The 144179-nt window shown below is 44.9% G+C and overlaps 1 protein-coding gene across 1 annotated transcript; it reads right to left on the minus strand.

Moving 5' to 3' along the window:
- Positions 1–14098: 14098 nt before the first annotated feature.
- On the minus strand, positions 14099–116562 carry LOC311235347 (pantothenate kinase 3-like). Its single transcript, XM_084322782.1, has 9 exons — positions 115959–116562; positions 83129–83275; positions 77708–77913; positions 57807–57996; positions 56821–56884; positions 45898–46074; positions 35122–35245; positions 32629–32754; positions 14099–14288 (listed from the first exon to the last, which is right to left on the minus strand). The coding sequence occupies exons 1-9, from the start codon at positions 116254–116256 to the stop codon at positions 14229–14231; spliced, it is 1392 nt and encodes a 463-aa protein (XP_084178908.1). The 5' UTR covers positions 116257–116562; the 3' UTR covers positions 14099–14228.
- Between the last annotated feature and the right edge of the window lie 27617 nt (positions 116563–144179).

Consider the following 144179-nt stretch of genomic DNA (forward strand, 5'->3'; position numbering starts at 1 on the left):
AGCGTGCCAGTGTCCTTTGGTTATTGAAGAGAAGAAATATTGACATTGCTCTCCTTAGTGAGACGCATTTATTGGTGGGTGATGTGTCAAGGCTAGCAAATCGACAATATCACGTTATCTCCTCATCCTCAGCCGATGATAAGACGAAAGTAGTCGTCATAGTTACAAGACGTAACCTTGATATCAAAGTCCTGGATGTGTGGTCGGACACGGAGGGAAGGATTACTATAGCAAAAGTTGAGTTCTCTCATAGGAAGATGGCAATAATAGCATTGTATGCCCCTAACACATTTGATTCAGCGTTCTATAATGCAATCACGAAGAATATGTTGGAACTTACTGGATACGCTCTCATTGTGGGTGGCGATTTTAATGCGTGCTGGGATGCGGAGATGGATAGGTCCGGGTCCTCTGAAACAAGCGACCAAAAACGGTCCTCTAAGGCCCTCAGGATGTGGGCCCAGGACACGGGGCTCGCAGACCTATGGCGCTTATCCAATCCCACCCATTATAGGAGAGGACAGCAGGAGACACACACACCACTGATGATTAACAAGGCTACCGTGGACAGGGTGAGCAGCTTTAAGTACCTGGGGGTCCACATCTCAGAGGATCTGACATGGTCAACACACATAGACACAGTAGTAAAGAAAGCGAAGCAGCGCCTCTACCACCTGAGACAGTTAAGGAAGTTCAGAGTATCGGGGAAGATACTCCAGTCCTTCTACTCAGGAGCTGTAGAGAGCATCTTGACCAGAAACATCACTGCCTGGTATGGAAACAGCACGGCACAGGACAAGAAGGCCCTACAGAGAGTGGTGCGCTCAGCCGAGCGTATCACGCACGGGTATTGCGCTACCTCCCCTGCAGGCTCTATACAACAAGAGGTGCAAATCCAGAGCCTGCAGGATAATGAAAGACCCCCACCACCCCAATAACAGCCTGTTCCAGCTGCTGAGGTCAGGCAGACGCCTGCGAACCCCAGCTACTAGGACGGAGAGGCTTAGGCTCAGCTTCTTCCCCCAGGGCATCAGAGCCTTGAACAATGAACATTGAGTGCCACAGAACACTGAACTATCCACACACAAGCACACATGAGCACACACACGACACGCACACTGTGCACGCTCACACACTAGCAGCCACTTTAACACTTTAACAAGAGCGGGCACACACTCATGCCGCACACACACACACACTTATGGCCAAGAGGAAAGGCCACTTTAAATTAGTATAACAACAGGAACAGTGTATTGCACTACTAAAGCTACCTAGCATGTCCTATATGCTCTGTAAATAACTATGTACAGATACCGAGATGTCACACCATGTTACCTGTTACCTGTTTATTGCACAATGTTTTTTTTTATTGGATTCTATTATATGTTGTACCACTGTATTGCACATCGTCGCGGGCAAGACCACCCGCATTTCATTGTATACTTGTATGCCGTGACAAATAAAACTCTTGACTTGACTTGACCCTCAAGGATTACTCTCACCTGTCAGCCAGACACAAAACCTTCTCTCGAATAGACTATGCATTCGCGTCCCCTAATATGTTTGATAGTTTCGACGTCTCATTGGTTCCCCTGGCTCTCTCGGACCACAAGGGGATTTTCCTTGTGGCAACCTTTGGCAGGCTCTCCACGAGAGCTCCCAGGTGGCGTTTTAACTCAACCTTATTAAAGAACGATGATTTCTGTTCTGAGTTCAGGAGTAAACTAGCTGAATTCTTGCAGATCAATGTTGGCACGGTCGATGACCCCAGGGTCCTATGGAACGCATTGAAAGGATTTATCAGGGGTCATGTCACACTTTTCGCCTCCAATTTGCGTAAATCCCGGTCAAAAAAACTAGAAGGACTGGAAACATTATATGCGGACCTATACGCATCTTTGCAAACTAACTATAGTGAACGACTAAACACACAACGTAAGATAGTCAAGAAAGAAATAAACTCCATACTTAAACAACAGTCTGAGTTCTTGATACATAGGACAAGGCAAAATTACTACTTTCACGGCTCCAGGCCTAGCCATCTATTGGCAATGAAAATACGCTCGAATGATAATTTCTCGGATATCCCCTCGATCAAGACGCGACAGGGTACAGTCACTACTGATTCGAAAAAGATCAACGACACTTTTAAAGAGTTTTACTCACAGTTATATAGCTCAGAGGTTAATCTCGACGACTCTAAATTTGAATCGTTCATTGGCGGGCTTGAGATACCCCACATTTCTGAGGAAGAGGCTAAGGAACTGGGGAAACCGATCACTCTTATGGAACTAAGGGAGACGATTGCTGAAATGCAGAGGGGTAAGGCACCAGGCTGGGATGGTATTCCACCCGAGGTGTATTTAGCTTTCTGGGACCAACTGGGTCCATTGATGCTCGATATGATCAATTACGCTATCGAACAAGGGGAGTTCTCAAGAGATGTCAACATGGCGTTGATTTCTTTACTTCTCAAGAAGGACAAAGATCCCAATGATTGTGGTAGCTATAGGCCCTTGAGTCTTCTCGGGGCCGATTTAAAAGTGTTTGCCAAGGTGCTGGCCTGCCGCCTGCAGAGATTTATGACGGTATTGGTACACTGCGATCAAACTGGTTTTATCCCGGGGCGCCTGGCTGCAGATAATCTTAGGAGGCTGTTGCATGTAGTCGATAACAGTAAAGACAATACAGCATGTAGTCGATAACAGTAAAGACAATACAGCTCCGTCCACAGTTCTGTCTTTGGATGCCATGAAGGCGTTTGACAGACTAGAATGGTCATACCTGTGGAAGGTACTTGAGGTCATGGGTCTTGGAAAGAATTTTATTCATATGATTAAAGTCCTGTATGTCTCGCCGTCGGCAATGATACTGACAGGCAAAAACTGTTCCACACTTTTCCCAGTCTCCAGATCTTCTAGACAGGGTTGTCCTCTGAGCCCAGGACTATTCGCGCTTTCCCTCGAACCATTGGCCCAATTTATTAGGCAATCGGAGGACATCGTCCCCATAATGATCAATAATACACCACACAAAATTGCTCTCTATGCGGATGACCTACTGATTTTTATGGATGACCCTTCCCGGTCGGCCACAAAATTATTGGGAATAATCGACGACTTTGGTAAATTGTCAGGCTTTAAGATTAACTGGAACAAATCAGCCTGCCTACCTCTTAATGAGCTGGCCAAGGCGGTGCGACTACCAGCTGATATCCCCATAGTGGAACATTTTAAATACTTAGGCATAGAGATATTCCCCACGCTGAGTCAAACTACTAAGTACAACTTCACGGGTACTTATGATAAAATACGCCAGGATCTAGACAGATGGTCGTCCCTTCCTAACTCCTTACAAGCCCGAGCTTCCATAATCAAAATGAACGTCCTGCCTAGGATACATTTTGTTAGCTCAATGCTCCCCCTGCCCCCTCCAATAGACCACTGGCGCAAGGTACAATCGATGGTATCTAAGTTTATCTGGAATAACAAACGCCCGAGAATCAAAAGAGCTACTACTCAACGTAGGAAACAAGATGGGGGCCTCGCAATCCCTGATTTTAAGCTTTATTTCTGGTCCTTTTCACTGAGACCTCTGATGTGCTGGCTAGACCCTGTAGATGCTGTATCTTGGCGGCCTCCGTGCGTTTCAGGACTTAAGAGAATTTTATGATCTTCCAGGCGAGTCCTTCTTTCTTTACCTTCAACTAAGGTCAGCGCTGAGGGCCGCATGGCGTGCCGTGGGCTCAAGCTTTGCAACCACACCCCTTCCTCAGGCTCATAGTGGACAGGACGACCTCCAGAGGGTTTGTCTCAGACTTTTATACGCTCTTAATTCAGTCCACGTATAAAAATGTATCGTTGGATAAAATCTGGCGTGTGGATATCCCGGAGTTGGACCCCGAGTTTGAATGGGATGATGTTTGGGCAAATGTGGCATTGTCTTCCCGCAACCCCAATCACCAGCAAATTAATTTTAATTATATTCATAGGACCTATCTTACACCTAGGAAGCTATTTGCTATGGGACTGATAACCGACTCTCGGTGCACTTTGTGCTCTCAAAAGGCCACTGGCACTTATATGCATATGTATTGGGATTGCCCACCAGTGGCCCGCTTCTGGAGGTCAATAGCGGACAAACTTTCAGATCTGTGTGGCTTAACTATCCCATTCACAGCTGTTACGCTACTCCTGAACGATATAACAACACTACCCGCGTCCGTACAACTGAAAAGGGTTGTCCTAGCGGGCGTCACAGCGGCGAAGAAGCTAATAGCAATGAGATGGAAGGAGCCTGAGAAGCTCACAGTGATTAACTGGTCCCTAACACTGTTGGATGTGATTTATCTTGAGATATCCACGGCGCGGGTGATTGGGGTGGGGCAGGCTGGGATTGACCTATGGTTCGCAGCAGCTGAGAAGGTCAGGACCGCCATGTGCGGCTGAGCGGGGTTGGGGTGCTTGTTCGGGGGAGTCCGGCGGTCTCGTGGGAGGGGGAGGAGGAAATGTCTTGTCTGTCTTGTCTTTTGTGATGTCTTGAATTTAACTAGGGATTTTATTGGGGGGCAGCTATTTAGCTAGTTCTTCGCTATTTGGTCATCTATTAGATAGTACCCCTGGAATTTTGAATTTAAAATTTAAAAAGGTTGAACTCTGTTTTCTTTTCTTTTTGTCTTTATAATTTATAAATTGTTATATTCTGTATTATTATTGTTTTTGTTATTTTCCTGTGAAGTTCTGTGTATTGTGATTGTGATTAATGTGTTGTCTTGTTTCATGTAAGTAATAATAAAAAAAATTTGATAAAAAAAAAAAAAAAAAATTGGGAGAGGAAATGGTATAAAGGGGAAATGCAGATTTGCACCTTAGAACACTTAGTCAAGAGTTAGTTTTTCGATTTCATTATGAGGGATAAGTATAGTTGTTAATTTACAGAAGGTTATTGAGTTTGGCGTGAGTTATAAAAATAAATACTATATGTAGGCCTATAGTAAAAAGAAAAAAAAAAGAAAAAAATCTCAAAACATACAGTATAAGTTAATGTGGGAAAAAAAGTGTTTTGTGTTAAGATTTTATACTGGGTCCAGCTGTACTACATTTAAATTTACATTTAGTCATTTACCTGACGCTTTTATCCAAAGCGACTTACAAGTTCTGTACGACAAGTCATCAGGAAGGGCACAACTCTATCAGCTGAGTACAGTGTAGGTTAGTATATTAGGACAAATGCTTGACAGTAAGGTTAGTTAGGGTTAGATTTTTAATTTATTTTTCATTTCAGATAATGGTTGAAGAAGTGTGTCTTTAGTCGACGGCGAAAGATTGGACGGGTTCCGGCTGTCCTAACTGTGGTGGGCAGTTCGTTCCACCATTGTGGGGCAAGGACTGAGAAAAGGCGGCTTCTCCTTGATGACCCTCCCGGAGCTCGGATAGGAGTGGGTCTGAGACGGCCAGAAGATGCAGAGTGTAGGGGTCTTGTGGGTGTGTAGTTAGAGACCATTGGCCGGAGGTAGGCGGGAGCGGTTCCCTTTGCTGCACGGTATGCCAGGTCGAGGGCCTTGAAGGGGATTCGTGCGGCAATGGGGAGCCAGTGCAGGTCCCTAAGAAGTGGGGTGACATGGGCTGACTTCGGTAGGTTTGAGATCAGGCGGGCCGCTGCGTTCTGAATGAGTTGAAGAGGCTTGGTGGCAGTGGGAGCCGGCCAGCAAGCAGTGCGTTGCAGTAGTTGAGGTGGGAGATGACTGTTGATTGGATGAGGAGTTGGGTGGCTTCTTTTGTCAGGAAGGGGCGGATCCTTCTGACGTTGCTCAGGAGGAATCTGCAGGTTCTGGTTGGCGCTGCGATGTGCGCGGATAAGTTCAACTGGTCGTCGAGGACAACACCAAGGTTCTTCAACACCGGTCGGGGACGCGGTCACAGCTGCATTCTTGACTGTGATGGAAAGGTCGGTCAGCGGGGAGGATTTGGCCGGTAGGTGGAGCAATTCTGTTTTGCTTAGGTTCAGTTTGAGGTGGTTGGTCGTCATCCAGGCGGAGATGTCGGACAGACAGGCAGAGATCCGCTCAGAGACGTGGATATCTGAGGGAGGGAAGGAGAGGAAGAGTTGAGTATCATCAGCATAGCAATGATAGGAGAAGGCATGAGACGTGATAATGTTACCCAGAGATTTAGTGTAGAGGGAGAAGAGAAGGGGTCCTAGGACCGAGCCCTGGGGGACACCCGTCTGCAGGGGGCGGGTGGCCGACAGGGTCCCTCTCCATGATACTTGGTAGGAGCGGTCATTGAGGTATGATGTTAGCCATGTCAGCGCAGAGCCAGCCACTCCCATTCCTGCGAGGGACGCGAGGAGGATCTGATGGTTGACTGTGTCGAAGGCTGCAGATAGATCTAGGAGAATCAGGACAGAGAGGCCTTTCACTTTTGCTAAGAAAGCCTGTAATCTGTAAGCCTGTAAACAGGTGACATTACCTTCCATGTGTAGAGGGTGTTCCCTGACCCTGTAACTAGGTCAAAGTTCAAAATGCACCACTGTGTAAACGAGCACATGGGCACCAGTAGAAAAATCACAGATGATATGGTTTTGGTACATCTTGGTCGACTGCCCCCTCTACCGTCCATTGGTTCTCAAAATGGGGTCCTTGAGGTGGTCCCAGGGGATCAAGCTAGTTTAATAAACTATTATCACAATAGTTTAATTTCACTAATAATTTCTTCACTAGAAGTTAGCACAATGAAAGAATGTATACAAATTACTTTTCCGATTGTTTTCATTCTCCACTGTTATCTCTCCACACCTATTGTGGAATTCTCAACTAAATCATATTGAACAACAAATATCTTGGGGATCCCTGGGACAAGATACCTGTTGATGTGGGGATCCTTGACTCCTTAAATTTGAAAACCACTGGGTCCATTAATTGGTTGGTTAGATGTCCACAATTATCCAAGTCAAGCATTTCTTTGAATGCTGTCTTGATGCTGAATTAGTTATATATTGAAAAAGTAAGTAAGTATATATCTCTAGTAAGAATTACATTTAAAGAGGTCCTTCTGCATGATTGTATGTGGCAAAAACAACTCTACAGATTTGTCAATTAAATCAAATAGAGGCCTTGCACAGAATGGTCAGTGAAGTCCACGACCACAACACCAGAGGGAGTTCCACAAATCATGTGCAACCCAGATTAGACTCAAACAAGGGACTAAACACGTTTCGCAACTACAGTATGCCACAATAATGTGGAACGCCCTACCCACCCCTTCAAAACCGCTCTCAAAGAGCACCTACGGGTGGCTGCAATTAGAAACTGGCCCCGGTAAATGCCAAAATCCCCCCCCCCCAATGTAGTTTCTTCCCCTTCAGATGTATATATTTTTTTTTTGTATTTTATTTTTTTATTATTTTTTAAACAAACATATAAACAAACATGACAACACACAATAAGATATACAAGCATTAATTGTCAGGGCACATCCAATGAGATCACATTTTAGTTAGTTGTCTTATATAAGATATAACCCTAATACCTGTTATCTAAAAAAAACCTACACACATATGCTCAGCTCGAACCCCCCCCTCCCGGACCCCACCTTGAGAAGTACCTCCACTAACCCTCGCACCTAACCAGACACTACCATTATAAGCTAGCTTTTATTCTCTCCACCACTTCTAACCACATTGACATTTTGGATTCATTGAGACCCAGAATTCTTGCTGTAGATATTTCATGGTAAATTACATCGAGATATGTAAGAAACCAAACTTTACGGCACATTTTTTCCGGTTGAAACCAGCGTGATGCGATCAGCTTTTTGGCTACTGTGATACCCGATAAAACCAATCTCTTTAGCTGTGGATTCACTGCAAACTCAAAAACATCATTCAATAATAATACCGAGGGGTGTACAGGTATATTCCAAGATACGAGTTTTGATATTTGTTGGGTCACATCTTTCCAGAATGCCTTAACTGGTGAGCAGTCCCAATACATGTGCATAAATGTCCCTTCGTCCCCATTTGCACATTGGGTGCATTTGGAATCTTGTTTAAGCCCCATTCGGCACAGTCTTATAGGAGTCAAGTATGTATATATTTTTTATGATCTCTTTTTCTTACACAGTACTGTATATTTGTATGTCTTGTATGTCATAAATGTCTTGATGAATTGAAAATGGAGGACCCTTATGTAAACTAGACGAAAGTATTTTTCTGGTCTGCATCCTCTTAGCAGTTTTTTGTATTGCGCCGTACTGTATTGTACCCATTCTGTAATCTGTTAATAAAGTTTTCAATCAATCAATCAATGTTGTTCTCTTCTTCCAGTATGGCTGCCTGTAACCACTTTCAAACAAAAATGCCCAATTTCTGTGCAGTGTACAGTAGGTAAAACACTGGAAAAGCATATTACTATTCTACTGTGACTTGTTTACAAAGATCCAGTAATAACACACCAACTTATTATGTTTTAGTTGACATATTTCTCATATATCAACATATAGCAACCGTTGTTTTGCACATAGCAACCGCTCTCTTCCATTGCCATCTACAAAAGAATGGTTGCTATGTTACAGGCAGCCATGCTGAAAGAAAGAGAACTACACAAAATTCTGTGCAAGGCCTTTACTGATTAGTTGACAAAATCCATGACCATTAATTGACTTTGTAATTCCTGCTTTGTAAAATCTGATGACATGGATGCATATAAAAATGACACTTTGGATGAAATACTTGACACATGACAAGCCTTTGCATAAAGTATTTTTTACTATACAGTCAATGTATTTTTACTATACAGTCAGTATTTTTACAGTATTTGGAAGGAAGAGGTCACAATATTGATACCGTTTGATGGACTGGACACCGATAAGATTCCCAGAGGACACTTTGATATTGACACAATTACACATTGGACAGGTTAACTTTAGTAAAGGCTGAATCGGAACGGTGACAGATGTAACCAGAAAAGTTACAGTTGTAACCATACTAGCTGTAATCATGGTGGTTGAAACCATGGTAGAAGTCCCACTTTCACATGCTTACTGCACTGTACTTACGCTACCCCCAAGAGGAATGTACACTGAAATGTACATACACACACACACACACAATCATCATTATCAAAGGCACCTTGCAAACGGCTGTAATTTCAATGTGGTGGCTCAGAGTGGTACAGGAATGCCACAGTATGGTGTGCAAGGCTCTCTCACTCTCACACACACACACACACACAAAGGGGAAGGCAGAAGACATGAACAGAAAGTAGTACATCTTAGAGACGTACACTCACAATGCAAAATGGTGATATAGAGGCAGGAAGGAGGGAAAGTCATGATTACACATAGGCTACAGCGTAAAGCCTGAGCATTAAGACAGCAAGCTGAAGTTGGTCTCTTTTGGCCGGGTTAACATGGGAGGCCAATAACGACTCCGAAGCAAAAGCGTACAGTCTGCTCTTTAGCCTCATATTCATCTGTTACACTGTAGATCAGTGGTTCTCATCTTTTCTAGTTCACAACCTCAACAGAGGGACTATTCACAACCCCCATAAACACCTTCAAGCATAGACAGAATGGTGAACTTTATCATTTGTATTTTCCCTTATTCAGGCTATTTAACTTGATTAATAATCAGCGGAGGGCTTTAAACTTAAAACTTTTTATATCACAACAGAAACACACCTACAGTGTACACTGTACAAAATATCGTAATTTCAATGACACATTTGATCTCCTGGTTGAGAACCACTGTTGTACACGATTCAAGAGCATAAAAATATCACTTTAGTTAACCAGGCCTGCTTTGACTGTAGACACACAAAGGCATCCAATGGAACCACAGTAGAGGAAAATCAAACAAAACAATTCTAACAAAAATGTCAATGAAGAATTAACTCGCAGGCTTAAACGGCCAGGTACTGAGCCGCTATTCCGCCTTATGGGACTCGTCAAACAGCAGTTTTAAGTGATGAGATTTCAAAGCACACAAGGTGAGGGGTTAAGAACAAAATCAAGGCGTGATCACAGATGCACAGAAAAGGCATAACATAAGACCCCACAGCCGCGGTTGTTAGACTATGGGAACCAAATAAAATTAAAATGAGAACTAGGTGAAAAACATGGAACGATTTCATTCGAGTAAGAATGACTTATTTCAAGGATTTTCAAGGACAACAGACACATTCGATTCCGAGGTGTGTGGCCAGCAATACAAACCTACCCCCAGCGGCTGGGTGGCGCAGTGGACATTGCGCTTGTCACCAACGCAAGAGACACCGGGTTCGAATCCGGCTGTCGGCGTTGCCTCCGGCTTGGGCCGGCCGTCATACTAACTCAATTGGCAGAGTTAGCGGGTGGGAAGTCAAAGGGTGGTAGTCTGGTCGTTGTGAACAGCGACTCCTACAGGTCGGTTGGGGCACCTGCACAGCAAAGTCAGGAAAATGGCGGGGGCAGTGTGAGCCTCCTACACGTTACTCCTCGCCAAAATGAGTCCACGCTGGCAGGTGAAAAGATGTGACAGGCTGCCTCCACATGTATCGGAGGGGACATGTGATGCAAGGCTTCTATCCTCCCTACAACCGGCCAGTGGGGGGCATATGCAAGCAACGATCAGGACAGGACAGGGAGAATTGGCACCAGAGGTAAATTGGGATGGGGAGAAAAATCACAGAAAAAGGCGGAGAAAAAAGTAGATAAAAAAATAAATACCTACCCCCCCCCCACAATATTACAGATTCTAGGTTTTTAAGTGCAGGTACAGGCTGGTGGGTATACAGTGAGAACGGGATGAAGGGGGGGGGGGGGGTAATTCTTCTTTTTGCTAAAATATAAGTGCTGATTTTATATACTGTATGTAGGTTTAAGTTTTAGCTCTCTGGTTTCTGGCTTTGGGAGAATTGTTCATTGAATTTCCTTGGTGCCTTTTGACCATTTCATCCCAGATTTAGTCATTATGCCAATTCCCTCCTGGTTGTAGCACTGCCCTACTAGGGAGGGTGTAGACTACCAGTACCACATGCTTCCTCTGTCGGTCTGGGGAAGGTGTAGACTACCACATGCCTCCTCTGTCGGTCTGGGGAGGGTGTAGACTACCACATGCTTCCTCTGTCGGTCTGGGGAGGGTGTAGACTACCACATGCTTCCTCTGTCGGTCTGGGGAGGGTGTAGACTACCACATGCTTCCTCTGTCGGTCTGGGGAGGGTGTAGACTACCACATGCTTCCTCTGTCGGTCTGGGGAGGGTGTAGACTACCACATGCTTCCTCTGTCGGTCTGGGGAGGGTGTAGACTACCACATGCTGCCCTACTGTCGGTCTGGGGAGGGTGTAGACTACCACATGCTTCCTCTGTCGGTCTGGGGAGGGTGTACACTACCACATGCTGCCCTACTGTCGGTCTGGGGAGGGTGTAGACTACCACATGCTTCCTCTGTCGGTCTGGGGAGGGTGTACACTACCACATGCTGCCCTACTGTCGGTCTGGGGAGGGTGTAGACAACCACATGTTGCCCTACTGTCGGTCTGGGGAGGGTGTAGACTACCACATACCTCCTCTGTCAGTCTGGGGAGGGTGTAGACTACCACATGCTGCCCTACTGTCGGTCTGGGGAGGGTGTAGACAACCACATGCTGCCCTACTGTCGGTCTGGGGAGGGTGTAGACAACCACATGCTGCCCTACTGTCGGTCTGGGGAGGGTATATACAACCACATGCTGCCCTACTGTTGGTCTGGGGAGGGTATAGACAACCACATGCTGCCCTACTGTCAGTCTGGGGAGGGTGTAGACAACCACATGCTGCCCTACTGTCAGTCTGGGGAGGGTATAGACAACCACATGCTGCCCTACTGTCAGTCTGGGGAGGGTATATACAACCACATGCTGCCCTACTGTTGGTCTGGGGAGGGTATAGACAACCACATGCTGCCCTACTGTCGGTCTGGGGAGGGTGTAGACAACCACATGCTGCCCTGTCATTCTGGGGAGGGTCCAGATGACCACATACCTCCTCTATCGGCCTGGGGAGGTTGTAGACTACCACATACCTCCTCTATCGGCCTGGGGAGGGGGTAGACTACCACATACCTCCTCTATCGGCCTGGGGAGGGTGTAGACTACCACATACCTCCTCTATCGGCCTGGGGAGGGTCACCACATACCTCCTCTATCGGCCTGGGGAGGGTGTAGACTACCACATACCTCCTCTATCAGCCTGGGGAGGGTCACCACATACCTCCTCTATCGGCCTGGGGAGGGTCACCACATACCTCCTCTATCGGCCTGGGGAGGGTGTAGACTACCACATACATACATGTGGTGTAGGAGGAGTCGCTGTTGCAACAACCAGGACTCATTCCCCACCGGCTTCCCACCCGCAAACACTGCTAATTGTGTTCGTAGGAACGTCTGACCGAGCCAGAGGTACCACTGACACCGGGAATTGAACACGGGTCTCTATGGTGGTAGGTGAGTGCTTTTACCTCTACACTACCCAGACGCCCCATGTTGGCAGATTTAGATTGGTCCCACTGCCAACAAGGGTTCTACACACCACAGGAGAAATACATCTCTATTAGCGTCGGAATGACTACATTTAAAATCTTTGGTCCCATACCGATAAGAGTTTAAGAACCCCGGCTGTGGTGTAATATTGAATTCTGGTAGAATAGTTTTAGAGCGTGTAAAACAAAAACATTTCACAAAAAAGAACAAGACACAACAATGAATCATCACACTTAAAAATCAAACAAAGAATGACAATGTATGAATGAATGTTTGATTGAGTTACAAAATGCAATGGATTTGTAGTGAGAGAAAATGCTGCATTATGACAGATTCAAGTTGAGTTACTACAGTACAGTATTACTGTAAATGACTCTACGATTAATTATTTTGTAAGGACCTCGTTTAAAAAACTACAGAGATACAAGAACAAACCCAATAAATTATATATAAAATAAAAAGATTTCTAAGATTTAAACAAATCAACAAAAAACTCACCCAGACACACATGCGCACACACACTCACACAGGGTATGGATCAGTAGCGTTTTGTCATCCAAGCACACATTCTATGTACAGTCTTGCGGGAGCAGTACCAGCAGGGAGGGTTTGCTACTCTTCAGAGGCGAATCAAGCGCCCCCCAGTGTCCAGGACACAAGACAAATCAAGTGTTTTCCAATTTCCAGAATACTCCCAAGACATCGAGGGGACCCCAACATATCAAGTAAATGCACCCCCCCCCCCCTCACTCCACTCCAGCTCCGGCTGTCCATGTGCATCAGGGCAGTCCTGGGATTAATTAGTAACCTTCACAGAGTTCAGTTCTCTAACCTCTCAGATCTATCCTCATGGCTTCATTAATATACTTGAAGTTGATTTATACTTAAGCATTCTGAACATTAAAATAGGTCTTCATTAGGTCCGCAGGTGGATATGCACGGGGGATTGTGGGTATTCGTAGGCCAAGGGGGATTGTGGGTATTCGTAGGCCAAGGGGGATTGTGGGTATTCGTAGGCCACAGAGGTTGGCTGCGTCGGTGATGTTCACCTCCATACAGAAGAACATTAGGCCCTCAATGCACAGACATTGAGTGGTGGCAACCGGGGGCTTTCCCAGCGAAAGCAGGCGCTGTGATTGGTTATATGTGCATGCTGATAACTTTATATATATATATAAAACAAAAAAAAGCCCAGCATGGTCTGACGTGCTGCACACAGTGACGACACACAGAATATAAATCAGGGCTAATATCTCTAGGAGATATGTTTGATTCCTATGTTAATGTCCCAAACTGGACTAGTGGCTCCACTGAGAGGCTAGTGGAGAGGTAAGCAGCATCTTTTAGACACACACACAGAGAGAGAGAGAGAGAGAGAGAGAGAGAGAGAGAGAGAGAGAGAGAGAGAGAGAGAGAGAGAGAATAAGATGAAAGACAGATGGAGAGTAAAGAAAGAAAGAAACATAGATAGATAGATATATAGATAAATAAAGACCATCTCAATGTAATTCCTGGTCCCATGCAGAGCCCTATATATATATATATATATATATATATATATATATATATATATATATATATATATATAAAGCAGCAGCAATGGCCCAACTGGCTCTATGGATGGCTCTGGGTTGTCTGGCTCTGTTGGATCTTGGGGATTCTATTTCCATCTGGATGGGTTCTGCAAATGTCTCGGATCACTGGAGGTCATTCCAGGGTCATTCCAAGGTCAAAGGTCATCTGACATCTTCAGCAGTTCCAGGAAGGCCCCCACTGCTCCGAAGTACCCCTGTAGAGATAAAGGGGGTTGTACAGATTTAACATATAGTTTAAATAGTGACACTTGATTGTCAGGGTTTAAACCTTATTTTAAACCGCCATGTTTAATAGCTATTTCCAACATTTACATTGTGGGTAAAGTACACTTTTTCAGTATACTGTGATATAGTGATTAGTTCAGCTAGCAGCACATCAGTGACTAGTTCAGCTAGCAGCACATCAGTGAGTAGTTCAGCTAGCAGCATGTTGGTGACTAGTTCAGCTAGCAGCATGTTGGTGACTAGTTCAGCTAGCAGCATGTTGGTGTCTAGTTCAGCTAGCAGCATGTTGGTGACTAGTTCAGCTAGCAGCATGTTGGTGACTAGTTCAGCTAGCAGCATGTTGGTGACTAGTTCAGCTAGCAGCATGTTGGTGACTAGTTCAGCTAGCAGCACATCAGTGACTAGTTCAGCTAGCAGCATGTTGGTGACTAGTTCAGCTAGCAGAATGTTGGTGACTAGTTCAGCTAGCAGTATGTTGGTGACTAGTTCAGCTAGCAGCATGTTGGTGACTAGTTCAGCTAGCAGCATGTTGGTGACTAGTTCAGCTAGCAGCATGTTGGTGACTAGTTCAGCTAGCAGCATGTTGGTGACTAGTTCAGCTAGCAGTATGTTGGTGACTAGTTCAGCTAGCAGCATGTTGGTGACTAGTTCACCTAGCAGTATGTTGGTGACTAGTTCAGCTAGCAGCATGTTGGTGACTAGTTCAGCTAGCAGCATGTTGGTGACTAGTTCAGCTAGCAGCATGTTGGTGACTAGTTCAGCTAGCAGCATGTTGGTGACTAGTTCAGCTAGCAGCATGTTGGTGACTAGTTCAGCTAGCAGCACATCAGTGACTAGTTCAGCTAGCAGCATGTTGGTGACTAGTTCAGCTAGCAGTATGTTGGTGACTAGTTCAGCTAGCAGCATGTTGGTGACTAGTTCAGCTAGCAGCATGTTGGTGACTAGTTCAGCTAGCAGCATGTTGGTGACTAGTTCAGCTAGCAGCATGTTGGTGACTAGTTCAGCTAGCAGTATGTTGGTGACTAGTTCAGCTAGCAGCATGTTGGTGACTAGTTCACCTAGCAGTATGTTGGTGACTAGTTCAGCTAGCAGCATGTTGGTGACTAGTTCAGCTAGCAGCATGTTGGTGACTAGTTCATCTAGCAGCATGTTGGTGACTAGTTCAGCTAGCAGTATGTTGGTGACTAGTTCAGCTAGCAGCATGTTGGTGACTAATTCAGCTAGCAGCATGTTGGTGACTAGTTCAGCTAGCAGCATGTTGGTGACTAGTTCAGCTAGCAGTATGTTGGTGACTAATTCAGCTAGCAGCATGTTGGTGACTAGTTCAGCTAGCAGCATGTTGGTGACTAGTTCAGCTAGCAGCACATCAGTGACTAGTTCAGCTAGCAGCACATCAGTGATTAGTTCAGCCAACAGCATGTTGGTGAATAGTTCAGCTAGCAGCATGTTGGTGAATAGTTCAGCTAGCAGCATGTTGGTGACTAGTTCAGCTAGCAGCATGTTGGTGACTAGTTCAGCTAGCAGCATGTTGGTGACTAGTTCAGCTAGCAGCATGTTGGTGACTAGTTCAGCTAGCAGCATGTTGGTGACTAGTTCAGCTAGCAGTATGTTGGTGACTAGTTCAGCTAGCAGCATGTTGGTGACTAGTTCAGCTAGCAGCATGTTGGTGACTAGTTCACCTAGCAGTATGTTGGTGACTAGTTCAGCTAGCAGCATGTTGGTGACAAGTTCAGCTAGCAGCATGTTGGTGACTAGTTCAGCTAGCAGCATGTTGGTGACTAGTTCAGCTAGCAGCATGTTGGTGACTAGTTCAGCTAGCAGCATGTTGGTGACTAGTTCAGCTAGCAGCATGTTGGTGACTAGTTCAGCTAGCAGCATGTTGGTGACTAGTTCAGCTAGCAGCATGTTGGTGACTAGTTCAGCTAGCAGCATGTTGGTGACTAGTTCAGCTAGCAGCATGTTGGTGACTAGTTCAGCTAGCAGCATGTTGGTGACTAGTTCAGCTAGCAGCATGTTGGTGACTAGTTCAGCTAGCAGTATGTTGGTGACTAGTTCAGCTAGCAGCATGTTGGTGACTAGTTCACCTAGCAGTATGTTGGTGACTAGTTCAGCTAGCAGCATGTTGGTGACTAGTTCAGCTAGCAGCATGTTGGTGACTAGTTCAGCTAGCAGCATGTTGGTGACTAGTTCAGCTAGCAGTATGTTGGTGACTAGTTCAGCTAGCAGCATGTTGGTGACTAATTCAGCTAGCAGCATGTTGGTGACTAGTTCAGCTAGCAGCATGTTGGTGACTAGTTCAGCTAGCAGTATGTTGGTGACTAGTTCAGCTAGCAGCATGTTGGTGACTAGTTCAGCTAGCAGCATGTTGGTGACTAGTTCAGTTAGCAGCACATCAGTGACTAGTTCAGCTAGCAGCACATCAGTGATTAGTTCAGCCAACAGCATGTTGGTGAATAGTTCAGCTAGCAGCATGTTGGTGAATAGTTCAGCTAGCAGCATGTTGGTGACTAGTTCAGCTAGCAGCATGTTGGTGACTAGATCAGCTAGCAGCATGTTGGTGACTAGTTCAGCTAGCAGCATGTTGGTGACTAGTTCAGCTAGCAGCATGTTGGTGACTAGTTCAGCTAGCAGCATGTTGGTGACTAGTTCAGCTAGCAGCATGTTGGCGACTAGTTCAGCTAGCAGCATGTTGGTGACTAGTTCAGCTAGCAGCACATAAGTGACTAGTTCAGCTAGCAGCACATCAGTGACAGGGTCATCCCTATGTTCCCCGGGTTCTATGTTCCCCGCTTTTTATTTAATTTTTTTTGAAAAGGGGTTCTATGTTCCCCCATCCGCAAAAGGGTTCTATGTTCCCCCGGGTCCTATGTTCCCCCTATGTTTCCCATCAGGGTTAGAAATTAAATAAATTTTTGTATTTCGGGGGCACAACATTTTTATAATGAAAATTAACATAAAGATTATAAAACATTGTTGACACTTTTTTTTACAGTCTTCGTCCCTATGTTTGATAACGTAATGTTAATGTCTCCATATATAGGGCTCTACGCTAACCTTTTTCCCAAGGAGCTCCTAAATAAAATGTTAATAAATTAAATCTAAATACAAATTTAGGAGCACACAAAGAAATTTAGGAGCACAGTGACAATTGTTCAAGTAACACACACACACACACACACACACGATGTGTGACATGGCTTGGTTTCATGTTTTGAGGTACCTTCAATTATCTGTAAATAATACATACATACTCTATCAAAATAGATTAAATATGATTGTCCCTGAGGGCAAGTTGTGTTGTTGTCTTGATATATCTACAAATAGCAGACGAATAGCTGGTTGCCTCTGGATCAATGAATGTCTAATATTGAATAATATTATTAGCTATTTTATTTTTAACATCCCTAATTCCAACAGTCAAGAGGCTTGTTTCAAATTGATACAGCACTGGAACGTTTGTGAGTATAGGCTCTGGCCAGATCTATCAATGAAATACCGATACGTTGCACGCTCAGCGCTGTGGAATGAAGGAAATGCGCATCGGGATCGGATTTGGATGTTATTCTTTGAAGTTGTGTTACAAATGGAACGGTCTTTCCCCGCCGAACACAAGTTACTTAGCGTTACACAGGTTGCGCTATGCAGATGCTTAGCTTGCTAACGTTAAGATAGCAGTGTAACTTTATGCATGCTTGATGAGAGCAGAGCTCTCTGTCTGTCAGCGTTCGCACCGCTCAAGTACCCTGTAACACGCAGCGGGCCCCGCCTCCCTCCCTCCTTGCAACAAACCTTGCATTCCACCCAAAAACTGAATTTCAGTCCAGTTTCTGAACTATTAACAGCGGAGCTGTTTTGTAATCTTCACTCGTCTCGCACACTGCAAGTAAATGATTTTTCCGGTTCGCACACACACATATTATTAGGGGCAAATACGAGGGAAATGCTCGCACTGTAGAGCATATATATAATTATATATATAATTAGTAAACTGTCGGGGGCTTTTCTTGCCCCCCTTAACTGATTTTCGAGGGCATTTGGTCAATTTTCGAGGGCATTATTCCCCAAGCCCCCGTTAATTTCTAACCCTGTTTCCCATGTTCCCCGGTAGCCGCAAAAGGGTTCTATGTTCCCCGGGTCCTATGTTCCTCCTATGTTTCCCCGGTAGCGATAAAGGCTCGCCCCAGGCTCGCCACAGCAGTGGATTTCAAAGATAGCCACTTTTATAGATAATTAATTTGTATCGCAACAGAGTCACGGATCTAGTCGGGCCACGTAGCATTATGTCGAGAAAAATCAAATACAATAAACAAGTGTAAAATAAATAATTTAAAACGAAGTTTAGCCTATTAAATCGTTTTATAAGCATTAGTTCTTATTTGCATTTGCGGTCTGTGTGAGAAGCATCCATCTGCAGAACGTCAGCCCAGCACCCTCTGTCCCCATGCTGTCAGGCCGTCACAGGCGCGTGATTACGAAACCAACCCGCATGATTACGAAACCAAGCCGCATTTCTCGGAGACGCTCTCTGATTGGCCGACGCCTGTTTCTACACTGGTTAAGCTTAGGCACTCTTCGAAGTTGGTTAAGGTTAGAGTTAGTCTTAGAGCGTGACGGCAAGTTCTTTCGACGGTTAACACTTTGACTGCCCAAGTGTAATTTCTTATTAGTCCCTTGAATGCCCACATCCACTCCAATGTTAACGTTAATATCGCCTAATCTATGTTTTAAATTATGGCTATGTGTCTAATCTGCCCGTCGCTTATCAAAGACTCATTTTCCAGTCAACATTGTCATGGCAGATTGTTTTTTTATCGCTTAATTTCCGTTTTCAAGCATTTTGAAAATCACTCGTTTTCACGGAAAAAACAACACATTCTATGATAATCGCCTTTTACTGGAATATTCTAGAACGTTGTAATTTTTCGGCCTATTTATGAATCGTTTTCAAATAAACGCTAGATGATCGATAGTATATGTGTACGCATGCACGCTCGTGCCGCCAGTTGAAAATCGATTCTCCTATTTCCTGACCGCGAGCAGAGTCAAACAGCCTATCACCATAATCACATAAAAGCTTATATATCCGTGAAAACGGGTCTGATTATCCTAATACTGATAACATAGATTCCTTACCTGAGATCAGATGGTATCCATTATGGATTATCGCCATTCGAAAAAATCGCTAATTTGATTGATCCATCGTGTATACAGTAAAACACATATTCCCGCGGCTCCGAGGCTCCAGAGTGAAGCTGGTAGACCCCGGTTACATGAGTGAGAAGTAAAATGTGGAATGCAGGGTTTTTTTCCCCATTCATTTTCATTGAGTCCAATCCAAAAGGGTGATTTACCATCTGGGAGACGATAGGGGGCGCTTTTTTCACATCTGAGCGCCTGGGGTGACTGGATCTCCAACGGTAGACTCGCTTGATGCAATATGATTTCAGATGGCTAATAAAAAAAAACGAATAAAACGAATATTCTCGTGAGTGGGCATTCAACCCGCGGGGGGTAAACAAGAAAACTTGTGGATGGCATTCAAAGTGTTAAGCTTAGGCACTCTTCGAAGTTGGTTAAGGTTAGAGTTTGTCTTAGAGCATGGCGATAGAACGCCAGGTAGTTTGCAGGCTGTTTGGCGTGGAAATGGGCAAAGACACAGCTCGTCACGGATTGGGCAAACGCGTCAGTGGCCAATCAGAGAGCGTCAGTCAGAGCCAATCAGAGAGCGTCTCCGAGAAATGCGGCTTGGTTTCGTAAGCAGGCCCGCTCGCCTATAGCTTATTCCCAGCGGAAGAGTGCTGCCGAGTGCTTCCGCGTTTTCCATGATTGGCTGCGACACGCCCCGCGGCAGCCGCAGAGCGGGCGGAGCGGCAGAGCTTGCGGCATTATGTAGCCGTAATCCCCGATGTTTTTCATTCGACGCTTAGCTCAACTGGCAGCGCTGCGGTCCGTTGGTGACAAGTTCGAATCCCTTCAATTTTTTTTCTTTTTTTTAACATGCATTCTTTCGCCGGTTAAGTTTAGGCATGTTAACTTTAAGCATTGTTTCGGAGTTGGTTATCATCATCATCATCATTTTATTTATCCGTACATGGAATCACCACAGTCCAACAGTACATATTCACATAATTCACAAAAAATACCATGGCCGAAAGGAACAGGAAGAAGAAAAAATCTTATATATACCTGCCCCTAAAGGTTAGGCATTGTTTCGGAGTTGGTTAAGGTTAGAAGGGTTAAGTTTAGGCGCTGTTAAGGAGCTGGTTAAGGTTAGAGTTTGTCTTAGAGAATGGCAATATTCTTTCGGAGTTGGTTATGGTTAAGGTTAGGCATGGTTAAGGTTAAGGTTAGGCATTGTTTCGGAGTTGGTTAAGGTTAGAAGGGTTAAGTTTAGGCGCTGTTAAGGAGCTGGTTAAGGTTAGAGTTTGTCTTAGAGAATGGCAATAGACAGCCTATTTCCGCACTGCAGCGCGAGGCAATAGACAGCCTATTTCCGCGCTGCAGCTCTCTCGCGCTGCCGTGGTCACATGGGCGTCATGGCCAATCAGAGAAAACGCGGAAGCACGCGACGCACTCTTCCGCTGGGAATAAGCTACACGCGGCCCGCTCGCGTCTATATTAAAAGGCAGCCCAAGAGTGCTTCCGCATTCGCCTGATTGGCCCCGGTAACGCACGCAATGCGCATTTTCTTTTTTGCCACTGCCTAATCGCTCGCGGAAATGGAATACATATGTATCCAAACGAGGACCAGATTCACGCATAACGCCATAACGTTATTTCGCGAGCCCAGCTGTCACGTTATTTCGTGCGACTGTACATTGTAACGTTAACACAGCCCAGCTGTCAACTGTACATTGTAACGTTATGTTATTTCGGGCATTTTATTCATAACAAACATTGACGCGATTCCGCCAACACATATGTAATATTAATAGGTTTTGCTATGCATAGAATAACAGAACAGATTGACAGGTGGTGACAAAGCACTGTGTTCAGAGATGTCACACATCACACAACTGCTTGTGTATTCTAGCAGTGTTTTAGAGGTTATTTTGGTCATCAACACTTGCTAGCAAATGTATTCCGCCCATAACCCGCTGACAACTCAAACGGATGCTTCAGGGTCACTCTTCACGCCTATCTGTACCAGAAAATTTATTCTCCAGATAAACATCCTCTACTTGACTGACTGAGTGCTGTCCATTAACCCTTTCAGTGCCAGGCTTATGTACATCCTTAATTGTCTATGGAGAAGTTCCCCTTCTTTGCAGGGCTATAACTTTTTAAATTGTATTGCTAAATTGACATTACTATGGCCCATTCAACATCAAGTATCTATTGTTCAGGGTGTAGCAACGTTCTACTTTTTCATTCACATATTCATACTAAAATACGGTCTAAAGTATAAATATGTTTTTATCGTTTTCTGCAGCATTCTGCAGAATGTGATTTATAGCCCTAAATGCATTATATTGATGATCAAATACAGTTTGATAGCGATCTGCGCCGGATAAAAAATTTCAAATGGACGTGCTTCTAGAAGTTACTACTGATCATCTGATGTTGACCGGATGGGGGGTCGTTTATAATTCCGTGGCCAACGTTAGATGATTCATCTAGTGTGGGTGATATTGTAGTGGGTGCTATGGACATAATTCACCATTAGATTGTTTTGATGTATTGATGGGGCACTGTCACTTTAATGGGGTTGGGCTTAGAGAAGACGCGCTGGTGGAATGTCATTCATAAAAGGTTTTGGTGACAAGGAGCTGTCAGAGTTTAGGACGGCATAGATCTGACAGCTGTCACTTGTGCTAAGAAGATAATAAATGACACACTACTTGGTGTTGTCGCAAGATAGAAATTGTGCGTCTCTCCTTTCCGACGATTTCTACATTGGTGACCCTGTTATACGTTTTGAAGACGCTTCCGCGGCAACATGTCTACGAACGCAGTTTCACTGAAATTACCTGAGTTCTGGGAGTCGTCAGCCTCGGCATGGTTTGCGCAAACGGAGGCACAGTTCGAGCTGCGTGAGATTACCTCGGATACCACAAGATATTATTATGTGGTGTCAGCCCTGGGAAGTTCGACAGCTAGCAGAGTGGTGAGCCTCCTCAAGAACCCTCCGGCTCGAGATAAATATCTCACGATCAAGTCTCATCTGTTAAAGACATTCGAACTTTCCGATACCGAGCGGGCCAGCCGGTTGTTTTCTTTGCAAGGGCTCGGTGAAACAAGCCATCGGAGCTCATGGATAGGATGCTGGATTTATTGGGAGAGCACAAGCCTGATTTCCTTTTCATGCAACTTTTCCTGCGTCAGCTGCCTTCTCCGGTTCGGGCCGCTCTGGCCAACACCACTATAGACGATTGCCGCGCTCTGGCCGAGGAGGCTGATACGTTTTTTTTGGCTGGTCAACAGCACTGTGCAGCGGCAGTTTTCCCAACCCAAGCCTTTGTTTCACCGCCGGGAGACTGGAACTTCACCGCCGCAGCGACAGCCCCTCGCCAGCAGCGTGACGCGGACGCGGGGCTGTGTTTTTATCATGCACAGTTTGGACCTAAAGCCAAGCAGTGCCGCCCGCCGTGCAGCTTCAGTGGGCCGGGAAATGCCCGGGCCGGCGCTCGTTAGTGGCCATGAGCGTCGGTCAGGCTGGCAGGCTACTGTTTGTCCAGGACACCATCTCCGGGCGGCGTTTCATGTGCGACACGGGCGCGCAGAGGAGCGTCTTGCCAGCTTCTAGAGTGGACATCCTATCCGGCGGACACGGACCCCCCATGGAGGCCGCCAACGGCACCCCCATCCGCACATACGGCACCAGGTATGTCGAAATGTGTTTTAGTGGCCAACGGTTTGGCTGGGACTTTATCACAGCTAATGTAGCCGTCCCTCTTCTAGGCGCTGATTTTTTGTGTGATTATGGACTGTTAGTGGATGTTAAAAATTGCTGCTTAATTGATGCCATTACGTTCTGCTCTTATGCTGGTGCGCTTGGGGGGGCAGACTCCATCAGACTCTCTAGCATGCTCTCCGCCGCAGATGAGTTTCAACACCTTCTCGCAGAGTTCCCTGGCCTCACGCGGCCCACGTTCTCATCATCTACAGCCAAGCATGGAGTGGAACATCATATCGCCACGACTGGCCCTCCGGTCTATGCCCGGGCTCGGCGCCTCGACCCGGTCAAGCTCAGCATTGCCAAGGCAGAGTTCGAGAACATGGAACGCCTCTGCATTGTCCGTCGCTCCGACAGCCCATGGGCCTCCCCCTCCACATTGTCCCCAAGCCGGGAGGCGGGTGGCGCCCGTGTGGGGATTACCGCCGGCTCAACGATGCTACGACGCCGGACCGGTACCCAGTCCCGCACATTCAGGACTTTTCTGCCCGCCTTTCAGGGAAATTAATGTTTTCCAAGGTGGACCTTGTGCGTGGGTATCATCAGGTGCCCGTCCAACCGCTGGATGTCCCCAAAACAGCAGTCATAACTCCATTTGGACTATTTGAGTTTCTGCGCATGCCATTCGGCCTCAAAAACGCTGCACAGACGTTCCAGCGCCTTATAGACTCTGTGCTACGAGACTTGGATTTTATTTTTGTATACTTGGATGATATCCTCATAGCCAGCGCCTCTAAGGCTGAGCACATGTCCCACCTCAGGATGCTTTTTGAGCGGCTAAATGAGCATGGACTGATAATCAACCCGGCCAAATGCCAGTTTGGGCGGTCGACCATTGACTTCCTGGGGCACAGAGTCACTAAAGAGGGAGCGGTCCCTCTTCCCATGAAGGTGGAAGCGGTGATGAATTTTCCCCGGCCGCCCACGGTTAGGTCACTGCAGGAGTTTCTCGGAATGATCAACTTTTATCACCACTTTATTCCCCAGGCGGCTCGGATTATGCGGCCGTTGTATGAGGCCCTTAGGGGTAAAGCGCCAAAACATGCTGTTGACTGGTCTACAGAGAGAGACAAAGCTTTTCTGGATGCCAAGGCTGCCCTAGCCAACGCCACCATGCTGGCACATCCTTCCTTTAAGGCCCCAATCTCCATCACCACCGACGCCTCAGATTTTGCCGTGGGCGCAGTGTTTGAACAGTGGGTAGGCGGGGCTTGCCAGCCGCTCGCTTTTTTCAGCCGCCAGTTAAGCCCCAGCGAGCGGAGGTATAGCACCTTCGATCGGGAGCTCCTCGGCCTCTACCTTGCCATCCGCCATTTTTGTTTCCTGCTGGAGGCCCGCCAGTTCACGGCCTTCGTGGATCACAAGCCGCTGACGTTCGCCATGGCCAAGGTGTCTGAGCCATGGTCCGCCCGTCAACAGCGACAGCTCTCATATGTCTCAGAGTTCACTACTGACATTCAACATGTGGCAGGTAAAGCAAACCTTGTCGCAGACTGCCTCTCCCGGGCTGTAGTGGGCGCCATCCACTTGGGGCTGGATTACACCGGTATGGCGGCGGACCAGGCTACCGACCCTGAAGTGCAAGATTTCAGGTCAGCCACCTCAAGCCTGCGGTTAGAGGATGTGATTTTTGACAGCGCTGGCACCACACTCCTGTGTGATGTCTCTATGGGGCAGGCCCGCCCCATCGTTCCCACAGGATGGAGGCGGCGTGTTTATGACGCTGTTCACGGCCTCTCCCACCCGGGAAAGAAACCTACGCAGAGGCTAGTGTCCGCCAAGTTTGTCTGGCCTGGGCTTAGAAAAGATGTAAGAGACTGGGCTGACTCCTGTTTGGAGTGCCAGCGCGCTAAAGTGTACCGTCACACCAAGGCCCCCCTGCAGCACTTCCCTGTACCTGAAAGGAGGTTCGACCACGTGAACGTTGACCTAGTGGGCCCCCTGCCCCCCTCACACGGCTTCAGTTACCTCTTTACTATGGTAGACAGGACTACCCGTTGGCCAGAGGCAGTTCCACTGTCAGGCACGACGTCCGCCGAGGTGGCCAGAGCCTTTATTGGAACCTGGGTTGCCCGGTTTGGCACTCCAGCCGACCTCTCTTCAGACCGGGGCCCACAGTTCACGTCCGAGCTCTGGAACACTGTCGCCAAGAGCCTGGGCGTGAAGCTACACCGGACTACGTCATACCACCCGCAGGCCAATGGGTTATGCGAGCGCTTTCACCGCTCAATGAAAGCAGCACTTCGGGCCAGCCTTACTGACAGCGGCTGGGTCGACCGGCTCCCGTGGGTCATGCTTGGTCTCAGGACGGCCCCGAAGGAAGACCTTCAGACCTCCTCGGCTGAGCTGGTTTACGGTCAGCCTCTGCGGGTGCCAGGGGATTTCATCCCTAACATTACTGCCCCCTGGTGTGCAGCCCAGCAGCGGACAGCACTTCTGGAGAAGGCTAAGGTATTCACGCCGGTCCCCACCTCACAGCACGGCCTTCCCCGGTCGCACGTCCCTACAAGTCTGCAGTCAGCGGAATATGTTTTCATCCGTCACGATGCCCACCGGGACCCCTTGAAACCTCCATACGACGGTCCGTTCCGTGTCCAGGAGGCTGGAGACAAGTACTTTGTTGTGGACATGGGCGGGAAGCTGGAACACATTTCCATAGACCGCCTTAAACCGGCTCATGTGGACTTGGGCAAACCTGTTGGACTGGCCCAGCCCCCACGGCGGGGACGACCCCCTACCTTGCCCCGTCTTCCGAGTAAGGCCTGCGAGACCCCCTCGCCACCTATCCTGTGCCTGAGTGGCCGTAGGGCCCTTAAGGTTTTCCCTACAGCGGCGCTGGCCGCTACAGGGGTCAGGCGGAGCCGTTATGGCAGGGTTCTCCGCCCTCCTGTTCATTGACTTCTTTTGTTATGATGAATTCTGGGGGGACGTATGTAGTGGGTGCTATGGACATAATTCACCATTAGATTGTTTTGATGTATTGATGGGGCACTGTCACTTTAATGGGGTTGGGCTTAGAGAAGACGCGCTGGTGGAATGTCATTCATAAAAGGTTTTGGTGACAAGGAGCTGTCAGAGTTTAGGACGGCATAGATCTGACAGCTGTCACTTGTGCTAAGAAGATAATAAATGACACACTACTTGGTGTTGTCGCAAGATAGAAATTGTGCGTCTCTCCTTTCCGACGATTTCTACAATATGATCATTAGAGCAGTTAGTATCGAACACGTTAAAAAATAACGCTGAATCTTACCGTAGCTTCCTCATAGCGTTGGGCGATGAGCAGAAATATTCCTATTATGGGATGTAGAAATACGCGATCCATTTCCAGGTTGTATAATAGTATATACGTCCAAATCATGTTGTTTATCGAGTTATTGGTAACGGATTGCTATCCGTTGTGTCTAGCTCGAGTCCTGGGACTATTAGCGAGTGATCGGACCGAATTGGAATGAGCACCAGCTTCCATTTCCTGTTTCCGCTCTGGGCAATCCGCCGATCGGCCACCAGATGGCGCTCTTGAACCGTTGGAGAGTTGAGAGGGGATCAACAGTAGATCTCAAGTCTCCGGGGGAGAAATATGATTTCGATCACAGATTTTTTAAATATTGATATCAAAGACGTGGTACGGCGTCTTTGGCAGAATGAGCATGGCGGGGAATGACGTGGTACAGCGTTTTTGGCGACCATAGTGTTAAGCATGGCGGGGAATGACGTGTTAAGGCGTCCTTGGCAATTAAAGGGTTAACACTTTGAGCGCCACTCACGGCTAATCTCGGGTTTACGATAGTGACGTTGAAAGCCACGTCACGGCTTTTCTCGGAATTATTATTATTATTCTTTTTTTTTTAGCGATCTGAAATCATATTGCATCACCCGAGCCTACCGTTGGAAATCCAGGGGCCGCCGGCGATCAGATGTGAAAAAAGTGCCCCCTATCGTCTCCCAGATGGTAAATCACCCTTTTGGAATGGACTCAATGAAAATGGATGGGGAAAAAAAATATTCTAGTCCACATTTTCCAGTCCACTGATGCAGCCGGAGTTACCAGAGTTCATTCTGGAGCCTCTGAGCCACGGTGAGCATGGGTTATACTGTACACACGTTGGATCAATATACTTATCGATTTTTTCGAATGGTGATCAGGAATTGGAATATACCATTTGGATACCATCTGATGTCAGGTAAGGAATCTATGTTATCAGTGTTAGGATAATCAGACTCGTTTTCACAGAGATATAAGCTTTTTTGTGATATGTGCTCTAGCTGTTTCACTGTAAAATCCATGAGGAAATGAAAGCAGCTATTATCAGCGTGCGGCTCGAACGTGCGTGCGTACACATATACTATTGATCATCTAGCGTTTATTTGAAAACGATTCATAAATAGGCAGACAAATATCAACGTTCTGGAATATTCCAGTAAAAGGCGATTATCATAGAATAGGTTGTTTTTCACCTGAAAACGGGTGCTTTTCAAAATGCTCTCAAACGGAAATGAAGCGATAAAAAACCAATCTGCCTTGACAACACTGACTGGAAAATGATTCTTTGATAAGCGACGGGCAGATTAGACACATTAGCCATAATTTAAAACATAGATTAGGCGATATTAACATTAACATTGACGCCGATGGTGTCATTCAAGGGACTAAATGTGAATTAACCCACGGCCCTCAAAGTGTTAAGCACTAGAATTGTGTTTATATAACAGTAATATACGCCACTCTCTGAACAACTTCAACCACAACAGTTTTGCTTAAAGGTAGAATCTGTAATGTCGTCAAACAGCGGCAGCCGGCATCTAGGAAAAAAGATGGTAACATGGTACTGTTTACAGCTTTGTTTACATGTTTTGTTTTTGTCTGATGATGTGTGGGTTGGATTTCAGTGGGTATAGTGGTTGCTACTGCTAGCCACACCTGAGGCTCTACCAAGAGAGGTCTGGAGAAATTCAAACGTAAAAAGAAAAGCACAATACCAAGCAGGGCTCTTTTGCCTAGAGGTCACTGTTTGACAGCATTATGAATTATACCTTTAAAATAAACAGTCTCAAACACTGTTAAGCCAAATTAAACCACCAGCTGTCCACAGCTGTGTGTGTGTGTGTGTCCATAGAACACCGGCTAATGGGTGTTGGGGGAATCGCGTCAATGTTTGTTATGAATAAAACGCCCGAAATAACATAACGTTACAAAGTACAGTTGACAGCTGGGCTGTGTTAACGTTACAATGTACAGTTGCGCGAAATAACGTGACAGCTGGGCTCGCGAAATAACGTTATGAATCTGGTCCTCGTTTGGATAAATATGTATTCCATTTCCGCGAGCGATTAAGCAGTGGAAAAAAAGAAAATGCGCATTGCATGCGTTGCCGGGGCCAATCAGGCGAATGCGGGAGGACTCTTGGGCTGCGTTTAATATAGACGCGGCCCGCTCAGCAGCGCCACCCACCCAATGGCTGAATTGCCAATGGCTGAATTGGAGTATTGCACTGTGCGGGATTGATTGATTGAAAACTTTATTAACAGATTGCAGAATGGGTACAGTACAGTACAGCTCAATACACACAATTGTTAAGGGGATGCAGACCAGAGAAAGACTTTCGTCTTGTTTACATCAGGGTCCCCCATTTTCAATTCATAATGACATTTATGACATACTCAATGCAGTATTGTTACATTTGTGACATACAGTAAATATATACAAGGGGGAGAGACCTTTTTTTTTTTTTATTATTATTATTGCAAAACAAAATAGTTAAAAGTCAGTACTCAACACACAATGCATAATGAAACTAACAATTAAGGTGGCTAAAATGACATGCAAGTACAGTAACAGAAAACAAAAAAAGTATATAATAATATTTTACCGTATACAGTGTATATCCAACGAAATTACCAATTGTACCAATGTCTTATACAGGATATACTCCTAATACCTATTATCTAAAACCCTACACACATATGCTCCAGCTCGAACCCCCCCCCTCCCGGACCCCTCCTTGGATAGTACCTCCATTATCCCTCACTCCTAACCAGACACCACCATTATAAGCTAGCTTTTATTCTCTCCACCACTTCTAACCACATTGACATTTTGGATTCGTTGAGTCCCAGAATTCTTGCTGTAGATATTTCTTGATAAATCACATCGAGATATGTAAGAAACCAAACCTTCCGGCACATTTTTTCCGGTTGAAACCAGCGTGATGCGATCAGTTTTTTTAGCTACTGTGATACCCGATAGAACCAATCTCTTTAGCTGTGGATTTACTGCAAACTCAAAAACATCATTCAATAGTAATACAGAGGGGTGTACTGGTATATTCCAAGATACGAGTTTTGATAATTGATGGGTCACATCTTTCCAGAATGCCTTAACTGGTGGGCAGTCCCAATACATGTGCATAAATGTTCCTTCGTCTCCATTTGTACATTGGGAGCATTTTGAGTCTTGTTTGAGACCCATTCTGTTCAGTCTTATAGGAGTCAAGTATGTCCTGTGAATATAGTTAAGATTGATTTGTTGATGGTCCGGGTTCCTTGATGTAAGACGGACATTTGCCCATGCTCCTTGCCAATCAAAGTCACTTTCCAGGTCTGGTATATCCCTCCTCCAGACAGAGTCTAGTTGGAGGGTTTCATACGAGGACGTTAGGGGGAGAGACCTGTACATTTATGATGAATTGAAAATGGGGGACCCTGATGTAAACAAGACGAAAGTCTTTCTCTGGTCTGCATCCCCTTAACAATTGTATGTATTGAGCTGTACTGTACTGTACCCATTCAATAAAGTTTTCAATCAATCAATCAATCCCGCACAGTGCAATACTCCAATTCAGCCATTGGCAATTCAGCCATTGGGTGGGTGGCGCTGCTGAGCGGGCCTGTGACGGCCTGACAGCGTGGGGACAGAGAGTGCTGGACTGACGTTCTGCAGATGGATGCTTCTCACACAGACCGCAAATGCAAATAAGAACTAACGCTTATAAAATGATTTAATAGGCTAGACTTCGTTTAAAATTATTTATTTTACACTTTTTTATTGTATTTGATTTTTTTCGACATAATGCTACGTGGCCCGACTAGATCCGTGACTCCGTTGCGATACAAATTAATTATCTATAAAAGTGGCTATCCAAAATGACAATGTGGTTAGAAGTGGTGGAGAGAATAAAAGCTAGCATATAATGGTAGTGTCTGGTTAGGAGCGAGGGATAATGGATGGATTATCCAATGGGGGGTCCGGGAGGGGGGGGTACGAGCTAGAGCATATGTGTGTAGGGTATTAGATAGCAGGTATTAGGGGTATATCCTGTATAAGACATTTAACTAAATTGTGATTTTTTTTTTGATCCACTTTTTCTCCCATTTTTCTATATTTTCTCCCATCCCAATTTCGTATCATCCAATTCAACCCTCCCCTGTCACGAACGCTGTTTCTTGCCTCCCACAAGCCGGCTGCAATGTGGACTAAGTCATACATAGCACAAGTCCCCTCCGGTACTTGAGGTAACAGCAGTCGCATCTTTTCACCTGCGCAGCTCGATCTCTCGGTGTCGAGGAGTAACGCGTGGGAGGCTCACGCTGCCCCCGACACTTCCTGATTCTACTGCGCAGGCGCACCAACCGACTTGTAGGAGTCGCTTGTTCACAACGTTCGATCCCCACCCTTCAGTTTTCCCTCCCCGTAATACGGCCAATGTGTATTACTGCGGACGACCAGCTAAACTGAAAACAATGTGGAGAGCTGGATTCGAACACGCGAATCCTAGCGTCTCCACACTGGTGGCGAGTGCCTTGCCCACTACACCACCTAGCCGCCCTACTAAATTGTGATTTTATTGGATGTGCACTGTTAATAATGCTTGTATATCGTATCGTGTGTTGTCATGTTTGTCTATACGTTTGTTTAAAAAAATAATAAAAAAATAAAATACAAAAAAGTGGCTATCTTTGAAATCCACTGATGTGGCGAGCCTGGGGCGAGCCTTTATCGCTACCGGGGAAACATAGGGGGAACATAGGACCCGGGGAACATAGAACCCTTTTGCGGCTACCGGGGAACATAGGACCCGGGGAACATAGAACCCTTTAGCGGAAGGGGGAACATAGAACCCTTTTTTTGTTCCCTCAGTGACTAGTTCAGCTAGCAGCATGTTGGTGACTAGTTCAGCTAGCAGTATGTTGGTGACTAGTTCAGCTAGCAGCATGTTGGTGACTAGTTCAGCTAGCAGCATGTTGGTGACTAGTTCAGCTAGCAGCATGTTGGTGACTAGTTCAGCTAGCAGCACATCAGTGACTAGTTCAGCTAGCAGCATGTTGGTGACTAGTTCAGCTAGCAGCATGTTGGTGACTAGTTCAGCTAGCAGCATGTTGGTGACTAGTTCAGCTAGCAGCATGTTGGTGACTACTAGTTCAGCTAGCAGCATGTTGGTGACTAGTTCAGCTAGCAGTATGTTGGTGACTAGTTCAGCTAGCAGCATGTTGGTGAACATAGGGCTGGGCGATATGACCAAAAACGTTATCGCGATAAAATTATAAAATTATTTTCATATAATTCGATATCGATAATTATCGTCGATATAATGTCCGTCAAGTTTAATTAACTTCTTATGCTGCTGCGAATGTCTCAAGTCGAGTTGATGTCGTCATCAGTCTGCGCACGTTAGCCGACAAGCGGAGTATCTCATGACAATAAATATGACACTAAAATACTCTCTTCCGCCACAATATATTGAAACGACGTCCACTGTATATCCCACACTACCATAAACATGGCCTCAGAATTCAAAACACACACATACTCGGCACGTAAATATATAAAACAGTGCCGTGCAAGCTAGTTGTCCTAGCCAGCCTGTTGGTTCTAAGCGTTGTATTCCATGACAATGTGCTAAATATGACACTAAAATACTCTCTTCCGCCACAATATATTGAAACGGCGTCCACTGTATATCCCACACTACCATAAACGTGGCCTCAGAATAAAAAAAAAACACATACTCGGCACGTAAATATATAAAACGCCGCCGTGCAAGCTAATTAGCCTAGCAAGCCTTGTTGTTGAGTGAGTCCTACCTCCTTCCGGGTCTCGGCCATCTCCTTCACTGATTGGTTGTTAGCTGTTGTGCGTAAGTACGTCATCACGTAACGCTGGTTGTTGTTAGTGAGTGTGCTGAGCCGAGGCTGAACGGAGCCAAGCTTGAAAAATCGATATATCGAAACTTTGCGACCACGTTTCATGTTTATTTCGAGGAAATAATTTATCGCGATAGTTATCGTTATCGTTTTATCGCCCAGCCCTAGGTGAACATGACAGTTTTTAGAGTTTACAGTTGCAATGCGTGTAGTCAATGGAATATGATACTAACAATATGTGCTGACCTTTCAGCCCACTTTAGATAACTAACCTCATGTTCCAGAAACAGGGCCTTGAGCTGTCCTTTAGACCAGAAGTCCATGGCATAGGCCAGCATCTTGGTGGAGACTGTGTTGATTCGCAGGAAGTTCCCCACAAACACCACTCGCTCTATTCTCTGAAACACAACATGTCATATGAGAAGAAGAAAAATAAGGAGGAAGAGAAGCATGTGGTGGTGGAGAAGGAGGAGAAGAACATTTTGGAAAAGGAGGAGGATGTGGTGATAGAGGAGGAAGAGGAGAAGAAGGAGAAGGGGGTGGTGGTGGAGGAGAAGAAGGAGAAGAAGAAGAAAAAAGAGGAGGAGAAGGATGTGGTGGTGGAGGAGGAGAAGAATAATAAGACAAAAGGAGGAGAAGTAGAAGAATGTAGTGGTGGAGGAGAAGAAGGAGGTGGAGAAAAAGAAGGAAGAGAAGAGGAAGAAGGAGGTGGAGGAGAAGAAGAAGGTGGAGGAAAAGAAGAGGAAGAAGGAGGTGGAGAAGATGGAGGAAGAGAAGAGGAAGAAGGAGGTGGAGGAGAAGAAGGTGGTGGAGGAAGAGAAGAGGAAGAAGGAGGAGGAGAAGTAGAACGAAAAAATAAAGGTGTCCCTTCTCCTCAATGGGACCATATTGTGGCATTGATTATGCTGCCATCGAGTGGGCTAACTGCAACATTACACCCCTCCAGACAGATTTACTAACCACACCTTAAATCATCGTTTTAATGTTAACGTTCTGTGGCAGCGCATGTATCCAATTTGGTGAGTATTTATTAAGACCAATATTTTCCACTTAGTGGCTGAGGGTGCACTATATAAACAGGTCCTCACTTTAAAAAGACAAATATCAGAGCAGTGTTTGTGTAAATACTGTAGTTTTACAAACTACTAGCCACTTCACAATGAATTTAAAACGAATTGTTATCTACTCTCAAAAAAACCTTTGTCAAACTAACACGACTATGAAAAAGTAGTACAGGGGAGCTCCAGTAGCTCACCGCGTACCTCAGCGCCATTTCGGCGTCGGGGACAACCGTGCTCGTCACGGATCTGGGGTACACGAGTTCGATTCCCGGACCCGCTGTATTTTCTCAGAGTGTCTTCCCCTACTCTATATCCCATTCAACCTGTTTCTGTCGGTCATGCTTGACCAGAAAAAGCGATAAACGCAAAAAAAAAAGTAAAAAAAAAAAAAAAAAAGTAGTACAATTGTACAACAAATCTAATCACAATTTGAATCTGGAATCTCATGTAGTTACATGGAGCAACAACTGAACTGACAAAGAGTTAAGTGTGGGTGTGTTTGATTTATGGACACCTCACACACACCTAAGGGTGTGTTTTAAGGAGAGGACAGGGAGCAGTTGCTAAGATGGAATGAACTACCGAAACTACATGACCCAAAGTAGTTTACTACTTAACAAACTACACCCAACTACTGCAAAATGCAGTTAAATTAGTAAATCAACTACATATCTACTCACCTATAACACCCAACACTCTCTGTAAAGTAACACATGACATATTTGTCCTTCCTTGTATTTACAACAATAGATTAACCTCTGAAGCGATAGCTGTGCCAATTGTTTTCATAGTTGGAAATAGAATGGAGACACTGATATCTGGAGACGCAGCATAGAAGAAAGAGGGAGAAGGCGGTATGTAGGCCACATAAACATCAACAGGTTAGACTGGAGTGGTCGGATTCTGGCAATGAGTTATACCAGAGATGAACTTTAAGCGGCACGTTCCATCCTCCAGCTCACATAGGCCTGCACACAGTGTCCAGGGCTGGCTGATACGGCCCAACATATGTGTCTTAGTATTTTTTAAAACCTTTTTTTAATACGGCTAAAAATCTTATTCATTAACTTCAAAATATACAATATATATATATATATATATATATATATATATATATATATATATATATATATATTTGTTTACTGTATGTGCATATCATGGATGATGGTATAGTAAACATTTATATCTTTGCATGGATCCATGACAGTATACCTTCATATTGGTATATGTCTCCCAGCCCTAACCCAGACTGAGTTTGTCTCCCAAGGACACCCATATAAAATAATGTGTTCTCTGTATGTACAGTGTTGTGTAAATGTTATGTACTGTATGTTCTATGCTCAATGATAACCCTGTACAACTGTGTACATGTATGTATGTATGTATGTATGTATGTATGTATGTATGTATGTATGTATGTATGTATGTATGTATGTATGTATGTATGTATGTATGTATGTATGTTTATGTACAATGCTGTTCTTGCTGTATATTCTATGCTCAGTGATAGCCCTGTACAATGCTGCTTGATCTCCAGTCTACAAGGCAACACTGTAAAGAAGCTCACTGCACACAGGCCAAAGACACACAGTGTGTGTGTGTGTGTGTGTGTGTGTGTGTGTGTGTGTGTGTGTGTGTGTGTGTGTGTGTGTGTGTGTGTGTGTGTGTCTGCGTGCATGCATGTGTGTGTGTGTGAGTGGCTACCTCGTTGACAGCACACATGCGTGCGATAGATCCTATGTTATTGGTGATGGTGACTAGTGTAGCTCTGGCCAGGTCTTCCTTACTGATGGTGTCTCTCTTCTCCTTACTCATCATGTGACCAAAGCTGAAGAACAGAACAAAAAAATAAATACATTTAAAAGTTTTGAAATAATAACTTAACCCTTTCAGTGTACTGCTTCACATAGAAGATTGGAATTGTTAGGACTGAACATTCTAATGATGACTGCTATTTTGTCTAGATATTCTTCTTTTTTTTTTAACCAGCGCTTAAAATTCTAAATCCACAGCCTTACCAGAGAGAGAAATGTATATCAGAAGGCTTTGTTCACGGGACCACAGCTGCATGGACCACAGACGAAGCTAGCAACAATCTATTAATAGTCCGTTCATTTTCCTAAAGCTGCGGCAAAGACTGGAGACTCGGGAGAAACCAGAAAAGAAGTCGTCACCTGTGACAGGTCTATTGTCAGATCACAATTAGAATGTTCAGTTCTCAGAATTCTATCTCACGTGTGAAATCGTACACATAAAAAAGGTACTGTATGGATACATTATACCCTTGACCGGTTTTCTTTGTGTGCTAGTGTGTATGCTCTTGTGTGTTTGCATGTATGCATATTGGCTTCCTGTACAGAAACAGAACCAGCTTTCCTTTGATTTGTAGGAAGAGAGTTGTCAAAACAGTTTTCTTATCCGTCTTGGACTATGGTTATGTAATTTATAGACATGCTGTGGCCTCAAATCTTAAATCCTTGGACTCTGTCTATCATTCTGCCCTCAGATTCATTGCTGGTGATAAGATACGACACTCATCACGGTGACCTTTATGAGAAGGTTGATTGTCCCTATCTGATGGAGAGGTGCAAAAAACACTGAAATTTGTACAAGGTAAACCACCTTCTTATATCACGTCATTATTGGAATGGAATGGTGGAAACTATGGAACCTGTGTTCTAGTGACTGGCTGGTCCTCGAGGTCCCCCGACTTTGCTCAGAAAAGGGTAAATCTGCATCTTATCATGATGCCCCTAGCTCATGGAATGAACTCCAACAATCCCTACAAATGTAGATTATCTCCTCTATTGCAGAATTTAAGACCTTGATCACTAATCATTGGCGATTAAGTTGCACATGTTTTAATTTATTTGTTATCCTTGCTTTTGTCTCCCCTCGTCTTGTCGTCTTATTGTTACATGTGATTTCTATGTTGTATTTATGATCGCTTATCTCTGTATGTAAACTCGACGTTAACTGTAAATGAAACCTTGGTTGCCTTTCGAGGATACACAAATGTTTGAAGTGAAAATAAGATGTAGGTGTGTAGTAGGTTCTAACCTGGACACCCACCTTCCCCTCCGTGTATCTCTCTGACCAATTTGTATTTGTTATGTGTTTAACTACTTGAGTCGGTGTGAGCATTTTAAAACCGGTCTTATCACCTCCATCAAGTATCCAGTTAACCCTTTCACTACCACTCCACCAAATGGTTAACCCTTTCACTGCGACAACAGAAGGTTAACCCTTGCACTGCCATGCGACAAAGGGTTAAACCTTTCACTACCACACTAGAGAAGGTTAACCCTTTACTATCACAATACAGAGGGTTAACCGTCTGTAGTGTGGTAGTGAAAGGGTTAAAGGGGCGTAACTATGCATCAATTCATTCATTCAGTAAGTCAGTCATTCACTCACTCACTCATGGTAGGCCATTCTGCCCCTAGTGGCAGCTCAAATGTATGACACGTTGCGTAAGACCAGTTCAATCCAATGTGACAATGCTTCACATCTATGACACTTGTGTCCCCTTACTTTTTTACATTAACACACCCTTCCTGGACTATATATATTTGCATATACACTGTTCATACTTGTTCATACTTCACTGTTCACACTTTTTGCACAATACTGCTTAATTGCACAGCCCTGTTAAATATTCCATCCCACTGTATTTTAATTTGTATTCTAATTAGTGTATATTACTCGACTACATTGTGCACAATAGTACAGGCCTGGCCTATTTTATTTTATAATTATATGATATTCTATTGTACTTTTATTTGAACTTAGTTTATATTCCATCTTATTTTATTCTACCCTTTATTTTATTCTACCTTAACACATTGACCGCCAGCAGCAGGGGGCGCTGATCCCTCTTCAGCGCCAGGTCTTTATTCAATGGATAGTTTTAGAATGCCAAACTTGCGAGTCCTAAAACTATATGTTATATTATAGCTATGGATCTAATAACGCCGTCGACTGTCAGTGAGTTGCTTCCAGTCAACGTGCAAAAAACAGATTGTTTTTTCATCCGTACATTTCCGTTTTATACCGTTTTGAATATGAGTATAGTTTCAGTGATTCTGAGTAATTCCAGGAAAAGACGAGAAAAAGGCATTTTAGTGTAATCCAGTTATCATGTTGTAATTTTTCGGCTGATTATCTAATCATCCTGAAATCAACGCTAGATTATCATTATTATCGTTCCTCGTGCATACATGAAATGGCCCTCGTAGCGGGGCGCTCGCCCCCCCCCCCCCCCCCACCGCAGCCAACGGTACACAGCACAACACGGTCCACACAGATAGCTTTGATCGCGGGAGAAAGAAATATCAGATCAACGCAAGATTTTATATATAGTGTTCTTACCTTGTCTCTGATGTAATGCAAAAAAAAATATCCAATTATCTGATCGCCATTCCAGTTATCCACAGCGATCCTGTCCCCGACATTACCGAGCGTTACACATGAACGGGTGGGCGGGGTTAGTGTTCCATGCCATCGTTGTAAAGGCCTGCCTCGTATTTAAACCCCGCCCCCACGGCTCAGATCGGCTCAGAAAACACACCAGACCTTTTCCAATGGAGTGCAGTAGAAGGCAGTGTTGACCGTCTGCCAGCTCAAACACATTCACCAGGGTCTGCAGAGGCTGCAGCCATGAATTATGAATAGATATAGCAAATAAAAGAAATAACGATCATAAAAACGAAGATTCTCGTTTCTGGGTTGTTATTTCTTTTATTCGCTATTGCCATTCATAATCCATCGAGGCAGCCTGTGCAGGCTGTCCTGAATGGGTCTGAGATCGCAAATGTCCAATACCGCCGCCTAACGCCTTGCGGCCGGTATTGCACATCATTGGAAACCCTGTCTCAGCCTGTACGTTGGTCTAAAAAAATCCGGTCCGGGTTTTCCTATTCGGGGAGGAGTAACGTTTATAACACATGGATTGGGGAAAACCAAGCACCGCGGATTCATGTGCTTTCGTGGATCATGTTGGATACACGATCAACATCAATACTTGGAATGGCGATCAGATAATTGGAATATTCTTTTTGCAGTACATCATAGTCAAGGTAAGTGCTATATGTTATCAATCTTGCGTTGATCCGAGCATGCCTTCATTGTGATCCGTGTGTCCTGTAACGTTACTCCACAGCGTATGCCGTTGGTGACGATCGAAGCATAGAACCCCCCCCCCCCCACCCTTTCATGCATGCATGATGAAACATAATACCGATAATATAGCGTTGATTCCAGATTGATTGTTGATCCAAGCGAGGAATGGCACGATTTATAGTGAAATGCAGTAAACGCTGCTTAGCGGCGTTTCCTGGGATTACACAGAATTACTCTAAAACTATACTCATATTCACCACGGTATAAAACGGGAATGTATGGATGAAAATTCTTTCAGTTTTTTGTATCTTGACCGGAAGAAACTCAATGACAATCGACTATATTATAAGATCCATAGCTATAATATTTAATATAGTTTTAGCACTGCAAACACCGGCATGTATCCCCATTCATTAAAGCGCTGGCACACACGGCCCACAGCGACCTCTGGTGAACGGCACTGGATGTGTTAATTGTCTGCCTGTGTTAACAGAATCCCGGCCTTTGACTAGTTTTTTCTTTTATTCGCTTTTAATATCCTATTCAATGTCACAGAGCTGTATTTTGCCTGGAAAAGGCATATTGGGACTCCTAACGTGCAGTACCGGCCAGAACCTGGTAGTGGCACTGTCTCGAGAATGCAGTAACCCCTGTTGCAGACCGGGTGCCACACTAAAAACGCTCCGGGCGGACTTTTCTATTAACGTGAACCTATGGCTTCACCGGATCGCATTGAATAGCCCTCGGGACCCCCGACTCACCACGCTGTGGTGGGTTATATCATGGGCCAAATGGACATATGATCTACCAGATGGCAATCAAATAATCGGAATATTCTTTTTGGAATCCGACCGGCCACAGGTAAGGACAATTTAACGTCAATTTCAGCTTGATCGTGGAGGATTTCATAGCCATCCCCCTGATCAGCGTATGTTGTGGTAATAACGAATGCCGCTATTGGCAATTAATTAATCAGAAACGACCCCCCCACCCCCCTTTCATACATTCATGATGGAACATAATCCCGATCATATGCATTTGGATTTTTAACTCTAGCATGTGTATCGACGAAACGCCAATGGATTTAACGTTATTAGCGTCGCGCCTTATACCGGTAAATAGCCTCACAGGAATTAGCCCCAATCATTCCGAAATAACACTCATATTCAACACGGTATAAAACAGGACCGTATGGATGGAAAAATAATTTCTTTTTTGCATCTTGAACGGAAGGTTCATACTGTCAAATGACCATTGTATCCATAGCTATAATATAAAATATAGATTTAGCTCTACAAACAACGTGATGCACAGTGAAAGTTTGTAATGGAAAGCTGGCGTTCCAGCCACATTCCAGCTAAGGCTGGGCGATATAGCCTCTAAATGGCCATATCACGATACACGATATATATCACGATATTTTGACATTTCCTCTCTAAAGCACTTTAAAATGCTTGATTTAACCCTTTGATGCATACAGTCACGCCAATATGATGATTATAATAAGGCCCTGCAACATATGTTTGCATTATTAATCCATGAAGATGCTTTAAAAAATAATTGTATGAAAATGTACTAAGAGTAGTCTACTGACACACTAAAAAAAAAAATGTATTTACATCTAAGACAATTTATATAAAAACTCTTGGGTGCCTAAGACTTTTGCACAGTACTGTGTTTTCTATCCACTTTAGCCAAACACACACACACACACACATATATATATATATTAGTGCTGTCAAACGATTAAAATATTTAACTCGATTAATCGCATGATTGTCCATAGTTAACTCGCGATTAATCGCAAATTAATCGCATTTTTATTTTAAATTTTTTTTTACCTTAAAGGGGAACTATCTTATAAATGGCCTTTTTGAGTGTTTAGCATTGTTTCCTAGCTATGTGAACTTATATTAATACGATCTATGTCTCAAAATTCTCATATTGGCGCATTCTTCCAATTCTCCTCTCACAATATTCACCCTCACTGAACTGAGTCATTTGAAAATGTGCCCTATATGTGATGTCATAAAGACACCGCTGCATGTTAATGTTCAGGCGAAGACGACGCTGCGCAGTGGTTTAGGAGCCCAGGCTCAAAACAGCTCGAGATCTTGAGGTAGAAAAATGCTGTTTTTGAGGACTTGATTAGAAATACAAAACAATGAATAAAAAAATATATATATTACAGAGGTGTTCCATAGACTCACAGGAATTGTGTAAAAGTGCCCAAATAGTGAAAGAAATAGTAAAATAGTTCCCCTTTAAACAGATCTTTTTCAAGTTCCAAGTTTTAATACTCTTATCAACATGCGAGTCAACAAATGCTTGCTTTGTGCAGCCATTTAACACAAAAGGATGACCCTCATGCATTGCAAATTTGCATCAAATTCAAAACAGAGTGATGCATAAAATAACTTAAAAGAAAATAATAATTTAAAACAATGAATAAAGTGTGCATGAAATAATAGGGGAAAGAAAACGTTAGGAACTTGTTACATTCACACACACAAGGGCTGATTAATCACACACACCCCTCTCTCCCTCACACACACACTCTCCCAGCTCTTTTTCTCTTTTGCCCCTTCCTCATCTCTCTCACCCCCCTCTCTCTCTATATCTCACACACACACACACACACACACACACACACACACACACACACACACACACACACACACACACACACACACACACACACACACACACACACACACACACACACACACACACACACACACACACACACACACACACACACACACACACACACACACACACACACACTTCAGAAACAAACATAGTATCAATGAGAGCATCAATAATACACCCGAGTGAAGTCTAGTAAAAAAAAAATCTTTTTTTAGTTAATTTTGAGTTAAAAAAATTTGTGGCATTAATAGAATCGGGAGTTAACGCGATATTAACGCAATATATTTGACAGCCTTAATATATATATATATATATATATATATATATATATATATATATATATATATATATATATATATATATATATATATATATATATATACACACTACTGTGAGAAAATAATAATCACACACAAAGGGATAATGGCTTATAGCAGACTTAATGATTTTAGAATATTTCAGATAATGAAATTAAATGTTTATATCATCAACTATCCAGTTAGTATTTATACTGTAACGTTTGGCTACTTTAAATCATTGAATGTAGAGAGAGAGAGAGTGAGAGAGAGAGAGAGAGAGAGAGAGAGAGAGCGAGAGAGGGCGAGAACGCGCGAGAGAGCCAGCCCCCCCCCCCCTCGGGTTTTGTTCTAGGTTTGCGTTTTGATCGTCTAAGCCAGTGGTTCCCAAAGTCGGGGTCGCGACCCAAAGGTGGGCCGCGAGCAGCCACGGGAGGGCCGCAAGATGATTAAAAAAAAATAAAATAAAAATAAATGTGTCAGGCCACTGAACTTAAAAGCAGGCCAGGACAGTGTTTCTAGTTGTATTCTAAAATTCTATTCTATTGTATTCTAAAATGTGACTATATGGTTTTATATTAATTTAATAAATAAACAAAAACGAAAAATCTACTTATTTCAACGAACATTTCAAACTAAATAACAGATTATGCACATAAAACGCTGAAAACAACCGAAGCAACAATAGTATTTTAATGAGGCTATTATTACTATCATTATTATTTTGCAACAAGTTAGCCCTCTCATAAATAGCACATATAAATGAATAACTAACTTGAACTAACTTAATAGGATGAAGTGATATTTGGCTTAAAAATCGGCCGCCTGGCAAAAAAAAAAAAAAAAAAAAAAGCCTGACTATGTGCATTGGGCCGCGGCTCTCTGACGCCTTATTTTCTGGGTCCCGGCCTGAAAAGTTTGGGAACCCCTGGTCTAAGCTGCCGTAGGTGATGATGTCACACTCGAATGTAAACAGGAAGAGTTTAACACGCGGAGATGGAAACTGGATGATATAAAGAAACGAATAACCAATAAATATGAAGTTATGTTTTAAACTTCTGTTGTCAAGCGTCGTCAATATAACCCACCCCCTTTCCTCACGAATGTGTTGTGGAGTCCGCTTTGAGCGTTTTCCAGGGTTAGCAGCTAACGCTAGTTAGTAGGGGTGGACGGTATGGTCTAAAATTTATATCACGGTATAATTTGAAGCATAGACGGTAACGGTATATATCACGGTATCAGTGTTTCCGTTAGAATTTTTTTTTTTGCCTGATAGGCAGGCTATATAAAGAATGACATCCTCAAGGCATGTAGATTTATAATATTTTGACTTAAAACTAGGCTACTTTTGCGTATAAAGTCATTATATTCCAAATAAAATAAGTCCCGAGTCGAGACTCCGTGCTGCTCCCATTGCAACAGCGGGGCTGGATACTGGATTTTGCTAGAAGCATATGTAGCTGCAGAGCCGCAGAGCCAGGGGCTCTTTCAGGTCAATTCAGGGCAATTCAGCCGTTGGGTGGGTGGGGGGGCGCTGTTGAGCGGCCTGTGACCAGACCTGAAAGAGCTCCTGGCTCTGCGGCTCTGCAGCTGCATGCTATTTCGCAAATCCACTGCTGCTCTAGCCGTCCTCCCGGCTCCGCTGCAGCCGTCGTTATCATAACACTACACACATATCATAATGTTTACAGCAAACTGTAGTTGATCACCAGGTATGTTTTATTAACGTAGAATAATTAATATAAGAAAAACGATAGGTAAGATCTCTTACCTTTCTCCACTGGTTAAAAATGCCAGGAACTGAAATTGAAACTTGCTGTGCGCCGCGGTGATATGTGTTTATTATGAAATGACAATTGCGTGTTGACTGCGCCCACTGCGCGAAGCCTCCTAAATAACTTTTTCCAGTTTGCACATATCTATTATCTATGACTAATTCTATCTATTTTTAGGGGCAAATGCGATTGAAATAGTCGCGCTGTGGTTAGATGACGACGACGTCATTGCTATTTTAGAGCTTCTCTACCGGTTACACGGTATAGTCAAAATCCATACCGTAGAGCAAATTCATACCGTTTATACCGTATACCGTTTATACCGTCCACCCCTACTAGTTAGCTTAGCATAGTCCTCATGGATAACTTGGTTAGCAGCTAACGTTAGCCCATTGCTCGTGTCAATTAAATTGCATGTCATTAACACATCCTGCGCCAAAAACGTCGTACGTGTTTCAAGGTCATGCTAATTCTGCCATTCCACGGCGTACGACGTTATTGAGATCATATTTCATTTTTTCGCCATGGTATTCAGAATGCCCTCACCCAGCCTCGGCTGATACAGTGGGAGCCTGCACAACTCTGCAACACTTCAATACTGCCGCCTGGTGGTGATCGGGCGAGGTGATCTCTGTGTACCGGGGAAATGCGTCCAGCACTCACATATTGTTGCAGGACTCTAGACACACGTCCGTACATATGGATCGCTGCCATAACTCAAGAATCGATATGAAATGGGGGCGTTTATTATTATTATACAAACCGGAAATGGATCTAGGCGATCCACGTCAAATAAGTGGGATCTTTTTCCTCCAGTCTCATCAGCGAACGGTAAGAGGACGCTGACGGCATTTTCAGCGTGATTGTTTATTATTATTAATGCAAACTGCTCTGATCAATATATCACCCATACTACATAAAGCATTTACTGACGATCACGGAATTATAAACGACCCCCCCCCCGTTCATCCGCACATGATCAGTCATAACGTTTAGGATCATGTACAGTTGAAATTTTTTATATAGCGTGTATTGGCAACAAACGGCAGTTGATAATCTATATATGCATTTATGCCTATAACTCATGTTCTAGGAATTACTGCAGAAAACGATAAAAACATATTAATATTCTAGACGGTATTTTCGTATGAATCTATGAATGAAAAAGTATAACGTTCCTACATCCTGAACGATAGATAATCGATGTTGAATGGGCCATAGTAATGTCAATTTAGCAATACAATTTAAAAAGTTATAGCCCTGCAAAGAAGGTAAACATCTCCATAGGCTTAGAGTGGTGGCAGAGAGTGGTATGAGACGGGCAAACTCTGTGGCAGTTAATGTGTTAAAGGTCCGCGCTGGTCTGTGTAATGAAATTACAATTGCATGTCATTTAAGGTCCGCGCTGGTCATGTGTCTATAATGAAATGAGAGAACAGCTCTGCGCAAAAGCAAGTCTCATCTCAGCCGCAACGTGACAACATATACTCGATGTTCACGATATAGTAATTTACTCATCTCATGTAGAACAAGCCGCGATACATCGAGTATACTCGATATATCGCCCAGCCCTAATTCCAGCCACATTCCAATGGCATTCCAATGACCGCCAAGAACCTTGGTGTTGTCCTCGACGACCAGTTGAACTTCTCTGCTCACATCGCAGCGACAACCAGAACCTGCAGATTCCTCCTGAGCAACGTCAGAAGGATACGCCCCTTCCTGACAAAAGAAGCCACCCAACTCCTCATCCAATCAACAGTCATCTCCCGCCTCGACTACTGCAACGCACTGCTAGCTGGCCTCCCGGCCACTGCCACCAAGCCTCTTCAACTCATTCAAAACGCAGCGGCCCGCCTGATATCAAACCTACCGAAGTCGGCCCATGTCACCCCACTTCTTAGGGACCTGCACTGGCTCCCCATTGCTGCACGTATCCGCTTCAAGGCCCTCGACCTAGCATACCGTGCAGCAAAGGGAACCGCTCCCGCCTACCTCCGGTCAATGGTCTCTAACTACACACCCTCAAGACCCCTACGCTCTGCATCTTCTGGCCGCCTCAGACCTACTCCTATCCAAGCTCCCGGAGGGTCATCAAAGAGAAGCCGCCTATTCTCAGTCCTTGCCCCACAATGGTGGAATGAACTACCCATCCCAGTTAGGACAGCCGAATCCCGTCCAATCTTTCGCCGTCGACTAAAGACTCACTTCTTCAACCATTATCTGAAATGATTAAAAAAAAAAAAAAAAAAAAAAAAAAAAAAAAAGAAAAAATCTAACCCTGACTAACCTTACTGTCATGCACTTGTCCTAATAAACTAACCTACACTGTAACACGCAACACTTGATGAACATTGTTACTCAGCTGATAGAGTTGTACCCTTCTTGCTGTCTTGTCGTACAGAACTTGTAAGTCGCTTTGGATAAAAGCGTCAGCTAAATGACTAAATGTAAATGTAAATGATGGCCGTGAATGTGTTAATGTTGCACCAAAAACGACCAAATAAAATTCCTTGTAAGTGCAAACTACTTGGCAATAAAGACCTTTTTGATTCTGACTGTGATTCTGGTAAGCAGCATACATGTATGTGTATGTGTGCTTCCGTCATGTTTGTCCACAGGCACAAAAAACCAACCTGGACGCCACCGCTGACCCCTGGAGGCCAAATCGTTCATAGTCCCCTCCGTAGATATCCTTGACCAGTTTGTCGACGTTAGCGGAATCCCCTTTGGCGGCCATCTCCAGGGCCTCCTCGAAGCTCTCACAGCCTGTCAGCAGACAGCACAGACCCAGGAACGTTCCACCGCCCAGACTAGAGACAGGGAGATGTAGAGAGAGGACAGGAGAGAGAGAGAGGGAAACAAGTGAGATAAATTGTGGGGGGTGATAGAGGGAGAGAGAGAGAGAGAGAGAGAGAGAGAGAGAGAGAGAGAGTTAGAGCGAGAGAAAGAGTTACACCTTTCTTATGCATCTATTTAAGCATTACATCATGCGCAGGAGTGTCTAACGACCACCCCTAGGCATGGTCTAATTGTCACAACCCACGACTGCGCATGGTGTAATGGCTTTTATACAACTGGCACATTCATCCAACCTTATTGCTATACAATAAACACACATTAATTGAAGATTTATTGAAAAAACCATCCGCCAGAAAAAGTAGTTCCCAAAAAACAAAAAAGAAAAAAAAAGAGAGAAGTTGCCTCCATGTGGAAGAAGCTTGGAAGTGCATCCAACTGTTCTCAGTAGGACATCCAACAAACTAACACATCCAACTGTCTCTCAACTAAGACATCCAACAAACTAAGACATCCAACTGTCTTTCAACTAGGCATCCAACAAACTAAGACATCCAACTGTCTTTCACCTAGACATCCAACAAACTAAGACATCCAACTGTCTTTCAACTAGACATCCAGCAAACTAACACATCCAACTTTTCTTTAGTTTTTAACCTACTTTCTATAGAACTTCATTCTCTTAGATGCTTCTATAGAAAGTAGGTAAAACAAATTAAAAAAAGTTTTCTTTGCCCTATAGGGGGAAAAAAGTTTTCTTTGCCCTATATGGGGGGGGGGGGGGGTTCTTTGCCCTATAAGTATATTTTTTTTCTTTTCTTTTTTAACCCTACTTTCTATAGAAGCAGCTGGGAGGTGCGCTGTTTTAAGTGAGCGTGGGTTATTGAATTGATTGATTGATTGATTACTAATTTTATTACTGTCCGCCTTGTTTCCAACTGGTTAAGTTTAGGCCCTCTTTCGAAGTTGGTTAAGGTTAGAGTTTGGAATCAGGGCTGGTGGTCTATCGCCCTGCTCTAAAGACAAACTCTAACCTTAAAGGGGAACTATTTTACAATTTCTTTCACTATTTGGGCACTTTTACACAATTCCTGTGAGGTTATGGAACACCTCTGTAATTTTTTATTTTTTTTAATTCATTGTTTTGTATTTCTAATCAAGTCCTCAAAAACAGCATTTTTCTACCTCAAGATCTTAAGCCGTTTTGAGCCTGGGCTCCAACCACTGTGTTCGGAACTGTGTGGAGTGTGTGGAGACTCATGCAGCTGAGTCTATCTGACATCACAAATCAGCACATTTTCAGATGACTCAGTTCAGTGAGGGTGAATATTGTGAGAGGAGAATTGGAAGAATGCGCCAATATGAGAATTAGAGACATGGATCATATTAATATAAGTCCACATAGCTAGGAAACAATGCTAAACACTGAAAAGGGCCATTTATAAGATAGTTCCCCTTTAACCAACTTCGAAAGAGGGCCTAAACTTAACCAGTTGGAAACAAGGCTGAGCAAAGTAGGTAATTTTTTTTTTAAATTAATCAATCAATCAATTCGCGCGATTTTAATTTTGTTCCACAATGACTCATGACCCATCAATTGCATCATCCAACATTGTTTAAGCAACTAAGACATTCGCCGTGACAGAATCGTTTTTCATTTAGTCTTTATGACCCTATCACCATATCCTTTCGTAACGTTTACTGTCCGCCATCTTGCTTGCATTTCTAAAAACTCGCACGGCGGAGTGATAGTAATTCGGTTGTGGGCGGGTCCTGGGACCAAGAGCGTGGGGTTATTACAAATACCCACGTGTAACTTGACTGTTTCAGCCAATCAGAATCGAGAAATTTGCATGCCGTTGTGTAATAGTATTATTACATGGTGTTTTCACATTCGCCGAAATGCTTGATTGTGATTGTGACACACACTGCATCAGTGCAATCAGACACACCTGCCGGCTGCCGGCGATAATAATAATCACTTTATTTGGGCTGACAGAGCCACAGAACAACTGCGTCTGCATTTGATCTCGTCTTGTCAATGGTGTAAAATGAATTACCGTAATTCCTCTAATAGTAACCCCGGCTTGTATTTGTTTCAACTGTAGCGGATACCAGGCTTGTATTAGGAGGAGGCATGTATAAGAGAGAGGCCTATATTTCTAATTTTCAAACAGATCATAATGAATAAATCAACATTTTGTGTCAGTTTGAACCCAGTAAAATGTACTGGGTTCATTTATTGAAACCAAGTACTGTATGAAATACGGTAGTAAACAGTGCAATTACAGGTGGTCAAAAAAAGTAAAATAAAGTAAAATAGTGCAATCACAATACTGGTATAATAATAATAACTTCGTTTTATACAATTCTGAGGTAGGCTTACTCTCTTGGTAAACATTAACACCATACCATTATATGGTATTTACTGCACAGCCAGGCCAGCATATAACAACAATAACTAAATATATTGCCTATGGTAAATCCGTTGACGGAAATACCGTAATTCCTCTAATATACATGAAACCCGGCTTGTATTAGGAGGCCGGCTTATAATTGCTTAGCTCAACAGCGCACCCGGTCATTAATAGAGACCCGGTTTTTAATTGAATACCGGTTACTATTAGAGGAATTACGGTAGGTATATTGTTAGTAAGTTAGCCATGTAATAAGCGGGATAATGTATAGCTATACTTGGTCATTGTCGCAAAATAATTTACCTTCACTGACGTTTAGAACACCTCGGCAAGGCGCCTCGGTATTCTAAACTCTGTGTCGGTCAATTATTTTGCGACAATGACCTCGTAGCTATACATTATCCCTTACTTAGCAATCAGCAGACAACAAGCCTGGAAACCTCCCTAGTCTAAAGCAGAGGCTCGATTAATGTAAATGAGGCTCTACTGTGCTTACATTCTATATTCTGCCTTCAACTCTTCTGTGTTGCTGTAAACAGTAGTGTAACTTTGAAGGTCACTAGAGGAAAGGGTTACTAGAGGAGATACCTGTGGGGCACAACAACCTGACCACTGACACACACTTTGTGTTTACACACACTATAACAAGAGTAACACTGCTGCCAAGGCAAGGGTCACTACCGGTACCACCCACACACACACACAAGGCAAGGGTCACTACCGACACACACACACACACACACACACACACACACACACACACACACACACACACACACACACACACACACACACACACACACACACACACACACACACACACACACACACACACACACACACACACACACACACACACACACACACACACACATTTAGAATATTTTATTTATGTCCACATAAAAACAAGGTTTAAAGGACACAAATATTAACAGTGCGCTTGTACATTGTGGGATTATTCGGATACAATCGTGCCACAGTGGCAATCAAAGTTGCAGACTCACACGGATGATGAACCTGACAATCAACACACAGCTCATGGGTACAGATAGCAGCGTCTTCTCCAAATTGCCCGGCTGCCAATAATTGCTGACACTGCGCAATATTTAGCTAATTGTTTGGCTCTTCTCTTCGGAAGACCGGCCAACTGAAGGCCTCTAACACCCAACTTATGGACATGACCCAGGCTTCCAAATATGAAGACTAAAAGTTTACAGTTGTAGCCGAGTTGTGAAATGGTATGGTCTAACAGTTGATATTTTAACATTTTGGTTGTAAATGCTTCCTCTAGACCAGGGGTCTCAAACTCAATTTACCTGGGGGCCGCTGGAGGTAGAGTCTGGGTGAGGCTGGGCCGCATCAAATATTCCACAAAAAAAGGATTTCAAGTATTCCAAAAAAAAGTACAACTGATCCAATCTTCTCAATCTTTAGCAATAACAATTCAGAACATGAACAGTTCTTCAGAACATGAACGGTTCTTCAGAACATAGGCTTCTCAGTGGTGTCAGTGGACTCATCCACAGCTATGGAAATGCACTGTGCATTTTTTTTTTATTCTATCACAAGGCTGTATAATCAAATCACCAGCCAGTATTTCAGTTATTCTGGTTGCTGTGCGATCTGAGGGGGATTTGCTTTTGTTTGCCTTCAAACATGGTCTCCATCACTTCAGCCATACATTATTTTATTATGTATGCATCAGAGAGAGAGAATGGCTTCTTGCCACTGAGTGAGGACTTGGTATCTGTATGTCATATATGTCCTGATGAATTGAAAATGGGGGACCCTGATGTAAACAAGACGAAAGTCTTTCTCTGGTCTGCATCCCCTTAACAATTGTGTGTATTGAGCTGTACTGTATTGTACCCATTCTGCAATCTGTTAATATAGTTTTCAATCAATCAATACACGTCAATTCTAGCCTCCGATCCCATGACGTCATTTATCTCCTGCGGAGTGAGGATTATAAAATGAACGTGTTTTAAAGTGTGATGCTGTTTGTCATTTTAACAGCAGATACACTTTCTTAAATTCCATTGTCCCCGACAGAGCGTGTGACTGGGAGCTCGGACGGGATGTGTTTTGCTTGGTGTTATTATAGCATTAGCTGAAAAGCTAGCGTTAGCTACGTTACATCAAATCAGATGATGGCCTGTCTTTTCTCCAGGACCCGTCTATCAACAATAATGCACCCACGGTGAATCGTATTTAAGTCAAGTAGCTACTGACTAGCGTTAGCTGACTAACGTTATCAAATGGCAATGTGAAAACCTTGCGGGGAAGACGAGCTAGGTCAGCTAGCTTAGCTTGACAACGGTCCCGTGGCTAAAGTAGGTGCTATTCATAATCCAGCAATAATGGCTGCATACCTGCAAGCAAAGTACAGCAAGTTCCAAGTGCCAAAGGATAAGAGTCTGAGGCGGAGTCTCAAAAGAGAATGTTGAATATTTATTTTGCATCGAAAATCACAACATTCGAACGTTACTACTAGCCAGAGTCTCCGCCTCTGCGACTGCTACAGAGTGCAATGTCCGTGCGGATCATTGGAGTAGGGTATATCTGCAGTGCCGCAGCCCCATAAAACGTCCAACTCTCGCGCAACGACTCGGCAAACAGTAGCGTGCGGGCCGCATTAACACTACACTTTGACGTCAAGTAGGGGGCCGCAAAATATCATCCCGCGGGCCGCAAATGGCCCGCGGGCCGCGAGTTTGAGACCCCTGCTCTAGACTGTAGTCAAACGTGCAGCCAACTTCCAGGATGAGAACCTCTCTGTTATTCTCATTAACAATAACAACATCGGGGGTGTTTGCTGAAATGTCAGAGAACAGTGAATTGTCCCTACACAGATTGAGCATATAATGGCTTCACACTGGTGTGCTTATACAGCTTATATGTTGCAGGTGACCCGAGTGTGGAGCTGACACCGTCTGCAATCAGATCCACGATCCTATCATGCCTACAAATGTAGAGCCCTTTGTATGCATGACAGCCATTGAGGATGTGAGACATGGTTTCTGTTGTCTGTTCGTGACCGTGGTGTATGCAGTGTTGGCTATGACTGCCAGGGAACCAGATGGAAAGGTTGAGCATTGATGGTAAAACCTGTAGCCTAGCTTTTAAAGTAAAAATGATGATGCTCTCATCAATAGCTACATTTTTAAAAACTGCGTGCGAGACAGAGTGGTCAGCGGCAGGGAGACAAGCAAGCTTCCCTTGCAGTTTAAGCTCAGTCCAGTGTTGACGTTGGCGTTGTTGTTGTGCCGACATGAGATGGCCACGGGCATTGGTAAGTGGCAGTTCATGCCACGTTCCACAGATGTCAATGGTGGCCTTCACAGAGATGGTAGGGTCAGAGATGATCTCCTCAGAAACGTTAACAGCGTCTGAGTCCGGCCCCACCCACTCCAGGGCCACGTTGGACCAGCCGCATAGGTCATTCAGGTCTGGCCAGTCAGACCACACCCCGAATCTGGGGGCGCGGCTGTCCAGCTTTCCACTAGCTTTCTTCTTGTAACCCAGGAAGTTTGGATCAGACCCACATGCCAGGCCCTTGCCAGGGGGACCTTGCGTCTCTGCAGGTCTAAGAACAGAGAGGCTCTGGCCTGCTCTCTGACGTGCTGGTCGTCACTGTTCAGCATGTTGAGAAGATGACTGAGTCTCGTGGCAATGTACGTCCATTCAAAGTTGGGAACACACACACACACACACACACACACACACACACACACACACACACACACACACACACACACACACACACACACACACACACACACACACACACACACACACACACACACACACACACACACACACACACACACACACACACACACACACACACACACACACACACACACACACACACACACACACACACACACACACGATGTACACACTTTTAGCTATTATGTTTGTTTTTTCTACTTTTTTTATTAAAGCATCACTGGCGGGTACGTCATACGACCGCCAGACACTTATGGACCTAAACCCCGGGCTCAAAGAGGAGTTTGGAGACACTTTATGCCTAGAATGGCCAACAGAGATCAGGCGGGAGAACGGCAACAAAGAAAAAGACAAAGGAAACGGCAAGAAGAGGCACAGAGGGAGACAAGGAGGTATCAGGCTGAGATTAAAAAGAGCTGCTTACCGCCCAGCAATTCCATCCATCTTTCTGGCAAATGCACGTTCGTTGGAGGGAAGGATGGATGACTCGAGGGCGAGGGTCCGCTTCCAACGGGAGATGAGAGACATCAACATCATGTGTTTCACGGAAACATGGCTCAAACCAGCGACTCCGGATAAAAGTATCTCTCCCTCCGACTCCTTCACCATCCTACGAGCGGACCGCACGGCAGCCTCTGGCAAGAGCGTCGGCGGTGGGGTCTGTCTTATCACGAACAATGTCTGGGTGAACCCCAAAGAAGTGCATGTTCTCTCGAGCTCATGCTCCCCAGACATGGAACATCTTTCAATTCTGTGCCGCCCATTCCACCTCCCCTGTGAGTTCACCGCGGTCATCATGACCGCCGTATATATCCCTCCACAGGCGAATACTGGCAAGGCGCTGGTGGAACTACACGACCATCTCAATAAACACCAGATCAAACACCCAGACGCGGAGACAATCGTGGCTGGTGATTTCAACCAGGCGAATCTGAAGAAAGTGATGCCGTCCTTTTTTCAGCACATCGCCTGCTCCACAAGAGGGAGAAACACACTCGACCACTGTTACACCCCGTTCAGAGCCGGCTACAAGGCGGTAGCGGCTCCGCCATTGACGGGGTCTACAAGCTCGAGCGATCACGACTCCATCTTGTTGTTCCCTGCCTAGAAACAAAGATCACGTGACGCCGTCGTGTCACGTGAGACAAAAAAATGGACTGACGAATCAGAGGCCACGCTCCAGGTCGCGCTCGCAGACACGGATTGGAATATGTTCCAGGGAAGCGCCAGTGACGTCAGCGAGCTCGCGGACACCGTGGTGAGCTACATTACAACAATAGCTGATAGTATTGTCCCCACGAAAAAGATGCGAGTTTTCCCAAACCAGAAACCGTGGGTGGACAGTACTATCAGAGCAGCTCTGAACTCTCGCACCACTGCTTACAACCGGGGCAGAGAGTCAGAAAACATGGAGGAGTATAAGGCTTCAGTCTATACTCTGCGCAAGTCTGTAAAACTTGCAAAACGGACATATGCTGATAAACTGGAGACACAAATGGCACAAAACGACACAAGAGGCTTATGGAGGGGACTGAAGACAATAACTGACTACAAAGTCAGCGCCCCCTCAATGGGGAGCGACGACGCCTCTCTCGCGGACAAACTCAACTCCTTCTACGCACGGTTTGGTGCAAACAGTGGCGACGCTAGCTCACCGGCTAGTGACGTCACTGGCGCGCCGGCTGTTGTGGAGGGGGGGGGGGCAACCGCGGGGGGGCGGGACGCTAGAGCTGCCGCGATTACCGCGGTATTGCTGTTACATCACGGCCACCGCAGAGTAGGCTGAATACCGCGTCACCGCTGTTTTTTATAATAATAATAATAAATTACCCTCCTCTCGTTGGGCTTGCGGCTCTGCAGATATACCCTACTTCTCTATCGAGGTTCCAAGCGACCCTATTGGGTACCAGAAAAGTCACGTGAAACATTGCAGACCACTGATTGGTCAGAAGAGAGACGCGTCACATGTTTTTTACGTCCTGAATGTCAGCTCATCACAACACGGCTAATAACGTTAGCTTTAACTCTCCGCCGGAGTGGACTACCATCGCTCTTCAGGAGTACTAAACGAGACATAATGATTTTACTGTCTGCAACGAATGTTATAATAAAAGCCCTTCGTTCTATACACTTGTCTGATTGAAAACTTTATTAACAGACCGCAGAATGGGACAACTCAGCACGCTCTGAGCAAAGAAAGGAACTGAGATATGAATAGAGTATTGCTTGCCTTGCTATGGTAGTATGGTCCGGTAAATACGCTGATGTTATTGAACGTATAACTATATAATGTTAATGCCACAAAACGAATGCCTTTATTATAAAGTAGTAACTTTATAGTAATAATAATAAGAAAGGGTCGGGGGGGTTAGGGGTAACCACCCCTGCCCGCGACACCGAGTGAACTGCGCACGACCAGAGGGGAAACTTCAAATCCGTGTTTCACTTTCAATAACTAATGCGTGCTTGCCGAATCCCAAACAATATTCATGCTGCAAAGTCATCCTCTAAAGATAGACATTTAGACTAGAGGCAGGCTATATGCTATAAAGAGTAGACTACTACTTAAAAAAAAATGCATTCAAACTTTATTTTTTTAATTTTGTGTGTGCGTGCGGTAATAACCGCGGCGGTAGGAAATATTTTGCAAATCTGTGCGGTAAGGAAAACATCAATACCGCGGCAGCTCTACGGGACGCTCTCTCGTTGTCGGAACACAGTGTGAGAAGAGCATTTATGCAGGTGAACACCAGGAAGGCTGCTGGCCCAGATGGTATAACAGGACGCATACTTAAGTCCTGTGCCAACCAGCTAGCCCCGGTGTTCACCGCCATATTTAATCAATCCCTGGCGGAGTCAGTGGTCCCTGCCTGCTTCAAGATGTCTACCATCATCCCTGTACCGAAGAAACCCTCCCCAACATGTCTCAATGACTACAGACCGGTGGCACTCACCTCTGTGGTCATGAAATGTTTCGAGAGGCTGGTCAAGGACCACATTTGTGCCTCCCTCCCCAGTGATATGGACCCTATGCAATTTGCATACAGGACAAACAGGTCCACTGACGACGCGGTCTCCCAGGTACTGCACAGCACCCTCTCTCACCTTGACCGTCAGAAGGGGGGCTATGTGAGACTGTTGTTCATTGACTACAGCTCAGCGTTCAACACCATAGTCCCCACCAGACTGGTGGACAAGCTGATCGAGCTGGGTCTGAGCTCCGCCCTGAGCGCCTGGGTACTGGACTTTCTGAGTGAAAGTCCCCAGGCGGTCAGGGTGGGGGATCAGACCTCCAACACCATCACCCTGAGCATCGGGTCCCCCCAGGGCTGTGTTCTGAGCCCCCTGCTGTACTCACTCTACACACACGATTGTGTGGCCAAGTTCAGCTCCAACTCCATAGTGAAGTTTGCAGACGACACGGTGGTGGTGGGGCTGATCTCGGACAACGACGAGAAGGCCTACCGGGAGGAGGTTGAGGTACTGGAACGCTGGTGCCAGGACAACAGCCTGCTCCTGAACATTGGTAAAACCAAGGAGCTGATCGTGGATTATAGGAGAGGACAGCAGGAGACACACACACCACTGATGATAAACGGGGCTACCGTGGACAGGGTGAGCAGCTTTAAGTACCTGGGGGTCCACATCTCAGAGGATCTGACATGGTCAACACACATAGACACAGTCGTAAAAAAGGCGAAGCAGCGCCTCTACCACCTGAGACAGTTAAGGAAGTTCAGAGTATCGGGGAAGATACTCCAGTCCTTCTACTCCGGAGCTGTAGAGAGCATCTTGACTGGAAACATCACTGCCTGGTATGGAAACAGCACGGCACAGGACAAGAAGGCCTACAGAGAGTGGTGCGCTCAGCCGAGCGTACCACGGGTATTGCACTACCTCCCCTGCAGGTTCTATACAACAAGAGGTGCAAATCCAGAGCCTGCAGAATAATGAAAGACCCCCACCACCCCAATAACAGCCTGTTCCAGCTGCTGAGGTCAGGCAGACGCCCGCGAACCCCAGCTACTAGGACAGAGAGGCTTCGGCTCAGCTTCTTCCCCCAGGCCATCAGAGCCTTGAACAATGAACACTGAGTGCCACAGAACACTGAACTTCTCACACACAAGCACACATGAGCACACACACACGACACGCACGCTGTGCACGCTCACACACTAGCAGCCACTTTAACATGAGCAGGCACACACTCATGCCGCACACGCCCACACTTATAGCCAAAAAGGAAAGGTCACTTTAGAAATAGTATAACAACAGTAACAGTGTATTGCACTACCAAAGGACCCAGCATGTCCTATATGCTCTGTAAATAACTATGTACAGATACCGAGATGTCCCACCATGTTACCTGTTACCTGTTTATTGCACAATGTTTTTTTTTATTGGATTCTATTATATGTTGTACCACTGTATTGCACATCGTTGCGGGCAAGACCACCCGCATTTCATTGTATACTTGTATGCCGTGACAAATAAAACTCTTGACTTGACTCTTGACTTGACTTGACACACACACACACACTACAACAACAGTGCTGCCAACCATGGCAGGCAGACACACGCTCACATGCACACATACACGTCTCTCCTTACCTAGTTCCAGTAACTCTTTTGTAGTCATCTTTGGAATACACCGCCAATATAGAAACCCCAGAACCTGTGATAAATAAACATTAACTAATAAATTAACCGAATGATTCCTTTATTTATTTGAAATGAACAATTAAATAATTTCAATTACAGATGTTGCTTCTTCAATTTTAAAACGTTCTGCAACTTACGAGTAGAACTAGAACTGCTATGGAGAAGAGCATTGTATATTCAAATGACTATCCTTAGCATCACACACAAACACATGATAAGACAGGCCAACCTGTATCAATTAGTTACATATACAGAAAAACCAAGAAGGAGACAGAATAAGGGAGACATAACAGGGGTATGTGTGGTTTTACGATGAATCGTGCAACCCTACTCTACACCATCTCTAGACACAGCAGGGGTATGTGTGGTTCCAGAGGCTGGTGCCTCTTAACCTCTACACCATCTCTAGACACAGCAGGGGTATATGTGGTTACAGAGGTGGGGGTCTCTTAACCTCTACACACCATCTCTAGTCAAGAGGACAGTCCACTCCCCGTCTGAGATGTCAGAGTAGAAGAGACACAGGAGAGAAGGTTCTGGTGGGATCTGATCCCAGGCCAGCTGAGATGTCAGAGTAGAGGAGACACAGGAGAGAAGGTTCTGGTGGGATCTGATCCCAGGCCAGCAGGGGTACATGTGTTTCCTATTATCCTAGGGGTCTCAACCACTACTACACCATATCTGGTCACCAATACAACTAGTTGAATGGGCTCGACAGACGGTAGACGACATCCCAAGTGTGCCGTTAATCTTTCAATGAAAAGAGGACGGCAAGTGAACATTCTAGAGTTATATGGCCGTGAAGCGCCAAGTGATGCTCAATCTGGTGGAATTATACACTGGTGCACGTTTATATGCAAGCTATTTAACACCTATCTGTAACCGTTTAACTATATTAACTATTTACCACCCGTGTTGACTGTTTTAACACCTACCTATATTGACCAGCAGCATGGGGAAGGGGTTGTCCAGTGTGCAGAGCTGTTTGGTGGCGTTATCTGGGTCGGACGGGTTCTGGAAGTAGTAGCACTCAGGATGACCGTTAAAACCCACAGAATCCACATACAGCAGGCCCCGAATCAGACAGTCCAACTCATCCAGCTTACATAACTCCAAGTCTGCTATCTGAAAAGAGAGAGAGAGAGAGACCAGTCCACTATCTGAAAGACAAGATGATGAAGAATATACAAACCTATATCAACATCTTTAGAAGGCTGGGGGCGAGACTCAAAGAACCATGTTTTTGAAGTCAAAATAGGCCCCGTGTTTCAGCCCAAATTGTTTGCAATGACATTGTCATTATCAAGTTATTGGGCATGATATGCTGTCAAAACCTCCCTTAGTCCATAAAAAGGCAGGTTGAATAATACTTAAAAAGGATACTTTGACATTTAGACTTTTTGTTTGTTACTGTACATCACAGTAATACACATGCTTTCATAATTTCAAGTTCAAAAAACGAATTACAGGTTGCACAGAACAACGTCATTAGATACATGCTAAATGCTCCTCCCAGGACTCATATCGGTCCCACAGAAAGGAAAATAGTAGGGTTGTTATTACCAAGGATAGAGTTAAACAACTAAAACTAAACCATATGTTTGATATAGTAAATAGTAGAGCCCCAGAGAACATCTACTCAATGGGCCTCATGCATGAAGCGATATAAGAACAGATTCCGTTCTTAACTAGCATTTCCTTTTATTTTGTTCTTACCTGGGATTCAGCAAATTTTTCTTATTGTTGCTTTTCTCTCAGGCAAGACCAAATTCCAAGAGTGGTCGAGAGCACTCTTACCCAGATAAGAAACTCTTACCCAGATGAGAAACATTTAAAAAAGCCTACCATTCATAATAATAATACATCAGATTTATATAGCGCTTTTCCTAATGCTCAAAGACACTTTACAAAACAAACAATATAATACAATACAGTTTTAGTAGATAAAATTAAAATATATATATAAAAAGGTGAGAGAGGAAGGAGTTCCTGGGTTGAAAGCAAACCATTGGTCAATTGCCCCCAAATACAACTTTATAAACCCAGAACTTTTCAATAATTATTATTATTATTTTTTTTTGGATCCACTTTTTCTCCTCTTTTTCTATTTTTCTCCCATCCCAATTTCGCTGTGCCAATTCTCCCCTCCCCTGTCTTGAACGTTGCTCGCATATGCCCCCCACTGGCCGGTTGTAGGGAGGATAGAAGCCTTGCATCACGTGTCCCCTCCGATACACGAGGAGGCAGCCTGTCACATCTTTTCACCTGCCAGCGCGGACTCTCATTGGCGAGGTGTTACGTGTGGGAGGCTCACACTACCCCCGTCATTTCCTGTCTCTGCTGTGCAGGCATCCCCCAACCGACCTGTAGGAGTCCTTGTCCACAACGTCCAGATTACCACCCATCGACTTCCACCCGCTAACTCTGCCAATTGAGTTAGTATGACGGCCGGCCCAAGCCGGAGGCAACGCCGACAGCCGGATTCGAACCCGGTGTCTCTTGCGTTGGTGACAATTATTATTATAACTTATTGTGTGCGTTCTGCTTCTGAAATGGATTATATATTGCTGTTAGAACAGTTAGATGCTGGCTGCCCAGGCCGTACGCATATTTACAACCTCTCCTCCTCTCTCTTCTCTTCTCTGCTCCACACCTACAAGTTCTGAGCGCACTCTGGGTTTTAGCCACAGGGACCTTTCAGAGAGAGATGACAGGTGACAGATCCGGTATTTCCGAACCTATAGGTTCGTAAATACCGGATCTGTCACCTGTCATCTCTCTCTGAAAGGAGAGAGCATAGGATCAGCGGCATATACATATCAGTATACTGCGCGATTGGTTCTTGACAAGCGTGCAGTCGTTCAGTATTGACAAAGCCTACTTTGCTGGAACGATTTATTTCACACTATACAGTACGTATACGTATATAAGTAGAAGTAGAAGTCTTTATTTGTCATCAGATTAACACACACACACATGCGATGAGCGACCCACAGGAACACACACACACATGCACTGAGTCGCAAGTCGTGAGACGCAGGGTTAGAAATAATTTTTTTTTTTCAAGGGCTTTTTTTGCCCCTTTTAATTGATTTTCGGGGGCTTTTTTTTGTATTTCGGGGGCACTGAATTTTTATGATAAACGGTAGGGGTGGGACGGTTCACAAAATGGACGGTTTGGTTCGTATCACGATTTTGGGGTCACGGTTTTCAGTTCGATATACGTACATTTTTATTACACTCAAATCTTTTTTTTTGATCAATTTTTTTTTATTGTTATTCACACGAAACAAGACAACACATTAACCACAATCACAATACATAGAACTTCACAAGAAAATAACAAAAACAATAATAATAATAATACAGACTAACAATTATACAGACAAGAGAAAAGAAAACAGAGTTCAACCTTCTAAATTAATTCCAAGGGGTACTATCTAATAAATGGTCTTTCCCAGTGTTCAGCCCCGATTCCCGGCCGTGTGACCCTATATTAATAAAACGTACATCTCCAATCCACCACAAGGACAATTTTTTGGGAACACGACCTGAAAACAGAGCAATGAACCTTCATGAAAAAACAAAAACCTGTAGAGGTGTTCCATAGACTCACAGAGACCGTGTAAAAGTGGCCAAACAGTGAAGAAATAGTCAAATAGCTGCCCCCCCATAATATCCCCAGCTAAACTCAAGATGACAAGACAAAGGACAAGACAGACAAAAACATTTCCTCCTCCCCCTCCCAAGAGACCGCCGGACTCACCCGAACACGCACCCCAACCCCGCTCAGCCGCACACTGCGGTCTTTACCTTCTCAGCTGCTGCGAACCACAGGTCAATTCCAGCCTGCCCCACCCTAATCACCCGGGCTGTGGATATCTCAAGATAAATCACATCCAATAGAGTTAGGGACCAGTTAATCATTGTAAGCTTCTCAGGCTCCTTCCATCTCATTGCTATTAGCTTCTTCGCTGCTGTGACGCCCGCTAGGACAACCCTTTTCAGTTGTACGGACGCGGGTAGTGTCGTTATATCGTTCAGGAGTAGCGTAACAGCTGTGAATGGGATAGTTAAGCCACACAGATCTGAAAGTTTGTCCGTTATTGACCTCCAGAAGCGGGCCACTGGTGGGCAATCCCAATACATATGCATATAAGTGCCGGTGGCCTTTTGAGAGCACAAAGTGCACCGAGAGTCGGTTATCAGTCCCATAGCATATAGCTTCCTAGGTGTAAGATAGGTCCTATGAATATAATTAAAATTAATTTGCTGGTGATTGGGGTTGCGGGAAGATAATGCCACATTTGCCCAAACATCATCCCAGTCAAACTCGGGGTCCAACTCCGGGATATCCACACGCCAGATTGTATCCAATGATACATTTTTATACGTGGATTGAATTAAGAGCGTATAAAAGTCGGAGACAAACCCTCTGGATGTCGTCCTGTCCACTATGAGCCTGAGGAAGGGGTGTGGGTGCAAGGCTTGAGCCCACGGTACGCCATGCGCCCTCAGTGCTGACCTTAGTTGAAGGTAAAGAAAGAAGGACTCGCCGGGAAGATCATAAAATTCTCTTAAGTCCCCCACACGACCTCTGTACATTACGCCACGTTTGGATCACGTGAGTTATGATCGGTCCATACCTCAGCCGGCATTTCGAAATAGAGACAGTGGAGTACACTACATCCTGCAATCTTAGCGGAGATACCGCCGCCGCTTCTAAGGAGCGCCACGATACAGCCTCTACAGGGTCCAGCCAGCACATCAGAGGTCTCAGTGAAAAGGACCAGAAATAAAGTTTAAAATCAGGGATTGCGAGGCCCCCATCTTGTTTTCTACGTTGAGTAGTAGCCCTTTTGATTCTCGGGCGTTTGTTATTCCAGACAAACTTAGATACCATCGATTGTACCTTGCGCCAGTGGTCTATTGGAGGGGGCAGGGGGAGCATTGAGCTAATAAAATTTATCCTAGGCAGGATGTTCATTTTGATTATGGAAGCCCGGGCTTGTAAGGAGTTAGGAAGGGACGACCACCTGTCTAGATCCTGGCGTATTTTATCATAAGTACCCGTGAAGTTGTACTTAGTAGTTTGGTTCAGCGTGGGGAATATCTCTATGCCCAAGTATTTAAAATGTTCTACTATGGGGATATCAGCTGGTAGTCGTACCGCCTTGGCCAGTTCATTAAGAGGCAGGCAGGCTGATTTGTTCCAGTTAATCTTAAAACCTGACAATTTACCAAAGTCGTCGATTATCCTCAATAATTTTGTGGCCGACCGGGAGGGGTCGTCCATGAAAATCAGCAGGTCATCCGCATAGAGAGCAATTTTGTGTGGAGTATTGTTGACCATTATGGGGACGATGTCCTCCGATTGCCTAATAAATTGGGCCAAAGGTTCGAGGGAAAGCGCGAACAGTCCCGGGCTCAGAGGGCAACCCTGTCTAGAAGATCTGGAGACTGGAAAGAGTGTGGAACAGTTTTTGCCTGTCAGTATCATCGCAGACGGCGAGGCATACAGGACTTTAATCATATGAATAAAACTCTTTCCAAGACCCATGACCTCAAGTACCTTCCACAGGTATGACCACTCAAGTCTGTCAAACGCCTTCATGGCATCCAAAGACAGAACTGTGGATGGAGTTGTATTGTCTTTACTGTTATCGATTACATGCAACAGCCTCCTAAGATTATCTGCAGCCAGACGCCCCGGGATAAAACCAGTTTGATCGCAGTGTACCAATACAGACATAAATCTCTGCAGGCGACGGGCCAGCACCTTGGCAAACACCTTTAAATCGGCCCCGAGAAGACTCAAGGGTCTATAGCTACCACAATCATTGGGATCTTTGTCCTTCTTGAGAAGTAAAGAAATCAACGCCATATTGACATCTCTTGAGAACTCCCCTTGTTCGATAGCGTAATTGATCATATCGAGCATCAATGGACCCAGTTGGTCCCAGAAAGCTAAATACACTTCGGGTGGAATACCATCCCAGCCTGGTGCCTTACCCCTCTGCATTTCAACAATAGTCTCCCTCAATTCTACGAGAGTAATCGGTCTCCCCAGTTCCTTGGCCTCTTCCTCAGAAATGTGGGGTATCTCAAGCCCGCCAATGAACGATTCAAATTTAGAGTCATCCAGATTACCCTCTGAGCTATATAACTGTGAGTAAAACTCTTTAAAAGTGTCATTGATCTTTTTCGAATCAGTAGTGACTGCACCCTGGCTCGTCCTAATCGAGGGGATATCCGAGAAATGATCATTTGAGCGTATTTTCATTGCCAATAGATGGCTAGGTCTGGAGCCGTGAAAATAGTAATTTTGTCTTGTCCTATGTATCAAGAACTCAGACTGTTGTTTAAGTATGGAGTTTATTTCTTTTTTGACTATCTTACGTTGTGTGTTTAGTCGTTCATTATAGTCAGTTTGCAAGGATGCGTATAGGTCCGCATATAATGATTCCAGTCCTTCTAGCTTTTTTGACCGGGATTTTCGCAAATTGGAGGCAAATAGTGTGACATGACCCCTGATGAATCCTTTCAATGCGTTCCACAGGACCCTAGGGTCTTCTACTGTGCCAACGTTGATCTGCAAAAATTCAGCTAGTTTACTCCTGAACTCAGAACAGAAGTCATCGTTCTTTAGCAGGGTCGAGTTAAAACGCCATCTGGGAGCTCTTGCGGAGAGCCTGCCAAAGGTTGCCGTAAGGAAAATCCCCTTGTGGTCTGAGAGAGCCAAGGGAACCAATGAGACATCGAAACTATCAAACATATTAGGGGACGCGAATGCATAGTCAATTCGAGAGAAGCTTTTGTGTCTGGCTGACAGGTGAGAGTAATCTTTGAGGGTGGGGTTGCATAAACGCCAAAGGTCTGTGAGCCCTGTGTCTTTAGCCCACATCCTAAGGGCCTTAGAGGCCCGTTTTTGGTCGCTCGTTTCAGAGGGCCCGGACCTATCCATCTCAGCATCCCAGCACGCATTAAAATCGCCACCCACCATGAGAGCGTATCCATTAAGTTCCAACATATTCTTCGTGATTGTATTATAGAACGCTGAATCAAATGTGTTAGGAGCATACAATGCTATTATAGCCATCTTCCTATGCAAGAATTCAACTTTTGCTATAGTAATCCTTCCCTCCGTGTCCGACCATACATCCAAGATTTTGATATCAAGGTTACGTCTTGTAACTATGACTACTCCTTTCGTCTTATCATCGGCTGAGGATGAGGAGATAATGTGATATTGCCGATTTGCCAGTCTTGACACGTCACCTACCAATAAATGCGTTTCACTAAGGAGAGCAAGGTCAATATTTCTCCTCTTCAATAGCCAAAGGACACTGGCACGCTTGTGTGGGGCGTTAAGCCCTCCTGCGTTCCAAATTAAAATATTCAATTTAGCCATGGTCGAGCTTGTATAAATGCGTAGAGAACATACCAGTGCAGCCAGGCTGAGTACAGAGGTGCCGATCCCGGCGGGCCCGGACGGTCAATCCCAGGAGTTCAGAGGAGGAACAATTACACACACATAAAACAGTACATAAAACACATAAAAATACCACCCCAGCTACAACCCCTCCCCCTTCTACTCTAAACCCTAACCCACCCGTCCTAATATAAGGTCCCATATACCCACTCTCCAATCCCCACCCTATGCCCCATCCCCTGAGGATGGTCATCCTCCTATCACTTCCCACTAGAGACATGGATTAATAAGACGCTCCCCACTCCAACCCCCCTCTAGATAAACCCCTGAGTGAACCCCCACTAGTCCAATAAACACAAATAATAATAAAATAAAATTCAATAAAGATATCGGTCGAAACCCACCTGAGCCCTGGCCCCAACATGAGACAACCATAATGGTAAAAATAGCCATTATTAAATAATAACTCCACATCAACCTGCAGCCCTCTATTTCCGAATCTGCGCTTCAACATCAAAAGGGTATAGGAAAATTCAAAACAAAATTAAATTAAAGCATCCCAGCCGATAGTCTAAGGCAGGTTCGGGTCACAGGTTAATTGTGCAAAATTGTGTGAACAGTGTCAATTAAACCATGGCAAAAAAAAAAAGAAGGGAAAAAAGGGTTACGGTCAAAATGCACCCCTCTAGCTGTCCCTCTGATCAGGCACAACGGCTGAAATGACATAACCTATGTAAGAATAGAATTAAACACATTCATTAATTAATCCGGGGATGGTAATAGGCAACACCTGACACCACCTGTTATCATACATTGTTTCAATAAAGATATCGGTCGGAGCAGTTAGTCCAAGGTAGGATCGAATCACAGTTAAATTGCTCATTCAAATGCCATTAAAACAGCGACAATAATTATTATATAATTACTCAGCATCAGCCCTGTAACCATCTACCTTGGAGTCTGCATATTAATGTCGCAACGTTATAGCATAAGTGGCTCACGGAAAATTCAAAACAAAATTAAGGCGAATCAGCAGTTAGTCCAAGGTAGAATCGGATCACATTTAAATCGCGCATACAGATGACATAAAAACAGCGACAATAGGAAAGAAAAAAGAAAGGAAAAGAGGGGCATGGCTAAAGTGCAGGCCATATAACCATATAGCCTTGAAGTGCAAGCCATACCCGACCCAACCTGTTATCATATATTGTATATGCATATTCAACCGACCTTGGCATCTACTTGGATCCCAACGCTCAAAAAAAACCTGGATATAAAAATAAAAGCATACCAGAAGTTAGTTAGGGACTCGGTCACTCTTGAACTGTGCAAACCAATGTCCCTTTGAACAGCAACAGCAACCAAAATACGTAACCATTAACGGGTCTCGAATGTCTCAGCGCAGACTATAGGCGAAGCCCGCTGGCCAGCCCGAGGCTAGCGCGTAAGCTAGTGATGAATCCGGATAGCACGTTAGCTTATTATGTACATTGTTCAGCTAGCTCGTTAGCTTCCAAAGAGGCGATACACAAGTACGACCATGAGGTCAGCTTTAGCAAGTAACAGAAGTCATTGGGAAGCCCCGCTAGTTGGATGGGCAGAGGACAGTTAGCATGTCTGGGCATGACAGCAAGTGTTTGTGAATAGTCTACCTAATCAATGTATATAGGCCCAAACCGCCAAGTCACTCACCCTCCATTGATATCAAGCAACAGACTCGGGTGTCTCCGCGAGATATTCCTTCGCTTTAGCCAACGACCAAAACAAACGCTGACCACCGACCTTCTCAAACACAGATAATTTCGCGGGAGCGAATAACGTGGGCCTCAGGCCTAGTTTCCATAGCTTAGTCAGGACCACCTTGTACTCGGCTCTCTGTGCTTGAACCTCCGGTGTAAAGTCCTCGAAAATGGCCACTTTGTGATCGCCAAGCCTCAGATTACCCCTCCTGGTACGAGCCGACCGCATGATGATTTCTCTCTGCTGGAGTCTGTTCAGCTTGACTATGATGGGCCTCGGCTCTTTGTTCACGCCGGGAGAAAACCTGCCCGCTCTGTAGGCCGATTCACAGATAGGAGGCATAGGGAGGACATCCGTCCCTAGTATCTTCTGCAGCAGTTCGGGCACAGTCTCAGAGAGACGGCCTTCACCGCTGGTCTCCGGTACTCCAACAATCCTGACGTTGTGGCGTCTATCCCGGGACTGCATCTCCTCCATTGCCGACTGTAGTTTGTTGACTTCAGCCTGCCTAGCCAGCAGGGCGGATTCAAGACCCGCCATCTTCTCACACTGTGATGATACCTCCGTTGTTAGCATGGCTAGTTCGTTAGCATTAGCCGAAGAGGCAGCGTGTATCGCCTCCATCTTGTCTGTCAGCGGTACTACCGCCAGCCGAATTTCTTCTGATATCTCACGACGGAGGCTGATACAGAAATCCGCCAACACTTTCTTCTGTGCTTCAGCGATGCGTGTCTCAGAGTCTGCGTGTAGCTTGGTCATGACCAAGAGCACAGCTTCGCTTAACTCCCCGACAGCGGGAGACGGTGCGGCCATGCTCGGCGGTGCCGGTGTCGTGCCTAATTCTTTCATGGCTCTGGTTTCCACCCCCGCCATCGTAGAAAGTCGAAAAAAGTTGATGAATGTATACTAAACACGACGACCTAGCAAACAGATAAAAAACAAATAAAAATAAAATAAAGACTAATGGGGAGAAACGTATATTCAGCACGGTAGAAGGGAGCTCATGTGAAACACGTCTACTCCATGATCGCTCAGCTCCGCCCCTCCTTATTACACTCAAATCTAAACATGCTTCTCATTTATTAAAAATAAAATAAAAGGTTCACAGTGTTTACAGCCTTAAATAATGTTTGGCACACAAAGACCGAACTGACTGAAAAATATAGGCTACATTTGTCAAAGTATTAATTAACTTAGTGCAAACAAACAATATGCTCAGCCAGCACTAGACTTTCCTTTCTTTAATTAATATAAACACACAAAAACAATGTCAACCATGTTTAAATTCCCTGATTGTCAGTTCTTAATGGAAAGATTCGTTTTCTGCTTGAAATTATTATGTTTCTGTCTACATTTATTTAGACTAACATTATTTAAATATTGAGTGCAACTGTGGTGGATCCAATGTACAGTTTCTACGCCAAATGTATATACACTCTTTTTCTGGACACTTTTGTATCACAAACAGTACTGTATTTGCAAATCTGATATGTCATAAATGTATAGATGTTGTTGTGAAGGGCCAGATTAAACCGAATATATATATTTATTATATATATATATTTAATTGTATTTGTATATTCTCTAATATTCCCTGATATCCCTTGTATATTCCTTGTACAATATGCATTGAATATCCATTCTAGCCTACTGAACATCCCATAATAGTCTCCATTCTACTATTGGTCGAGACCTTGGTGCCAGGCTGCCATACCCCCCAGACCCAGTTCAAACGTACCGCTCAACATGTACGAACAAGTCCTAGTTCCACGTAGGAATCTGGCTACCGCACCACTAATGGGACTATTTGTTCATAGTGCGTATATATACTGCGCTACTAAAGTAGGACTTCCCTTTTTTCAGTCCAGTTTCTTACCCTCCAATAGAGTGACAGACGTAAAGCCTCCCCGCGACGCCACGTGTGGGAGTAAGGCCAAGTTCGGCCTACCATCGGTATTGAGACATCGTGTATATTAATATTTGAATAGTCATATTTGGCACTATATCGTCGAGTTGGACGTAGTCTATTAAGCTAATAATAGTCTGTTAATATATAGTGCTTCGTGCGGTGAGAATACTACCGTAGTCAGCACCCCATCGTTTCGGGCAGGAAACTGGCTGCTTATCCAGGATGATCGACCCCATGTGAGATTGCACCCGAGGAGCCCCAGAGCCGACGAGCGAGTGGACCTGTATACCGGATTATTCTACCGACGACAGCCCGCCTTCCCAGGCACGGATTATGCTTTGTATACGTTGATTATTCCATGGATAAAGACCCCCGACACTGCCGTGTGTTGGAACCCCCCCCCCCTGGAGAGGACGCAAGGTGAGGAGACGCTCTGCAAGACGAGGTCGCTTCACGTCTCTCCTCCGTGGACCGGAGGACGCCGGCCCACAAAGAGTCCATCTGCTTTCATCTGCGGTCCAAGGATCGCCGGCGCATTGAACGGCACTACAGTGGGTTCACCTGGGATACCCTTGGCCGGATGAGGCAGCCGGACTCTACCCCCCCCCCCCCCTTCCTACTCCTGTCGGCTTACAAGCGACCGGATTAACCCCCCCCTAGTGTATCCAGTCTATAATCATTAAAGTATCATTGCTGTTATTCCTTAACTATTCCAGGTCGTATATGTACCACCTGCGCCTTCAGAGATTGGACATTCTCTATTGATATACCGACGAATACTCTTGCCATAAAAGTGCATACTAATTCCTATTCATAAATGTGATTGATTTGATTAAGTGCTTGCTCTACACACCATCGCTGTGTAGAAATAAAGACCTATTTCTAATTCGTACATTTGTGTTGGATCCGTTTCATCTACGTGACAGTGTTCATCATAATATATTTATGCCGAGTACTGGGTGGCCGAATATTAAGTACAAAGGTAGTGGTAGTAAGTATCATATCTAGTAATACAGTCAGGGAATTGTACCCCTCAGTTACAATTGGTCCTTCGAGCCGGATGGTAATTAGTGTAATATTAATATAGTGTTATTAATATTGAAATGGCCTATGATGAACACTCCACGAAACGATCCTCCTAACCAACGCCCGCAGCGCGAACGACGGCTCCCTCAGTACTTAGAGGCTTACGCTGTCAGTCAACAACCTAGTCTTCTACTAACAGTAAACGCGGTAAAACTAGAAAGTAAAAGTATGTCTAACCCCAACGCCCAGACTACCCCGACCATAGAGGCCCCTACGGGTTCTAATGTAACTGACCAAGTTCACGGTGGGGACCAGTGGGAACCAGACATGACTTCACACCCCGCCAGTACTGAAGAAGTAGTCCCCGATGAGTCCCGGGAGGAATACAACGCTACCGAGAGAGAACTCGGCACGGAAGAAGACGGGGAGAGCACCGTGGAGATAGAGCTCCAAGGCTCCGCAAGGAGTACCCCGAGGGAAGGCTCCCCTATACAACCGCCTTCTCCCAGCGAGGCAGAGAGGACCCTACAGCAGGCCTTCCTCATCAGCCTGAACGCCGCTGCTGAACGCGACCGACTGCAGATCCAGCAGCGGAGCGAAGAAGAGCATATACGTCTAGAAATAAGACGCATTCAGAGGGAAGAGAATGTGGCCCAAGACCGAGCAGACAGCCAGCGAGCAGCTGCTGGTGCTCTACGGGACGCAGAGCGCGACAGACAGCAAGCGCAACTAATAGAACAGCTGATCAGACGGACAACACCCTCTCCCTCCGCCAGAGGCTCCAGGAACTCGTCTAGACACACCTCCAGGGCGGCATCCCCTAGCCGAGTAAACAACCCTGAACTTGACCAACAGACGAGGTCTATACCCCCCACAGACCACCTCCCCCCACCGGTCCAAGCGAGACCTAGCAACCCGGAAGGAGCAGCATATCCTGTGGAGAGGCTAAACCAGAGACTACAAGCACTGGATGACCTAACTGAAGACGAAGAGGAGGAGAATCACGCCGGTACAGCCCAGGCTATACTCCCGCGGAGCTGCGCTACAGACCCCCGACTCTATACACGGGTGAGCACGACGCACGACCCGCACCGAGGAACAGCACCTGGACAAGCGGGCCATGGTACACTGCCGGTACCAGCCCATACCAAGGAGCGGGAGGAGACTCGCCTAGGAGGCCTCTCCCCCAACGCTCGCCGATGTATCCACAGTCAGCGTCATACATTGGCACGCCTATGGTACCCGACTTCACCCAAGAGAACCGGGCCCAGTATACAGAACTCCGCATGTGTGTGGAGACCATGTTGGTGGATGTATTGGATGAACGCCATAAATACGCCATCCTACTGAAGCACTTAAAGGTACCCCGCGCACATAATATAGCGCTCGCCTACGCAACTTCCACCACCCCATACACAGCAGCGCTGGTAGCATTGGACCAGAGGTATGGGCGCATATGGGATTACGTGATCCAGGAGATCCGACACATCGACCGCTTACCCCCAGCAATAGACAATCGAGCACTGGACGACCTGTCCATCAGAGTGCAGTCCCTGGTAGGGATGTTGGGAGCGCAGAGAGAGAAGGGGAGGCATGAACTTTACGCCAACTCAAATGTGGAAAGGATCTTGGAGAAGCTGCCGCCCGCTCGACAGGAGCGTTTTAGGCGGCAGAGAGACCACCGAGACCCGAATGGCCCCGAACCGAACCTCCTCGATCTAGCAGACTTCCTGGCGAGAGAAGTCAGCAGCCTACGGCTAGATACATTCGGACGGAGCACCCCTGGCTCCAGAGAAGGAACCAGACGACTAAATGATGGAAGAAGATCGGTGACTGTGATGCACCAATCGGAGTCAGTACCGAGCAGCAGGAGCCACAGTACCCCCTCCAGAACGGAGAAGTGGAAGATAGTGTGCCCCTACTGTGAGAAAGAACACTGGCTAGCACAATGTGACTCCTTCCCCAAGCTGAACGCGGAGGAAGCAAGTCAATGGATAAAGTCCAACAAGCGCTGTTTTCGCTGTGCGCGCTCACACATGGCAGCCGAATGCCGCTTAAAGAAAAGGTGCACCAAGTGCGATGGAGCCCATCTGGACATACTTCACGACAGTAACAGACGGCGCCCTTCACCCGCACCATCCAGCAGCAAAGCGAGCGTCATGTACATCGATCCCGCCAGCAGCAGTGGAGCCCGAGTACTCCTAAAAGTAGTGCGTGTGACACTAAGCTACCAGAATAAAGTCCTGGACACTTACGCCGTCCTCGATGACGGGTCAGAGAAGACCCTTCTGCTCGCCTCCGCTGCGGCCCAGCTAGGGCTGCGGGGAAGCGAAACCCAAATGACAATTCGGACAATAAGACGAGATTTGAAGACGATAAAGGGCGAGAATGTCTCATTCTCTATCGCAGCAAGCGGCCAGCCTGAGCGACGGTACCAGATTACAGACGCTTTCACCAGCCAAGAAATAGGACTGTCGCGGTACACATACCCCGTCGCCAAGCTGATGGAGAAATATGCACATCTGCGCAAGTTACCGATCCCGCTCATAGACAATGCTATGCCGACCCTGTTGATAGGCTCCGACCATGCAGACCTCATTGTCCCGATAGACCGGGTTCATACCGGACCCCGAGGCTGTCCTGCAGCAGTCGAGACCCGTTTGGGATGGACTCTCCAAGGCCCGCTCGCCAAATCTCTCAACCGAAGTACAGCCACTAGATGTCTCCACTCCCGAGTCACAGAGGGAGAAACCGCACTCCTGCAACACGTAGAGCGGTTATGGACCTTGGAACAAATGCCCTTTAAGAACGGAAAGAAAGACATTCGCTCTAAAGATGACATTTACGCCATTCACCTCCTCGAGACAGGGACCAAGAGAGTCCCGGTCAACGGCGTGTTGAGATACGCCACGCCACTCCTGCGGCGAGAAGGAATGCCTACTTTCCACGCCAAGACAGACGCCACAGAACGGTACCTGCTGAACACGGAGCGGCGCTTAGCCAAGAACCCCGCCCAAGAGAGTGTATACCGCGCTGAGATTGAGAAGCTCATCACAGCGGGACACGTCACAAAGATGGACATTAAAGAGGCTGACCAGACCACTGAATCGTGGTACGTGCCTCACCACAAGGTCCATCACAACGGTAAAGACCGCATAGTATTTAACTGCAGCTACTCCATCGGATCCCAAAATCTGAATAAAGAGTTACTGCCCGGTCCCACACTCGGCCCCTCCCTACTCGGCGTTCTACTCCGCTTCCGCCAGGAAAAGGTGGCCATCAGCGGGGACATTAAAGGAATGTTCCTGCAGGTGAGATTAGTAGAGGAGGACAAGCCCCTGTTACGGTTCCTATGGAGAGAGAAGCCAGGAGATGAGCACCCAGCCATCTACCAATGGGAAGTCCTCCCCTTCGGAACGACGTGCAGCCCCTGCTGTGCTACATTTGCACTACAGAAACATGTAGCAGAGGACCCAGCAGCGGACGAAGAGGTCCGACACAGCGTAAAGAACAGCTTCTACGTAGACAACTGTCTACAAAGCCTTTCAACCCAGGAAGAAGCCGAGGCTCTCCTGATTAAACTCCGCGCCTCATTGATCAAAGGCGGCTTTGATCTCAGGCAGTGGGCCAGCAGCGATCCGCAAGTACTGCGCAGCCTCTCCTCCGAGGACAAGGCAGCCAGCAGCGAGACCTGGATAACTACAATCCCGGGAGAAGCCCAGGAGATGACCCTGGGATTGGTGTGGCGATTCAAAACAGATTCGCTTCACTACAGACACAAGCCCCTGACTACGGAGCAGGGAAGGCCGGCGGCGGCGCCGACCACCAGACGGAGTGTGTACACAACACTCGCCCGACAATATGACCCGCTAGGATGTATTCTACCGTACACCACCAGGGCAAAAATGATTGTACGAGCATTGTGGGACAAGGACCAGGGCTGGGACGACCCCATTCCCGCACACCTTGCATCCACCTGGAGAGAGTGGGAGATGGAGCTCCACTCACTCCCAGGCGTTAATATGCGCCGAAGCTACTTCCCACCCACGGTGAGGCCAGAGACATGTAAAATGGACTTACACGTCTTCAGTGACGCCTCAGAGGTCGCATACGGATCAGTAGCCTACTTGCGGGCCCAAGAAAAGGGGGGAGAGATCTACACAGCATTTGTCCTCGCCCGCTCGAGAATAGCCCCACGCAAGCAACAATCTATCCCACGTCTAGAGCTCTGCGCAGTCCTAGCCGGAGCGCACCTAGCCACGCTCATCCAACGTGAGCTCACCATACCGGTGTCTAGAACAATCCTGTGGTCAGATTCCACGACAGTACTCGCCTGGATCAAATCGGACTCATGCAAGTACAAAGTCTTCGTGGGAGTCAGAGTCACCGAGATTCAAGACTTAACCGAAGAGTTAACCGGAGAAACAGAGTGGCGCTACGTTGATACAAAACAGAACCCAGCTGACGTCATCACCCGGGGAATGCCCCTAGATGACCTCACCCGTCGCAATGTCTACAGTGACGGCCCAGCATTCCTAAAGCTCCCGGAAGGAGAGTGGCCCACGCCTATCCCGAGGGAAGCCAGTCAGGAGGAGGCTGAGAATAAGAAGCCTGTGTTCTGTGGATTGAGCACTGTTATCTCCGCAGACCCCAACACACTCCTGATGGGGCGGCTAGATCCTGCATTACCCCAGACAATGTACCGGCCTGAAGAAGCGAACGGCCGACGAATGTGGAGGTACAGCCAAGTATTAGCCGACAAGTTTTGGAGCAGTTTCCTACTGCACTACCTACCGTCTCTACAGACCCGCCAGAAGTGGGTAAAGGAGAGAGACAATTTGACAGAAGGAACAGTCGTCATGATTATTGATCAATCACTGCCCAGAGCTATGTGGCCGGCCGGCCGCGTAAGCAAAGTGATCACCGGTGCCGACGGCAAGGTCCGAGCAGCTGAAGTGCTTGTCCAGGGTCGCACTTACACCCGTCCCGTGGCGAGGCTCATAGAACTGCCCCGACTCCCAGACACAATCGATGATGACCATGACCCTATAACCCTATGACTTTGTGAAGTTGACTGACCCCTACAGCAAACCCTTATGTGTAAATAGACAACGCGATTAATCTGTCTCTGCTTAACTGATTAGGTCTGGGACCAATCAGGGGGTGGCTGTTGTGAAGGGCCAGATTAAACCGAATATATATATTTATTATATATATATATTTAATTGTATTTGTATATTCTCTAATATTCCCTGATATCCCTTGTATATTCCTTGTACAATATGCATTGAATATCCATTCTAGCCTACTGAACATCCCATAATAGTCTCCATTCTACTATTGGTCGAGACCTTGGTGCCAGGCTGCCATACCCCCCAGACCCAGTTCAAACGTACCGCTCAACATGTACGAACAAGTCCTAGTTCCGCGTAGGAATCTGGCTACCGCACCACTAATGGGACTATTTGTTCATAGTGCGTATATATACTGCGCTACTAAAGTAGGACTTCCCTTTTTTCAGTCCAGTTTCTTACCCTCCAATAGAGTGACAGACGTAAAGCCTCCCCGCGACGCCACGTGTGGGAGTAAGGCCAAGTTCGGCCTACCATCGGTATTGAGACATCGTGTATATTAATATTTGAATAGTCATATTTGGCACTATATCGTCGAGTTGGACGTAGTCTATTAAGCTAATAATAGTCTGTTAATATATAGTGCTTCGTGCGGTGAGAATACTACCGTAGTCAGCACCCCATCGTTTCGGGCAGGAAACTGGCTGCTTATCCAGGATGATCGACCCCATGTGAGATTGCACCCGAGGAGCCCCAGAGCCGACGAGCGAGTGGACCTGTATACCGGATTATTCTACCGACGACAGCCCGCCTTCCCAGGCACGGATTATGCTTTGTATACGTTGATTATTCCATGGATAAAGACCCCCGACACTGCCGTGTGTTGGAACCCCCCCCCCGGAGAGGACGCAAGGTGAGGAGACGCTCTGCAAGACGAGGTCGCTTCACGTCTCTCCTCCGTGGACCGGAGGACGCCGGCCCACAAAGAGTCCATCTGCTTTCATCTGCGGTCCAAGGATCGCCGGCGCATTGAACGGCACTACAGTGGGTTCACCTGGGATACCCTTGGCCGGATGAGGCAGCCGGACTCTACCCCCCCCCCCCTTCCTACTCCTGTCGGCTTACAAGCGACCGGATTAACCCCCCCCTAGTGTATCCAGTCTATAATCATTAAAGTATCATTGCTGTTATTCCTTAACTATTCCAGGTCGTATATGTACCACCTGCGCCTTCAGAGATTGGACATTCTCTATTGATATACCGACGAATACTCTTGCCATAAAAGTGCATACTAATTCCTATTCATAAATGTGATTGATTTGATTAAGTGCTTGCTCTACACACCATCGCTGTGTAGAAATAAAGACCTATTTCTAATTCGTACATTTGTGTTGGATCCGTTTCATCTACGTGACAGTGTTCATCATAATATATTTATGCCGAGTACTGGGTGGCCGAATATTAAGTACAAAGGTAGTGGTAGTAAGTATCATATCTAGTAATACAGTCAGGGAATTGTACCCCTCAGTTACAGATGTAGCAGTACTGTCTATCTGTATGTCATATATGTTATGATGAATTGAAAATGGGGGACCCTGATGTAAACAAGACGAAAGTCTTTCTCTGGTCTGCATCCCCTTAACAATTGTATGTATTGAGCTGTACTGTACCCATTCTGCAATCTGTTAATAAACTTTTCAATCAATCAATCAATCAATCAATCAATCAATCAATCAATCGATTACGTAATTCGGTGAGTTGGAACTATCTATGAGTTGGCGCCGGGTCCCCACGGACATTTTAGCGTGTGGCACCTTCAGCCCCGGTCACGTTAGGACATCAACAAGCAGGAGTTAGTAAAACACAGTTGTATGTTAGCCTTCTTGGATGTTGAATAAACGCCTATCATTGTCTTTAAACACCCCGCCTCTCCGACTCCCATTTCCTCCTATGCTAGCTAGTAGCTACGGTAACATTTCATTGACTGTACAGTAGTAGCTTGCGGGCTGCGTCGGGCTACCATAGTTAAAACGTGCGTTGTGTTTACAAACTGCTAACGATATGGCAAGATGTGTGTAGGCCTATGTAATGTTAATGGCTATGTTTTTAAAGTCGTAATGAAGATTGATTTATATTGTGCGTGCCATTTTTACACAAACTGACTAGCAACGGGCTGCAGTGCTGCTGCTGCTGCTGCCTGCAGCCAGTGCAGAACACCGGCTCCCCGGGCTCCGCCAAATGAATTTTTTTTATTTGCGCGTCATCTGAACCGTACGCTACACAGACGATCCATTACCGGATAAATATATATATATATATAATTAGTAAACTGTCGGGGGCATTAAGTGCCCCCTTAACTGATTTTCGAGGGCATTTTGTCCATTTTCAAGGGCATTATGCCCCAAGCCCCCGTTAATTTCGAACCCTGGTGAGACGTGTGTGTGTGTGTCATTTTGAGATCAGTTGCAAATTGCTTCCTGTTGAAGGGATCAAATGCCAAACCATGGCTGTTTTACACACGCCTCGTTCGCCTTATAAGGAGATGGCGGGCGTGTCTGTATGCAAATGAATTGAGCGTGAACGTGCATTTCAGTTTAAGAATGATAGGGATTCATCATGCAAGACACCTGGGTAATCACAGATTTGGAGGTTAAGAACGGCTTAATGAATGTGGCGGTGGCTTTTCTTATTGTTCTCTTAACAGACAGGTAGCAAGAATACAAAAAAAATAATAAGAGAGTATTGTTGAATGAGGCCCAATATCTACCCAAATGTAGATGTGGTAAGAAATAAACACCACCGTAACACAAGAGCCAGCATTATGTCCTGCTGTGTTCCTGATGTTAAGAGTAAGACGGCCAGAAACTATTTTTTCTACACTGGTATCTCCTAATGGAACAAGCAAAGCCATACTAAAGTGTTTTTTCTTTTAAACAAAAGTAAAGGCGCTTCTTTGGAAGTGTAGGATTGGAGATTATTAAAATGTTCCAGTTTCTCTTAGTGTAGTGCAGGGTATGAAATGTATTTTATGTTTTGTTGTATTGTGTTTTTATGTTTTCCATCGAGGACCACTTTGGAAATACAGTAAGTGTTTTAAGTAATGCTTTTAGGTGCAATCCTCTGGAATACAGGGTCATGATGTTTGATTGCTATGTATACTTGTAATTTTCCTAATAAAATCAAATAAAATCTAAATAGTTGGTTACTGTAAATCAATAGACACTAGTCATATTGTTGGTTACTGTATATCAATAGACACTAGTCATATTGTTGGTTACTGTATATCAATAGATACTAGTCATATTGTTGGTTACTGTATATCAATAGATACTAGTCATATTGTTGGTTACTGTACATCAATAGACACTAGTCATATTGTTGGTTACTGTATATCAATAGATACTAGTCATATTGTTGGTTACTGTATATCAATAGATACTAGTCATATTGTTGGTTACTGTACATCAATATACACTAGTCATATTGTTGGTTACTGTACATCAATAGACACTAGCCATATTGTTGGTTACTGTACACCAATAGACACTAGTCATATTGTTGGTTACTGTACATCAATAGACACTAGTCATGTCATATTGTGGAGAAACGCATACACCCCCCCCCCCCCCCCCCCCCCCCCAACACCCAAACACTTACCGTCCTGAAGTCGTTCTCGAACTTGTAGGCGCCCCCTCCTGTGGCACAGAGGGTGGTGTGGAGGCTGGAGAAGTTCTTGTCTCGTCCCATCTGGATGAAACCCAGCATGTCCTGGGTGGGGAAACGGATGAAGTGGAGGTTTCCTGTCCGACCGCACATAGTGAGGTTTCTCAGCTCCAAATGGACATCCCGGATGCCTGTGTTACCTGGAGGAGAGCAGAGGAGAGGAGAGGGAGAGGAGAGGAGAGGAGAGGAGAGGGAGAGGAGAGGAGAGGAGAGGGAGAGGAGGAGAGGAGAGGAGAGGAGAGGAGAGGAGAGGAGAGGAGAGGAAAAGGGAGGAGAGGAGAGGGAGAGGGAGAGGAGAGGGGAGGGGAGGGGAGGGAGAGGAGAGGAGAGGAGAGGAGAGGAGAGGAGAGGAGAGGAGAGGAGAGGAGAGGAGAGGAGAGGAGAGGAGAGGAGAGAACATGATAAGGACATACAATGAAGACAATTTCACTAGATTTGAATGACAACCTATTTTAATGACAACCTATTTTAATGAGGTAGTGGTGTTTAAACTAGGGCTGTCAAAATTAATGCTTTAACTCTGGAGATTAATTTAAATTATTTAAAGCGTTAAAAAAATGTATCTAGATTCATCTATGGAGTGAAAAATGTTCAACGTTCTGAACTTTCAGCAGTAGTTTCGAGTTTCAAGTTTCTTTATTAATTGTCATACAGAAGTACAGAATACTTTTATACAAAATGCTTCTTTCTGTTATGCTCCAGAGACTGTGCTAGGCAAAAGATAAGTATAAAATAAGTCAGGGCTGTACGTTAACTTTTTTTGCACATAGCACTGGTGCTACAGAGGTTGATAGTTTTGTAGCACAGGCCAAAATCTTGTAGCACAAGTATAAAACGTGTTATATTTGTAACAGTCACAAATGTGCCTATCAGGGTTCGAAATTAACGGGGGCTTGGGGCATAATGCCCTTGAAAATGGACAAAATGCCCTCGAAAATCAGTTAAGGGGGGCACAAAATGCCCCCGACAGTTTACTAATTATATATATATTTTTATCCGGTAATGGCGCGTCTGTGTATCGTACGGTTCAGATGACGCGCAAATAAAAAAAAATCATTTGGCGGAGGTGAGCACTGGCTGCTGCAGCAGCAGCACTGCAGCTGAGCCAGGTGCTAGTCAGTTTGTGTACAAATGGCAAGCACAATCTAAATCAATCTTCATTACGACTTTAAAAACATAGCCATTAACATTACATAGGCATACACACATCTTGCCATAACGTTAGCAGTTTGTACAACACAACGCACGTTTTAACTATAGAATCAGCCCGCGAGGTAATACAGTCAACGAAATGTTACCGTAGCTACTAGCTAGCAGAGGAGGAAATGGGAGTCTGAGAGGCGGGGTGTTTAAAGCCAATGATAGGCGTTTATTCAACATCCAAGAAGGCTAACATACAACTGTGTTTTACTAACTCCAACCGGGACTATTGCCGCTTTCCCACTGCATGCCATCACCTCCTAACGTTACCGGAGCTACCAGAGCCTGAGCTGAAGGTGCGTGACACCAAAATGTCCGTGGGGACCCGGCGCCAACCCATAGATAGTTCCAACTCACCGAATTACGTAATCCACCACAGTTGCACTCAATATTTAAATAATGTTAGTCTACTCTAAATAAATGTAGACAGATGCATAATAATTTCAAGCAGAACACGAATCTTTCCATTAAGAACTGACAATCAGGGAATTTAAACATGGTTGACATTGTTTTTTTGTGTTTATATTAAAGAAAGGAAAGTCTAGTGCTGGCTGAGCATATTGTTTGTTTGCACTAAGTTAATACTACAAATGTAGCCTATATTTTTCAGTCAGTTTGGTCTTTGTGTGCCAAACATTATTTAAGGCTGTAAACACTGTAACACTGTAAACTTTTTTATTTTTTTTTAATAAATGAGAAGCATGTTTAGATTTGAGTGTTACATTTTTTTTTATAAAAATGTACGTATATCGAACCGAACTGAAAACCGTGACCCCAAAACCGTGATACGAACCGAACCGTCCATTTTGTGAACCGTCCCACCCCTACCGTTTATCATAAAAATTCAGTGCCCCCGAAATACAAAAAAAAGCCCCCGAAAATCAATTAAGGGGGGCAAAAAAAAGCCCTTGAATTTTTTATTTTTTTTCTAACCCTGGTGCCTATTGTATTTGTGTTATTTAGTTGCAGTGCCATGTTTGGCTGTCATTTAGTATATCGCCATGTGTTATTATTACTATGATACTCTCATATGCTATTTTCAATTAATATCATAAACAACATAAGGAATATTAGCATCATTTTGAGTGGACTGAAGGAATGAGTCAGCGTTAATAGTTTTAAATGCAAATAATTTATTGAAACATAGAAGTGGGGTCGGTTGGGACACACACACACACAATGGGGGACCCTGATGTAAACAAGACAAACGTCTTTCTCTGGTCTGCATCCCCTTAACAATTGTGTGTATTGAGCCGTACTGTACTGTACCCATTCTGCAATCTGTTAAATAAAGTTTTCATTCATTCATTCACACACACTGTTTCAACTCACCACCCCCGCATCATATTGTAGTCTAGTCTGTCTTCAAACTTCCACTCCTCTCGAAACTTGTTTATATTTGAATATCAACATTATCTGTCCATCCTCAGTTTACTATAATATACTCCTGTCCTGAGTCCTGACTAGTGACTTCATCGTCTTTCCAAACGCACGCACGCACACACACACACAGGGAAGGGGAGAGAGTGCCCCCCCATTTCCCTTTCCCCAGTCCACACTGTGTCTGCTGGCTCTGAGCCTCTGCCTCTGATCAGGATTAGCTTGTTAGCTTGCTAACGTTGTAGTGATTGTAATGGTACATAAACGTTAATTTCGGGCGATGTGCGCATAAAGGAATGGCGACGGTGCAAAGCATGTAGATGCATTTGACCCGTTGCGAGAAGAAAAGAAAAAACACCACAGACTTATTTCGGGACGTGTAGGCGCACTGCTGTGTTAACGCAGCAGTGCGCACCAACCGACCAACGCGCTGCTCTGCTTGCAGAAGCACGGATAGGGCGGATATGACTCGTCGAGTTGTCACAAGAGTTTTTTCAAAATAAGAGTATCATATGCACCTGAACGTTGCTAGCTTTCGGAGCCTAGCTGGAGCTGCGCGTGGGCAGAAATGAGACACGCTACAGGATTTTCAAAATAAGAGTATCTATATGAACCGAATCCCTATCGCACCAGTGCTATTGAAGTAAATCCATCCATCGCACAGACCGCTGTTGCTGTAGCACGTGCGATATATATGTCGCACTGTACAGCCCTGAAATAAGTATAGCAAGTATAAAATAGAAGTCAAGTACGTAGACAAAAATGTTCAGTATATACATATATACAATGCTCAATGTAGAGTAGAAGTAACTGAGTTACCATACAATATACTATACAGTGCAAAGGATGAGGTACAATTTAGGTACAATTTACAGTAAGGTGTAATGAGGTATGGGTTGTAGTGCAAATTCTTTACCAATAAATATAAAGTGTGCTTAGGTGTTCTAAAGTGGTTAAAGTGGGTGCTGCAGTGAGTTGTATGTTTAAAGTGAGTGTGTGGATGTGTGTGCTGTGAGCTGTGAGTGCATTTGATGGTTGTTACATATTGTTATTGTTCGTTGAGCATCCTGATGGCCTGGGGATAGAAGCTTATATTTAGAAGCTTATATTTTATATTAGCTTGTTCTTTTTTTGCATTGACTCATGCACCTTTTTGAAAATCATCTGACATGAAGATGGAACACATTTTTGTTGTTAATATGATTTATATTACTGCTAGTTCATACAAGACATTATCGTCCTCTAAGCCAAACTGCATTTTAACATAGGCCTGGGTTGTTTTTATTTCTGTTAGCGGATATAAGAAAGCGGTCTAGCTGAGTCAATGTTGATGGTTTTGTTGAACATTTGTATTTCACAGGAGAGAAACTGTATTAAAAGAAAGCTATTAAAATAGTCTTTGAATCTAAATATACTTTCTTTGTGTTGATTTTACATTAATTCCATGATTTTACTCAAGTAAATATCTGTTACAAGCTTCGGTCTTAAAGGAAAACTCCAACATTTTGGGAAATTAGCTTATTTAACATCTTCCCTGGAGTTAGACAAGAAGATACATACCTTTTTTGTCTATCTGCATGCATTAGGCTTAGGGAACGCCCGCACCGTTAGCGTAGCTTAGCTTCATCACTGGAAGTGGGTCAGACTTTTACCCTGAAGTTCCCTACAGTCACGAAATACACTCCAAATACAACTCCAAAACGTTCCTGTAAACATGTTGTGACCTGTGTATTTACCACGTGGAGAAATAAAAAATTATTGAATTCGACATTTACGTTTTCTAAGCAAATATACTCGGAACTATTTTTTGCCTAACCACTCTGGGCGCAGTGATTTCACGCAACGCAGTGCTACTTTCTAACGTGACACCAGTGTTTGTTTACATTTTCATTTCATTCAAAGGATCCGAACCGATTGAAGTTTATGGATACCATGACTGTGGTAAGTTTTAATTTATGTTTTTAGATGGAAGGCTGTATTCCATCTGTCTAACGTTAGCGAATATTGTGAGATTGATGAATAGGACATAACGATGCTGGACTATCGACCTAGTTAGCCCCTTTCCTGACTGCGATGCACGGCTACAGGGTTTGGGCGAGTGAATCCACACTCGTGGTATTATTATAACAAATTTATTGTGTAACGCTAGCCCCTTAAAACTTACCACAGTGTTTACAACATGTTTACAGGAACGTTTTGGAGTTGTATTTGGAGTGTATTTCGTGACTGTAGGGGACTGTAGGGAACTTCAGGGTAAAAGTCTGACCCACTTCCAGTGATGAAGCTAAACTAGGCTAACGGTGCGGGCGTTCCCTAAGCCTAATGCATGCAGAGAGACAAAAAAGGTATGTATCTTCTTGTCTAACTCCAGGGAAGATGTTAAATAAGCTAATTTCCCAAAATGTTGGAGTTTTCCTTTAAGTAGAAAAATGCTATTTTTAATCTAGATTAATCTACGGTAGATTAATTACAAAAAATTGTGAGATTAATTAGTTACATTTTTTTGTATCTATTGACAGCACTAGTTTAAACACTAAGCTAATAAATTCTAAGCTAATGTGATAAATCTCTACAACGTCAAGACCTCCCCCATACATGTTTGTCTGCATGCTGCCTCCAGAAGCTCTTGCGGAACACATTTCCAGAACCTACAGTAGACTATGTTGGAGGTCTGAGGAACCTACCGTAGACTATGTTGGAGGTCAGAGGAACCTACCGTAGACTATGTTGGAGGTCAGAGGAACCTACCGTAGACTGGAGGTCAGAGGAACCTACCGTAGGCTACGTTAGAGGTCAGATATCGTCTGATGGACTTCAGGTTCTCCACCTCTTCCTGCTCCTCCTCAGCTGTGATGTCTACTGGCTCAAAATACACCAGCTTCACCAGAGTACCGCCTATATCCATACCAAACCATGGGAAGGCTGAGAGAGAGAGGGAGAGAAAGAGAGAGAAATGTTAATATAGGCTTAAAATACCACTACTTTACCAATGTACCACCTATTTCCACACAAATCTATAGGAACGCGAGAGGACAGAGATACATGGAATGTCTATATGTGTGTGACAGAGAGAGGAGGGTTGAGAGAGACAAGAGAACTGCTAAAACAATTTCAGCATTTATTTTATTATCAAATTATTGTACAATAAGACTGTAGAATAGCCTCACAATGAACAAGTGAATGTACAAGAGCAGGACAATACACTGCTAAGAATAGAGGAATTCTAGAAGATATTTCCCTGTGTATTATATTACCTTAAACTTAAAGGACTACAAGCAGGGGTCAGTGTAGGAAAGGAAAGCAAGAGAGAGAGAGACAGAGAAAGAAGGACAGACAGAGAGAGAGACAGAGTAGAGAAAGACAGCGATGGATAGAGATAAAGAGACAGAGACAGTGAAAGAGAAAGAAAGACAGATAAAGAGAGGCAGAGAGATAGACAGAGAAAGAGAGATAAAGAGACAGAGACAGTGAGAGAGAAAGAAAGACAGATAAAGAGAGGCAGAGATAGACAGAGAAAGAGAGATAGACAGAGAAAGGGAGATAGTTATAGACTGACAGAAGGAGAGGTAGAGAGGATGGATATGCATGAAATTGGGGAGCAGATAGATGAGGAGGATAGAGGGAGGAGGAGGGGGGAAGAGGAGGAAGAGAGAGATGGGGGGGGGGGAGAAAGAGAGAAAAGAGTAGGGTAGATTTGTCTCTTCAACTCCCGGCAACCATTTTAGCAACAAAAGCGGAGGGCTTAGTTGCCATGGTGACAGTAGCGTGGAAAGAAGACAGTGTGTGTGTGTGTGTGTGTGTCAGTCCATCTATCCAGCCAACCAACCAGCAAGCTGGCTGTTAACTCTTTACTGTCCAATGCTAGCTTGACCCTATGTGGACGATCCAGTCACAGGTTAACAAGTGCAGACATGATCCAGTCACAGGTTAACAAGTGCAGAGATAACGAGGTGTAAAGTGATCCCGCTCTTTCTACCTAAAATAGGAATCCAGGTTTTAGTAACTCAGGTTAATTTTCTTCATAGAAACCTGATTTGAAGTTACGACCACTATAGCAGCGGAGCGGGGTTGGGGTGTTGGTCAAATGTCTAATGTCTTTTGTGGTGTTTTTATTTTTAGGATCTGTATTTATTATTGTTGTTGTTCTACTGTCATTCTATTGTCGTTATTATTATTATTGTCTGGTGTTGTTCTGTTTATTATTATTATTCTTGTATTATGTGTCATGTTTTGTTTTATCCATGTAATAAAAAAAAAAAAAAAATAGTGATAAAAGAAAAAAGAAACCTGATCTGTTCTATATCTGAACAGAGAGGTCAGTAGCACCGGAACTGAACTGGACTGTACTGGGGATGGAGGTCTGGGTTTGGTGCAACATGTATACACAGTACACACACACACACTGTGAATTCTCAACATAGAAACACATAGACAACCAACACTTCTTCAAGCATGTGGAATATATATAAACGGTGAATAAATAGGACCCCTAGGTATGTAGGGAAACTGGAGTGTTTCCATTCTCTTCTGTTTCTACTGCGCCCCCAGGCAGGGGGGGGGAGGGGGCAAGGGGTTAATGAACTGAAGTTACGGGAGAAGCTAAACAAACACACACACACACACACACACACACACACACACACACACACACACACACACACACACACACACACACACACACACACACACACACACACACACACACACACACACACACACACACACACACACACACACACACACACACACACACACACACACACACACACACACACACACACACACACACACACACACACACACACACACACACGCCATTATTAGAAATTCAAAACCCCGAACTTCAGAGCTGAACTGGAGTAACCAGTCACGCCATGGAGAGCAAAGTATCACACACAGGGAGCGAAATTAACTTTTTGACTCACCGGCCAGTGGCGGGTAGATGGGAAGAGTCTACCCGCCAAGCATATTTCTTACCTGCCAACATTTTTTTGATTACAAAAAAATATATATATATATTTTATATAAAAAAAAAATTAAATAAAATATATATTATATAATCATACTTGTAGTTGTATTATCTGCGAGACATCGCCACCACGCAATAAGTCAAAATGCTTGCTATCTGCAAACAGCTCCACTGTCTGTGTGTATACTTGAGTAGCCTCCAGCTCCAGCAAGGATTCTCCGGCCCTGCAGCTAGACCCTATATTCAGCTAGACCCTACATTCAGCATGCAAGGATTCTCCGGCGATGCAGCTGGACCCTATTTAGAACGTTACGGTTCTTTTGTCAAATCACATTCAACATGCCCTCAGCTAGAATACGCATTCAATCAATGTTATAAGACATTGATATCAGGAGCTATCTGTAGCTACTGCTAGCCCGGTAGATAACGTTAAGACAATTTAGTTTACTGGGACAGATGGATCATCTAACGTGAGCTAGCTAAGCTAGCTAACGAGGGAACGGAGGTATTATGCACTCGAGTAGACTATTGCTGGAGCATTTGTTGATATCAGCAGCTATCAGTAGCTAGCCAGCTAGATACCGTTAGACAATGCCTCGTCATGTATTAAACTAAAAGTGAATAGTTGACTGGGTCATTGTTTAAACAGTAACGTTAGTTCATGGAGGTCCGATATAGACTAGAGCAGACAGAAGTAAACAAGCCAAATGGGAGCTTCCGATTGGTCATTTGCTTTTTTTTCTCATGAAACCAGTCACGTCACTCTACTGTGATTGGACCGTTGACTTGAGTGCAATGTGGGTTTTTTAACGATCTCGCGGCGGAGAAAAAAAAGACGAGCGGCTATAATCTGTACTCGCACACGAGTATCGTTATGAACTACACGTCTACACGCCACACGGCGGGCAGCCCTCTAAGTGTCATGCGCCAAAGGTAAAAACAGACCGCCCCTGGCGGGCGGCGGGCTTTAGTTTCGGTCCCTGATCACACAACTAAACACACACACACACAAGATGAGACCATGATACTGTAGGTCTCTCTGGCACTTCAGAACTGACACTGGATTGGAGTGACTCTTAACACATTCCCAGCCACGCAATTTGAGCATCTTATACCACTCTCTGCCAGCACTGTAAGCCTATGGAGATGTTCACCTTCTTTGCAGGGCTATAACTTTTTTAATTATATTGCTAAATTGACATTACTATGGCCCATTCAACATCGATTATCAATCGTTCAGGATGTAGGAACGTTTAACTTTTTCATTCATATATTCATACGAAAATACCGTCTAGAATATAAATATGTTTTTATCGTTTTCTGCAGTAATTCCTAGAACGTGAGATATAGGCATAAACGCATATATAGATTATCAAATGCCGTTTGTTGATGATCCTAAACGTTATGACTGATCATGCGCGGGTGAACGGGGGGGGGGGGGGTCGTTTATAATTGCGTGATCGTCAGTAAATGCTTTATGTAGTATGGGTGATATATTGATCAGAGCGGTTTGCATGGATAATAATAAACAAACACGCTGAAAGTAACGTCAGCGTCCTCTTACCGTTCGACGATGAGACTGGAGGAAAAAGATCCCACTTATTTGACGGCGATCGTCTAAATCCATTTCCGGTAGGCTTGGGCGGTATGACGGTATTACGGTATACCGGGGTATTTAGAGATACCGACGGTATTGAAAATCAATACCGTCACAATTAGGGATGCCCCCCGGACCCCGGTTTTAAACGGGAACCGGTACTATATTAGAAAATACCGGAGTATTTATAAGCTCTGACGTCCTCGGTACTGCTATCGATACTCTAGAGAAATTATTATTATTATTATTATTATTTAAAAGTTGCGAACGATCCTCTCTGTCTCTGCACGAGAAGCGAGCCGCAGCCAGCGAGTCAATTATTACACACACTCCTCGCGAGTCGCTCGCTAGTGCTACACATAGACATCCGGGTACTACATACGGGTACTCCTTAATGAAAGTCCCCGACGCCCCGTGCTATAGCGCTCTGCACACAGACAGCAGCTCTGCATGCACTGAGTCGTGATCATGGCGGATAGAGCGAAGCGTTCTAAAGTATGGATATACTTTACAAGGGTCAATGCCGACAATGCACGTTGCCACAAGTGCAACAAAACATTTGCCAGTAAGGGTGGCAATACGAGCAAATCAATTTATCAAAACATCTGTTGGCAAAACATGATACTAGTGTGCAGAAATGCGCGTATTCGACTGCCTTGCGCGCAGTGTTCCATCTGCATCCACTGCAGCCGTAACCGTAAGCCAAGATACGGAGTTGCCTAGGCTAATAACGAATTATTACAAATAGGCTAATAAACAAAACAATTGTTTAGCTACAAATACTACAATCTAAACTTTTTATAGATCGTCAAGCTGAGGCGTCAGCCACTATGTCCCAGGCCAGTGAGCCCAGGGCCACCACATCCTCCCTCTACCTCCCTCCACCACCCAAAGTCCTTTATCCCTAGCAGCTAGAGGAAGGATGACAGAGGATAGGGTGAACCAGTGTCACAGTTCTGTTAGCCTTTTGCATTTGTTGTTTATTATAAAAAGTCTATAATTCAGAGTCAGACACATTTAAAACATTGTTGCTGCTGTTGCTGAAGAAATTATATTAATTTATTATATTTATTTATAAAGTTATATAAAAGAACATTGCTGCTGCTGTTGCTGAAGAAATTATATTTATTTATAATACTTATTTATAAAGTTGTATTTATAAATAATAAAGCAATGTTGATTCTGTTCTTAATTAATTGTCTTTTTTTCTTGCAAAAAAAGAACCAAAAAGAACCGATAAGAGTATCGATAAAGTACCGAACCGTTAAGCAGTATCGATAAGAGTAGTAGTATCGATAAAATCCTAACGATACCCATCCCTAGTCACAATCACAGTTGGGGTTCAGTTTCTATTTACACTGAAACGGAGTTTCGACAGGGACTGCATTGGTTGTAGTGCACACACACACAGCACGGCCAGCAGAGGGCAGGGGAGGCGGTCCGTATTTCCCGCACAGAGCTGAGCTGAGCAAGATGGCGGCAGCATTGGCTATTGTGAGTCACGTGAGGAGAACACAGAGGTGCATCACACTAACCTGTATGCATTTCCTCTATCTCTGAGCAGACTGCTAAAGCAATAATAATAATACGTTACCATTGAACGATGAAGCGTCGAAGTTAACCACCGTCACTCCAGCCCACGATGAGCTCCCTGACCACAGATGGCTAACGTTTTGTCAAACAAGAGCTAAACTTGCACACACTTGTCGCATTTGGACAATTAAAGGACTGGAGTCTGTTCGGATTTAAGCAAAACCCTCGCCGCCAGTGACTTCATCCAGCACAACGAGACTACGAGAGACGGAGGCACTTCTTTGGGAATGTAATATAAAACGGGGTGAGTGAATGTTGAAATTTTTTAATCCTAATGCAACTGGCTCACGTTGATACGATGGTGCCGGGCTGCCGGCTAACTATACCTATTCTGCTATAGAAATACACATATTTACACTGAACACAGCTACAGATTACCTGGCAAGGTGGCAAGTAGAACTGACAGACTTAGTTACCACCCACAGGCTAAATGTATAGTACTTTTCTGGTAGCTGGTGGTAATTTACAGCACATTTGGCTGGTGGCTGGTGCTAAATTCAAGCTCAAGTGTCTGTCAAACTATGTTCACTATGTTGTCTGATATAATAGGTGTGTGGTTGCTTTTGTGGTAGCCTGTGTGTGTGTGTGTGTGTGTGTGTGTGTGTGTGTTTTTTTTTATTTCAGATAATTGTTGAAGAGGTGCGTCTTTAGTCGACGGCGAAAGATTGGACGGGTTTTGGCTGTCCTAACTGGGGTGCGGTAGTTCATTCCACCATTGTTCAAGTTCAAGTTCAAGTTCTTTAATAGTTGTCATACAGAAGTACAGAATACTTTCATACAAAATGCTTCTTACTGTTACGCTCCAGAGACTGTGCTAGACAAGATAGTATCAAATAACATAATAACATAATATAGCATGAATTTAGAAGAAGAAAATGAGGTCACAGTGTTCGGTATAGACATATGTACAATGTTCTGAGTTACCATATAATATACAATACACAATACTATGCAGTGTACTAATGTACAGTACTATCTAGTGCAAAGCAGAAATGGGATGAGGTACAATTTTAGGTACAATTTACAGTAAGGTGTACGAGTTGTAGTGCAATCCTTCATCCATAAATATAAAGTGTGGGGAGTGGGTGCTACAGTGTGTTTGTTTAAAGTGGGTGTGTGCTATAAGTGTGTGGAGTGGGTGCTACAGTGTGTTTGTTTAAAGTGAGTGTGTGCGTGTGGATGTGTGTGCTATGTGCGTTGTTGTAGTGTTCATTCATTGTTCGTTTAGCAGCCTGATGGCCTGGGGATAGAAGCTTCTTCTGAGTCTTTCTGTGCTCGCCTTGAGACTCCTGTATCGCTTGCCTGACCGCAGCAGTTCAAAGAGGCAGTTGTTCGGGTGACTGGAGTCTTTAATGATTCTCTTAGCCTTGCCCTTGCAACGCTTGTAGTAAATGTTCTGGAGGGTGGGGAGCCCCCCTCCAATTGTGCGTTCGGCTGAACGTGTCACTCTTTGTAGTCTGCTTTGGTCTTGTGCAGTGCTATTCCCAAACCAGGAGGTGATGTTGCCGGTCAAGATGCTCTCTATTGTACATGAGTAGAAGTTCTTAAGGATCTTCTGGCTGACTTGGAACTTCCTTAGGCGCCTGAGGAAGTAGAGGCGTTGTCGTTGTGGGGCAAGGACTGAGAATAGGCGATTTCTCTTTGATGACCCTCACGGAGCTTGGATAGGAGTAGGTCTGAGGCGGCCAGAAGATACATGTTAGAGACCATTGACCGGAGGTAGGCGGGAGCGTTTCCCTTTGCCGCACGGTATGCTAGGTCGAGGGCCTTGAAGCGGATGCGTGCAGCAATGGGGAGCCAGTGCAGGTCCCTAAGAAGTGGGGTAACATGGGCCGACTTCGGTAGGTTTGAGATCAGGCGGGCCGCTGCGTTCTGAATGAGTTGAAGAGGCTTGGTGGCAGTGGCCGGGAGGCCAGCGAGCAGTGCGTTGCACGTTGCAGTAGTCGAGGCGGGAGATGACTGTTGATTGGACGAGGAGTTGGGTGGCTTCTTTTGTCAGGAAGGGGCGGATCCTTCTGACGTTGCTCAGGAGGAATCTGCAGGTTCTGGTTGTCGCTGCGATGTGAGCAGAGAAGTTCAACTGGTCGTCGAGGACAACACCAAGGTTCTTGGCGGTCGCGGACGCGGTCACAGCTGCATTCTCGACTGAGATGGAAAGGTCGGTCAGGGGGGAGGATTCGGTATCCGAGTAACCATTCCTGTTCCATTAGGTACATAATAATAGTTGTCTGTTTGGGTGCAGCAGGTCTTGAATGGCTGTCTCCCGACAGAAGAATGCAGACAGACTGACAGGCAAAGCTAGACTTAGGGAACAGAGTATTGCACTTGAACCAAGCAGGAAAATAGGGCATTTAGATATACCAAGCAAATAACCAAAGGTCTACACGACATGAATGAATGTTACCGACTTGGCCAAAGGTTGGACCAAGCTATAGACCTTTTCAGTGAAATGCCGTCGCTAGGGAAACAGCTTAGGCCCAAGTGTATTCCCTGTCAGCTATTGTATATTAGTGAACACTGCAACAGGAAATAAACTTGGAACCATTTAGAATATTAAGTTGTCAAGTTTGAAAAAGTCTATATCAAGACATTGGTCCTCATTCTCGAACATGTTCACAAGTACCTTTGTAAATATCTTGGTAAAAATATCATACTAACACATTTACAAAAATCCTCCTCCGGGTTCCTGAACATGTGAAACGGTCTTCGTAAGTGGCGACTGATCTCAAAATGAGATTAGATTAAAATGTATTGTCATTATACAGTACAAGCAGGGAGCTAAATTAACTTTTTTACTCACCGGCCAGTGGCGGGTAGATGGGAAGAATCTACCCGCCAAGCCTACCCGCCAAGCATATTTCTTACCTGCCAACTTTTTTTTGATAAAAAAAATTATTATTATTTTATATAATTTTTTTTAAATAAAATATATATATTATATAATCATACTTGTGATTGTGTTATCTGCGAGACATCGCCACCTCGCTGTCTGCAAACAGCTCCACTGTCTGTGTGTATACTCGAGTGGCCTCCAGCTCCAGCAAGGATTCTCCGGCGCTGCAGCTGGACACTAAACGCTACATTCAGCATGCAAAAGGATTCTCCTGAGCTACAGCTGGGCCCTATTCAGCAGCGATGTAAGCCAGGGACTCGAATACGCATGTTGTTGTTAGGGCTGACCTTCAAAGCTTTTTTTGGCAATCGAAGCTTCGGGCCGAGCTTCAATTTTAATTCGAAGCTTCGATTTTTTTTTTTAAATAATTTTTATTTTTTTTTATCTTATGTTGTGGGACTTGTACAGCACTTTCATAAACTTTGTTGTTTTTAAATGTGCTCTATAAATAAAGTGGGTTGGATTAATTAATTAAGTAGCCCCTTTCGTGACTGAGCCAACAAGGTTTCACTCAGCTGTGTGATTTAATTCAAGGTGGATCGCTGTTGTCGTTTGAACAACTTCAGATTTCATGGGAACTACCAATCCCCCAAATCAAGAATGTTTAAGATGAATGAAGTAAGATTTTGATTATTTGAAATATGGCCTGTGTAGACTAAACTATGCACAGAATTATGTCAGTCTACAAGGTCCGGATTCTACATGGTCCGGCAATGTAGACCTTGTAGACTCCACTACAGACCAATTATCAGTGAATGTTCATGCATTTTTAAGAAGGGCAACTTCCACAAAAAAACAAAGAACTCACCAAAACATCTCAGTAGCACCTTATCTAAATTTTATTTCCTATTTTGTTTATTCATCCCAGTATCTTTCTTTCTTATGTGTGGAATTCTACAAGGCATGTAGGTGTATATGTATTTGAGGATGATATCCTTCAAACAGGCAATAGTGATGATATAATTTGGGCAGTGCTGAGCTGGGTTACTTTCCTCCAGTGTATTTGTCCCCCGGCCCCACCCAATGGCCCCATGCGCGCGCACACACACACACACACACACACACACACACACACACTTACATTTAGTCATTTAGCTGACGCTTTTATCCAAAGCGACTTACAAGTTCTGTACGACAAGACAGCAAGAAGGGTACAACTCTATCAGCTGAGTAACAATGTTTATCAAAGTGTTGCGTGTTACAGTGTAGGTTAGTTTATTAGGAAAAGTGCATGACAGTAAGGTTAGTCACGGTTAGATTTTTTTTTTTTTTTTTTATCATTTCAGATAATGGTTGAAGAAGTGAGTCTTTAGTCGACGGCGAAAGATTGGACGGGATTCGGCTGTCCTAACTGGGATGGGTAGTTCTCACACACACACACACGCACACACGCACACACACAAATCGAAGTAAAAAAAAAATTGAAAAAAAAACGTTTTGAAAAAAGAATTTATATATATATATATTTTTTTTAAACTTCGATTTTTTTTTAATGTTCGAAGCTTGTGCCATCGAACGAAGCTTCGAAGCTTCGAAGTATTTAAGACAGCCCTAGTTGTTGTAGGACATTGATGTCAGGAGCTTTCTGTAGCTACTGCTGGATGGCGTTGGGACAACGCCTCAGTAAACTATTTAGTTTACTGCGACATTTCGTAGTGACTAGTGAGCTACCTAGCCAACGGAGGTATTATGCACTGGACTATTTCTGGAGCATTTGTTGATGTCGGGAGCTATCCGTAGCTAGCCGGCTGGATACCGTTACACAATGCCTCATGTATTAAACTAAGTGAATAGTTGACTGGGTCATTTTGTAACGGTAGCTAACGTTATCACCACCACGCAACAAGTCAAAATGCTCGCTATCTGCAAACAGCTCCACTGTCTGTGTGTATACTCGAGTAGCCTCCAGCTGGACCCTACTGAAGCTAACGTGTACTAGGTAGCTACCTATCCAACGGAGGTATTATGCACTACTAGACTTGCTGGAGCATTTGTTTATATCGGGAGCTATCAGTAGCTAGCCGGCTAGATAACGGACAATGCCTCAGTATTAAACTAAAAGTGAATAGTTGACTGGGTCATTTTGTAACGGTAGCTAACGTTAGAGCAGTCAGCAGACTGCCCGGCCCGACTCTAGCCTCTCTGTTTACATGGGGTTGGGAGGGGCTGGAGGAGGGAGGAGCAGCGCGTTGCATGTCTGTGTGCTTGAGACAGCGAGTGAGAACTCCGCTAAGAATTGGATCATGTTATTCGATCGGTTTTCACATGACTATTTCGTTGGCCGCCACATGGCGGACAGACCTCTCAGTCCCACCCGCCAAACGTAAAATCTGCCCGCAAATGGCGCTTGGCGGGCTTTAATTTCGCTCCCTGAGTACAAGTATAATACACCATCCAACCAGAGTGCAAATGTAACAGTAAAGTGCACTAGTAACATACAATGCACAGTATGGCTGACCTTCGAAAAAGAAAATTGGAATTCGAAGCTTCGGGGCCGAGATTCGATTTTAATTCGAAGCTTTGAGATAAAAAAATATATATTATAAATGTTATATTATTATAAAAAAGAAATACAGCACTTTGTTCAACTTTGTCAGTGCTGTAAAGTTTAAACCTTTTTAAATCTTAAGACAAACGAAACACTTTGCTTTCATGAAATATTGCAGTCATTTGAGGCTTTATAAAAGCAGCACAATGAACACAAATATGTCAGTGCCGAGTCTGACCTCATCTTAAATAACAAACAGCATTGCTTGTTGTAGTTAACAAAGAGAGGCAGAGTTGATTTTGCACAAAAAATTTAAAAATATTTGGATTTTCTTTATTATTATTATTTTTAATATATTCGAATTTTATTTTTATATTCGAATCCCATGCTCATCGAACGAAGCTTCGAAGTATTTAAGACAGCCCTAATGCACAGGTGATGAAACCCAGACATCTCATTTAGTAATGTCAATACTGAACGACTGTGCGCTGCAGCGCTTGTCATGCTAATATGTCATGTTCTACAGTAGGACTTACTACTATAATACCTAATAAAACAAGTCATTAGAATAATAGAAGCCTACTTTGCTGGGACGATTCATTTTGCACATACTGTGTGTGTGTGCTCATGCACTGAGGCTGCCTCACTAAGCTGTTTCTCCACGCATTTATTTAGTTCTAGCAATAGGAATACATCAAACCAACAATAAATAATATCATAGAGAAGAAGACAGTATATATGGCATATTAACCCTTTGGGTGCCGTTAACATAGAACTACGTTTCTGTCGCCCGACGGTCGAGTGCCGGAAACGTAGAACTACGTTTTTCTCGCGGTATTTCTTTTATTCGCTATAACGTCGGAGACAGGATCGCTGTGGATAACTGGAATGGCGATCAGATAATTGGATTCTTTATTTTGCATTACATCAGAGACCAGGTAAGGACTCTATATCCAATCTTGCGTTGATCTGATATTATTTTCTACCGCGATTGAAGCTGTCTGTGTGTGCTGTGTGTGGCTGTTTACCGTTGGGTGCAGGAGGGGGGGGGGGAGCGCCGCGCTCCAGGGCCCATTTCATGTATGCACGAGAAGACATAATAATGATCATCTAGCGTTGATTTCAGGAAGATTCGATAATCAGGCGAAAAATGACAACGTGTTTATTGAATTACACAAAAATGCTGTTTTTCGCGTCTTTCTCCTGGAATTACTCAGAAGCACCCAAACTATATTCATATTCAAAACAGTATAAAACGGAAATGTACGGATAAAAAAAATCTAGGGATGCCCCGATCACGTTTTTTGCCACCGATACCGATCACCGATCGTCATGAGCCATATCGGCCGATACCGATCCGATACCGATCGTTTTTGATTAAAATAAATTATATAATTTTATATAATTAGACTTGTACTTGTATTATCTGCGAGACATCGCCACCACGCAACAAGCTCCACTGTCTGTGTGTACTCTAGTAGCCTCCAGCTACGGCCAGGATTCTCCGGAGCTGCAGCTGGACCTATACTCGAGTAGCCTCGAGCAGAGCTACGGCCAGGATTCTCCGGAGCTGCACCTGGACCCTATTGGTATAACGTTACTTAACTGTGCTCAACAAGCCCTCAGCTCGAATACGCATCGAATCAGTGTTATAAGACATTGATATCAGGACTGGGAGCTATCTGTAGCTACTGCTAGCCGGATATATAACGTTAATACAACGCCTCAGTGAATTATTTCGTTCAATGGGACATTTCGTTTTGAACAGTGAACTAACATGAGCTAACAGCTAACAGCTAACAGGTATCATACACATCTCTACTATACTTGCTGGAGCGTTTGTTGATATCAGGAGCTATCGGTAGCTGGCCGGCTAGATACCGTTCGGTTAGACAATGCCTCATCATGTATTACACTAAAAGTGAATAGTTGACTGGGTCATTTTGTAACGGTAGCTAAGCTAACGTTAGCTCAGGGAGACGCCGACGCCGTCCTCCCGTGTCCCGTCTCACTAGACTAGACCCGTGTTTACATGCGTGCGGGAGGGAGGAGCAGACCCCGCACCACCCGGTGTCTGAGACAGAACTCAGCGAATGAGATCGGCTTTGACGATCGGCGAAAAATAAAGCATTATCACCGATCGCATATTTATACTGATTATCGGCCGATAACGATCGGTGGCCGATCGATCGGGGCATCCCTAAAAAAATCATCTGTTTTTTGCACGTTGACTGGAAGCAACTCACTGACAATCGACGGCGTTATTAGACCCATAGCTATAATATCAAATATAGGTTTAGCTCTACAAACAAGGTGAGCGTTTACATGGAGTTAATGTAGAGCCATATGAAATCCGCGTTCACGGAATTGCGGAATTGACCAATAAAAATGGAATCAACTGTAAAACGTGGAATATTGCAGAATTTGCCCTAATCTGGACTGAAATTCCGTGTTCGGGAGAATATGGAACGTTTGGTGCAACGCGAACATGATCGGGGACACTACAGTGTGTTACACACAACACAGAGAAATATCCAAGCGTCTAGCTGCTTCGGTGCGTCTTTAACGTTAACGTCGGAAGAAATTCCGCACTAAGCCCTAAATTCAGAGCAGAGCAGTATCCTAATGACTTTTATGCTTCAGTCGATAAGGTGTTTTGCAAATTCTGTCAACATACCGTGGACTGGACCCGCAAAAACACATGCGAAGATCACTTCAAAAGCCATGTCAGGAACAAGGACTGTGCTTCCCAAAACACACCAACTCTCTAACGATGATCTCTGGTGATCACAATAGATACAGCTAGAGGGCGAGGCTAATCACTGACACTATTGTGATTTAAATAGCTATGTAACGTTATAGTACATAGGACTATAGATGGAAATTATAGCTTCTTGCTAAATCTGGTGCACCCATCTATTTGCAAATGATTGTCAGTAGGCCTACACACTGTCCTTTATAAATGAAATAAACTAAAGGTGCATAAATTATGAATTACTATATTCCATCACAATATAATAGATATAGCTAGGCTACTGACATTGTGATAAAAGTAGCTAGCTGTATCTTGTTTACACTTGAAATGTGTATTTTTATTTTGTCACAATATTATTTGAAAAATTGAACTGTATTTTTTAGTTGCAGCACTTAAAAACATTAAATGGACTGTTATATCTTATTAAATTGTGGACATTTATTCATTCCCACTTATTAGACACTATTTATGATGGTAAAATGGGCGTAAAAGGCAAAATACAGAATTCTGAAATATTAAAATGAAAAAACTGAATTTGGGGGGAAATCAAATGGAATTTGGAAAAAAATTAAATGGATTTCATATGGCTCTAGGTTAATGGACGGTAAGGCCAGATGCACTTCCCGGAAGGGGCGTGGCACTCAATGTGTTAATACAGTATATTCCACTAGGGATGTCCCGATCGCATTTTTTTGCTCCCGATCCAATCCCGATCATGTGATTTTGAGTATCTGCCGATACCGATCTTTCCCGATCCGATCTTTCACATTAGTAACCAATTTGACACATTTTTGTCAGAAACTGGCGAACCGAGACAAGCTCCTCTGTTCCCTCAATAGCCCATCGAGCGCGGCAGCTCGCATTACATTCACCCTGATCCCCTGAGAATATTCAAAGTTTCAATCTGTTTGCACATTAGTATATACATTCACAGTGTTCGACTTACGTAATGATTTGGTCCATTTTGGTCTGAAACGCCGACAAATAATCCTCACAAAGCGAATGTTGACGTTATCCAGGTGAACGTTTTTCATTCAAGCGAGGCATTCAATACAGCTGTTTGGCAGAGCACCAGTCCCCCATTCCTTTGCTCGCTCTAGTCACATAACGTTAACGTGACGTAGGGCTGGGCGATATGACCAAAAACGTTATCGCGATAAAATTATAAAATTATTTTCATATAATTCGATATCGATAATTATCGTCGATATAATGTCCGTCAAGTTTAATTAACTTCTTATGCTGCTGCGAATGTCTCAAGTCGAGTTGATGTCGTCATCAGTCTGCGCACGTTAGCCGACAAGCGGAGTATCTCATGACAATAAATATGACACTAAAATACTCTCTTCCGCCACAATATATTGAAACGACGTCCACTGTATATCCCACACTACCATAAACGTGGCCTCAGAATTCAAAACACACACATACTCGGCACGTAAATATATAAAACAGTGCCGTGCAAGCTAGTTGTCCTAGCCAGCCTGTTGGTTCTAAGCGTTGTATTCCATGACAATGTGCTAAATATGACACTAAAATACTCTCTTCCGCCACAATATATTGAAACGGCGTCCACTGTATATCCCACACTACCATAAACGTGGCCTCAGAATAAAAAAAAAACACATACTCGGCACGTAAATATATAAAACGCCGCCGTGCAAGCTAATTAGCCTAGCAAGCCTTGTTGTTGAGTGAGTCCTACCTCCTTCCGGGTCTCGGCCATCACCTTCACTGATTGGTTGTTAGCTGTTGTGCGTAAGTACGTCATCACGTAACGCTGGTTGTTGTTAGTGAGTGTGCTGAGCCGAGGCTGAACGGAGCCAAGCTTGGAAAATCGATATATCGAAACTTTGCGACCACGTTTCATGTTTATTTCGAGGAAATAATTTATCGCGATAGTTATCGTTATCGTTTTATCGCCCAGCCCTAACGTGACGTATTAGATTGTTCGTGTTGAACACACGCGGAACGTCCGCCTTGCAAACATTGCAACTGGCTATTGGACTGGCTTCAGTTTACATTTTAAAATGCTTCCAAACTTCTGACATTTTGTCTAGCTGCTCCAGTCATCAGGTGGACCTGCCGGTGTTTCGGGAGCGACGCCTTGTGAGGTCTGCTATTTTCGGCAAACGTCACTGTCGTGCGACGGTGTAAATCAAAGGAAATGTGTTTGTTTTGGCAAATTCTTCTGCTCTGTGTGACAATAAATAAATGAATGATGATATGTAATTTAAAACCAAAACTAAGGCCTCAGTATGAGTTTAAGACGTGAACATGGTCATGTTTGTTGAATAAAATAAAACTTTAAATTTGTTTCATTCTTTTTTTCTCAATCCCGATCCTCTGAAAATCACATGAACGGCCCCGATCACGTGATCGCATCGGGACATCCCTATATTCCACTATACAGTAGCTATATCTGCGGCGATCGGTTTAGTTCTTATTTATTTCATTTGCAGTGTGTGTGTAATGCTCACAATGCCTCATTGAGTCAGGACTATAAATGCAAAAGGTAATTGTTAATGATACAAATATTTTCGTATTTTATCATTATAATTATTTAATTCCACGGATGTCTGTAGTATCGGCAATCCCCAATGACTTGTCCCAGAGAAAGCTGTTGAAAACACGGGCGCACAAGTTCGTAAATCCTACAATGAATTTACAATATGAAGCGGTTCGAGAATGCCGTAAATCGAGTTACGAAGGAATTCCTTGGTAACTTTTACGTATGTCCATTCGAGAATGAGGACCATTGTCTATAGGGTATGAATGTAACTTTCTCATCTGCAAACTAGACTCAGTCTCGACCAGAAAATGTTATTTGTTAGCAGCCAAAGGTTTGTTGAATATTAATAACTTGGGGACGAACAGTGGCTCAGAAGGTAGAGCGGTCATCTGGTAATCTGAAGGTTCCTCGTTCGATTCCGGCTCCTCCCAGCAGCCTGTCGAAGTGTCCTTAACACCTAAACTGCTAAAACGGTTGGCACCTTGCATGGTTGCTTCTGCCGTCGGTGTGTGAATGTGTGAGTGAATAGTTGAATGTGAGGCATAAATTGTAAAGCGATTTTGGATAAAAGTGCTATGTAAATGCAGTCCATTTACCACTAGGGGGCGAACACAGTAATCTGCGGTGTCCGTCTAAATAAGTTATTTTTTCTATTATTATTATAATTGATCAATGAGTGTCCATTTGATACAGGACTGATGATGCACCTGTCCCTCGACTAGATTTCTACACATTTTGACTGACAGAAAGCTTAGACCGGATAGGTTTTTTCAACTGACAGATACATCAATGACTCCATGTAACGTAAGGTTATCCTATAACCCTAGTTATATGAGTATAGCAAGCGCTCTGCTCTTTATGGAACTATCCCTTTATCCACTCTAATAATGAATATTTTCTCCACATGCACACACCCATCCGCCTGGCCACACCCACATCCGTCCTCCATATAAGCAGGGTTGTGGCCACACCATCAGCTCCTTCCCAAGTCTTTCACCGCGAAGGCGAAGACCACGGGGTCCTCAGTGAGTCAGAGCAGAACGCTCGCTATATTCATAACTAGGGTTATAGGATAACCTTACGTTATAGATCGTATAGCTTTATGCTCTGCTCTTTATGGAACACTGGAGCTGAGCAGAGCGAAAAGCTCGACAGATGTACCCGCTGAGGCCCCCCACAACCATCAGAACCGGGGAGGACCCGAGCCCCCAGGACCCCCCTAGTGGAGGACGGGAGGGGATCGGATCCGACTGTGCGAAGAGGGTTTAGCACCTCAAACACACAGGGTGAGCAGACCGTGGGACTTACCTTCATTCAGAAGGACCCGCGACCACTCAGGCGCGCATCCCACATGCCACCAGGGAACGGACGGGAAGCAAAACACCTCCATCACAGCCCCCAACATCACGGGGTCGAAGGTCAAGAACCCAACCCTGTGGCAAGGCCGTAGCAGCGGAGCGCGGAGGAGGTCCCAGCCCTAGGACAACCCCTCGGCACGTCACTCTGAAGCACTCTACAAGAGGCTACTCCCCCACAACACTGTGGGGCCAGTCGGCGTGCCGGGGAGACAACCCCCAAGGAGGTTGATCCCTCAATCCAGGCAACAGGCCCCAAGAGCAGAACTCAACCTGTGCCTGGAGCACTGCGGACTAGACAGGCGCCTAAGGGATCTACTGTGAGGGCAGACGGGGTCAAGCGCGGCCTCAACCCGAGAGTCGACTCTGCTACCAATACACCGGAGAACCAACCACCCCCCTATGTTTAGTGTAACAGGAGGCGGTTGTTCCCTTAACCCACAAAGAAAACTCAGAAACATACCTGCGTGTATACACAGGCTATACAAGCAGCACAAGTGTTTCAGTTTTCAAAGGGTTAACCCAGGCCAACAGGTCGACGAGAACGAGTTCGGACCTGGGCCCGGCGGACCGGGACCTACACAGGGATGCCTAGAGGAGTTGACAACAACCTCCCCGACAGCCCCCTCCCAGCCCCGTCCTAGCAGGGAGGGAGGGGTGAAACAAATGGAGAGGGCCCAAGCCCCCTAACACAGCGCAAGGTACAACACAGTATGGACCAAGCACGTCGCTGTTTTAGGGCAACCCGTGGTGGCATACATATGACACACACATCCACGACATCAATCCCCGCGACGCCCGGCCCGACCCGGCATTTTCCCCCCGGAAAAGCACAAAGTCCTTCGGGGTACCAGAACAGCAGATCTGCGCCCCGGTGGACAACGGGTTAACTGACCTGGTCCGGCACGACCAGAACCAGTCCCGCGTCCTAGTCACGCCGCCATCCCCAGTCCTAAGAGGGGGGTAGGTACGCGTGTCGATCTAAAACATCAGAGGGCGCCACCAAGACGGTCAGTACGCGAATGCACTGCTCCTGGTGGCCCACCTCATGGGCGTGAGACCCCTCCGCCAATGTTTTGATCTACTCAGTCATCTCCCCCCGGAGATGCACGTGAGCCGTCAAGTCTAACCTAGTGCACTGGCGCTCGGTAGAGATAAAATCTCCTTCCCAGCCGCCCGCATAGAAAACGCCGTTTCTACGGCCTCCGCCAATTGGGCAACCAAGGCGCGCCAGCCATAAAGTGGTTCCACATGGAAAGCACCCAGGGCCAGTGCTATATGCACGTCGAGAACCCGAAACATATCGATGGCGAATTCTAATAAGAAACACCAGACAACGTTTCCTCCATGCTGTCTGGGACGAGCAGCAGGAAGCCGGCCTATAAGACAGACACGGGTCTCATATGACGCGTCTGTCAATTCTGCTCTTTACATAAGAGGGGAAGACAGAAGTTCCCCCAGAGAGACCTCTACGTGAGTAACAATTGAAAAAGATACATGTAATAACAATTGGGCCAAGTGACCAACCAACGGCCCAATACACACTTTAATAGAGAGCAGAGCAGAAAACAAACAGTTTTTCCCCCTCCCTGTGACGCGCTGACCCCTCAGCCGACAGGGAGACTGACTGACAGGAGGTCCCACCTCCCGGCCAATCAGTAAAGGGGGGAGGGGTTATTAGTCCACCCCTTATGACCCCTCACCCCTGATACGATGCAACAACAAAGCAGAGCCATGACACCAGTCGTAGCGCGCTACACAGGGAGCGAAATTAACTTTTTGACTCACCGGCCAGTGGCGGGTAGATGGGAAGAATCTACCCGCCAAGCATATTTCTTACCTGCCAACTTTTTTTTGATACATTTTTTTATTATTATTATTTTATATAATTTTTTTTTAATAAAATATATATATTATATAATCATACTTGTGATTGTGTTATCTGCGAGACATCGCCACCTCGCTGTCTGCAAACAGCTCCACTGTCTGTGTGTATACTCGAGTGGCCTCCAGCTCCAGCAAGGATTCTCCGGCGCTGCAGCTGGACCCTAAACGCTACATTCAGCATGCAAAAGGATTCTCCTGAGCTACAGCTGGACCCTATTCAGCAGCCCTCACTCATGCGATGTAAGCCAGGGACTCGAATACACATGTTGTTGTTGTAGGACATTGATGCCAGGAGCTATCTGTAGCTACTGCTGGATGGCGTTGGGACAACACCTCAGTGAACTATTTAGTTTACTGCGACATTTCGTAGTGACTAGTGAGCTACCTAGCCAACGGAGGTATTATGCACTGGACTATTGCTGGAGGATTTGTTGATGTCTGGAGCTATCAGTAGCTAGCCGGCTGGATAACGTTACACAATGCCTCATGTATTAAACTAAGTGAATAGTTGACTGGGTCATTTTGTAACGGTAGCTAACGTTATCTCACGAAGGTCCCACACTGACTAGACTAACGTCACGGTGACTCGGAGGCAATAGCCTCTGTTTACATGCAGGCATACAGAAACAGGTGGAGAGGGGGTAGGAGCAGCAGCAGCAGCAGCAGTGCGCGGTGCGCTGCATGTCTGTGCTGAGACAGCGAGTGAGAACTCCGCTAAAGAATTGGATCATGATTTTCGGTTTTCACATGACTATTTGATTGCCCGCCACACGGCGGTCAGACCTCTCAGTGGGAGGCGCCAAATGTAAAAACTGAGCGCAAATGGCGGGTGGCGCTCTCTAGTTTCGGTCCCTGGCGCTACATGAAAGCGCATTACACCTGTTAGGGTAACAGCTTCACATTCTGCACGCCAGCCACAGACGATAACCTTGTTTGTGCAAAAAACTGGCTTTATACACGGCTTCAGGCTCATGTGCGAACCAGCGTTTCCGTTAGCCGGTAATTACCGGTATTTGACCGGCAAAATCTGTTGAAGTCAGACATATTTAATCTCTCCGGTCATAATGTCCGGTGAAAATAATTCCCTCTAAGCACAATTAGATTATTTGAATTGTATTAAAATAGACTAAAATTAAATAGCCTATGCGATGAACGAAACAATCATTACATTTGTTTCATCGTTGCTTCACCAAGCAGCCGGTCTAATAATGACATCGCTGTTGTCAGCGCGAGCTGGCTGCTGCTAGACTTGTGAGGGGGGGGGGGGCAAACCGGGGAATAATTTCACCCACCCCCCTCACCACCTCACCCCTGATACGACACCAAAAGAAAAAACAGAGCCGTGACACCAGGTGCATGGCGCGGCAGATGAAGCACATACTCACCTGTAGAGTAAAAGCTTTACATCATGCACGCCAGCCTCGTTATTAATCAAAACATTCGGGAAGGGGAGGAAGGAAGAGTGGGGTAATGTTCAATGGACATCTTACCTGCACCTTGTACGCAGGACGAAAAAGGCCGCAAACACAGGTTGGTCTACCACGTTGACGAGGCCTCTCGCTGGCAGGGCCAGAAGCGGCGAAGGCTGGAGCCTTGCTCCGGCGCGACACCCCCCTCCTGCGGCAGGTCATGGTGCAGGCCCGATGACATCTTCTGCCAGAGATGACGCCGTAGTCAGAGTGCCAGGGCCCGCTACCTCATCACGGCTAGCGCCAATGGTTGTAGCATAAGCTAACAACTAACTCCAGGCTAACTGATAGCATCAAGCTAACGTTTCCAGCCGAGCGTAGCCGCCAGCTAACGACTTAGCCTAGCAGCTAACTGGCTAACAGTTAGCTTCTACCGGCTATCGATAGCCGCTAGCTAACGCAGTAGCAAGCTAAGCAGCTACTCTGAAGCCGTATAACGTGAGAAATAGCGATACAGGCCAACACTTCTGACAGCCGCTGTCTTTTCCTCTTCTTATCCGAAGAAAAAAGGGAAAAAGAACGGTGTTTACCAGACACAGCGGCATCGGCAGTAAGCCCCTCGTTGTACGTGGGCTGCAGCCGACTCGAGCTCGGAGATATTCCTATAATGAAAACAGCAAACTCGCATCCCTCGTGCCGGGTGTTTTTGTCTTGAAGAAACGGGGCCAGCACGGCGGCAGAGGGTATCCGTTTTCCAGAGACCCGGGGAATCGAACCGCAGACTCGGAATCACGGCCCCAGGAAAACAAAGCTACTACTTCACTGAGGAGGAGTCTATATCACGGGTAGGCTTGGGCGGTATGACGGTATTACGGTATACCAGGGTATTTCGAAATACCAACGGTATGATTTTCAATACCGTGACGTCACAGACTGTGCGCCAACTCTGTAGTGCACAGCACGTGCCAGCAGAGGGCAGGGCAGTCTGTCTTTCCCTCTCTCAGTCAGAGCAGAGCAGCGCTGAGCAGGTGACGCAACGCGCATGTTCCGTTGGGTCTTTCATCTTGCATGTGTTAATCTGCACAATAAATAAAGACTTATTCTTCTATAGAATGCGGTTATGGACCGTTTATTAACCATGGGCCCACTTCCAGACATTGGATGATTGAGGAATCGGGAAACGGAGCGTTTTTCTAACGTTTTGAAATTTCGTGCATGAATGTGGACTCAGGGACACGTTGTTTGGTTACCGGTAAGTTATGTTATGGTTAAGCAATTGGAAGATGAACGTATGAGATATGAATGCTGGTGGTAGTGTATGTTTGGTAAAGCGTTCCAGTTCGACTGTGTGTGTGCGTATTGGCTTCGCGATTCACTACATTGTAGGGATGGGTACCGAATTCGGTACTTTTGAGGTACCGAACCGAAACACGTCGGTACTACCGAGTATCGAATCAAGTGAGATACAAAAAAAAATGTTTTACTTCTTTTCATGTCAACGTTCACACGCACAATATTTGCTTACTTAGGATTTGACTTGATTCAACAACAAAGCAGTCGGAGCAATGACAAGCCGAAAACTGTCGAAATTGTAGTTATTTGAAGTTTGGATTTTTCTTTTTTTACGACTGAGGTAGGTAAATTAAATTTCTTGAGACTAAAGTACCGAAAAAAGGTACCGTTGGGTACCGGTATCGATTCACAGGTACCGGTACCGGTATCGGTTCAAATGTGAAAGGTACCCATCCCTACTACATTGGTTTAATGGCTTAAGTTTTGATGGGTTTTGATTATGATTATTGATCAATGCAGAATACATTTTGTGCGTCTGTATGTGTAGTTGTGTACTACTGTCGTGAGTTTGTGAGTCATATTGCTGTAATGTCAGCCTCCGTTATACGCTCTGTATGACTCGTTTCATATCTGTGTGTCTCGAATGTGCGCGCTGGTTTGTATACTTGGTAACACGGGTCGCTAAGGAATTTAGGCTCGAGGTGAAGAGAGTGCACTTTTAGGTTGAAAGAACGGCCCTAATGTCAACGTGTTTCAATATAAGCGTTATGTATGGTGATAACGAGTATATTGTTAACTTAACTTAGCTCCGCTCCGCTCCACCCCCCCCCCCCCTCCCCCCCTTTGAGAAGCGTTGTGGACCCGGCTTGAATTCTCCATGAATGTGTCCAAGTCCATAATCCATATAAATCCATTTTGTTATATCCAACACAGTCTGAATGAATGTTTCTTGTTATTATGCTGCGTGATTTTTTTATTTTTTTTTAATATATTTGTTAGCATTTTTACAGCTTTCATTGGCCACGCAGGATCGACAGAGGAGAGGGCGAACGGGAGGAGAGGTGGGGAGGACATGCGACAAATAACGACGTGAGCTGGGATCGAACCCGGGTCGGCCGCGTAGTTGCGCGAGGCACTATGGTATGCGCCACGAGGGCGCCCCTATGCCGCGTGATTTCTAACCACCAACTGAATGTCTCGAGTTGATGTCGTCATCAGTCCGTGCACATTCTTCTACGCAGTAATCACGGCCCAGTGCATAGATTATTATATTCCACCAGGGGGCAACCTACCGCCACTGGATCATATGCATGTTGTTTGGTCCAAGCTTGGAAAATCGATATATCGAAACTTTGCGACCACGTTTCATGTTTATTTCGAGGAAATAATTTATCGCGATGATTATCGTTATCGTTTTATCGCCTGACAAGCTGTCAGTTTATCGCGTTAATTAGATTAATTAATTACACAGCAAATTATCGCGTTATGAAAATTAACTAAAAATTTATTACAAAAGAAAAGGTTTTTTTTCTTTTTTTATATATTTTTTTTATCTCATTCATTCCATAAGAACATAGAATACCCATTTACAGACTTTTTTTTATATGGTCCATTTGCATGTTCTTGGTATCTGATTCTAGGGACATCTATGGATCTCAGGTAATGTATTCCCAGTGTCAGAAATACTGTGTCTGTTACTAGGCTAGAGTAAATTGTAATGAACCAAATGAGAATATCAATGAAATATTTTTTTATCTTTGACTGTGAATAACACTATGCTCAAATTGACCAGACCTGAAAAATCTAAGCAAATGAATAGATGGAAGATGATTAAACAGAAGGTTTTGTAGATACAGTACTGAATTCTGCCATCCGGACACATGCAATTTGAAATATGATTATAGAATATAGAATATCAGGCATAAAATGGTTATGCGATTAAAATGCGATTAATTAGATTAATTAATTACAAATCCTGTAATTAATTAGATACATTTTTTTAATCGCCCGACAGCACTAATAAATATATATTTAATGTATTTTTTTTTTTTTTTTTCAGCTACCTGATTATGGCAAAAGACATTATTATGGCTAAACTTAACTTAAATAATATTAATAATCACTATTATGGGCCCATAAAACATTTATTCAGCACTTTTGAATGCATACATTAATTCCAGACTGACTGCTGAAAGATTGTACAATTTAAACATTTTCTCTTTGCATACAACAAAATGTGCATTAAAGTCAAGTGTATTTTCTTTTCTCTGTAGGATAACTACAACAAAGTGCATTCAGAACAAAGCCAAGGTGCTTTAAAACTGCATAACGATCTGCATAAAGACACACACAGGACTGTTGTATTTACTACATCTCCCATGACTCTTAGCGGGGGATGACGTAGCTTACAAGAGACGGGTCAAAGAGGAATGGAAGCGTCAGCTAGCTTAACGCTAACGTTAGTTCAAAATGTTTTAACCTCGACGGGCATATAGTAATGTCGAGGATATAAAGCATGTTAAAGACGCATTTATTGGATGCGTTGCTCACGGTCGCAGAGTTTACATAGAAACAGCGCGACTCCCAAGAGGAGTTAGTTATCACAGGCTGCAGAACGCAGGAAGAGCTGCCAAGCTGCTCACGTTACACGTTGCACGTTTTGATTACGTCATCACAACAACACTTTCGGTTACAAACATTACGTATCCCTGTTCTTTGACATTCTGTGATATATTTTCGGTGCTAAAACCCTTTCGGCCGAAAGCCAAAAGAGCCTTTTTAACCATTTTCCGCCGATAATTTTCGGTGGCCGAATTCGGTGCATCCCTAGTGAAGACATTATCGCTTTATTTTCTTGAAAAATAGTGAGAGAGAAAACAAAGATACAATGTCAACGCAGCTCCTCTCCAACAACTATTTCGGCACTAAACTTAACACTTTGGTCGCCAAAAACGCCTTACCACGTCATTCCCCGCCATGCTCATTCTGCCAAAGACGCCGTACCACGTCTTTGATATCAATATTTAAAAAATCTGTGATCGCAATCATATTTCTCCCCCGGAGACTTGAGATCTACTGTTGATCCCCTCTCAACTCTCCAACGGTTCAAGAGCGCCATCTGGTGGCCGATCGGCAGATCGCCCAAACCGGAAACAGGAAACGGAAGCTGGTGCTCATTCCAATTCGGTCCGATCACTCGCTAATAGTCCCAGGACTCGAGCTAGACACAATGGATAGCAATCAGTTACCAATAACTCGATAAACAACATGATTTGGACGTATATACTATTACAGGGCTCTACAGTGCGACCATATTGCTCGCATATGCCCCTAAAAATATGTGTGTGCGAACCTCAAAAGTAAATTACGCGCACGGTGTGCGAATGCAGATTACAGCTTCAGTCGTACTTTTTATTTCGCCGCTGAGAATCGTTAAAAAACTACAAGTCCCACATTGCACTCAAGCCAACGGTCCAATCACAGTAGAGTGAAGTGACTGGTTTCATGGGAAATAAAGCAAATGACCAATCGGAAGCTCTCATTTTGCTTGTTTACTTCCTGAAACTCTGCCATTGCGATCAGGGCTCTCGTTTTCCGAGACACTAACTTATTATAGTCTCTCTCTTACCAATAGCAATAGATTTTAGAACACCTAGATTTATCGATAGCAATAGTAATATAACGTTAATGCAACAAAACGAATGCCTTGCTTTGTTAATCATAACGTTGATGCAGTAGCGTATGTCGGTGTGTTGGCTGTAACGGACATGACAATAACATAACGTGTACACATTAAAATTGGGATAATCTATTCTAACATTTTCAAATCGATGCAGTTGAATTTCCCCCTTAGGATCGATGCATTGTTACACCCCTACACCAAAGTCACTGGCCCACTGTGTATCTGTGTGTACAGGGAGCGAAATTAACTTTTTGACTCACCGGCCAGTGGCGGGTAGATGGGAAGAATCTACCCGCCAAGCATATTTCTTACCTGCCAAATTTTTTTTGATTAAAAAAATAAATAAATGTATTTTATATAAAAAAATTTTTTTTTAATAAAATATATATATTATATAATCATACTTGTAGTTGTATTATCTGCAAAACATCGCCACCACGCAACAAGTCAAAATGCTCGCTATCTGCAAACAGCTCCACTGTCTGTGTGTATACTCGAGTAGCCTCCAGCTCCAGCAAGGATTCTCCGGCGCTGCAGCTGGACCTTAAACTCTACATTCAGCATGCAAGGATTCTCCGGCGCTGCAGCTGGGCCCTATTCAGCGTGCCCTCATGCGAGAGCAGAGACAGAGCAGAAGAAGAGCGTGTCGCGGATGTCACGTTGGTAAACAAGCAAACGAGATGGATTCTCCGGCGCTGCAGCTGGGCCCTATTCAGCATGCCCTCATGCGAGAGCAGAGACAGAGCAGAAGAAGAGCGTGTCGCGGATGTCACGTTGGTAAAAAAGCCAACGAGATGGATTCTCCGGCGCTGCAGCTGGGCCCTATTCAGCATGCCCTCATGCGAGAGCAGAGACAGAGCAGAAGAAGAGCGTGTCGCGGATGTCACGTTGGTAAACAAGCCAACGAGATGACGCGCCGTGAGAGACGGGGTTGCCAAACACTGCGACTGTCGTGTTTTTTTTTTTACATGACTATAAGGTACCCGTCACACGGCGGGCAGACCTCTCAGTGGCACATGCCAAATGTAAAAACTGCCCGCAAATGGCGGGTGGCTGGGTCCAATTTCGCTCCCTGTGTGTGTATAATAACTTGGCTAGCGTTATCAACAGCAGAGATGGGCAATGGGGTCCAGCTGCAGCACCGGACGGCCGGAGTGCAAACGGTGTGATGTAATTGGCAGACTCGACTGTCAATCAATGGTCTACCTGACACGCAAACTCATGAACAATGTTTCTGTACTGGAGGTGTACAGTATTTCAATAGGCAACCCTGAAAGGATTATTTTTCTAGAAGAGCAACACAGCCAAAACATAGGCATTGTATGCATAAAAGGGGCAAAAGCTAAAGTTAAGTGACTGAACCTTTTGTAGCAGTAGTTTGATTTGATAGTTTATTTGATAGGGACAGCACATGTTAATGAACATCAAGTACAAAATACAAAATGTAAACATGCAGGGTTGTAGCAAGAGCTAATTTACACACATGCACGCACAGTACAAATATACATTTATTTTTGAAAAAAATAATAAACTCTGTTCTTGAAATATTTTCACTGTGCTCCTAAATATTTTTTGGTGCTCCTAAATTTCTTTGTGTGCTCCTAAATTTTTTCATTTAGGAGCACATGTGCTCCTTGGGAAAAAGGTTAGTGTAGAGCCCTGTATTATACAACCTGGAGATGGATCGCATATTTCTACATCCCATAATAGGAATATTTCTGCTCCACGCTCATCGCCCAACGCTACGAGGAAGCTACGGTAAGTTTCAGCGTTATTTTTTAACGTGTTCGATACAAACTGCTCTAATGATCATATCACCCACACTAGATGAATCATCTAACGTTGGCCACGGAATTATAAATGACCCCCCCCCCACCCGGTCAACATCAGATGATAAGTAGTAACTTCTAGAAGCACGTCCATTTCAAATTTTTTTTCTCGCGCAGATCGCTATCAAACTGTATTTGATCATCAATATAATGCATTTAGGGCTATAAATCACGTTCTGGAGAATGCTGCAGAAAACGATAAAAACATACTTATACTTTAGACCGTATTTTAGTATGAATATGTGAATGAAAAAGTATAACGTTGCTACACCCTGAACAATAGATACTTGACGTTGAATGGGCCATAGTAATGTCAATTTAGCAATATAATTTAAAAAGTTATAGCCCTGCAAAGAAGGGGAACTTCTCCATAGACAAATAGAGCTGGCGTGGGATGGTTTATTATGAATATAAGCCTGGCGACCAAAGTGTTAAAGTGGTGTGTTACAGAAACTTTTCGGTGGTGAAAATAGGGAAGGAGCTGATGGTGTGGCCACGACCCCGCTTATATGGAGGAGCGGGTGTGGGTGTGGCCAGGCGGATGGGTGTGTGCATGTGGAGAAAATTATTCATTATTAGAGTGGATAAAGGGATAGTTCCATAAAGAGCAGAGCGTAAAGCTATACGATCTATAACAACCATCATCTCTACACTCATTGCACACACATCCACATGCACACACTCACTTTTAAACAAACACTCACCTTAACACTCTTTACACACTTTAACACTACATTATATTTATCTATTTGGTTTGCACTACATTCATACCTGATTTGCAATTGCACCTTACCTCAAAGTTTTGTACCTCATTTTATGCATTGTACCTCACTGTTTACAAATTTTTTACTCACTGTACTTAGACTGTACCTAGGTTGTACATTAGATTGTATATTGTACTGTATATTGTATATATATATATATATTGTATATTCCTCTTTACTTACTTTTTACTTACCTTTTTTTACTGTATGAAGCACACTCTCAGGGGCTCATACAGAACCAAGCATTTCACCGTAAAGTATGTGTATTTTATTGTGATATTTAATAAACAAACTTAAACTACATCACGTTTTGTTCGGCCAATCACTGAGAGGATTATTACGTTACATAGCAATGCAGTTGGTACCATGCAACCATACAATTATTTCAAAACAAACAACGGAAAGCAATAATCTGTCAATTTATGGCCAATGACTCCTTCTGAAGTAGAATGTGTGTGACCAGAACTGCCACTGTAGCTCAACCCTAGCTAGTACGGTTTCTTTCACAAGTTATTCCCTTCTCATTCCTTCACCCGTCTTCTGAAAACCTGCAGAAAATGACATAATGTGTGGCTTCACTAAACCTTCTTGCACTTAACCTCAGTAGCTTTAAAGTAATCAACAACAACGTATTTTCGTCGCCTCAGTCCATTCTCTACGATCTGCTTACTCCAACACTTCACACAACAGCATATCTACTGTATTCATAGTATTCTCATGGCCATGTCATGCGTTTCCTATCCTTAAAAATGCCATAAACACGTTACAATCACCTGTTGTTTGATTACAATCACCGGTTGTTTGCCTACCAAGATGGCTTGGTCTCTGTGGTGATGACGTAATGGAATACCGTGAATGCAGAGCGATATGTTGTTTTGCTAGTGTTGTGGCGTCCAATCACATTTCCCGTTAGCTAACATGACATGCGTGATAATAACACTGTAAAAGTTATCATCTCCTCTGTGATATGAAGTTGAACCTTGCAGATCTGAGTAAAGTCTGATATGCTTAATCTCATCTGTGATATGAAGTTGAACCTTGTAGACCTGAGTAAAGTCTGAGATGGTAAACCCATTATAAAAAGGTATCTGTACAAGTACAGACTACAGACAGTTTAAAACCAGCTGCCCAATCTCGACCAAGAATAAATAATTATCTCCTTATCTTCTTTCCCTGCAGAATATTAGTTTACACAGTGATGATGATTATGAATTTAGGCTAAATTCCCTATGATTGTGTAGATGTTGCTTTGATTCTAAAGCGGAAGTAGGCTATGGAGATAAAACTAAAACCAAACCTAATCTAATAAAAAAGAGATCTTTAAATAATTAAGTGTGTCAGACGGCGGCATCATGGGCTCTCTAGAGTTGTGACTTAAAATGGTAAATAGACTGCATTTATATAGCGCTTTTATCCAAAGCACTTTATAACATGTATGCCTTACATTCACCCATTCACACACCCATTCACACACCAACGACGGAGGCAACCATGCAAGGTCTTGCTCAAGGACACTTCGACATGCTGCCAGGAGGAGCCGGAATCGAACCAGGAACCTTCTGATTACCAGACGACTGCGCTACCTCCTGGGCCACCGTCGCCCCTTTACTCAACACATAAGGACCATGTGATTTTCCCAACAGAAGAAAATGCCAAACTGTTGCAATATGCTCATTAAAGACACATTTGGAATGAGGGTGTAGACCCAACCAACTTTTGTTTGTCCGAGGGAAGCAACAGTTGTGATTGAAGGATCAAGAAAAGAGGACAGGGTCTGGGATTACGTGAAATGTGCAGGTAATTTAGTGGTTGAGTCTACATGGTCCTCACATGAGCCCAACCCTTTCGAATGAGAACTGTGTGTGACTGTGTGTGGACTCACCTGCTAAAGTCCATGCTTATTCCACGTAATTCTAGGTTAGAAAAAAATAGGATGGGCTAGTGTCATCAATCATAGAAACATTGGAAAATGTCTTCCCCTGTCTCGCTGGAAGACAGATCGTGTTGTAGGTGCTGAATAACTTCTGTGACAATGTGGCTATAGATTAATGTAGTGGATCCTACATGGTCCTCATTCCAAATGATACAAAATAAATATCATACTAAGTACCTTACCTGGCTTCTTAACGATCAGCTTCATAGTCAGTTGCTGTCCTAATTGCCGGTGGCCCAATACAATACTGCACGTGTGTCATAGGGGTTGACTGTCCCATAGACTTTAGGCCTTAAGAGAGGTCAGCTAGTGTGAGACTGTTCTGGTGGTTCAACCAGGTTACGTACTCCCAACGCTACAGCTCTGAATCCAACTCCAGCAGGCCACCCTCTCTCTGTCCTGTCTTTCACTACATTGCATTGTCTTAATGAAGAAAAGATAACACAACATTAACCTTTCTATGTTTGTCCTGTCGTGGTGCAGCAAGTCAGAACAAGATTCTTCCAAACCAGACTGTCTTTTAGTGACATACTGACACTTATATCTGTTCCACAGAGAGAGAGAGAGAGAGAGAGATAGATAGAGAGAGCGAGAGAGATAGAGTGGGGGGAGCACAAGAGATCCCTGTAGCTTGCCAATCGCCTCTGCCTCCCTTGCCTACAGCCCAGCCCATAAGAGCAGTGCTGAGAGCTGATTGGATGAAACCGGCTGACCATCATATCGGCAGCAGGGTTTCCACACAACTCCTGACTCTGCCTGGACCAATGAAGAGGCTCGACCAAGCATGCCAAAGACCTCACAATAACAAAGGGGAGGGGAGAAGGAGGGAGAGAGAGAGAGGGGTATGCGTGAGAGAGAGTGAGAGAGAGAGAGAGAGAGAGAGAGAGAGAGAGAGAGAGAGGTCTAGTGGTTAGAATGAAACAAATGAGTGATTGTGGTAGCTACTGATTCAGTCACTGAAACTAGTGGCCAGGAATCGCAATGAGTCTAGATTAGTACAACGCCTTTAATGTGACTGATAAGAGTAGAGTAGAATAGAATAGAGTCAGACTAGGCGAAACAGATCAGAATAGATTGAAGAAAATAAGAATAAAACAGAGAAAATATAACATAACAGAATAGAAGTATCTCAGAACATTCCGACACAGGGATAAAAAAGTGAAAAATGACAATTGTTTTGTCATTGTGCCGACTGCATTCTTAGGGGTTGAAACTTTTTTTGTATAGCCTATAGAGTTGTATCTCTCATTCTCACAATTTTTTCCCTCTCTCCCTACATCTCTCTCTCCCTCCCTCCCTCACTCTCTTCGTTTGACCAGTCAAGTAGTCAACAGACCCACAAAGCCAGTGTCCACTGTATTGTGTGTGTGTGTGTGTTCTCGTTGTTCTAACCCTATTGGTCATAGGGAGTATTTTTATGAACTTGTTGTGTCTTTGTTTGACAAAATTCGAAATACTATTATTTACTATTAGTGTGGTAAGACACAATGGGATTGTCACCACCTGAATAGAAATAAATTAGAAGTTATACAGTACATACATTTTCATATTTTTATCTTTTATTGAAACCATATTTCATTATGAAAAGTGGAGTCTCCAATAGTGTGTGTGTGTGTGTGTGTGTGTGTGTGTGTGTGTGTGTGTGTGTGTGTGTGTGTCGTCATTGCACCTTGTGCAGGCCAGGTCAAAGCAAACTAGGTCGACTCACTGCCCAAGTGACTGTCATTTGTCACCTCATTCAGGTAGACAGCAACAGGTCACGCATACACACACACACACTCCTCCTGACATACATTCGGCCAACAGACACAGCATCATGGCAACCACAGGAGTAAAATACAACACACACACACACACACACACACACACACACACACACACACACACACACACACACACACACACACACACACACACGTCAACAGAGCAGGTATATATAACACTGTCATACATACAAACATAATTGGAAGTTGGGTGAAACATTGTTATAAAGTGAAATTGAGCATGGGACATTACTGTTCTTTAAATCTGAAGAAGATAGTGTATGTACTGCTACTCTGGGTATAATGCAACTATAATCTTTCTCTATTATTCTATTATAATAGTCTAATTACTGTTGGGGAACAACCCCCTGGATTGCCATCAAACATGAAACCACAGAGGTGTGTTAGTGTTTACACTGGTCCTAATTTTCCACCGTGTTCTATAGTCTATAATGTAAATTAAACATATCCAAATCACAAAGTAATTAAATTCCCCGAGCTAATCACTATGAGACCGACCAATAATTATTGTTCCTTACAGAATAGGCTCATATTATTAGGCAAATTTACCCTTGTAAATGCCATCCTTGCTGGACGCAACTTTGCCCATCTTGAGCACAAATGCCTGAACATGCTGACCATAGAATAATTATCTTTATAGGCTAAATAAATGGGCTAATAAATAGTATTAGGTAGGAGTAGGAGTACTAGTAGTAGTAGTATTAGGCTATTACATGTATTGATGTATATCATGCAGCCCCATGACAGCTACTGTCAGTCAGTGACACCGACATTGCAATTGCAATAGAAACACAATAACGCTCGTAATATCTAGTGTTCGCTGGGCCTATATTTTTTTATTAACAACAAGCATCAGCCTTACGTGGTCTGTTCTTTCTGCCCGAATCCATTCTCCTCCGTATCCTGCATCTTTTCGCCGGCGAGCCATTCCGCTGACCCTCCTCCTGGTGGTGGTGGAGGAGGCTTTCCAAACCATTATGGCTTCCATTGCTGCCGCTGCTGCTGCTGCTACAACAGCCACCAGAGCCCGTATCTTCGCTGCCGCTACCGGTAGCTCCGGTGAAACCATTACAACAAGCCCCGGTCTGAGGCGGGTGAAACCCGTTGGTTTGGTGGCACGGTCGTTTTTGCTCGTGGGGTCCGCCATGGTGGTCATCCATGGTTTCGTGTTGTAGTGTAGGCGAAGATAAGAGAGATAGTAGTCGTGAGAAAAGAGACACCACAGCTAGCCGTGCAGTGGCCAGTAGTATGTCTGCGGCACTGTGTCCGTCTGTCTGTCAAAAGGAGGAAATAAACCGGAATTTCCACACGAAGGAAGGGGGTGTTTACTAAACGCCTCGGCTAACGATTTCACATCAGTTCGATTCCATTCCGGAAGTAACTCGTCGTTGTAACAATGTCGCATTTAAATTAATTACACGATGTAGCAATAATAATAATGTCGGCGAGCCGATTACTACAATCATTTGAGGTCACTGTCGGTCGTTCTTCGACCCCCCCCCTCTCTCTGCGGTAGTTTGCTTCCGAGTACAGTCGGTAGCTAGCTTGCGTCATTTTACAGTAGTGTCCCGTTTCACGCCTCTTCTCTGGGCTAATTGATTGATTGATTGATTGATTGAAAACTTTATTAACAGATTGCAGAATGGGTACAATACAGTACAGCTCAATACACACACAATTGTTAAGGGGATGCAGACCAGAGAAAGACTTTCGTCTTGTTTACATCAGGGTCCCCCATTTTCAATTCATCATAACAAGACATACACGACATACAGATAGACAGTACTGCTCCTACATCTATACATTTATGACATAGCCTACCAGATTTACAAATACAGTACTGTTTGTGATACAAAAATAGTCTAAAAAGAGTATACATTTGACGTAGAAACTGTACATTGGAGGTGGTTGGGTTGGTGTGTGGTTGGGTAGGCGGGGTGGGGTGGGGGAAACTGTACAAGCAAAACTGTACATTGGAATATCGACGAAACCATACTTGGTTCCAAGAAGAGGGTCTTGTGTATTCTTGGGTTAGGGTTGGGTTATGACATTTACAGGGGCCAGTTTCGAATTGCAGTCTCCTGTAGGTGTTCTTTGAGAGTGGTTTTGAAAGTGGATAGTGATTCACATTCCTTTACAGCTTATAGGGCTAAAATACATTCTATAATATTACATACACAGACTGACAAATAAATGACACGACACGATACACAAACCCAAGCCTTTCCCGTACAAATGTACAGTTTCTTCCCCTTCGGATGTATATATTTTTTATGATATCTTTTTCTTACACAGTAGTACTGTATATTTGTATGTCTTGTATGTCATAAATGTCTTGATGGATTGAAAATGGAGGACCCTTATGTAAACAAGACAAAAGTATTTTTCTGGTCTGCATCCTCTTAGCAGTTGTTTGTATTGAGCCGTACTGTATTGTACCCATTCTGCAATATGTTAAGTTTTCAATCAATCAACCAATCAATCCCACTCGTTAGTAACATGTAAATGGTCTACACTGATCCCATTATGACCTACATAGACTAGACGATTATAGGCTCATTTAAATACAATCATTAATTTATTTGAATTTATAATTCTATAAAGATACCACATGTAACGTTACCCATGGCCACATGTCATATACTCTATATAAGTATTCCCTTTGCCATATTTGTTTAAAACTGCCCCCGACATGTTAAATGGCTCTCTCCCTATCTTACAATTGACCTTTCTGCATAGTAAAAAGTAGCCAGATGAACAGGACCAGAGAAACTGGACTGTGCCCATCGGATTAAAGGCGCGTGCCATGTAAGTCTAGACCATGTGGGTCCCGGGGAACCACAAAGGGGTTTGAAGTCACCAGGAAAATTCTAAATATTATATACTATGTAATGTATAATTTATAGTTTAATAATACTCGAATTAGCCCGATTAGATAATGTATTTATTTTATAATGAATTGATTTCACCCTCTCTATTCTTAACCCTATACCTACAATATGGAAGTGCTACAGTTATGGAATTCTGAACGGAATCACAACTTACATATAAAATACAACTCTTTGAACTTCCAGCAGATATCTTCTCTGACGGGGTTATTGGGGACAAAATGTTATTGTATGTTGTGGGACATTGACATGAAAAGTTTGGGGAACTCCTGTCAAGGTCAAGTTTATTGGTATGTCCCAAACTGGCCAATTCATGTTACAGCAGATAAATAGGAGCTCCAAAAAAAACACAGCAAACATACAAACAAGAAGAACACAGACAGACATGTACAGTACATGGTCACAGGATCAGATCATGACAGAATAGTCAAGCAAGCAACCACAACCATCCCCCCACCCACCCACCCACCTCAAAGCCGCCCTCTCCTGCCTCCTCCATTGATGGCACGAATGGAGGTATGAGAATTTGTGTCTATTATTTTTAGCTGCAGGGGTCTCCAAACGTTGGCCGGAAGGCAATAATTGATATTCCGGATTTAGGGGGTGAGAGCTGTCCACTCTAATCGATCTGAGCACCTGCTCATCATATATATGACCCAGACAGCTGAATTGTACCCCTACAATTTTGCTAGCCTCCCTCACAATCCCGTTAAGGGCATTATTTTGTTTAATGCCAAGGTTTCCATACCAACAAATGGCAGCAAAGGAAACAACAGGCTCTATGAAGGCCCTATAGAACAAAATCATCAAGGACTTATCCACCTGAAATTTGGCTAGCTTCCTTAGACAGCTGACCTTTCTTACAGACCATTTCAGTGTTCAAATCTAATTTCAGACGATTGTCAATAATGTAACCGAGATATTTATAAGTGGTCACCAACTCCACTGTCTGGCCATTAATGTCACTACTCTGAGGAGCTAGTGAAGATTGTCTAAAATCAATGCACATGTCTTTAGTCTTTGTGACATTTGTTAGTTGTAGAAATGCCTCTTCGCACCAGGAAACAAAGTCATAGAGACATGGCTAAATAATGACACAGCTACATCAATAATGATAGAAGCTTGTCCACCAGACTATAACTTTTTTCAAATACCCAGAAAAAATAAAAGGGGCGGAGGAGTTGCAGCAATCTTCTCCTCAAAACTCTTGTTTAGAATCACAGAACTAGGTGAGTTCATGTCAATGGAATATCTTGCCATTGAACTAAAAACAGAATCAACTATTATTGTCACAATATACCGCCCGCCTAGACACTCACCAATATTTATACAGGAGCTCTCTGAACTGATCTCACTATGTGTTACCGGATATGATAAGGTGATCCTAAATGGAGACCTGAACATCCATTTTAATAAGAAAACAGACTCCAAAACTATGGAACTAAAAAATCTACTGGATAGCTTTGACCTAATACAGCATATAACAAATGCAACTCACCGGCTTGGGAATACACTAGACTTAGTTATAACAACAACTGGGCTAAGCATAACAAATATCTCAATAACTGAATTACCTCTCTCCGACCATCACTGTATATTTTTTGATACTCAAATAACCCTTACTAAAACAAAAAAAGAAATCATAGTTAAAAAGAGGCTCCTAAACGACAAAGCTGAATCAAAGTTCATTGATCTTATCAGACTACATGAACCACACAATCATGACAGCTCTCTAAATGAAATGGTAGAAAATCTCAATGATGCAATGTCATCTATATTAAATTCTGTCGCCCCATTAAAAACGAAAAAGAAGAAAACTAGAGCCTCGCCCTGGTTAAACTATAATACGGTCAACAAAGAAAAAAGGAAATGTCGTGCAGCGGAGCGAAAATGGAGAAAAACAAAAACCACCATATGCTGTGATATATACAAAGATGCTTTAACTGCTTATAATAAAACCATCCGCTTAGCAAGGAAAGATTACTTCTCTAAAATCATTACAGAAAATGCTGGAAACTCCAGAATCCTCTTTTCCACTATTAATGTACTACTCAACACTGCCCCTACACCTCCTCAGTCATCAACGGTTAAGTGTGAAGAACTTGCACTATTCTTTAACAACAAAATAACCTTGATCAGGGCCAGCATTACTCATGATGGAAATAAAGTTGATTGCGGCAAACCGTGCAATGTAACCATGAGAAGTTTCACATGCATCACATTAGATGTACTCTGCAAAACTGTCTCAGAATGTAACTCCTCCACCTCAGACATTGACCCTATACCTACAGCTTTCTTCAAACGGGTATTTAATAGTGTTTCAAGCCCTGTGCTAGATATCATAAACACTTCCCTTAGGACTGGTATTTTCCCGGATGCCTTTAAAACAGCAGTTGTAAAGCCATTACTAAAAAAACCTAACTTGGATAGTAATGAAATGGCAAATTATCGTCCAATATCCAACCTACCATTCATTAGTAAAGTACTTGAAAGGATAGTTTCAGTTCAAATAAATTCCTTTCTTGAAGAAAACAACATCTTAGAAGAATTTCAGTCAGGATTCAGAAAATATCACAGCACTGAAACTGCCCTCACCAAAATAATCAGTGACCTCAGACTAAACTCTGACGAGAATAAGATCTCCATCCTTATCCTGTTAGATCTCAGTGCAGCATTTGATACAATCGATCACGATATTCTAATCGATCGTCTTGAAAACCATGTCGGTTTCTCAGACCATGTGCTGGGCTGGTTTAAAACATACATCAGAGGGAGGAAATTCTATGTTAAACTAGGAGATCACATGTCTGATATATACGACAACAACTATGGAGTTGCACAAGGGAGTTGCTTAGGTCCTTTACTCTTCTCCCTTTACATGTTACCGCTGGGTGATATCATCAGAGAACATAATGTAGATTTCCATAGCTATGCGGATGATACACAACTGTACATATCTGCTGAACCAAATGATACAGCGATTAGCTCCATTACAGACTGCTTACTGGCAATAAATAAATGGATGAGTAAGAACTTCCTGAAACTAAACGAGAACAAAACTGAAATTCTAATTATCGGCTCCAAAACTAAAAAAGAAACATTAATAAAGAACCTGGGGGGACTAACCCCTTGGATCAAATCTGAGGTCACTAGTCTTGGGGTTATCATAGATTCAGAACTGAACTTCAATTCTCATATTAGCAAAGTGACGAAAACATCGTTCTTCCATCTCAGAAATATAGCAAAAGTACGACCATTTATTAATCAGAACGATGCTGAGAAGCTAATTCATGCATTCATATCTAGCCGGTTAGACTACTGTAATGCACTTTTCACAGGTCTCCCTAAGAAAACCACAGAGAGGCTTCAGCTAATCCAAAACTCTGCAGCCCGACTGCTAACTAGAACCAAAAGGAGAGAGCACATTAGTCCAGTCCTAGCCGCTTTACACTGGCTTCCTGTAACATTTAGAATTGACTTTAAGGTCCTTCTCCTTACATACAAAGCTCTAAATGGACAGGGACCTAGCTACATCGCCAACACTCTAATAAATTACACACCAGCAAGAACACTGCGATCATCAGCTGCTGGACTACTAGAGGCTCCCAGAAGCAGTCAAAAGAGGATCGGTAATGCAGCCTTTATCAACTATGCCCCAAAACTATGGAACAAACTACCCCAAAACATCAGGGAAGCCAACTCGCTAGACATCTTTAAAAGACAGCTTAAAACCTATCTCTTTGCTCAGGCATTTCACTGATAGATATCTGCTACCACCTAGTGGCAAGAGGAAACATCAGGGATATCCTGACACAACTTGTATTTATTCTTACCCTGCCTACTCTTTTACACTGCCTATCAAATTCATGTGTCGGTTATTGCACTTTTTACTTCTTACTGATGACTATTTTTAAACTGAATCATTTTAAACTATTCTTATTATTTGCTAGATCCAAATGTGAAACACTGATTATTTATGACTATTTTTAAACTGAATCATTTTATTCTTATTATTTGCTAGATCCAAATGTGAAACACTGTGATTATTTGTTCATGAACTACAGGAGTATTACTGAATAGAGAGCCTATTAGGATGCTAGATCCTAATGTGAAACACTGTGATTTGCCATATCTTGCTATGCTCGCTCATGCCTGTATTTTTTATGTCCGTTCTATTTTATAATTTTTTGACTATTTTTAAACTGAATCATTTTAAACTATTTTTACTATTTGTGTTACTGAAAACTGTAAGCGGAGAGCCTATTGGGATGCTAGATCCTAATGTGAAACACTGTGATTCTACCCGTCTATCTTTTTATGCTCGCTTATGCCTGTATTTTTTACTGTTGTGAAGCACTTTGAACTGCAACCTCTGTATGAAAAGTGCTATACAAATAAAGTTATTATTATACAAGTGGGCCATGGCTGGCCTCATTGTCACTCAGGAGCAGTGGCGGACGCAGGCTGTTTGAAGGGCAGGGGCGAAAAGAAAAAAGGGGCACCTACACAACATGGGATCCCATCAGTGAGCAAAAAGCATGTATGGTGAAATAGTCTTCATCCTTGATTAAGATTAACATTAGAATAATAGACAATCCAGATTAATAGTATAACCACACCTCTATGTTAAAAACACACAGGGAACAATACACCTTTAAAATGTGTAGTTCACCTCATTGTCATGGTGTTTGAAAAGTAAATTATCATGGTGTTTGAAAAGTAAATTATCATGGTGTTTGAAAAGTAAATTATCATGATGTTTGAAAAGTGGATTTATCATAGTGTTTGAAACTTAGATTTATCATGGTGTTTGAAAAGTAGATTATCTTGGTGTTTGAAGGCCTAAACCATTGCTGCAGTGGTACATTTCTCAATGCTAAAATATCAGCGAGGAATATAAATATTTGGGAAACAGCATTTTAATATGGTCTGGGTTGAAAAATAGTGAACCTATTCTTTAAAAGCTATTTACAACATATATATATATTTTTTTTAAACTTTGACCAGTCAGCTGGTTCTTTTAGCGTTTATCGCTTTTTCTGGTCAAGCATGACCGACAGAAACAGGTTGAATGGGGTATAGATCGGGGGAAAGACACTCTGAGAAAATACGGAGAGTCCGGGAGTCGAACTCGTGTACCCCAGATCCGTGACGTGCACGGTTGTCCCCGACGCCGAAATAGCGTCCGAGGTACGCGGTGAGCTACTGGAGCTCCCCCGCAACAACATATATCTTTACAGGATATAAAACAGTTTAACAGTTAAAGTTCATTTGAGTGCCGTTGAGCTTCTTCTTTTTTCTCTCCTAACTCTCCTTCTCTCCTCATGTCCTCTCCTTCTCTCCTCCTGCCCTCTCCTTCTGTCCTCCTATACTCCCCTTCTCTCCTCCTGTCCTCTCCTTCTCTCCTCCTGTCCTCTCCTTCTCTCCTCCTGTACTCCCCTTCTCTCCTCCTGTCCCCCCCTTCTCTCCTCATGTCCTCTCCTCTCCTTCTCTCATCCTGTCCTCTCCTTCTCTCCTCTATCTCTCCCTCTCTCCCTCCCCCCTCTCTATCTTCCCCATTCTCTCCATTAAGCTTAATATATTGTACCTGGATACTGGCTGGACCAGTGGGATATTTGAATGGCAACAGGAGAGCATTCAAGTTATTTGTTGTTGTGTCGTTTGAATAATTTCTCCCTGTCATCCTTTTCATCCTCGCTTTATTTAGCATCTCCATGACCGTCTTCATCCTCATTTCTCTCCATAGCATCATCTGCATTCTCTCTTTCCTCCACTTCTTCATAATCTTTCTCCATAGAATCATCTGCATTTTCTCTTTCCTCCACTTCTTCACCATCTCTCTTCCTGATATCATCATTTCCCTCTTGAATATCTCCATCTTCATTGTCTGTACTGTCTTTATGGAGCAAATAATATTTGTTTTATAATAGTAATAATATTGTACTGTATATAATATTCATACTGTAGCCTACAATGTTATAATTGTATTATAAAACAATATGTCATATAGCACTACCTTGCCTTGATTGGAATAAAAAGGGTCTATGGTTGGTCAATTTAAATGTTTAAGACAAATTTTTCTGTCCAAAATAAGCATTATTGACCATGTTAGTACCAGATTCTCAGTTATAATCCAAACTATGGCTCTGTGAGACAAGCTTGTATACACATAGCTAGTAGTGATTTAGGATTTACAAATACATACCTGTATCTTTATCTCCTCCCTTACTATTTTTCAGCAGTTTTTTTTAATATTCTTCTGATTTCTTTCTCTCCTTGGCATTCTGTAATCATAGAATATAGGCCAATGCTAAACCCACTTTTAAGTTGACTCCCACTCGTTAAAAAACAATTCACACTGAACTAGTGCTATGGGTATATTTTGTGCAAATGATCCTAAAATAATTTGTACACTTTATTTCTATTGAGAACACAGGTTAGCATAGAATCAGCTAAGCAAGGTACCTGTTTAGTTAGCTAGCTACAGTAGCCTACAGTAGCCTAGGCTAAAACATACTGCCATCAATAAAAGCACTTGCAGTGTACATACATTAGTATTTAGTAATGCATAATTGGTCAAACAAACTCAATCTTTGCAACTTCAAAGACAGCTTGCTGTATTACCTACCTCACACACAGTAGTAGGATGCAGGGTTACAGCTCAGACTGCATTAAGCCCTCTGGCATCTGAACATTCAAGACGGGATGGGTCTAAAACTGAAAACTTAAATGGATGGAATATTATAGTGACGGGGATGCTCAGAGTTGTGCCTCAAGTTCCCAGCATGCTTTGTGCCTCAGTTAAACTAACTTACTCTAACCCAGTGGTTCTCAAACTTTTTACACCAAGTACCACCTGAGAACGTAGCTGGCTCTCCAAGTACCACCATATGACCGGTGTTAAAATACAGTCTATTCAGCTATGCACAGTTCACGCAGGAGGCAAATGTATTCCTAATACCATTATTTATTGTTAACTTTTGTCAGACACAGCCACAATGTACAAAGGGATAGCACTAGAACTAGCAAACTCTTCCACACAACTCATACAATGCAAGGGGCATTGAGAACATAATAACTAACATTCTCACATAGCAAGTGAGAAAATTAAGAACAACTGTATTTCAGCAAATGTACTTAATTCTCTCTCTCTCTCTCTCTCTCTCTCTCTCTCTCTCTCTCTCTCTCTCTCTCTCTCTCTCACACAGCAAGAAATTGTCCTTCATTCTCTCACACTCACACACACACACACACACACACACACACACACACACACACACACACACACACACACACACACACACACACACACACACACACACACACACACACACACAATTATTCTGTTACAAATACTTAATTTCCTGCATTCAGGTGCAGGCATTTTTGAATGTTTACCATTTAAATGCCAGTGTTTGTGATGGGCATCACAAATTATTGTAAAAAAATAAAAGAAAACACATATTCAATACATTTTTAAAATGTTACCCTTTAAATGCCAGTTTGTGTGATGGCATCACAAATTATTGTTAAAAAAACACACACAAAAAGTAAAATATTTTCAATATATCAAATGCAAAGTACATTTTTCTGGGGGGGATTATTACAGGCTAGGCATGTGTCAATGATTAGCAACAACACAGATTTTGATGGATTTTTTGTAATGTCAGATTTAACACCAACTCTTTTCAGAAAAGTGGGAGTATTTCATTTTTTATCTGACATTACAAAAAAATCTAAAAAAATAAATGGTTATGATCAGGGCTGAAGTTGAATTAAAGATGTATGACTGTTTAGACTGCATTACTCTCTGTCACAGTGATCTCCTGGTTGTTCCCCACTTAGGTTATCTAACTATCGCGCCGCCGCAACCAGAAACACTGGCCTGGCCTGCTTCTAAGTTCAGTGGCCTGACTGCAAAAAAAAAAAAAAAAAACATGCTTTTTTGTAAATGTTTTCAAGTACCACCAGCAGTACCACCTAGTACCACTAGTGGTACGCGTACCACAGTTTGAGAACCACTGTAACCTAACCTAAAGGATACATTGGGGGTAGGGACAGTGCAGATCGAGAAACATCAAAATGTCGGTTCCTTGCAAAAACTCTCATTGATTGATTGATTGATTGAAAACTTTATTAACAGATTGCAGAATGGGTACAGTACAGTACAGCTCAATACATACAATTGTTAAGGGGATGCAGACCAGAGAAAGACTTTCGTCGTGTTTACATCAGGGTCCCCCATTTTCAATTCATCATAACATATATGACACACACGACATACAGATAGACAGTACTGCTACATCTATACATTTATGACATACCAGATTTGCAAATACAGTACTGTTTGTGATACAAAAAGAGTCTCAAAGAAATATTTGCTAATGGCCATATAATGTGTTTAGAATATAAGCAGGGTTTAACTATTTTGCAACACTCCTAGACTGTCTTCATCATGGCACCCACTTTGGGAAAGCCTGCCCTTGTAAAATGCATCACATTTTATCCACTAACAGAGCAGTCATTAAGACACGTTATTTAATTTTCTTGCTATGTTTTCACGACTCAATAGGGCACTTTAGCGCAACGTTTTTCAACTGTGGGGGCACATGGTCAAGTTTAGACCATTGGAAGGGCACCAATGGGCACGTCCTCTAATTTTCGCAACTCAAAAGAGAATTTTAGCGTGATGTTTTCAACTGTGGGGGCACATGGTCAAATGTAGACCATTGGAAGGGCACCAATGGGCACGTCCTTTTTGCCACTCAAAAGGGCACTTTAGGTTTAGCGCGATGTTTTCAACTGTGGGGGCACATGGTCAAGTTTAAACCATTGGAGGGGCACCAATGGGCACATTCTCTAATTTTTGCCGCTCAAAAGGGCACTTTAGGTTTAGCGCAATGTTTTCAACTGTGGGGCAGGGTCACGTTTAACCATTAGAGGGGCACCAATAGGGCACACCCTCTAATTCTTTCCACTCAAAAGGGCACTTTTGCATGACATTATTTAACCGTGGGGCACATGGTCAAGTTTAGACCATTGGAAAAGCCCCAATGGGCACACCCTCTAGGGGGGACCCTGATGTAAACAAGACAAACGTCTTTCTCTGGTCTGCATCCCCTTAACAATTGTGTGTATTGAGCCGTACTGTATTGTACCCATTCTGCAATCTGTTAAATAAAGTTTTCATTCATTCATTCATTCATTCATTCATTCATTCATTCATTCATTCATTCATTCATTCATTCCTCTCATTTTTCGCCACTCAAAAGGGCACTCTAGCGCGCGTTTTTCAACCATGGGGGAACGCCCTACCCAAAGCTGTAAAGGAATGCGAATCACTACCCACTTTCAAAAACACTCTCAACGCCCTACCCAAAGCTGTAAAGGAATGCGAATCACTACCCACTTTCAAAAACACTCTCAAAGAACACCTACGGGAGACTGCAATTAGAAACTGGCCCATGTAAATGTCCTAACCCAACCCCCTCCAATGTACAGTAAATGACCAAGTATGGTTTTGTCAATATTCCAATGTACAGTTTTGCTTGTACAGTTGTACAGTGTTCCACCCCACCCACCGAACCACCTCCAATGTACAGCCCCCCAGTGACCCACCCCACCTACCCAACCTCCCCCAATGTACAGTTTTTACGTCAAATGTATATACTCTTTTCTGGACTCTTTTTGTATCACAAACAGTACTGTATTTGCAAATCTGGTATGTCATAAATGTATAGATGTAGCAGTACTGTCTATCTGTATGTCATGTATGTCATATATGTCCTGATGAATTGAAAATGGGGGACCCTGATGTAAACAAGACAAAAGTCTTTCTCTGGTCTGCATCCCCTTAGCAATTGTGTGTATTGAGCTGTACTATACTGTACCCATTCTGCAATCTGTTAATAAAGTTTTCAATCAATCAATCAAAACCAGGGGGGACCCCCCCTGAGTCCGCCAGTGCTCAGGAGACTAACAGAATCATCTGCAAATTTGACGATCCTATCTATCTATCTATCTATCTATCTATCTATCTATCTATCTATCTATCTATCTATCTATCTATCTATCTATCTATCTATCTATCTATCTATCTATCTATCTATCTATCTATCTATCTATCTATCTATCTATCTATCTATCTATCTATCTATCTATCTATCTATCTATCTATCTATCTATCTATCTATCTATCTATCTATCTATCTGTCTGTCTGTCTGTCTGTCTGTCTGTCTGTCTGTCTGTCTGTCTGTCTGTCTGTCTGTCTGTCTGTCTGTCTGTCTGTCTGTCTGTCTGTCTGTCTGTCTGTCTGTCTGTCTGTCTGTCTGTCTGTCTGTCTGTCTGTCTGTCTGTCTGTCTGTCTGTCTGTCTGTCTGTCTGTCTGTCTGTCTGTCTGTCTGTCTGTCTGTCTGTCTGTCTGTCTGTCTGTCTGTCTGTCTGTCTGTCTGTCTGTCTGTCTGTCTGTCTGTCTGTCTGTCTGTCTGTCTGTCTGTCTGTCTGTCTGTCTGTCTGTCTGTCTGTCTGTCTGTCTGTCTGTCTGTCTGTCTGTCTGTCTGTCTGTCTGTCTGTCTGTCTGTCTGTCTGTCTGTCTGTCTGTCTGTCTGTCTGTCTGTCTGTCTGTCTGTCTGTCTGTCTGTCTGTCTGTCTGTCTGTCTGTCTGTCTGTCTGTCTGTCTGTCTGTCTGTCTGTCTGTCTGTCTGTCTGTCTGTCTGTCTGTCTGTCTGTCTGTCTGTCTGTCTGTCTGTCTGTCTGTCTGTCTGTCTGTCTGTCTGTCTGTCTGTCTGTCTGTCTGTCTGTCTGTCTGTCTGTCTGTCTGTCTGTCTGTCTGTCTGTCTGTCTGTCTGTCTGTCTGTCTGTCTGTCTGTCTGTCTGTCTGTCTGTCTGTCTGTCTGTCTGTCTGTCTGTCTGTCTGTCTGTCTGTCTGTCTGTCTGTCTGTCTGTCTGTCTGTCTGTCTGTCTGTCTGTCTGTCTGTCTGTCTGTCTGTCTGTCTGTCTGTCTGTCTGTCTGTCTGTCTGTCTGTCTGTCTGTCTGTCTGTCTGTCTGTCTGTCTGTCTGTCTGTCTGTCTGTCTGTCTGTCTGTCTGTCTGTCTGTCTGTCTGTCTGTCTGTCTGTCTGTCTGTCTGTCTGTCTGTCTGTCTGTCTGTCTGTCTGTCTGTCTGTCTGTCTGTCTGTCTGTCTGTCTGTCTGTCTGTCTGTCTGTCTGTCTGTCTGTCTGTCTGTCTGTCTGTCTGTCTGTCTGTCTGTCTGTCTGTCTGTCTGTCTGTCTGTCTGTCTGTCTGTCTGTCTGTCTGTCTGTCTGTCTGTCTGTCTGTCTGTCTGTCTGTCTGTCTGTCTGTCTGTCTGTCTGTCTGTCTGTCTGTCTGTCTGTCTGTCTGTCTGTCTGTCTGTCTGTCTGTCTGTCTGTCTGTCTGTCTGTCTGTCTGTCTGTCTGTCTGTCTGTCTGTCTGTCTGTCTGTCTGTCTGTCTGTCTGTCTGTCTGTCTGTCTGTCTGTCTGTCTGTCTGTCTGTCTGTCTGTCTGTCTGTCTGTCTGTCTGTCTGTCTGTCTGTCTGTCTGTCTGTCTGTCTGTCTGTCTGTCTGTCTGTCTGTCTGTCTGTCTGTCTGTCTGTCTGTCTGTCTGTCTGTCTGTCTGTCTGTCTGTCTGTCTGTCTGTCTGTCTGTCTGTCTGTCTGTCTGTCTGTCTGTCTGTCTGTCTGTCTGTCTGTCTGTCTGTCTGTCTGTCTGTCTGTCTGTCTGTCTGTCTGTCTGTCTGTCTGTCTGTCTGTCTGTCTGTCTGTCTGTCTGTCTGTCTGTCTGTCTGTCTGTCTGTCTGTCTGTCTGTCTGTCTGTCTGTCTGTCTGTCTGTCTGTCTGTCTGTCTGTCTGTCTGTCTGTCTGTCTGTCTGTCTGTCTGTCTGTCTGTCTGTCTGTCTGTCTGTCTGTCTGTCTGTCTGTCTGTCTGTCTGTCTGTCTGTCTGTCTGTCTGTCTGTCTGTCTGTCTGTCTGTCTGTCTGTCTGTCTGTCTGTCTGTCTGTCTGTCTGTCTGTCTGTCTGTCTGTCTGTCTGTCTGTCTGTCTGTCTGTCTGTCTGTCTGTCTGTCTGTCTGTCTGTCTGTCTGTCTGTCTGTCTGTCTGTCTGTCTGTCTGTCTGTCTGTCTGTCTGTCTGTCTGTCTGTCTGTCTGTCTGTCTGTCTGTCTGTCTGTCTGTCTGTCTGTCTGTCTGTCTGTCTGTCTGTCTGTCTGTCTGTCTGTCTGTCTGTCTGTCTGTCTGTCTGTCTGTCTGTCTGTCTGTCTGTCTGTCTGTCTGTCTGTCTGTCTGTCTGTCTGTCTGTCTGTCTGTCTGTCTGTCTGTCTGTCTGTCTGTCTGTCTGTCTGTCTGTCTGTCTGTCTGTCTGTCTGTCTGTCTGTCTGTCTGTCTGTCTGTCTGTCTGTCTGTCTGTCTGTCTGTCTGTCTGTCTGTCTGTCTGTCTGTCTGTCTGTCTGTCTGTCTGTCTGTCTGTCTGTCTGTCTGTCTGTCTGTCTGTCTGTCTGTCTGTCTGTCTGTCTGTCTGTCTGTCTGTCTGTCTGTCTGTCTGTCTGTCTGTCTGTCTGTCTGTCTGTCTGTCTGTCTGTCTGTCTGTCTGTCTGTCTGTCTGTCTGTCTGTCTGTCTGTCTGTCTGTCTGTCTGTCTGTCTGTCTGTCTGTCTGTCTGTCTGTCTGTCTGTCTGTCTGTCTGTCTGTCTGTCTGTCTGTCTGTCTGTCTGTCTGTCTGTCTGTCTGTCTGTCTGTCTGTCTGTCTGTCTGTCTGTCTGTCTGTCTGTCTGTCTGTCTGTCTGTCTGTCTGTCTGTCTGTCTGTCTGTCTGTCTGTCTGTCTGTCTGTCTGTCTGTCTGTCTGTCTGTCTGTCTGTCTGTCTGTCTGTCTGTCTGTCTGTCTGTCTGTCTGTCTGTCTGTCTGTCTGTCTGTCTGTCTGTCTGTCTGTCTGTCTGTCTGTCTGTCTGTCTGTCTGTCTGTCTGTCTGTCTGTCTGTCTGTCTGTCTGTCTGTCTGTCTGTCTGTCTGTCTGTCTGTCTGTCTGTCTGTCTGTCTGTCTGTCTGTCTGTCTGTCTGTCTGTCTGTCTGTCTGTCTGTCTGTCTGTCTGTCTGTCTGTCTGTCTGTCTGTCTGTCTGTCTGTCTGTCTGTCTGTCTGTCTGTCTGTCTGTCTGTCTGTCTGTCTGTCTGTCTGTCTGTCTGTCTGTCTGTCTGTCTGTCTGTCTGTCTGTCTGTCTGTCTGTCTGTCTGTCTGTCTGTCTGTCTGTCTGTCTGTCTGTCTGTCTGTCTGTCTGTCTGTCTGTCTGTCTGTCTGTCTGTCTGTCTGTCTGTCTGTCTGTCTGTCTGTCTGTCTGTCTGTCTGTCTGTCTGTCTGTCTGTCTGTCTGTCTGTCTGTCTGTCTGTCTGTCTGTCTGTCTGTCTGTCTGTCTGTCTGTCTGTCTGTCTGTCTGTCTGTCTGTCTGTCTGTCTGTCTGTCTGTCTGTCTGTCTGTCTGTCTGTCTGTCTGTCTGTCTGTCTGTCTGTCTGTCTGTCTGTCTGTCTGTCTGTCTGTCTGTCTGTCTGTCTGTCTGTCTGTCTGTCTGTCTGTCTGTCTGTCTGTCTGTCTGTCTGTCTGTCTGTCTGTCTGTCTGTCTGTCTGTCTGTCTGTCTGTCTGTCTGTCTGTCTGTCTGTCTGTCTGTCTGTCTGTCTGTCTGTCTGTCTGTCTGTCTGTCTGTCTGTCTGTCTGTCTGTCTGTCTGTCTGTCTGTCTGTCTGTCTGTCTGTCTGTCTGTCTGTCTGTCTGTCTGTCTGTCTGTCTGTCTGTCTGTCTGTCTGTCTGTCTGTCTGTCTGTCTGTCTGTCTGTCTGTCTGTCTGTCTGTCTGTCTGTCTGTCTGTCTGTCTGTCTGTCTGTCTGTCTGTCTGTCTGTCTGTCTGTCTGTCTGTCTGTCTGTCTGTCTGTCTGTCTGTCTGTCTGTCTGTCTGTCTGTCTGTCTGTCTGTCTGTCTGTCTGTCTGTCTGTCTGTCTGTCTGTCTGTCTGTCTGTCTGTCTGTCTGTCTGTCTGTCTGTCTGTCTGTCTGTCTGTCTGTCTGTCTGTCTGTCTGTCTGTCTGTCTGTCTGTCTGTCTGTCTGTCTGTCTGTCTGTCTGTCTGTCTGTCTGTCTGTCTGTCTGTCTGTCTGTCTGTCTGTCTGTCTGTCTGTCTGTCTGTCTATCTATCTATCTATCTATCTATCTAGGTCGTCCTCGGACGGGCCCTCCATCGGTGCTTCCAGTCATCCCGATCCTCCATGCATCTGGCTAGCTCGCCGGTGCATTCTGTTCCCGCATCTCTCCTGAGTACGTCCACGTAGGTTAATGTGGGACGTCCTCGTGATCGATGCCTGTGTGTTGGTTCCCACAGCACAAGTTTGCTGGTTGGCATCTCATGATGTCTCTGGCAGTGACCTGCCAGCCTCATTCTCCTGACTGCCACTTTCTCGCTCACCCTTAGCACCCCCCCATACAAGTTTGCATTAGTGACATGCTCATCCCTGTTGATGTTGAGCACCACACGCATCATTCTGGTGTAGCACCCATCCAAGGACTTCTGCAGGGTGGGCTTCAAGGTCCAGCATTCACTGCCATACAAAAGGACAGACTCAACTGTTGCATGAAAGAAGTTGAGCTTGATTTGACGGGGGAGGTTGGATTTCCACACACTGGTCATGCCGTTCAGAGCCCTCCACGCAAGCGCCTTCCTCACTTTAAGGTCTTGCTCGGACGAGTTTGTTTCAATAGATTACTTTATTATTATGCTTTCAGATATACATACAACCATAGATATATATAGAACACTAGATAGCTTACCCGCGCTGCCGGCCAATGGAGAGCGACGTCACTGAACCGCCGCCATCTTACCCCAGTCAGCCTTGAGTGAGAGTGAGTGAGCTGCACAGACAAAAATATTCATAACTCGCTGAAATATTGACGGATTTACAAACGGTTTGGTTTATTACAAGCATTATTAACGTGGCTATGATTCAAGCGGTTTGTAAAAAAAACATCTTTAAAATTTTTTTTTTACAAGTATGCAGTATCATAACTACATCTTTGATGTTTATAGCAAACCAACCCGTTTGTAAATCCGTCAATATTTCAGCGAGTTATGAGTATTTTTGTCTGTGCAGCTCACTCACTCTCACTCAAGGCTGACTGGGGCAAGATGGCGGCGGTTCAGTGACGCTGGTGACTCCGCCTTAAGCTATCTAGTGTTCTATAGATATCTATGCATACAACTGCCAGCCTCTAGCTCGCGCTCAGACACACACCAGTCCGGCCGTATGTGATGACGTAGCCATCCGGTCGGCGTCTACCTTAATGATAAGCAAGCAGTGCAAAAATGCGGAAGCATTCGTCACCGCACGCCACTACGGTAAAGCGCCTTTCTTTTCAGGCCCGCTTTGGGAGCTGTCGCGCGGAAATAGGCTGTCTATTGCCATTCTCTTTGACAAACTCTAACCTTAACCAGCTCCTTAACAGCGCCTAAACTTAACCGTTCTAACCTTAACCAACTCCGAAACAATGCCTAACCTTAACCTTAACCTTAACCATGCCTAACCTTAACCATAGAAATTATATTGCCATTCTCTTTGACAAACTCTAACCTTAACCAGCTCCTTAACAGCGCCTAAACTTAACCGTTCTAACCTTAACCAACTCCGAAACAATGCCTAACCTTAACCTTAACCTTAACCATGCCTAACCTTAACCGGCGAAAGAATACACGTTAAAAAAAAAAAATCACGTTAAAAATAAAATATTCGATGGGATTCGAACTCGCCAGCAAACGAGCCATAGGATCCACAGCCATGTAGTCTTGCCAATTGAGCTATTTCTAGATACTGAATAAGGGGCGGTGACTTATATATATTGAGCTCCGCTCGTGTCGAACCAAGGCGGGATCTCATGCGCATGCGCGGGCACCTCGCGCGAGCACGCCGGCGCACGCACGCACCTGAGCGAGCACGCCGCCGCCGGTGCACGCACGGGCGCTGGGCGGCGGAAAATGAAAGGCGCATTACCGCACGCCACTACGGTAGAATGCTTCCGCATTCTTGCACTGCTTGCTTATCATTAAGGAAAAGGCATCCGGCGTCCTCCAGACCGAGATGACAGTTCCTACATATTACCAGCAGGAGGGGTAATAACATCACCATAACATCTCCCTTCTTATAAATGGTTAAGTTAACAAACACAATAACCTGAACGACCTTAATCGAATCAAAGAACTTAATTATTACACCTCAACAGCCAGTAATGTAACAGCTGGTAATATAACAGATAGAGTAACAGTATCGTAACGACTCCTCCTTTCCTTCCTTCTCCTTAACATCCACATAATGACAATGACTTTTTTTTTTTAACATAACAGTAAGTCCCAAAAGTCCATAGGCCTTCAGCCTTGGGTCGGTGAAGCCTGCGGCCTACAGATTGAGTCTCACAGGTGGTCGCGACCAACGGCACGACCAACGGTGACCCCTCTGCACAAAAAGGGCAGCAAATTAGACCCAGGCAACTACCTCCCTGTTTCAATTCTCACCTCCATCTCGAAAGTCATGGAAAAAATAGTCTACGAACAGGTCGAAAAGTACCTAGCGGAAAAAAATCTAATCTACGAATTCCAATCTGGCTTCAGAACATCCCACTCCACTGACACATGCCTTCTCTATTTGAATGACCACATCAAACAAGAGGTGGACGCAGGCAAATACTGCGGCATGGTCATGCTGGACCTACAAAAGGCCTTTGACACGGTCAATCACTCCATTCTGATTGACAAGCTAAAAGCAATTGGTTTTGATAGTCTATCAGTGAGCTGGATGCAATCCTACCTTGAGGGGAGGGAACAGATGGTGGAGGTAAACGGTACCCTATCCCCCCCCCTCACAGTGAGCTGTGGTGTTCCACAAGGAAGCATACTAGGACCGCTACTGTTCCTAATTTATGCAAATGACATGTCGTCAGCTTGTGACTGCAACTTGTTCCTGTTTGCGGACGACTCAGCCCTGCTGGTCTCTGACAAGAACAAGTTACAGGTTGAAAAAACCCTCAGCTCGGAACTAGGCAGAATCTGCATATGGCTCGCTGATAACAAACTATCATTACACATGGGCAAAACAGAGTCCATTCTCTTCGGTTCAAATAACAAACTCAGCAAGACCGACGGCTTCTCAGTTACAGTGGGTGACAATATTGTCACAAGGAAAGATGAAATTACCTACCTGGGTTCCATCCTAGAGGCTAATCTCTCCTGTGACAAAATGGCATCCAATGTAATAAAAAAAGTCAACCAACGAACTCGATTCTTGTACCGGATCTCCTCTCTGGTAAACAAGAACACCCTGAAGACTCTGGCAGGAGCACTCATTCAGGGGTACTACGACTATGCTTGCACCTCATGGTACCAAAGCACCTCAAAGGCGCTAAAAACAAAATTACAAACATCTCAAAACAAACTGGTCAGACTACTGCTTGACCTTACTCCTAGAACCCACCTCACCCCTGCCCACTTTGACAACCTAGGATGGCTTAGAGTAGACGACAGAGTACAACAACTTGCAATGGGCCTGGTCTACAAGATACACTACACGACCAAGGTACCCATGTACATGTCAAAATACTTCCCAAAGGTCAGTGAATACCACGATCACAACACCAGAGGGAGCTCCACAAATCATGTTAAACCCAGATTCGGCTCAAATAAGGGACTAAACACGTTTCGCAATTATGCCACATCAATGTGGAACGCCCTACCCAAAGCTGTAAAGGAATGTGGATCACTACCCACTTTCAAAACCTCTCTCAAGGGACACCTACGGGAGACTGCAATTCAACACTGGCCCCTGTAAATATCCTAACCCAACCCCCTCCAATGTACAGTCATTTACCTAGTATGGTTTTGTCAATAGTTCAATGTACAATTGTGCTTGTTTGTACAGTGTCTCCTCCCCCCCCCCCCCCTCAATGTACAGTGTTACTTGTTTATACAGTGTGCCCCCCCCCCCCCTCCCAACCACCTCCAATGTAAATTACCCAGTATGGTTGTCAATATCCCAATGTACCCAACCCCCCCCACCCAACCTCCTCCAATGTACAGTTTCTACGTCAAATGTATATACTCCCTTTTCTTGACTCCTTCTGTATCACAAACAGTACTGTATTTGCAAATCTGGTATGTCATAAATGTATAGATGTAGCAGTACTGACTATCTGTATGTCATGTATGTCATATATGTCTATATGAATTGAAAATGGGGGACCCTGATGGAAACAAGACAAACGTCTTTCTCAGGTCTGCATCCCCTTAACAATTGTATGTATTGAGCCGTACTGTATTGTACCCATTCTGCAATCTGTTAAATAAAGTTTTCATTCATTCATTCATTCACGCAGTCGGGCAGCGAGCCTCTCGGTGCTTGACGGTGCTGCAGGTGAGTGGTGAGTTTGTGGGCCGTGAGGCTCACCTGTCTGCCCCCCCCCACAGTCTATCAGTCTCTCCTCCCCAGCCTCAGTGATGCCTTCTGCACAGTCAGGTATGGGCAGATTCTGCTCAAGTGTCTCATCCTGAGGAGTTGAAACTCCCTCCCGCCTCTGTGCTGCCCGTTCTGCCATCCGGAGGTCCACTCTGTTACGCCTGTAGAGAGTTCCCTCAACGTCAACGAGGAATGATCGTGGTGCGACTCTCTTCAGACAAGAGCCGAGCCGCCACCGCCCTGTACGATCGCCAGGCAACGGACGCATTCTGACTTGGTCCCCAATGTTCAAGTCAGGGAGGTCCCTCGCTGCCCTGTCATAGTGTAATTTAGCCACACCTTTTTTCAGTCTCTCAGTGACACCAACTGTCACACAGAGCTGCAGCAGGCGCTACCGGAAGCGAAGACTTCAGCCTGCGTGACATGAGGCGTTGCGCCGGACTGCTGCCCATCCTCTCAGTGGGCGTGTTGCGCCACTGCAGTATAGCCATCCATACATCTGTGCCATCTAGCTTGGCCCTCTTGCATAAGGCTTTCGCTATCTTGACTGCCGATTCCGCTTTCCCGTTCGCCTGCGGGTGGTGGGGGGAGGAAGTGATATGGGTGAACCCCCATTTGTTTGCGAACATCCCGAACCTAGCAGAGTCAAAGCACCCCCCATTGTCTGAAATGGCCATGACGAGCAAACTGGACTTTGCAACGAGTGACGATTGTGTCAGCTGACACGTCTGGGAGTGGCTCAACCTCCCAGAAATCAGAATAATGATCGACCATTATCAAAAAGTCTTTCCCTGCATAGGAAAAGAGGTCCATGCTCACTGTCTGCCATGGGCGCTCTGGAATATTGTGAGACATCATTGACTCCTTTTGCTGTGCTCGTGCATATTCATTGCAGGCTGGGCAGTTGGACACGTGGTCCTTGATTTCCCCTCTCATATTTGGCCAGAATAGCGTGTCCCTAGCCTGCCTGTAGCACGCCTCCCCACCAATGTGGCTTGCATGAATTCTGCCCAGCATTTCCAACCTCAGTGCCCTAGGTATGATAACACATTGCCCCCTGTAGAGCACTCCATTCTGCATGTTGATCTCATCACGGAAGGACCAATAGTCCCTCACACTCAGAGGTGCGTCCTCCTTCATATCCGGCCACCCCCGCAGCACGATCGACTTCAAGTCCCGTAGGTTCTCATCAACCTCTGTGTACTGCAGGATCTGGCGGAACCTGTGGTCAGTAACGTTGAGGTGTTGTGCCTGGTCAACGTGCATAAACGCGGCCTGCTCTCCCTCTATGGCGCACACTGTGTGCTGTGTGTGTGTCATATCTGACCCCCTGTCCTGTGTTGTTGCTCTGCTTAGAGTGTCACTGATATACATCTCTGGCCCCGGCTTGTAAGTGACTTCCAGGTTGTAATTTTGGAGCTGCATCAACATACTTTGAAGCCGCTTTGGGGCACAGAGCAGCGGCTTTTTGAAGATTGAGATCAACGGCTTATGATCTGTTTCCGCTGTGATTGTCTCCCTACCGTACAGGTAGTGGTGGAATCGTTGGCATGCAAAAACAATGCTCAAACATTCTTTCTCAATTTGAGCGTAGTTCTGCTCGGTTGGTGTAAGTGCACGTGAGGCAAACGCCACTGGTTGTTCCGCCTGCGTTATTCAGCACCCCAGGCCGTTCTTGCTGGCGTCACTCTGCACTGTGACTGGTTTGGTGATGTCATAGTATTTTAATACAGGTGTGGTGGACACCAAGCGCTTTATTTCCTGTACAGCTTGGTCGTGCTTAGGCAGCCAGTGCCACACACTGTCCTTGTCTAGGAGACGGCGAAGTGGCTCACACACCTCAGACAGCCGTGGCAGGAACTTAGCCAGGTAAGTCATGAAACCGATGAAACGCTGAACAGCCTTGGCGTCGGTGGGTGTTGGCATGTCCAGGACTGCTCTGGTCTTTTCTGGGTCTATTCTCAGACCCTGTCAGGACAGTATGTGTCCATGAAACTGAACCGCCTTCAGTTTGAACTGTAGCTTTGGTATGCTGAGCCTGAGTTTTACCTTTCTGCACCGTTCCATCAGTGCGAGCAGCTTACTGTCGTGGTCATGCTCTGCCTCGATATCAGAGTCCCCACATCCGACGACGAGGATATCGTCGGCGATTGGCTCGACGCCGCTGAGGTCTCCGAGCAGCTCGTGTTGCTTACGCTGGTAAACTTCTGGAGCCACAGACACCCCCGAATCCAACTGACATGCTTGTTTTATGCCATTCAGTCGCAGCATTGCAAACCATTTGAGGCCCTGGGACTGTACTGTGCTAATACATTCAGCAGTATAGATCAGTTCTTCGTTGTCTGAGCTCTCTGCTCCTCGTGGTGTATCCTCTACGATATGCACTTTTTTTACTCTACTCATTTTGCCCCCTGCCTGGCATACTTTTGCAAAATGATTTGCAACACCACAGGACCTGCATGCTTTGCCATATGCTGGGCACTGATCTCTGCCTCTCTTGTGATTAATACCACAGTATTTACAGTCAATGAGCAAATTTGTCTCCTCATGTCTCGTTGTGGAGCTCTCCTGAGCTCTGTATCGCCGCTGCTTGTCCGTTGCATTTATTGTGTCCATTTGTATTCCGTCTATCATCCTCAGACGTTTCTCAGTCACCTCAGCCAGGCGACACATTTCCACAGCTACTGGCAATGTCAAGTCCTGTTCCCGGAGCAACCTGCGTCTGGTTCCTTCACTTGAAATGCCCAATACGAGCCGGTCCCGTAGCATCTCATCCCGTAGCCCACGGTACTCGCATGTAGCCGCTCTCTCTCGCAGCCGGGTGACGAAACTGTCAATCGGCTCGTCTGCCTCCTGCTTGCAGCAGCCGAAAATGTACCTCTCGTATATAATGTTTTTCGCAGGCTTAAAATAGTCCTCCAAAGCGTCCAGAATGGCAGCTGGGTCCTTTTTCTGGTCAACAGTCAGTGTAAGATTGTGCATGTAAATATGCCGACACTCACTGCCCATTATTCTCAGCGTGGCGGCTTGTATCTCCGCGGATTTCTCCGTCAGACCTGTTGCTAGAGAAAAGTCCTCAAACTCTGCTCGGAACATTTCCCAGTTTTTGCAAGAATCTCCTGACATCTGCATGCCCTCCGGAGCGGGGATATTTCCGAAAGCAGCCATAATTGCTTTACTTTCTAGCGTGTTAAACTAGACCACTTCTGATCACCATGTTTCAATAGATTACTTTATTATTATGCTCTCAGATATACATACAACTGCCAGCCTCTAGCTCGCGCTCAGACACACACCAGTCCGGGCCGTATGTGATGACGTAGCCATCCGGTCGTCTCCAGACCGAGATGACAGTTCCTACATATTGTAGCGTTCTGTCATACCCGTATTGTTAGGAAGAATGAGGAGAGGTTTATGTTTCTTTTGCTTATTTAATTCACATGGTGTGCTACTGGAGCACCCCCTATTTAATTCCACTTCAATGAGTAACATACAGGTCAATACCTCACTCGTTAGGAACACACACAGCTTCCTCCTTCACGTCTATTTCACGAACACAACGTAACTTCCGGTGCCACCTCCTATCTCTCCTGGGGGGAAACACACCCCCGGGTACAGTGACACACAAGACCCCAGATCATTACACTATCCCCCCCCTTCTGAGCTCTCGCCCCGAGAGACACATCAACACATAGCACATTCCCAATAAAATGTTTTCATTTCAAGCAGAACACACTTTCTTTTCTTTTTTTACACAAAGTCCTTGAAACGACCTGGCGGCAGCCTCCTCCTCTGTGGACGCGTTGTCCCTGCCCGAAGGACTGAATCGACCTGCTGCGGAACAGGAACCGTCCGGGGAGTGCCATGTCTGTCCCGCACAGGGAACACAGTCTGTGATTCTGAGGGGCCCCCCGTATGGGAAGAGGGGAAACCCCCCGCTGGTGGACCACGGTGCACTCCCCTCGAACGGCGGTTACATCCGGGCCCAGTGGTGGTCGGAACACTGTCTCTAGGTGAGGCCGCTGGGAGGGCTGGGTCTTGCAGTGGGAGGCAATCCCCTCTGTACAGGGCCAGTCTGTCTCTGTGAAGAGCAACTTTCCTCCCCCTGAGCGGCAATTGTTCCCTGTATACCACCTCCCCCACCCTCTCTAGCACCCTACATGGCCCCTGCCAGTGACAGTCCAGTTTAGGGCACCGCCCCCTCTTCCTCCGAGGGCTATACACCCAGACCAGTTCCCCGGCCTGGAAATGCCTCCCCTTAGCCCGCACATCATAGTTCCTTTTTTGTCTCATGCCCGCCTTTTCCAGCTGACCCCGGGCAAAGTTGTGGGCGGACTCCATTCGATCCTGGAGTCTCCTGGCATACTCACTCCCCGGGGGAACGGGGGGAGTGTCAGGGGGCTTGCCAAACGCCACCTCCGTCGGCGTCCGGAGCTCCCGGCCCAGCATGAGCAGTGCTGGCGTGCAGGAGGTGGACTCCTGTACAGCGGATCGGTATGCCATGAGAACGAGGGGGAGGTGCGTGTCCCAGTCTCGCTGGTGCTCTGCTGTGAGAATGGCTAGCTGCTTGCCCAGAACCTATTGAACCTTTCCACTAACCCGTCACTTTGTGGGTGCAGAGCAGTGGTTCGGGTCTTCTTGGTGCCTAGCTGCTCGCACATGGTGGCAAAGACATGTGACTCAAAATTTCTCCCTTGATCGCTGTGGAGGGTTTCCGCTGCGCAGAACCGACTGAACATGCCCTCCACCAGCGCGTCAAACAACAGTCTTGGCCTCCTGATCCGGCAACGCATATGCCTCCGGCCATTTGGTGAAATAGTCCATGGCGACCAGCACGTAGCGATTGCCATTGTCCGTGCACGGAAATGGCCCCATAACATCCACCGCCACTCTCTCCATGGGGGCTCCCACCCCCAGCTGTTGGAGTAGTGCGTGGGACTGATCAGGTGGGCCCTTGTATGCTGCGCAGAGGTCGCAGCGGCGACAGAAATCCTCTACGTCCCTTTTTATCCGTCCCCAGTAGAACCCCTGATGGAGGCGGCGGAGAGTCTTTGTGATGCCAAAGTGCCCAGCCCCCACGGTGCCATGGGAACTTTTTAACACAGTCTCTCTCATTGCTTTGGGGACCACCACCCGCCACCTGTTCTCTCCCGTAGCCGGCTCCCTCCACGCTCTCTGTAGAACCCCGTCCCACACCCGCAGAGCCGCAAAGTCTGCCCACAGTCCCTTTGTAGCAGTGGTGCCCCCTGCCACCTCCCCCCAGGGTGGCTTCTGACCTGACTCTACCCATTGCAAAACAGGTTTTAAATCAGGGTCCTGCTCTTGCTGCGTTCGCCACTCCGCTTCTCCGATCACCTGCAGCTCCCTGCTGACCGGCCCGTCGCCCTCGTGCTCGGGGCATATTGTTACCTCCTCCCGGAGCTCTCTCTCTCTTGCCTCCCTCTTCTCACAGTATCGACACCCCTCCGGAGCACAGGGCCGTCGGGACAGGGCGTCAGCGTTGGTGTGGCGGACGCCGGCCCTGTGCTCAACAGTGAAGTTGAAGTCTGCCAGCCTCTCCAGCCAGCGGCACACTTGCCCCTCCGGCTCTCGAAAGGACGTCAGCCACTGGAGAGCGGAGTGGTCAGTTCTGATTGTAAACGGCGGCCCACAGAGGTAGTACCTGAAGTGTTTAACTGCCTCAACGACAGCCAGAAGCTCCCGGCGGGTGACGCAGTAATTCCGCTCCGCTTTGTTGAATGTGTGGCTGAAGTAAGCCACCGCTTTTTCTCCGTCCGGCCCCACCTGAGACAGCACGGCCCCCATACCCACGTTGCTGGCATCCGTGTCCAGGACAAACGGCAGGGAGGGGTCTGGGGGTCGAAGCACAGGTGCTTCTGTTAGTCCTTTTTTTAGGAGGTCAAACGCCTGCTGACACTCAGGCGTCCAGGTGAAGTCAGCGCCTTTCTCCTTCAGTCGAAATAGGGGCTCAGCGATGCAGGAGAACCCCCTCACAAACCTCCTGTAGTATGAGGCGAGCCCCACAAAGCTCTCGAGCTGCTCTTTGTCTGCGGGGGTGGGCCACTCTTTGACCGCCTTTATCTTCCCCTCCTGCGTGCTGATGCCCTCTCCCGTCAGTTTGTGTCCCAAGAACTCCACTTCTCTCCTCATGAAGTGGCACTTGTCGGGGTGAAGTTTCAGTCCTGCCTCGGCTATCCTCCCCAGGACCCGTCTCAGCGTCTGGAGGGCCGCCTGGAAGGAGCTGCCGTGGGCCAGTATGTCGTCCAGGTACACCACGCACTCCTCTGGAGGAATGCCAGCCAACACGCTCTCCATTAGCCTTTCAAACGTGGCTGGGGTGTTACACAGCCCGAAGCTGAGGACACGGAATTGCCACAGCCCCCTCGGTGTGCAGAAGGCTGTCTTAGGTTTAGACTCTGGGTCGAGGGGCACCTGCCAGTAGCCAGCCCGTAAGTCTAGTGAGGAGAACCAGGACGACCCAGCCACTGTGTCCAGCGCCTCATCAACATGGGGCATCGGGTAAGAGTCTTTCTTTGTCACCTTGTTCAGTGGTCTGTAGTCGACACAGAATCTCATTTTGGAAGTGTTCTTCTTCTTTACCATCACCACTCCCGAAGCCCAGGGACTGGCAGAGGGCTCTATGATGCCCGCCCGCTGCATCTCATCAATGGCGCACTCTGCAGCTTCTCTGTACGCCATGGGAAGGCGGCGGGCTGGTGATCTGATAGGCCGGGCGTCCCCTGTGTCTATTTGGTGATGCACCAAGTGAGTGCAGCCAATTTCAGCATCTGTCAGTGCAAAAATGTCCTTGAACTCATTTAGCAACTGCCACAGCTCCTCTCGCTGTTCCGGCTCCAAGTGGCCACCGTTGCGTTCCCATATGCCCCTCACAACTGCTAGCCTGTCAGCCTCTTCCTCCATGTTAGGCTGCGCCAGGGGGAGGGGGCCCCCGGGTGTAAATGGGGCTGCTGATGGGGACAGGGGCGTACTGCCAGCAGGTGAAGGGAGCTGCCTGTCAGGGGCAATGGGCATGGGGGGTGAGCGTTCAGCCGTCGAGTGGGCAGGGGAATATCTCAGGCGGGTATTCCGGGAGCGGGAGCTACCGTGACTGTCCAGGGGGCTTGCAGAATGAAACTGTGTCTCTGCTGCCCTCACTGCCAGTGGCGCTGACCTCGGAGGAAGTGGGGGGGATATCATCTCAACAGTGGGGCCCCCAGGGAAACTCAATGTGTTCTCCCCCAGGTCCAGCAGGCATCGGGCAAACTTCAAAAAGTCTAGCCCCAATATGCAGGGGTCCTGCACCTCTGCCACCCACACCCGGAACTCCACCGACAGGCCCCCCACTGTTATGACCACCTTTCCCTTCCCCAACATGGGGGCTAGCTCACCAGTCACTGTCCTCAGCTGCACCGACGTCTGCTCCAGCTGTGTCCCCACCGGGACCACGTCGGGCCTCATCAGCGTCGCAGTCGAACCCGTGTCCACCAGGGCCGAACACGGCGCCCCAGCCAGGGTGACGGGAACATAGCAAAAATTGCCTGCATGCGTCCAGCCCACTACCATGACTGACTCAGTGTCAACGTCTGCTTCTGGGGGGAGTAGAGCCCCACCCCCCCGGCTGTGCTGATTGGCTCCCTCCGCTGGAGGCAGAGCAGCATGGGACATGGTGCCAGGGATCCGCTCCGCCCCATCTACACGGACCCCCTGCCGTTTCC

This window comes from Notolepis coatsorum (genome assembly GCF_963971535.1).
Source record: "Notolepis coatsorum genome assembly, chromosome: 10".
In the NCBI taxonomy this organism is placed as follows: domain Eukaryota; kingdom Metazoa; phylum Chordata; class Actinopteri; order Aulopiformes; family Paralepididae; genus Notolepis; species Notolepis coatsorum.

What these genes read in the sequence shown, in the direction of transcription:
- LOC311235347 (XM_084322782.1), bottom strand. Translation starts at nt 116,256, where the DNA reads ATGGATGACCACCATGGCGGACCCCACGAGCAAAAACGACCGTGCCAC. An exon ending in GGGCAGAAAGAACAGACCAC is followed by an intron (nt 83,276 to 115,958) that starts GTAAGGCTGATG and finishes TCTCTCTCTCAG; the next exon opens with CCTTCCCATGGTTTGGTATG. An exon ending in GGGTCAGCGGTGGCGTCCAG is followed by an intron (nt 35,246 to 45,897) that starts GTTGGTTTTTTG and finishes TCTGTTCTTCAG; the next exon opens with CTTTGGTCACATGATGAGTA.